At 41.1% G+C, this 105132-nt stretch overlaps 6 protein-coding genes and 2 long non-coding RNA genes across 10 annotated transcripts; 4 read left to right on the top strand and 4 right to left on the bottom strand.

Moving 5' to 3' along the window:
• Nucleotides 1-3567: 3567 nt before the first annotated feature.
• On the top strand, nt 3568-5938 carry LOC148325986 (uncharacterized). Its single transcript, XR_015846229.1, has 2 exons — nt 3568-3727; nt 5529-5938. It is a non-coding gene; the product is annotated as an uncharacterized LOC148325986 (long non-coding RNA).
• A 3929-nt stretch (nt 5939-9867) lies between these two features.
• On the bottom strand, nt 9868-14794 carry LOC148325987 (spindlin-Z-like). The gene is made up of 5 exons (XM_088311986.1): nt 14671-14794; nt 13863-13904; nt 12260-12519; nt 11164-11397; nt 9868-10921 (listed from the first exon to the last, which is right to left on the bottom strand). The coding sequence occupies exons 2-5, from the start codon at nt 13880-13882 to the stop codon at nt 10716-10718; spliced, it is 720 nt and encodes a 239-aa protein (XP_088168112.1). The 5' UTR covers nt 13883-13904; nt 14671-14794; the 3' UTR covers nt 9868-10715.
• Nucleotides 14795-23160: 8366 nt separating this feature from the next.
• Nucleotides 23161-57012, bottom strand: LOC148325988 (potassium/sodium hyperpolarization-activated cyclic nucleotide-gated channel 2). The gene is made up of 8 exons (XM_088311320.1): nt 56203-57012; nt 53678-54101; nt 50195-50356; nt 41452-41670; nt 30340-30486; nt 30009-30249; nt 29762-29926; nt 23161-28566 (listed from the first exon to the last, which is right to left on the bottom strand). Exons 1-8 carry the CDS (start codon nt 56769-56771, stop codon nt 27626-27628), a joined length of 2868 nt encoding a protein of 955 aa, XP_088167446.1. The 5' UTR covers nt 56772-57012; the 3' UTR covers nt 23161-27625.
• Nucleotides 57013-58887: 1875 nt separating this feature from the next.
• LOC148325989 (E3 ubiquitin-protein ligase RNF126-like) lies at nt 58888-63358 on the bottom strand. The gene is made up of 9 exons (XM_088311074.1): nt 63209-63358; nt 62059-62117; nt 61935-61995; nt 61632-61855; nt 61419-61487; nt 61283-61352; nt 60525-60618; nt 60292-60407; nt 58888-59827 (listed from the first exon to the last, which is right to left on the bottom strand). The coding sequence occupies exons 1-9, from the start codon at nt 63281-63283 to the stop codon at nt 59675-59677; spliced, it is 921 nt and encodes a 306-aa protein (XP_088167200.1). The 5' UTR covers nt 63284-63358; the 3' UTR covers nt 58888-59674.
• Nucleotides 63359-64685: 1327 nt separating this feature from the next.
• Nucleotides 64686-71652, top strand: sugp1 (SURP and G patch domain containing 1). The gene is made up of 14 exons (XM_088310988.1): nt 64686-64832; nt 66558-66726; nt 66870-66973; nt 67444-67677; nt 67835-67958; nt 68044-68144; nt 69129-69252; nt 69337-69659; nt 69937-70043; nt 70120-70297; nt 70402-70508; nt 70632-70777; nt 71152-71281; nt 71370-71652. Exons 1-14 carry the CDS (start codon nt 64814-64816, stop codon nt 71394-71396), a joined length of 1893 nt encoding a protein of 630 aa, XP_088167114.1. The 5' UTR covers nt 64686-64813; the 3' UTR covers nt 71397-71652.
• Nucleotides 71653-72168: 516 nt separating this feature from the next.
• stk11 (serine/threonine kinase 11) lies at nt 72169-83433 on the top strand. Of its 2 annotated transcripts, none has more exons than XM_088311741.1 (11): nt 72169-72520; nt 73196-74036; nt 77167-77250; nt 77556-77645; nt 78254-78386; nt 78490-78626; nt 78905-79032; nt 80595-80652; nt 80772-80965; nt 82364-82617; nt 83328-83433. In XM_088311741.1, the coding sequence occupies exons 2-10, from the start codon at nt 73753-73755 to the stop codon at nt 82570-82572; spliced, it is 1317 nt and encodes a 438-aa protein (XP_088167867.1). In that variant the 5' UTR covers nt 72169-72520; nt 73196-73752; the 3' UTR covers nt 82573-82617; nt 83328-83433. The 2 variants fall into 2 exon arrangements, with proteins under 2 accessions (XP_088167867.1, XP_088167868.1); XM_088311742.1 differs by lacking the exon at nt 72169-72520 and adding an exon at nt 72585-72705.
• Nucleotides 83434-89921: 6488 nt separating this feature from the next.
• On the bottom strand, nt 89922-102348 carry LOC148325992 (voltage-dependent calcium channel beta subunit-associated regulatory protein-like). 2 transcript variants are annotated; one of them, XM_088311660.1, is made up of 11 exons: nt 102074-102348; nt 101902-102006; nt 98514-98585; nt 95826-95971; nt 95001-95062; nt 94759-94921; nt 93863-94043; nt 93658-93771; nt 92844-93042; nt 92547-92748; nt 89922-92455 (listed from the first exon to the last, which is right to left on the bottom strand). In XM_088311660.1, exons 3-11 carry the CDS (start codon nt 98559-98561, stop codon nt 90709-90711), a joined length of 2862 nt encoding a protein of 953 aa, XP_088167786.1. In that variant the 5' UTR covers nt 98562-98585; nt 101902-102006; nt 102074-102348; the 3' UTR covers nt 89922-90708. The 2 variants fall into 2 exon arrangements, with proteins under 2 accessions (XP_088167786.1, XP_088167787.1); XM_088311661.1 differs by lacking the exons at nt 98514-98585; nt 101902-102006; nt 102074-102348 and adding an exon at nt 96177-96292.
• LOC148325993 (uncharacterized) lies at nt 96939-100066 on the top strand. The gene is made up of 3 exons (XR_015846206.1): nt 96939-97145; nt 98377-98603; nt 99756-100066. It is a non-coding gene; the product is annotated as an uncharacterized LOC148325993 (long non-coding RNA).
• Nucleotides 102349-105132: the final 2784 nt, after the last annotated feature.

The raw sequence follows: 105132 nt of genomic DNA on the forward strand, positions 1-105132 counted from the left end.
TCATTGACTTTTCCTTTTTTTTTATGCAACAGAGCTTTTTCCACTGGGGGAGAAAAAAAACAATCGCAGTATGTGATTATTTTTTTGTGTCAAACACGTTGGTGTTGAATAGTGAATCTTTTATAGAGACATTGAGGAATGTATTATGAAAAATGAAATATATTAGGACCACATATTGGTACGTATGCATATATTTTGTCCATACGTAGATTCGCACTTTTGGTTTGGAAGTACGTGTTCCTACGTGACCGCTCAGTAGCACTGATGAAAAATTTCACCTCCCTCCATCATTTCTGTTGCTCATCCCTGACTTATAAAATGCCAGATTTTGGTGGATTTAAAACAATGAGAGCAAGATAATTAATTTCAAAACAATTTCCACCACTGAAATGACCTCTAACCGTGTACCACACAATTATGGTTTGTTAATAAATCTTTTCAAGATGAAAAGTCCAAATAAACAACTGAGTCGATGTGGCTGCACAAGTGCACATCGTTTTCAAACTGGAAATGTTCAGAATTATCAATTACAAACTCATATTAAAAGGGAATCCATTCACAAGTTTCCGATTTTCTATTTGGCTTTTCCAACCTTTTTCTTTTTCTAGCTGAAAGAGACTTTCTCTGCTTTGGGCCCAATTATAACACCATCTAAATAAGACATGCTGCCCATTATAGTGATCAGACAACTGCTGACGGTGGAAAACAGTCATCCGTTGCTTGGTGGTGGGCAGATGTTAACATTAAGCTCTGAACGCAGCGAGGGGGGATCGTTACTATGCATAATCCTACCTCCTGATGTTTCTATCAAGAGGCACAGAGTGTGATGTTCGTTATACAACTAAAGCCTGACAGCATCTCCCAGGTTCCACCCTTAAGCCTGACTCTTGAGCTTCATTGTTAACTCGCTCGCATGGCTGTATCAAAGGAACAAGGGTTTTGTAAAACTAATAGCCGCAGCCACCTCGGAATTTTTTTTTTTTTTTTTTTGGGAGTGCACAGAATAGAGCACAGAGAATGTCCCGCATGTGTCTTATTTACAAATACACTCTCACCCCAGAAGCACCTTGCATTCATCCAAGGGGTGAATGGGTGTTTGCGCCACCCTCTCCATACTTTGTGATGAGCTGTCACAGCAGATGTCAAGGATGATTTAAATAGCTTTCTGGAATCAAAAAGAAGGGGGGGGAAGGAGACTATAGAGGTGAAGTTGTTGATATTCATGAGTTGAGAATTTTTTTTCATGCGGGGCCTTGAATGCACACAAAGCATATTCACTGCATCTAACCGCGCAAAAACGTCCGCGCTGTTGGGTTTGGGAATACAACAGGGGGTGTCAAACTAATTATTTTTGCTGATGGCCACGTAGTTCTGGTTTATAACCGTGAAATCACATACATGTGGTGCCTTGAGATACGAGTGGTCCGATCTGTCATTCAGTTGATTTTTTTTTTGCTTTGACTTGCAAGCAAAAAAATCCGATCAAGTACTGCCATGTCATACACATTATTAAAAAAAAACATAAAATTGCTCGTGCAGAATAAGACAACTCATTGTTTATTTGCTGCCTATATACATCAAACGCGTGATTGTTTCGGCCTTGTTGCTTCATTCCATATTTATGGAAAGTATCAATGACTAAATTGCCCAGGGTACTAAATACAATACAATGCAACTTTATTTATATAAAAATCTAGTTTAAATGTATTATATTTTATTGAGCAATGGTAAGATGCAATGATACTAATAAATAAAAGGAAATGAAAATATTCACCTGAGATGGGTATTTAATGGGCTTTTGTGTCACTGTGGCCACTCACTTGGTTGGCTTTCTTTATCTGCGGCACCCTTGGCACACTTACGAGTTGAATCCAGTTAGATCCGCATAATTTACATAATTTTTACTTTTTCCTGTGTGTGTGTGTGTGTGTGTGGGGCGGGGGGGGGAATTATTAAATTCAGCAATTCGCCCCATGCTACGCAAACCGGCACTGGTACGGGGACTCCATCTAGTGGTACATAAAAGAATCACTGTCTTGTTGAATATATTTGCATCTAATCTTTAAGAACTGTTTGATTTGAATATTTAATTCAGAACAATTTTATTTAACTTTAATGTGCATTTAAATAATTAAGTACAGCGTTAATGTTCAAACAGTATTTAGTTGCAACTGTATTTTATCGTTGGTCATGTTCATGATACTTGGAGGACTTTTATGGGGTTGGTGGTACTTGTAAAAAGTTTGTCAATCACTGACAATTACAATTCCCCCTGCAGCTGAATGTAATTCATGGTTAACAATATCAATTTTAAATCATAAGCCATGGAAAATTCTATTGTTGTCTATTGTTCTCGTCACGCAAAGAAGGGATTTGGTGGATAAGAAAAAGTCAAGAAAAATTGCAATTCCCATACAGATTTGGTCCAGCCAAAATGAAGACAAAAAATCCATATAGCAAGAAACATTTTTTCATATTTCATGTGTTTGAGAAGAATCTATGCTTAAGTCAATGTGGAATAGCAACATGAAATATGAAAGTCACGCGACAAGACTGATTGAAATATTTTCATGAAATCAAAATTCATGAGTTCAGCATGGCCTTGAATGCACACAATACATGCCCGCTGCTTATAAATGCTCAAAAAGAAGTCAGCACTGTTGAGTCTTTTCAGCATAAAACATGGATGCTTCTACACTTGCTAAATAAAAAAGCCTTGTGGTAGCTTATGTTATAGAATACAAAATGATGATAATTTATATAAAAAGATTTGACACAAGGTCACGATTACAAGAGCTGTACTATATCTTTCCAAATATAAGATGCTCAGTTTTGACTGACAGTTGACTTGAGCTCCACGATATTTCACACACTAACATTGAAGTTATCGGAACCTGGAACATTGAAATTGTGACCTGCTAACCTGTAACCAACCACAGTGCCGCTATTGAAATAACAAGCCGTCCTACTTTACCCAGACAATATCAACCCAATAGAAAATCCTCACTTTGATGAAGCCAGATGTCATCATTATATTTCATCATGCGGTTTGGCCATTGTGTCCTAAAGTAATTGGTTGTGGTTGAATGGCTCAATTTTAGCCTGCATCCATTCAGTTTCTACGCACGTGTCCTCATTTAGGTCTCTGGTGAGATGGAGCCTCCACAGGAAGGCCGAGATTTGAAGACTGAACGTTAAAACTGTGAGGTAGATGAGCTAACCAATTGTGGACCGCCCTGCCACATGATAAGAGGAATATTGCATGCAGTGTGCCAACCGATAAACATTGTCAGAGTGTCATAGATGTCAGAAGTGAGCAGTATTATATTTGTAAAAGAAACATTTTGGAGAACGCTGTTCTCCCATTGCCTCTGCCCCACACATGAGGTAATTTGCCCTGGTTTGGGCCGCACCCTCAACAGGTCTGATCCCCCCCCCCCAAAAAAATAAATAAATAAATAAAAAGTGCCAACGTCACTCGACATGACCCCGCCCCCTTCTTGTCTTCTGGCGGCAGACATATAAAAACACAGCCTGTCATCCATCTCCCTGCAGCCTTCCCAGTAACAACAGCGTGGCCAGCTCAGATGTTGTCGAGCATTTCCTGTCAAGAAAAAAGAAAAAGGAGAGAAAAAAAAGCAAAGAAAAAGGGGGGGGGGCATCAAAGGGAACGAGGAAAGGAAATGCCCCCCCCCACTCATCCAGATGTTGCATCAAGTCAGAAACGGTGAGTCTGTCCTTTGCCTCGTGTATTATTGTAATTGTGTTTTTCCATTTGATGTTTGTTTTCGCGAAGTGTTAAAATAAAAAGAAGAACAAGAAAAAGAAGAAGTGCGTCGCGCTGAAGCAATCCAAAACAAAACAGTCGGCTCGGAGAGAAGCAAATCAAATGTCAAGCGAGGGGTGAAATGTGTATACCATTACGTCGTCAGGTGTCTGAGTTTGACACAGAAATTAAAATCAATACAATTCACGTGAGCGCCCATATACACTCTCTCGGGAGACTTTAAAAAATCCCAGTGAGAAAACTTCCGTGCAGCAACAGGTGGCTTTTTTTTTTTTTACACGAGCCGGACGCGGAGGGAAAAGTAGGGCGTCATTCAGCACCGACACCGTGGACAGCTCTCAACCAACGCCGCGTATTTTCCCTTTCTACGTTTTTCTTCTTTAAATTGCACGTTTGTATATTGACACAACACCACGTATAAGGATGTCCCAACCCTAAAGTGAGCTCCTCTACTCTTGTCACCAGTTGAAGCAAAAGCCTCCCTTATTTCCTTCCAACAGCCTTCCCTCCTCGCATTAAAGTGTCCCCCGGCTTCCCATCCCCCACTTCCTCCTCTTCCACCGACTCCCGGTCTTGTTGCATAGCTACCAGCTCAGAAACATACTGGATATGCAGGACAATCTGTCTGTTTCTTCGCAGGCAAGACAAATGCTCTCTAACCCTCATGGATCCCTATTTGTCACCTGATTGTAAATAAGTACATTGTTTTTTCCTCCTCCTCTTCCTCCTCGTCTTCTTTCTCCTCTTTTTCCATTGGCCTCCTGCTTTTGAGAGGAACAGAAAGGTTGGCATTAGAACAACAAAGGAAGGCTGGAATGTCAGCCGGCTTCACAGGTAAATTAGTCGGGGAGGGGGTGGAGGTGGAGGGGCATCTAAAGTTCACAAGCATGCTTCTGATGTCTAGCGCCGTTGCACATTCAATTGTCGAATATTTCACACTGGTACGATGCAGCATTCAAAGGGGCTGCTGATCTCGAGATCTCATTTTGTCATCCTTATACTGGCCATACCTCGTTTTAGGATTCAGTACAAAATTATCACATATGAAGCACCTTCATTCTCAGATTCATTCACATTTGGTGGATTTGCTGTTGCTTTTTTGTCCACTGCGCCTTGTTGGTGACCTTTTACTTAATTTTCCACCGACGAGATTAAAAACTAAAGGTGAAATGCTTTGATTTGAGCCTCTTCGGTGGATGTTCAAAAAAAAAAAAACCTGTTCAAATAGAAATGTCGAGGCAGGCGTTTCAGGACGACTGGATTGTTTTGCACTTATTTTGTGCGTTTTTCCCCCTCCAATCAATCAATCAATCAATGAATCAATCAATGAATCAATCAATCAATCAACCAACCAACCAATCAATCAATCAATCAATCAATCAATCAACCAATCAATCAATCAATCAATCAATAACTTTATTAACCAGAAAATAAAAACACATTAAGACCAGCATGTATTTTAATCAATTTTATTTTAAATGTAAAAGGTGATTTTGCATTTCACACCCAAAAATTAATAAGCAGGAGTTTGGCAAAATAACATATTTGGCAAAAATAATTACAAAATCTAAACAAACAAATAATAATAATAATAATATATATATATATATATATATATATATATATATATATATATATATATAGTGATATTGTGGTTTTGTGATTTTGTACTGTGTCTGTCCTCTCTGTGAAAATCTCAGACTCAATAAACTATACAAACTTATTTTATTTTTCCTTCCAGAGTGCAAGTGGAGCGGGCCAGAGCAGAAAAGGAGGAAGTGTTGGTGGTGCTGAGTGGAAGACTAGTGATTTTGTTGCGATGCTCATCTAAAGAACAACAAGTCCCAGTCTGCCTCTCGGCACGAGCCGCGGCTCTTCAGTCTCAAGCAGCTCACATTTCACGCCTCACCTCCTATTTAGTTATCATGCCCACCCCCTTTTTTTTTTACGCTCCCGTGCCCCCCACTTCCTTCTTCCTCTTTGTACGAATGAGCCTTCATGGCTGGAAATGATCGAAAGCTTGATCTGAAGTGACAAACACACACGCACACACACGGCTATTTTAAGACACTGCAATTTGGGCTTGAGTCCCAATAATGTCACATGTGTTTTTATTATTGATCTTAATAAAGCCCGGTGTGAATCTCTGAAGTGTGTTTCCTATAAGCGCTACATATAAACAATCTCGTACATCTTTTGTTATATCAATACTCAATACTGATTTTCAAGCTCTAAATAGAAATAATAAATTTACCTTACCATAACCCTTAATAATGCTTATTTCACGATCTTAAGTCATGGTTGCTGTCAAATGAAAAGGATGGTCTCACATAGTATTATTATATTATTTTATTATTATTTTATTTTCATTTTGCTATGTTGCCCCCAAAATAGTAGTAACTTGTGTCTTATAAACAAAAACGACGGATTTAAATATCCGTTAAAGTAAAAGAAAAAAAGGGATAAACAGTAGAGGACACTTTTTAGTGTATACATCCAGTATTTCACAAAAATGCCCCAAATTTATAAATAGTGAAATAATGATCTCATCTCAATTTATTGACTGCGTGAATTCTCGCTGTTAAACACAATGTGATTTTTTTTCTTGTCTGATTGTGGCTTCTACCTTCTCGTGGTGGAGCGTTTCATTTTTCTGTGTGTCACTATATGTCCTTGGCAGCGAAGTAAATGAATAGTAAATTTGGAGTAATGATGTGAACGGCAATAGGTGGATACACAGATGAATTATAGCGCCTGAGAGCATTTAATTGTCCCTGGCGTAGATTGTAAACAAACAGACACTTGTACGCTGTAAAAATAAAATAAAAATTAGACCCCCCCCCAAAAAAACCCCAAAACAAATAATATATATATTGGCTATACTGTGATTGGCTGGCGACCAACGACAGGTGATGAGGTAATGAGTACAAGCACAACAGAAAAGAAATGCAATTCAAATCGAGCTGAACAGGATATAATGTGTACAAAATACAACGATACATCACGCTTCCCCAAAGTTAGGCTTTCCTATTGCATTGCCTTTTGTCACAATACAAATTGCTTTTTCATTCATTCATCATATGTTCACGTGTGTCGCATTATTTCAAATCATTATTTTATTTACAGTACTGTATATGTTGATTTCTTATGTTTGGCTGCTGGGAATAAGAATATGCTGGCATAATTGGCTACCTTTCAATGCACGAGTAGAGAATTACAGTGTGACATTTGTCAAACTCGTACTCAGGACTAATAAAACACTCGGAGAGTGAAATGACAAAGCCTGGTGATGTAAGTTTTGTACGGTGACATTTTTTTTTTTCCCTCCAAGTGCAAAGGGTTCTCTTGCATATTCAAACTCATTTTCAATCAATTCTCATTTTATATATCAAATAAATAAATAAATAAACTCATTCAAAATTTTGACATAGTTTGTACGGCATATCATTTCAAAATACACCAAATTTATTAATTTAATAATTAGGCCTACTCACGTAGTAATTAAGGGCAGCCAAAGACCCAGTGAAAGCACAACTAAGGCATGTCTGCCATCTAGTGGGGATTGGTGGGATTACAACTTCAAACCATAGTCGACGGCTGCATGTTCACAGTTGGACACTTGCTGATTTGCACATTCGCAGTTTTTTTTTTTGTTTTTCAACTTTTTCTCCCAAATTTTGCCCAGATTTCTCCCTGTTAGTTTGTGGAAAACAAACAACTAAATATTGGTTGTTGAGCAGCATATTTCCAAAATGTTTGAGGGTTTGTGACATAAATATTATTTTAAAAACGTTTTGAGGAGATGAGGGGAATTATTAAGGTGCCAATCGGGGTGTGGAGTGCCGCATACGGCTGCTGGGCCCTCGGTTGTTGAACACAGTTGTATTAGCCGAACGTTCACATTTTTGGAATCTGGTACAGCTTGATTCAAACAAACAACTTCTACTCACCATAAATTCACCAAGCATCCAGGAAACAAGTATTTGTAATTATTTGGAAAAACTCAAACAATAAATGTATAGTAGCAAACACAATCCGCATGTAATCAAAAATAGAACAAATAAATTTTTTTTAAATAAATATGGCAAGCAAGTCTACCAACACTGTCTTCGTTGAAGGTGTCAAAACATCAAATGAAAAAAAAAAAAAAAAAAACAATAAATGCCTTTTATTCAGCTGTTACCAGGATACCTGCATGAGTGACCTGATAGGATTCCTTGCTTTTTTTCCACTTGGCAAACAAGCTGCTGGAACAGAAAAGTCATGCCCGTCTCATTAGCAACATAGTACACCAGCAAATGATTTTAAACAGCGCCACGAAAAATAAAGACCATGGTGATTCGTCCATTGATTATATTCGTAACATTCCCAACTGGGGAGAGATTAAAATTTCAAAGCTCTGATGTTTTCTTGAAGAAAAATTTGGTTCATATGTGTAATTCAACAAATACCAGGTCTCATTCAGGATGCACAGGGCTGCTCAACAGATTGAGTAAGGAGGACCAAAACTGCCAAAATAAAAAAATATACAAACAAATGTACTAAGATATAATTGAAAAAAATAGATAAATAAAATAAAAAAATAAAAATATATATATATATATATATATGTTGTGAATCAAATTCAACCTTAGACACATTAAGGACCAAAACTGCCAAAATAAAAATTAAAGTGAATATAAAAACTCTAATTGAAAAAAAATGACTTTAATAAAATATATATGGAAAAAACATATAATACAAAATAAAAGTAAAAATACGTAAATTTTTGTAAATAACTTAAAATTTTAAAATAAATACAAAAATAAATACATAAATATAATTAAATATCAATTTATTTAGATTTTTTTATTTTTGATGATTTTGGCAGTTTTGATGGCCCATACTAGACGGCATGTTGATTTTTTTTTCTTCACATAAAACCAGTGACTGGTTTATGTTGCTAAGCAACAAAAGAGAGTCAAGCACGTTGGTTCATTGGCCAATAAGAATGACTGGTAAGTTTCAAGGTTTTTGAGGGAGGTCGTCTACTAAAAAAAATAAGAGAGAGAGAGAGAGAGAGAGAGAGAGAGAAACCTATGAAAAGAACATGTTTAGCTAGTCTGCAAAGGGAGTAAAAGGGCTTCTCTACACGCCTTGCTATTGCGATTAAGACATTTAGGACTGTTCTTATTTTGACAACCAATTTAAAGTGTCCAAAAGGAGAGACAGACAACCATCCATCTATTTTATGTCCGGTAGCCTATTGACATTAAATTAAATCTACAGCCTCTGTAGAAATGAATTTTCTAGATACTTAAGTTATGTTATTTTAGGGAAAACCGGACAATTGTAACAGCAACGTTCTTGCTTTTATTTCCTTTTGAATGGGGCTTTGTCCTTTTATAGAAACTCCAAACTTAAGTTAAGGATGAGTACCGTGGTTAATTCACACATGCCAGAAAAATAAATAATCAACAATTATTTTTACACTTTATAATCCCTGCTGAAGTTTATACAAAAGCTGGTGTTCAATAGTGTAGTCGCACCGGTCAACAAATAACGACACTTATATATATATATATACTGTATGGTTATTAAAGTGAAGCCAAAAAGAGAGAGGGCTTCGTCGTTTTCAGTAGTCCTGTCTTTGTGTTCATTCCTCTGAGGATCGCAATATTACTTTGATAGTAAATGGATTGGAATGACATTTAGTTTAGACAATCATCATCGAGAGAGGATGAAACTGGATTCCATTGTTGATCTTTGAAAGCCTTTTCTGCGTGCTTCGCTGTGAGACTGACATTTGTGGTTTGAGATGGATGCCCGCACACATATTAAATGGACTTAGTAGTAATAACACAATCGATTCTAGAATGGAGATTGCGTTCCAGCAACACGGTGGCGCATGTGGTTCGTGCAAGTGCTTCACAATCAGATCATTTGGGTTTGAATTTAACATCGGACCGTTGATGTTATGGTTGCCGATATGTGCCCTGATTGACTGTGTGTTTCACCTGTAACCTTGGACAAGATTAGAGGTTAAAAAAAAAGGGATATTTTCCCATAATAAAATGTGTGAAAGAAACACAGAGATAAAATGATTTTCAAACATCTTTGATTAGCTTCATAAAAATGATTCAATGACTATTTACAGAACAACATTTCAGGGTTACAATATTTCGAGGCCATAGCGCACAATTTAGTTTCAGTAAATAATGATTGGCTTCAAAAAGAAAACATTTTTTTTTTTGGTTGCCAATTTAACATAAATAGCATGGAGCACAAACACTGTTGAAGCAGACATCGACATTAGTATATCTGATATATTATTAGATAGTAGAAAACTTGCAGTTTACACAATAGGACAGAAATATTATACAGTTTTTTTTTTGTTTTTTTTTCTATTCCAGAATAATCTGTCACACAATCAATGTCTATACAATTCAAAATTAAATTTTGAGTTTCACTGCGATGGTCAAATCGACACGTCACTCAAATGAGTAGGACTTTGATATTCAACTTACCCAGTAAGATACGTAAAGCACAACAGGACAGCCAGATATTCTGTATGAAGTATAATTACAATGTGTGAATGTGTCAGAAAGCAAAAAGGAAATGGAAAAAAAAGAATTTAGAGTTCAATTTGGCCCTATATAGAAGAATTTAAACAGCTCTGTCGCCTGCTGGGCGGGACAACTGTTTTATATACACTGAAGATGCCTTCATTCTCACTAAACGTCCTCTAATTGGTAACGCATGTAAGTTGCAATGCAAGGGCAGGAAATGAAAGGGTTATCTTCGGCGCCAATTCCTTCCAGCTGCGGGGGGCGTTTGGTGTTGTATTGTCGGGGAAGGGGGTTGCGAGGGCCTTGTCAGAAAAAGTCGCTAACACTTCAACCGGTAACGACTGGCTGAGTCAAAATGGCTGGGACTGTCAGTACTTGTACTAGGTGGTTTTAACCAGATCGTAGACGTGGATGTGGACATCGTCGTCGTATTTGATGTAGTACACCGTGGGCTTGGCGGGGACCTGATAGATGACCAAGCCCGTCCTCTTCAGACCGTTATCTGTGACGTACTCCACCTGTTTACCCACGAGGCTCTCCGGCTCCTCCCCTGGCTTCCTGTCTGCCGGCAGCAGGTGTTTGTTCTCTGCGTAGTGAACAGAGAAAGGAGGAGACAAAATGATGAATTCCTTAACACCTGCATGAACATCTGTGCCCTATAGATGGCAGTAATGTCTCACTTTTCATCATGTCAAATGTTAATCAAAACATTTCTGGATCCCTCCAAAATCTAAGCCCTCTTCACTAATTGACCTTCTCATATTTTAGTTTGTCTTTGAGTGTCTATAATTCCCTAAGATGCCACAAACGGTGTCTTGGTTCCGCTACCTGATTCAGGAAGAACTCGCAGATCGCCGTCCTTGTAATCGTCCCACAGCTGGTACATGTAGAGCACAGGGTCCTTCTCGTAGGTGATGTAATACCAGTGGGTCATGATGGGGGCCCGAGACAGCACCATGCCTCTCCATTCGTTTTTCTCGCCGTCCTCCTTCTCAAACAGATGTTCCACTGCCCGTCCGACCAGCTCCTCCGCCCCAGGGGGGACCTTGATCTTATTATTCACTGCAGGAAGGACATGACAATTTAATGAGCCTGCTAACCAGGAAACCGCTCAGGTGGAGGGAGTACCGACAAAGCACTATTTGAGCAACAATTGGATGTTCTTACGGAAGGGGGGATGAATTGCAAAGGACTTTTTCTGTGTCATATTCTTGAGTCTGACAGTGATGAGGATGTGACAAGTCATGTCTCATTGACTCGCCACACTAAAGTGACTGTTTACACAGCAAGCTACAAGCTACTCTCCTTCAACACTTTCATGACGTTCACCCCTTTGAACCCAGAAACATGTCAACGGGCTCAGGTTCCGGTTCCTGATGATTGTGGCTCAGCACATGACAAGTAGATGCCAATGTCATTCATGATATGAATATGAAATGAATGAATGAAAAATGTGTTAAGATGTTAAAAGCAGGTACACCCTGCTTTAGCAACTTCCAGGTTCTCGAATACTCAAGGATTACAGAAGGAACAGGACACTACTTTCTGCATTCTGGGGCAATTCCAGTGAGATTGTAATGCCAAAGAGGAAAAAAAAAATGTAATGTCTTCATTCTCTCCACTTTCATCCACAGTGTTTACTGGAAACTAGTTGCGTATTCCTGGGATTCTTTTTTTTTTTTTGTGTGTCCTATTTGTCTGCGTGGTCATGCAGTGTAATGGAGCTGTATGCCTTTTATTTGTTGTTGACGTTGTTTGTTATACGTCTTCAGTGGTTACTCGACTCGGACAGATATTCATTGGAAATGCAGTCACACAGAGAACAAAAAAAGAACAGAAGAAAAAGTTCAAATGGGATATGACAACAATAACATCACACGGGAGTTGGATTTTAATCCAGAGACAAGTGTGTCATGACACTCACCGACTTTCTCGGCCAACACCTGCAGATTTGACACCCGACTGTCTTTGAACAGCTCGATGCCATAGACGCAGTCGAAGCCGTCGTACTTGACCATGTAAAGGGAACTGTTGACGGTCAGCCGCTCTAGAACTGTGCCTTTCCACTTGGTCACGTTGCCCTTCTCCCTCCAGTTGTGCTGGATTCTGCGGCCCAGTAGGTTGTCTGGGTCGGGACTCAAGGTGGACGCTGAGCTCTCGCTCAACTCTTCGCTGCTACGCTTCCTGTCAGAGCATTACAGTGACAATTATATTTAATTTGGGAGATGGTTGATATTTTGTCTGAAGTTATACTGAGAAAGTCTTCAGCATAAAATTGAAATGTTATCTTGTGAGAATTTGTTAGCAAATCATAAAGAAATTTAAGTAATAACTTGCGTTCAAACTGCTTTAAAAATGTATAGCTTCTGCTATACTTTCAGTTTGGCACATTAATCATGCATTCATATCAAAATGTTAACATGAAATTCTAATTATTTTCAACTCATCACTTTACTTTTGATATACATTCTTGATGCAATCCTACTATTTTGTTACCATTATTAGTACTGCTCTTAAATTATTATCTTATTATTTAATTAATGACACTTCAACACGTTCATGATGAACAATCATCACTTCAAAGATGGCGACTCAGAGATGGCAGCCTATGACGGGAGCTCTGCTCACTTTTCTCTTTGGGCTCGTGCATTTCCACATTTTTTTTTTTAGTGTTCACATTTATGTCGTGCTGAGTTTTTGGTTGCAGCATTCGTTGCAGGGGAGGCACTTGATGTTTCTCACACCTTCAAGCAAGTGATTGCTACAAATGGGAGCTGAGCTTTTGTGGCTGTCAATGGTATGGCCGTGTGGCGATTTTTGTTTTGCACCTTAACAGCAACAACGGCAGCATTTTTGCAATCAACGCCATTTTTGTTTTTGTTCACTAAAGAATGACGGCTGTTTGCGATGCATCACATTGTACAGTTAGTTCCATATGTGTATTTGCATTTGCTTTTATTTTGCCTTCTTTTACTCTCCTGTCTGAAGCCAGGTAAGCGTCGGAAAAGACCATTTCTGCTCAATTGTCTTATCTGGATAAATAAAGGTTCAGTAAAAGAATCAAATACAGCTCAATTTCCTAGAGTGCTTGACTTTGGTTCACGAGTGAGCTGGAGACTATCCCCTGTACCCCCCTCAAAGGGGTGCCAACCAATTACAGGATGCACAGAGGATGTTCACACCTATGGACAATTTAGAGATTTCAATTAACCTAACGCGCATGCTTTGGGGATGAGGGGGGAAGCTGGAGTACCTTGAAAAAAAACATAAATACAGTATGTGCTCTGACTTTGGCTGACAACCAGTCAAGGGTGTATGCAACCTCCCTCGCAAAAAAGTCAGTTGGGAGAGACTCCAGCCCACCTGCGACCCGAATGAAGATGAGAGAGATAGAATGTGGACACTGGACACGTCGAATTTTAGGATCACCATCCATACTGAATGTTAATTTTGCATTCTCATTTAAGGTGTTTCTGCAATCCTTCAGTATCACGCAAACGTAAATAAAACTTGCTGTGTGAAATTACCTGCCCCTCTTCTTTGACATTTTTCCATAAAGTCACACAACCCTTCGAGACACAAAAGACACCAGTTAATGATCATGACATAAGCAGCTGACAGATTTCTCCCAACTACCCTTAGATGACTTGAAGTGTAGTACATTTGAGTGCGAGCAAAAACACTTATTTACAGGATTATCATTTTAAATAAACATAATTTATAATGACTGGACTGGCACATTTATCACATTTGATGAACGTTGAGTAGACGGTACACACACGTTTCAAAATAATAATTGTAACCGTACCACACACACACACACACACGCATGCAAATGAGCCAACAGTCCGGATGTAAACATTAACTGTAAAAGCTAATTGCTAATGCTAACTATTAAGCGACTGTCGTTAAGCTACTGTAGCGCCGCGCGGGTAATACATTTGTACACATTACACAAGTCTGCCTCGCAAAAAAATGTCCAACTTCACACTGGCTAACATTAGCCAACTAAATTGCACGTCGACGTGTCGGCGGGAATGTGAAGCATTGAGAAAATGGCACAGTCTGGAGACAAACGTAATTAAACGCAGCGTCTTTTATGGAGTGAACGGAGTAAGAAATCAATTTGCAATGTCGCGCCAACATTTTTCCAAGTATGCTAACTAAACAAAAGGAAACGCATCGCCATGTAAGCGGTGATTTTTTTTTACCCGGACTCTGGCTACATTTTTATATGGGTAAAATAAGGACATGTGTTGAAAATGTAATTAATATTCTGAAGCATTTCGACGAGTTTGTCAGGAGATAGCGGATAGAATACGATGTTTGCCCTACCTGATCAATATTTTCACGTGCGTTTTTCTTAGAAGAACAGATTCCACCACCTTAGGTGGGCTAAATAAGGAAACAGATATAAAGACATCAATTCCCAGAATCCAAACACTGAGCCCGGATGCATTCTGGGACTTTACGCTGCGTTGACGTACGACAGTATTTCCGGGTTGGGTGGAGCATTCTGTTGATCAGAAAACGAAAACATATTTGTTCTTTTTTTAATCAAACACCATGTTCTTGTTTGTTTGATAAAAAATATGTATATGCCGAATAATGATAACAATTATTATTAAAGTAATATAGCTGCCTTATATTCGTTATTTACTCAACATAAAAGGACGTGACCATTTATTTCTTTTAGTGGATTATATAGGCTTGACTGTAGATTTTCCATATTGTACCGTTTATAATCACATTAGTTTGCCAGGGCTTTGATTCGCAAGTCGTCTTCCTGGCCACGATTTTGGGTTGAAGTAAAAATTTCCGCCACTAGATGTCACACTGAACACAACATCTCTTGCAGGAAGCTAGTGACGGAGGATGGGGGGTGGGGGCGGGGGGCGAATTGATAGATTGAGTGGTGAGGTAAGTGAACACATTACGAAGCAGCTTTGGGTGCTTATTTAACTGCAACATTTGATGGGAACAAGATTATTGCACCGTTTATATAAACTGAACACAATCACCTACCCTAGGTGTCTTCTGGCAATAGGTGCGGTATACAAAGTAATGATTCAATTAAAATGTTTTGCACATAAAGTTGAATAAATTGTACTTGAGAGTTTTAAAATCAACAGTTCCTAAAGATTTAATTCAAATATATTCGAGTATACAATAAAATACAATTGAACTGTACTCATTGATTATTTAAGCATTCCCAGTTGAACGGGAATCTGAAATAAAAAATCATTGACGTTAATGATAAGTATTAAAAAAACAAAACAAAGGAACAGTCGTGTGTACCTGAAAATATCAGCAATAACTGTGGTCTAACATTTTGATCAAATATTTTTTAGATCAGTCGTGTACAGATGGAATTGCTTTAAGGTGTGAGTCAGTGTTGTTTGACTGCAAAGCTGCAAGCCTTTGTGAGCATGCCAGTGTGGTATCGACACAAAGCTGGTCGGCCGTCCAAGGTTACCTCCTCTTGTCCTTGTTGTCAGAGCTTCAGAAAAGACCTAAACCCTTCTCTGTTCTCTATCGGAATGACCCAGCATGCCCCAGCCCTCTTTGTCTACTACGAACTAGACACAAATGACTCACATTCAATGAAAAGTGCTTTCTCTCTCTCTCTCTCTCTCTCTCTCTCTCTCTCTTTCTCTCTCTCTGTTGTATGCAGTGAGATTATACACTGCAGAGTGTTAAAGTCAACCCAAGGTTAGTGTGTTTACCGTACATATGTGTGTCCATTGATTAGGCATATTTATTATTAGCCACGTGCTCAATGTGAATGGAAGTATGATACCTTGAGAGGGATGAGATGTCATTGCTGCAACATATATGTCCAGAAAGTAATCAAACTAATCGAATTTTCCTGTTCTATAAATAGCATGTTCCAAATGTCATTACTTTTTTCCTTTTTTTTGTGTGTACTTATGTTGTCTCTTTATACAGGTTTAAACAGTCATCCGAATCGTGGTGTAAGAACTCCTCATCCTTCCTGACTTGAGAATTTTATAGGCTTCAAATATTGCAGAAGGTGGCGCTGCTCGGTCAACCCACGCAAAAACATTTCAAACTCAGCGTAGACTTTCTTTGTCTTTTTGGGGGGGTAATAATCAAAGCAGTAGACACATGTCCCATGTCCGTCTTTTAACGGTAATGCCAAAAGTCTACACAGCAAAAACAAAGGAATTGGCCTCACTGTTGAAATATCTTTGGAGGGGGGGTGTATTTTGTTGCTGTTTGTCCGCCTCGTGTGCGTTTGGTGCTGATGGCAGGGTGCGCTGAGGACACGTGCGTCTGAGCTTTTGGATGTGGAAGAGACGGAAGGAGAAAGAGAGCTGGTTTGCAGCTTTACCCTTCTTGTGACTCAGCAATTTCAGAGATGAATTTTGTAAATAATCCCCTCTCTCCTCGCCTCTGCTCCCTTCACTCCTTATCCCCGCTGACCTTTTCACACTCCACCGCCAGTCCTCGCACCCAATAATCATTCAAGTCTCATTACTGAATTGCTTTTGTACACATAAATAACATCTCATCATTGTAATGACTCTCAGTTGGGGGGGTCAGGGGGGGGGGGGGGACGGACTATTTAGAAGCTCATCACATCCACATTGATTGAGGTGGGAAACATAATGGGGTCGAATGGAGAGGGGGGAAAAAAAACTATTAATCACATTAATCTCATTGTGTTGGTTTGTGGTGGGATCTTCAGTTGAATGCCCATTACTGACTGACTGGCCTCATGTGTTTAGTGCAGGGAGCGACGTCAGATGCACTCGGGTGGACAGAAATAGACTGTAGTGGGATATGTGAGCAGCGGAGAAGGGAGAGGCCCTTTTGCGATCCTGCCATCCGGGATAATGCAGACTCTTCTGCATTGTGAGTTGGTGAATTAGCGGCAAAAGAGACAATGGTCTTGTGTGAGTTGATTTTCCAGAAAAGACACAGATCAGACACAAACAAAGAAGAGTTTCACTAAACTACTGCAAGTGACTCAGTAAGATGCAGAATGTTTGTAGTTCTTTACATTAGATAAAGAATATATGCCTGTGAGTATTGTTGTACTGTTTGTCTATATGTGCTGCTGCACCATTGGTGTTTGCATAGCCATTTCGTAAGACTGCCACAGTGATGCTATTCATGAGCCCTTATTTGTTGTCTGTTAAATTAGTTAAATCAAAGTTATGTGGTTATTTTGGGGGCTTTTTTCTTAAAATAAAGCAACCCACGAGAACTGGGTTGAAAATGAAACAAATCCCTGGATTAATAAATCAACATACAAGAACAAAAAATACAAATAGACATATCGCAATGCAGCTCACATCGAAACCAGCATAATGTATCTCATGGAACTGCCCCGGGCATACATTTTTAGTCACTTCCAAATTAAAAGAGCCAAATCCTCCATTTACTATCCTAATTTCCCTTCACCAGATCGCTCAAGTAGAGAATAAACAGTTCAACCTCTAACTGCTCTACATTATTGATAGGATTAGGGCCCAAGAGTAATCGGACATGCCAATAGAAACTGCTAATGTGAGGCAGTTACACAATCCTTTTCCGCCGTAACACGGATTTAGCGATTCTCAATTGACCCGTTAATGTCTCCAGCTCCAGCTTTACACAAACATTTCAACAATTAAACGTCTCCGTTCAAATGGATGCCTCGTTCTTATAAACACCTCATACACACTCGCTCCAGCTGAGTCATGCCACTATTTTAGACGTTTGAGAAACTTTATTTATTCATGAGATAGTGATTGAATCCCTGTATGTGAACTTTCCTTCATCCTTTTTCCAAAGCTGAAAATAAAAACTATTGCTCATGGAAATGAATGTTGAATGGTGAGAAACTCAAAAACAGACGTACATTGAGGTTTGTGGAGTGAATTTACCTGAATTATGAGTGATCCCGAGACAGACAGTGAGAGAGAGAGAGAAAGAGAGAGAGAGAGAGGCAGAGACTGAGAAAGAGAGAGAGAGAAAGAGAAAGAAAGAAAGAGAGAGAGAGAGAGGCAGAGACTGAGAAAGAGAGAGAGACAGAGAGAGTGAGAGAGATAGAGAAAGAAAGAAAGAGAGAGAGGCAGAGTGAGAGAGAGACAGAGAGAGAGAGAGAGAGAGAAAGAGAAAGAAAGAAAGAGAGAGAGAGAGAGAGAGAGGCAGAGACTGACAAAGAGAGAGAGACATAGAGAGAGAGAGAGACAGAGAGAGAGAGAGAGAGAAAGAAAGAAAGAGAGAGAGAGAGAAGCAGAGACTGAGAAAGAGAGAGAGACAGAGAGAGAGAGAGAGAAAGAGAAAGAAAGAAAGAGAGAGAGAGAGAGAGAGGCAGAGACTGAGAAAGAGAGAGAGACAGATGGAGTGAGAGAGAGAGAGAGAAAGTGAGACAGAATGTGGCGATTAGGAACCTGGGGCACTCGGTGTAAAATGATGGATGCCATGGGTTTTTTTCCTCGGATCCCCCTGACAATTAAACTGCCGCTGCTTTCTACACCTCGCACCCAGAAAATGCCCAGCCCACTTGACCCTTCCCTGCACATAGTCATCAATCTTCTCCAAGGCCACTTTATATCACTGCTGGAGGTTAGATTTCTATAAAGAGGCGTCGCTTCCACTGTAGCATTAGAGTAGAGAATGAGATCAGTCGTTTTTTGTTTTTTTTTCTCTCGCATGTGAAATGTTCTCTTGTCTATAAGACAGTTGTTATATTATAAAAGTACATCGCCATGTTGCAGTTTTCTGGCAGACACATAATTTCTTTTTTGTTTTTAAATACGTTCACACAAGTGTGTTTAAAGTGTGGGTGACACATTTTAAGGCTTAATCAGTTAAATAAATGCTTTTATTTTCACCCCATTATTACGCCAAATCTTTTATACATTTTATTCTTGCTAATATATGTTCTATCTGTTTAAAAAGGGTGTTTTAATTAGCTCAATCATTATTACTGTAAATAAAAATGATATAGCTGGCAAGTAGCTGTTGTTAAATAATTTACTATATGCCACACACTTCTATTATAACGACTCAGCTGCCTTGATTTCTTCCTGTTCTGTCTATCACCAAGCAAACTTTTTTTTTTTTTCACAAGACCACTTCAAGACAGACAGGGAAGAGACATTTTGGGGGTATAGGCCAAGCCAACTAGCTAACTGCATGCATTAGTGGCAGAAATGGAAAGTAACTCGCACTTGCGCCAGATAACCATCGAAGCAAATGAAGGCACTCAAGTTTTTATTAAGTGGTGGAGAGGCGACTCATGCCGAACACACAAATGCGTCAGTCTGTGATTTAGGTTTTTTTTTAGCCACAGAGTAAAAATCAGCAAAGCAGAAATATGTGAAAAAGAGATTAACGCAGATCTTTGCTTATGTATCCATTAATTATCTTTAAACTTGTACAAAGCTTTTAGAAAGAAATGATTCGCTTTACACCAGCAAATAGCGTTACGAAAAAAAACAGATGCCAACTAGAACTAATTAGGCTGGCTGAGATTTTTGCAAAGAAGTACCGAAGTGCCCTTGAGGAAGAATTTCAAATAAATCTTGTTTATGTAAAAATGTGTTCTTGGAAGGCATCAGGGTTGCTGAGGTCAGGGTTTAGCGAAAGGTAGTAAGAGTGGAAATTAGTCCGTCAATGTAATGTCCTCGATATGACAGAACCACACTCACTGTATACGTGTGTGTGTGTGTGTGTGTGTGTGCCTGAATGTGTGAGTGTGTCCGCTCTGATGAATAGCCAGAGTGTCAGAGAGTATAGACCTTGACAGAGCAGAACAGATGAGATGAGTCAGAAGCCAAAGCTTTGTCCTGGTTTTCGTCACTTCTCTAGGCGGCCCAGAGCAAATATTATCAGAGGATGATGAAGTGAAATTAGTGGGCGGGGACATTTGCTTCCTGTCGTAAAACAATTCCGGTTGAAAAAGCACCGAGGAGATTAATAATGGTGTTGCAAACACCACTTTTGCGAGCCATTTGTAAATTTAATGTGGTAAATAAATGGAATATTCAATATGCTCCTCTTCTTTTTTTTTTTTTTTCTGCTGCTATGCTATTGGCAAAAGGCGTCATGGACATTTCTAGGTTGTCAGTGATAGGAAGTGTTTAGCAGAACAGATGCACAGAGACCAGCTGCGAACAGAGAGCCCTGCAGACTGGCCTAAAAAAGAAGAATTTAAAATACATGTGTAGATTTGTCTGCACTGCTACATGTGGCTCTAACCAAATGCAGATATCAAAGATGAATGTAAAAAAAAAAAAATAAATAATAATAAAATGAAAAAAAAAAAGTTGGACTTATAGGATAAATGTACTTTTTTTTTAATTTGCTGAACGAAAAAAAATAATATTTTTTTTTCCGCCCACCAAAAAATATTATTCTTGAAAAATTACAGTACCACCTCTGACAAGCAGTATAGAAAATGAATGGCAAGAAAACTACATTACATCCAAAATCCTCTTGTCAAATATGCCAGACATTTTGCACTACAAGGAGTATATTTTGCCACAAAGGGCTTCATATTTTGTCAGAATTTAGGGGAGGTGCATTTTATTACAATAAAATTCCTAGTAAAGTAACATTTGCTCCTTTTTTCCCTCCACTAATTTATATGTATTCCTTTTCAAATAAAATCATTCGATAGTCTCACGGGAATAGGCTCAGCAATAAGATCATAAATTCTTGGCCAAGTGGACATTTCGACGACTAATGCAAACTTCCTTCCTGCTTTGCAAATGGCCCACAGCGCTCTTGAGTGATTTACAGATTCCCGTGATCTTTAAGACGTCATGTGTCCTTGAACTGAGACGGCATTGATCCATCAGAATGGAGTCTCTCTTTTTTTTTTTTTTTTTTTTTTTAAAGTTAGCAGTAAAACAATGTAAAACACCCTCGGGTGTCACGGGTGAGAGTGCCATGATCTGATTATTTTTATCTAGATGACACGGGGAAGGCCACGTTGCCTCTTTCTCTCTCTCCTCCTGTTTGTTTTTCCTCTTCGACCATTTCAGCCTGACGCACTGCTCACTTCCTCCCCAGCCTGCTTCACTGTCCAGTAACTGCGATGCTTCTGCTGAGGCCTGCGGCTGCTGGATGACTGACTATCCCCCCCCCCCCCCCCCCCTCCTTGCCTCTTCCTCTGTCAGCCTCTCTTGTTCACTGACTCATTCACGGACGCAGAGCTTTAACCGAACGCTAATCCTGATTTCAAATATGAGTTGTCGTGACGCTCATCAACTGCAAAGACACATCGGGGGTTCAGTTGGAGGGAATTATTTGGGCTGATACACTCCATAGCCCAACTACAATACTGTATTGCATCATAAAAAGTGTGGGGGGGGGGGGGCGCAAAAAAAAAAAAAGCCAATAGTTTGTGTGCCCACTTTAGAGGTAAAAAGAGTCAAAAGAAAAACCAATGAAGACATTATCATAGCCCTGTGTAGTAATAGAGTTCGTGGATGGTAGGGTGGGACGGGCTAAATAAACAAATTGCCCTGTGGAGGTAAAAAGCCAGGAGGGCGGCGCAGGAGATGCTGATATGATTAATTGAAGTCGGACAGCCAGGGACACCGCAGAGGGCCACCGCTGCAGCCAAAACGAGGTAGAGGACAACCCTTGGATGTGTACAGTAGGAAATTGGATACGCTCACTACTTTGAGTGTTGCCAACTTTGTTGCTGAGCGGAATTTTCCTGTCACCACAGTCAGTAATTTGCCTGTCCGTTGAGTAACAATCACATGGATGGATGGACAGATAATAAATTCTGAACAATATGTACTATCAATGCCACACTTATTTTACAACATTTTTTTATGAGCTGTTCTCAGAAATGTGAGACATTTGAGACAGCATGATTCCTTTGGTTGCCCACGATAGAATGCCACTCTCAAATATGGCTAAAGAAAGGGGACAACTGATCAACTCTACGCAAAGGAGATGTCTTGAAGCAAATGGTAGACACACCAGATATTGATTGGTTCCTTGTAAAAATGCGCATTTTATAGTGGCCTTTAATTGTGGGCTGCCTAAGGCACACCTGTGCAATGAATGTGTTGCACTGTGAGGCTGATTTTCCGAGCTAGCTAGCTAGCTAGCTAGCTAGCTAGATAGATAGAATGTGTCAGTATAGCAGGAGAGCGAGAGAAAAAGACAAGGAGAGCATGTGTCACGTCAAGGCAGAACTATTTCAACGCACTGCGGATGGCCTCGCCCACATTTGTAACAACACAATGTTGGGCTCGGTGTTAAAACACCTCACCTTCCATGTAATTTTTATCTTCTTGTCTCCGTGTGCATAATCACTGAAGATCCAGACGCCGGGGTGTGTGTGTGTGTGTTTAAAGAAAACAGACGTCGAAGGAATGGGTGGGTGCTGCTCCCAGGCTGCTAGAGGAGTGTGTCCTTGGACTGCCCTCATCTCTGACGCACACACACCCACCCACCCTTTCACACACAGGCACACACACACACACCCCCACACACCACGGCCACCAGTTCGCTGTCTCTTCACAAAAGACCAATACAAAACTCGGAGCGTCATATAAACACTTCATGTGGTATTCAGTAAAAAATGTACCATGTTGATGGCATTTATGTGTGCTTGCACACACACACTCCCCCACGCGTATAGAGAAAGCCCATAGACTGAGTTCAGACATCTCATCAGGGATGCAGTGGAGCTCCTGTCTGCAGAGAGAGATCTCATCTGATGTGGGGTGCAATGGGGGTGGAGGGGCCACGGGCTGATTTACAAGGTTGAGGTGCGTGTTTGTGTGTCATGTTTGCAGGATCTTCAAGGAAACGCACAAAAGGTCCACGCGCACACACAAATCATTATGCCAATGCGCTCATCTTTTTATTGCACAACAATGTAATCGTCTTTTTACGAACGCTTAAACAACATTGCCACTGACTGACAGACCAGCTTATTGAGAGAGACCAGGGTGTGGCTCTGTGTTGGCGGCTATAGCAGAGGTGGTGGACATGACAGCCGTTTTGGATGCGAGCTCAACCCGGCCACACCGAGAGCAGCCGTGAGCTTGGTTTGTTCGTAGACAACTTAGACACAGCCGGAGTTGTGAAACGCTCTTTTTTTAAAGCAGAAGATGGTTGCAGACTGGCCCCCACTAACAACGAGAGACACTTTTCTTGCGTCACATAGTCTGTGCTGTTTTCTACATGTTGCTGGTAAAGTATCTCTGGTTACAGAGCCGAGACTATGGAATGCTACTTGCATGTGCTCGAGTCATTTGCAGGAGATTTTACACGGTTTTGTTCTTCCATATAATCGAGTCGTGATTGAGTTAAAAACTGCCCGGCTTTTACTCCCGTGTGTTTCGAGCTCTCCCTAAATAGAATCGTATTCTCAAGTGGGACCAACATTATCGAAGGAAAGGCACAGTAACACACACGCACACATACGCACAAACTCAAGCACACGATACAGTGAGTCCTGAAGCAGAGAGAAGGCTTAGGTCAGCTAAGCAGGCTACAGTAGCTACGACACAAAACTGCAAAATGAAATAATTGTACAGTGGTTGGTAGACAACAATGTCAAGATTTGAAGGTCCCACTTAGAATCGTGTGAAACTCGATTAAATAACAGCATGCACTCAGCTATTGTGTGTCAATAAAACCCAATTAGGAGACAGGTTTGTGACGTCTTTTTTTTTTTTTGTGATCGGGGTACAACCAACATCGGTGTTTTAAGAAATAAAAAAACAAACAAACAACAACAACAACTGTGCAGCAATTTCCCGGCGTGTGCCTACTTTATCTTTAACTTTGCAATTTGGTCATCCAAGCTAACATTTAGACTGTTGATATCCACCAAAAGCCTGTCAGAGCGAACCCTCTCACTGTATAAAATAGTTCTTGTACATCAGGTTGTGGTAAAAACACAACAATGTGCCCCACATCTCTGTGTAGACCATATATACAGAACATGAAATTACGGAGTACAGCGCGCATGGTGTTGGAAGGCTCAAACCAACAAAAATGTGCAATATTGTGATTTCCCAAATCAGGGAAAATTATAAATACTGACATTGTCATTTTTAAGTTAGCAATACTGGTCTTCAGCTAAATTATTTTTTTTTTTGTACGATGTTTTTTTTTTTTTTTACATATATTGCAAGTTAAAAATAAAAAAACACATATTTGCATTTTTACAGGCACATACATACCACAAAAATAGACTATGTGGAAACTAGATATACTAGGCACAAGGTATATACAGTCCATGTGCATGGGGCACATGGTAAAAACAAAAACCAAACAAACTGTACGGACAAATCAGAAGACACGTATATAAAGAAAACGGAGACCCTGATTTGCTAACATATCAACACCAAGGCATTCGGTACCCTTTACATCTGGTACGGCAACAAATGAGAGGTTTGAGTCTTTGATACTCTCAATAATTGTCAGTCAGTGTCAAACATGTATGAGAGGTTCTAGTCCCACCGGACAGAAAGGTCCAGAAGCAGCACTCGAAATCCCCGACCAGTACGGGGAAGAGGGGGGGGGGGGCGAAAACACAGCTATGTGACGCTAATCACACGCAAAGCATGGATGTGTTTTATGGTTCTGGTTCTGGGAGGAATGCAATGGAATAGTCTGATATTGCCTGAAACTGTAGCTCCTTAGCTCTCCTACCGTCTTTGCTCTCACAGACTGTGGACCCCTTTCAAATAATATCAGCACAGTCCTGATAGCAGCTTAATAGGGCAAACTCTGGTATTAGCACAAAAGGAACATGGAAGAGGACTAATTGATTGCACTGGAACAGTTTTGAAGCACATGACGAGCTACCGACTCAAATGGACTCGATTCATTCACAATCGTATTGGCATTTTGTCGTGTACTGTACTGGACCGTACCGTTCCCATAGGAAAAAAAAAAAAAAGCAATAGAAATTGCTGATGAATGGGGCCACAGCATTGTGACCCACCATGACAAAAGGTTTAGTGCATGTGAGTCACTGAACATGACAAGACAATGCCTGACATTAGAAAAGAGGGTACTCAAACTATGAGATGAAGCCCTTAGATTAAAAACAATCACCTAAATTTGTTTCGAGCGCCGACTGGGAAGATGTGGTCATGGTCGTGTCATCGTAGGACCAATTTCAGGTTCGTGTCTCGATTTCGCGTCGTTCAATCGACACGTTAATTTTGGGGAGAATAAACAAGTGGATATTAATCAATAGACCACTCGGCCGCACTTCAGAAAGGAAGCGAACCTGAGTGAAAAGCGCATCGCATCAGTTTGACTAGTTTGACTGCGGATCGATGCTTAACGACGGAAAAGTTGGAAAATGACGCCTTGTTTATGGATCGCATTAAATCATCTGCCGGGCGAACCAGAATTGAATCCACTTTTCTGCAACCACGTAATTGGTCCGGGAGACCATTTTAGGAAAACAGAGAATTGATTTTCATTTTGATGACAAGGTTATAGTGCTTAATAATGGGATTTCCTCCTCCTCACTTTTATTCGACCTCAATAAATTGATTGTTTGATGTGATGATGGGGTGTTGGTCGTAGCGTACAGGACAAACACAGCAACCTGGAGAAGCGTCATCAAGTTTTCTTAAAAAGACACAACATACAGCAACCCCCTTGCATCATAAAAGCCTATTCAAACCATCGTCCCTTTATTTACATGGCAGTTCGGATCTGATTAGCTGTCTTCCTTCGCGTATGGCATACATTCAGTAAGAGAAGGGTGTGAAGAATTCCACAAGAAATACAACCAAAGCCTCAACTCCAATCCTCAGATTGCAATAGTCGTTTTGGAATCAAAATGTTGACACATTCATTGTGGTTTCGGGGCGGGGGGACATATGCGGCCAAATTATTTTTATGTTTAACCCCAAAGTCGCCCATTTGGACAAAGTGAACTCGCTCCGATGGTCTTTAAAGTGACGTTCTTGTCAACGTGTGGATTGTTGTTTCACTGAACCGGCTTGTTTAATCTTTTTTTTTTTTTTCCTACTGCACATCCTCCGATGCCTTCGAATATTTTTGGTTAAGGTAACGACATGGTCACTGGATTACAATAGCTCAAGTGAAGCCACAACAGCTGCTGGATTCTTCAAAAGTTCACGTTAAAAATCAAGGAAAAAGAAATCACTTTCCTGTACAACATGTTTAGATATCTATATTCATATATATTTATATATAGGCGGGGTAGAGTATTGCAGAATTATATTGCATGTGTTAATCAATAAAACCGAGACGAAAACAAGCAAGTATACAATATGTGATGTTCTCCGATGTCTCCTTTCGATAAAGCTGAGATTATTTAAGCGCCTTGCCTCCAGGCTTACAATCAGAATGCTGAGCAAACGCCGGGGCCACTTGGCAGATGTTTCACGAGAAGTGGTCAGTGACGCTGTCAGCATGCCAAACTAATCACCCCTGACGAAGCAGAGCGAGAGGGAGAGAGCGAGAGCGTGAGTCCATTCTCCGAAAACAAACATACCAACAAACCCACGCACACAAACGTACGCTCACATATATACATACGCACAAACCAAATATATGGCTTCTAACATTGAATCAAGGCAGTTAAATAAATGGCATTTTCTTCTAGGTTTCTTTTTTTTTTTTTTTTTAGTTGATACAGACACAACCAGACTTTGTGTTCAAGCTCAACTTTGGTTTGGGTAGATACAATGAATATAATATTCCTCCGTACTCTTTTTCATCAAATATTTACACTTCGATGTAAGATCGACCAGCGGTCTACAACCTTTTTTTTTTTTCTCACGACTATTTGAATCAAAATGAAGAGCAATATGTTGTTTTGCTACGACAGCTTATACGTAAAAGAAAATGCACTCAAAACACTTCAACATTTAAAATGTCATTGTCATTTGACCTCAAGTCCCTGATTTTCATGTTTAAGTCCAGCTCCTGCTAGATTGCATTGCATGGATTCTACACAGTATGCAAATGTTACATTAATCATACGTTTCTAAATATCTTGACAGTAAAGACAGCGATATACAGTAGGTGTTTGGAAGCAGAGTGTAAGGGGTGATACTAAGAAGAAAGTTGCTGGCGCAGTCGTCTAGACCAGTTCAACCTCACGTTCTACTAGTTTCATTGTATAGACTTCTCCTTGCTCAATGTCTCAAATCATTGAGATGCGTCGCCCTCAGCTGACATCCAGGCCCAATGACTGGTGGCGCCAGCAACAGCCCATTGGTCATCGGGATCAGTGGGACTGACCCAAAACAAACAGATTCACCTACAAAAAAGGCCTCTTTCCTGAAATGGACCAGGGTCACAAGTTGGAAGACAGCCGAGATCTGGCAGAGTCTAGCTCTGGAAGGCTGACAATTGAATCTTTCTTGGGAACGCCAGAGTCTGGGGGCCCTGATCCAGCAACTCCTGCTACTGCCCCCGTTGCAGCAGGACCACTGGGAGGAGGTGTGGAGGCGAAGGCTACCCTCTGTTGAGTGCCCGCGGATCTCCCCACCCCTGAGGGCCCGGGCAGGTTGGGATGTGGGGGTCCGATGGACGTGTTGGAGGTGCGTGTCGAGGGAGGAGGGCTGGGGACCGCAGATGCAGCTTGCGGCCCTCCCTCCTGGGGGAGCGAAGGCTGGGAGGCAGACAGTGCACGGGTATCCTGGCTCAAGCTCCCTGTGTGAAGGGAGTGGGTGCTCTTGTGTGAGGCAGGCCTCTGCTGGGTCTGTGTGGGACTGGGTACATGGTGCTGTACTAATGACAACTGGGATCCCGAGGGGCCCACACTGGCCATGTACTGGAAAGTCCGACCTGAAGCGGCTAGAGGGCTTTGAACGGGCGGGCTAGAGATTGCAGATCCAAATGCTCCTCCGAACGTCTGAGGGGGTTGCGACTGAAGAGGAGACATGGAGACTGGGCTTTGTAAGTTCTGCATCACCTGGAACCTTCGCACCATTCGAGGAGATTGTAAAGTTCCTGGACCCACTAGTGGATTCGCCATTTGAGGGCAGAAGCTCATGGCCACAGCCTGCTGGAGGGTGGCGATAGCAGAACCTGCCTGTGACTGACCGGGGGGAGCAAACATACCACCAATGGAAGGCGTCATTGACATTGCCCGCGGCCGTTGTAAGTCCACGAGCTTCACCATCTCGCGGTCGTACTTGACGATCTCCTGAATCATCTCATTCTCGCGGTTATTGAACACACCGGAGTTGAGGTCGTGCTGAACTTTGTGCATCAGGATGGAATTCTTCTTACCTGAAGAAGAAACAAAAAGGAATATATATTTTAATACAAGGTCCGTCCGGAATAGAAAATAACCCAGCATGTGACGCAACTATCTTAAGCTAACTCCAGATAGACGACGTTTTGGAAGACCTATGCATGTTTGAACTGCATGGAAATATCATGGTTATCTATCCATTGGTGGGCTGTCTTTTCTGGCCGAAACACTATCAGAACCACTGACCAAAATTTACAACATTCCATCCATCCGTACATTCTCTTCCACTTATCTGAGGTTGGGTCACGGGGGTAGCAGCTTGAAAGAGGGAAGCACAGACTTCCATGTCCATAAATGTTATGCACAGACTCGTGGTAAAGGACAGCCTTTGGTGGAGTAGAACTGTCACTGGTAGTGAATCCGGCTTACTATCGGCAATGCCAACCAAACACTAACACTAGTCGTACGCTGAACAGTTAGGGGTGGCATGGCTCATTGATGGAGTGGTCGTCTCCCAACGCAGAATTTGTGGGTTTGATCCCCCGCGCTTATGACCATGTTAAAGTGCAAGATACTGAACCCCAAGTCGCTCCTGATGTTGCGCCATGTCGACTGCTTGAGGGAACTCCAATGCATTCTCAAGGACCCAGACGGGTAATAAATAAGCCACCAACTGCTCGGTGTCTCTCCCCATGGGCAACTCAAGAGTGGATTAGAGTTCAACCCCTCTTGAAAGGGCTGGTGCCAGAACCCAAGCTGTTTGTCAAGGTGTGCCTGAATGTATCGAGTCGGAACTTCGCAACCTCACAAAGCAGGTCTGGTTGCTTCCCTGCCAGAGAGGAGACGTTCTACATCTCTAGATTCAGCTTCTGTAGCCGGAGATTGGACTGCCAAGTTTCCCACCTTTGGATGCCACCAAGCTCTCTATGCACCTGACCTTCTTGGCCCCTCCCACAATTGAGGCGCCCATGGCAATGGCGACCCTAGTTGCCTTTCCAGGCTGTGTCCGGCCGGGCCGCATGGGTGCAGGCCCACTTCCAGGCCTGACTCCAGACGGGGGGCTCTACAGTAGAACAGTGGACATTCAATTTCTTCTGCAAGTCACCCAGGTGGAGGAATAATTTGGTCCTCTTACAGAGCTGCGCTGTACGTGTTCTATTCTGAATGTAAGAATTTTATTTCTAGAATCGCTTTTAATGATACGATGATGTTTTTATCCCACTTTCTTACCGATGCGATCTAAACGATCGATAGCCACCGTTTCAAAGGCTCGTCTCATCATGGGATATTCTTCCAGCACCTCGTTGAAGTCGTCCACAGACAAAGAATAGAGTCGACAGTACGTCTCTGCTCGGACGCTCGCCGTCCGTCGACCCCTCGTCAACAGACAGATCTCTGAAACAATGTGTTGAAGTTAGAAAAAAAAAAAAACACTGCTTTGTAACTTATAAGAAGAAGAACGCGAATGTATCAGTACCTCCAAAATATGAACCATCAGAGAGTTTCATTGCAAGGGTGCCTTTGGTGATGACGCTGCACACTCCGTGCTGGATGAAATACATTTTCTTCCCGATGGTGCCCTCCCGAATGATGTAATCATGTGGCTGGAATACCTCAAAGTGCAGTTTGGTCAACATGGCCGTGACAAAGTTGGGCTCTGCGTTGGCAAACAGGGGCATGGAAGCCACCAGCTTGCGACAATTGAAGTTGACAATTTCCTGAAGGTGGAGCAATGAACGATGATATGATGCGTTCAAAGATAACAGCATGGACACACATACGCAAATTGTGGGCTTTGAAAGTCTCACCTCTCGAAGCGGCTCACTGAGTTCTCCCAAAATGCTCTCCTCGTCAAACATCTTGCCCTGGTATCTGTGCTCGTAATAATCGTGGATCTTCTGACGGAAGTCGGCGGGTAGTTTGTGGAAGGACATGTACTGCTCCACTTGTTTGTACTATTGGAGGAAACAGGTTGGACAAAGTCAGGATTTTGTTAACACCCAGTAGACACTTGAATGAGTTTCATAATAAGTACGCTCAAAAATACATGCGGCATCAATCATGAAAATAGACAACTTTTAAATTCATATTGCATTTAGAGATATACAAGGTAGGCCTTTTTCATTCCTGTTAGGGTTAGGAACAAATTCTCCCCTGGAGGGGTGGCTGGATCGAAAATATTTATGAATCCCCGCCATAAAGTATACATTCTTCTATCTACTTTTTAATAATAATAATAATTTGCCCTTTATTAGTCCCACAATGGGGAAATTCGAGATTCGAACCCAGGCCTCCTGGGGAGACTGGGTCCTGAACGCGGCGCCTTAGACCACTCGGCCATCCTTTACGAGTGAGCTTGAGCTTTCACAAGCTTACTTTGGGTGAGAGATGCCACGATGTACATCATGGACTATAGTTGCCAGAATTATACCCTATACACTCCCCATGAGCGCAAAGATGCATTTGCAGGCTCTCAAATGCTGTATAGCCTATCAGAAGACCAAAAAAGCAACAGCAACTTGTCCTTATCATGACAGATTGGATTTATATTTATACATCCGTGCGATAATGTCTAAAACCAGCACTTTTCTATCTGCCATTGCGCAGTATGAAATCGACTCATGTCAGGCAATTGTTCTGGTAAAATGCACACATGAATAATAGAAGATATCCATCCATCCATTTTTTATCATGCTTGTCCTCATTCGGGTCATGGGTGAACTGGAGCTTATCCAGCTGACTTTGGACTGGTCACCTGGCGCGTGTAGAAAAATAACCATTTGCCCTTACAGTCACACCAATGGACAAATGTTCACCGAAAATGCAAAAACACAGTCACACACATTCCTGGGCAAAAAAAAAAAAAAAAAAAACATCAAACAGACCAACAGAATCGCGAAGCTTTGTCAAGCCAAGCGGCCGACATTTTTCTAAGCATTTGAAATTTGCCTAAAATGTTTTGAAATCATACTTGTGGTTTAATTATGGTTTAAAATAATAATTAATGCACTCTTCATAATTGGGGTAGCGACAATTAGACTTTTTAATTTAATTTCGATAATTGTGGTCAGGGTTGGTTTCTAACCCCCAATCATAGTGCGGCTCCACTGTTAACACACATTTTGCTGACGGTTGATAAATGAGGCAGTAAACAGACTAGACAGACTCGGTAGTCGATCCTCGCTCAAATGGAGCACTTCGTAATACCACAGGCAGCTTATGGCTGACTGAAACGCCATTTTCAAAAATTATGACAACTCAGCACATTGGCACAATCTGTGTAGCTTTCAGGGACTGAGAAGGTCATCCGCCCCTTCATCCCGTCTGTATTAAAACACCGTCACAATATACACTTTTCCGATATATCACAAAGTCAAACTTACGCCTCTTTGACAGTTTCAATCAAAACAGAGCATTTGTTGTCCTTGTAAAAGCAGAATTTAACTAACGATCTCAAGAGATTGCGCAAACCTGCTCCTGCACACACGACACAATATTGCTCCCGTCATAGGGAAAAGATAACAAATGTAATTGCGCGATACTTTGCATCAGAGACAAGGCAAAGTTTCATTACAGGAAGTAGGAAAACAGCGAAACAACGCACACAACCGCAGCAAACAAGTACAAAGTCTGATATGTACTAAAGTAACATGATAGTTAATGTTAGTTGTCCCTGATTCACGTTTCACCTTACACGGTGGATATAAAAAGTCTACACACCCCTGTTAAAATTTCAAGATTTTGACTGAGACCAAATCAATTTATTTCATTAATGTGACCTATAACCTTTACAGCTCAATTTATCCACCCATTCATTATCTGTACCGCTTCTCCTCACAAGGGTCGTGGGGGGTGCTGGAGCCTATCCCAGCTATCTTCAGGCAGTAGGCGGGGGACACCCTGAACTGGTTGCCAGCCAATCGCAGGGCACACAAAGACGAACAACCACACTCATACTCCGGGGCAATTTAGAGTGTCCAATCGACCTGCCATGCAGGTTTGTGGAACATGGGAGGAAAAAAAACCCACGCAGGCACGGGGAGAACATGCAAACTCCACACAGGAATCGATCGCATGACCTCAGCGCTGTGAGACCACCGTGCTAACCAGTCGTTCAGCATGCCGCCCTGGCTCAATTTAACTTTTTTAAAAATATTTTGAAATGGGGAAACAAAAACAAAGCAAAATATTTTGGTTGCACAAGTGTGCACACCCTCCAATAAAAAGGATGTGAAAGGATGTGGCTGTGTTGAAAATGTATTGAATCACATTCAAACTCATGTTAAATGGAAGTGCGCCTTCTTGTTCTTGGACTTGTTCTTTTTCTATTTTTCTTGTTCTTGTCCTTCTTCGTCTTTTTCTACAAATGACGGTCAAACCTCTTAGCAACAGCCAAACATATAGTCCGAAAAATATAGCACTCAAGTGGGCTACATGCCAGAAAAAAATACTTAAGTATAGCAATGCAGTATTGGAACTTTGTTACTTCCCACATCTGGCATTAACTCAAATCCTGATGATCATTCGACTGAAAATTTCAAATGCATATGACACTATTTTTTTCTGGCCTATAGAACGTATCATCAGTGTGGTAATGGTGTGCTTTGGCATTTGCTGAGATTCACCTCATCATCCTAATCAGCATTGTGTGAAATGCTTGAGCAATATCGCTAATGCAATGTTCACTTAAATATGCTGTACTGTAAATATTATGTACTTGAGCTCAGGGGCTTCGCTTCACTTTAAGAGCGATTGCTTCCACTTCAGATGGACCGTGTAGAAGTTGTATAGCTCTTGTTATGAATAGTCTCTCAGTTTCAGGGACCAGAGAGGAGTATCGAATGCATCACAGTTGGTCGATGAGTCGAGCCTCTGACGCACAGCCATTAGAAAACATTAGGCATCATCGCTAATGCCACGCAGTCGGTCGGATTTGATGCACAAGTAAGAGACATCATTTTTTTCAAATCGTTTTTGTCCCTTGAATCACCCTTCGGTTGCAAAGTTTAATTAAAAACTACGGTAAAAAGTTGCTGCCAAATTGATTTTTTTTCTTGACATGGTGAATGAGGCAGTGACTACTTGACAGTTCTTTTGTTTTTAAGAATTCCCCAACTTTCACGGTCTTTTGACGCCCCACTCATTTTTTTGGAACGCGTTCAAGACATTAAATTCAAAATGACAGAATATTTGCAAAAGCAAAAAACGTTCATCAGTTTCAACATTAAATTTCCTGTCATTGAATTGAATATAGAAATGGATTTTCAAATTATTGTATTTTATTTTTATTTATTTTACACAACATACCAACTTCATTGGAACTGGGTTTTGGAAAAGTAAAACATGTTGCAGTAAAATGACTGACAGGTCCATCCATCCATCCGTTTTCTACAGCTACTTCACTCAACTTATCAAAAAAAATAAATAAAATGTCGCAGTAAATTATGTATTGCTGTGACAAATCTTGCAACAGGTGAGAGAAGAAATATAATATTTTTTAATACCATTTTTTTTTTTTAAAAGACAGCAAGGCGGACTAGTGGTCGTCACGTCTTCCTCACGTTCAAGAGGCTTAGAGTTCAACTTCATGTTTGCATATAATTAATTATGGACCAACTATGACATCATGCTGAATTGTTCCAGATGAGGAACAATGTCATGTTGTGAAGCTTCACAAGTCACACTTCCAAGAGTGAGTCACGTTCTTGACATGTGCGGAACAAGTGAAGTGTGTCACAAGTTTTTAGCCGACGCGCCAAAACAGGCACTGCAGCAGGTGGCCTTTTCATACCCAAAATGAGAGGTGCTGATTGGGAACAAAATGGAGGTGTTGAAAGGTGTTGGGGAGAACCCGACGCTCCGCCTGAGCAGCTGCTGTTCCACACCTGACCCCATTTTTGATGCATTTTAGGCTGCGTGTGAGGAGTGACTGAGAGCGCTTGTAGATATTTTCAGAAACACTGACCTACGTTTAGAACAGATGTGGGCAAACTACGGCCCGGGGGCCACATGCGGCCCATTAAACGTTTTAATCCGGCCCGCCGAACTTGAAAAAAATGAAATGAATAAACCTTGTTAATGTTTTATTTTCTCAATACTGTGTTTTTTTCAAAGACATATATATTGTTGTGATGCTTTTGTTCACTTTTATTTAAAATTTAATTTAAAATTTTTTTTCTCCGATGATGTGAGGTTACTAAAACACTCCATGCATCTGCCCCTCTCTAGGTAAGGAGGACAATAAAAACACCAATAGTGTAAGAATTGAACCCGGGTCGCCTGCACACCAAGTAGTGTCACTAAGCATTCGATCATCACAGCTGGCTAAGGGGTTTGGGCCAGGGGTTATGGTTTGGGTTTGGGTTAGGGTTTAGATTAGGGGGGGCTATAAAAACACCAATCGTGAAATTTCATCAGAAATGCTAATATTTATTTTTGTTTCGTTATGTAAGGCCAGCAGAGAAGGCCTTGAATGCCTTGTGACCAATGGTGTCCATTGAAGGTCCACATACAGAATGCTGGATTTACCTCACATGGTGGTATTTAATGACTGGATGCAGTGTGCAAAAACAAAATGAAGTTTCACAGAGGAGATGGAGCAAGCAATTAGCCGGTGTGTCACAGTGGCCGCAGGGGGACTGACAACAGCCAAATGAGACAAAATGACGTCCATTTGCTGTCACTTGAATGACGTATGTGGCAGCTCAACTCTCTGCTGACATTTTGTCATCCGCACGACCAACTCATTGCATTTTCTCATTTGTCATTCCGTGACCAGTAGAACCATTATCTCCTTTGCCATCCTTTCTCTTCACTTTACTTAGTTTGTCCTCCTGCACTTTCCTCCCACAACCGCTCTCCATTGGAAATTCTAATTCAGGCTCATCCCAAACGCCCATGAGAATGTATAATTCATTCACTTCATTCCTGGCTAAATCGCCTCATTATCTTATAAAGCACATTCGCCAAAGAGAGGAACATCAGATAGAGAGTCATTCGGAACTTGTCTTGTCTGACTTCTATTCGCAAAAGTGCGTGTGGGGAGGAACAACATTCTGCGGGGTCTCAACCTCTACAAAATCACAAAATAAAAAGCGTCTGACCAGTGACGAACAAATTAAGGAGACTGATACTAGTTTCAACATCAAACATACACATTCTACTTTGTGGGCTATTTAAAAAAAATCATTTTAACATGTCTACTTTATAAAGTCACAAGATTGTGTGTCTGTGTTTGACTAAAGATCTTTGCAAGGTCAGCCTGCTTGGGGATAATTGGAGTGATCAGTGACAGGCTGTCTGGTTGGCAGAAGACGGAGCGCTGTTGTGACAGACGCATGGAGACAGAGGCGAGCACAGGAAGAAAACATTGTTGCTTCCTGTCATGTACTGCATCATGCCAACCAGCTCAGACTGCGCAGAGTCTGCACAGTGTCTCGCTCGTCCCGGGCATCGTGATGAGTTGTCCCAGCAATGCGAGAGGAGAGCAGATTCAACTTTAATGACAAGGATGGAATAGCCAATGAATTTCCAATGCAATAAAAATGCAATGCAAAATCAAAAAACCATATTGAACATTATTTAAGACGGATTTTTATGCAGTTCTCACATGGAATTTCCTACGCAACTAATCAATCCTCAATGACGTTTGTTCTTGTAAGAGCAAAACTTATGCAACAGGAGCTTATCGCAGTTGACTTTGAGCCAGAGGTGGTGTGAACGCCGGCAGTCGAACTAAAAACCTTTTCAGTTCCACAAATTTTAATCATTTAAAAAATTACCATGATTTTATGTGAACACATGTTCACATTTTCATTTATTTGGCAAATGTTTGCAGAATTAACAGAATAATAAACAATTCTAGGCTTGATGTACTTTACACCCTGCCACTACATCTGTTCACAGCCTAGATAAATGAGAGGCTCGCATGAGGATGGGCATTGGTGTACTGTAGTTACCATGCAAAAAAATACAAATAATGGCCACTCCTGTTGGAAAGAGACAAAAATCAACCATCACAGGTAATTTTGCCTGTTTGGGAATCTGTGCCATGCTGGGCGAGGGTGGGTCGTTTGACAAATGCATCTGACCTTCCGGTGGCAGAAACTTGTCAAAACTTGACATCTGCTGGAACCACACACATCTACATTTTTTCTCAGGGTCTGTGGGTATGTGGGGTGTGTGTCATCATAATGAATTTATAGATATGACAACAGCATGTATCAAAGCTTCGGAGCCAATGCAGAACACAATAACAATTCGTTCCCGCCCTCAACGACGCAGACCTCCCTTTTTTTTTTTTTAAATGTGTTGTCTTGCACGCTTCTGACAAATTAAGAAACACTCATTTTAACCCGACTCCGCATGCCGTTAGAGATAGCTTGCCAATCTAGGCTTGCGCTGGCCATGAAAATAGAGCGTTATTGCAATGGGCATTATATGAACAGTGATTATCTTTCACCAACCAAACAAATTAAGTCCGTTTTATTTTCAATTTTAGGGTGAAGGTGTTTTTTTTCCGGAGGCAAATTCATGCAAAGGGCAGCTCAAAGTACTGAAAATATGTTGTAGTGTTTCTGAAATTTCTATCAATCAGAGTTAAGCTTTATTGGAAAATTATATGAAATATTTAATTACGTATGGTGCATATTAAAGTGACTTTACTTTTCTGCTTAATTGGAACGGCAACATTCTGTCATGATGTCAACCGTTGGCTGGAAAATTGGCAGTAAAGCCCGTGTTACTCGAATTCACGTCTTAATAGAATTCACTGGTAATTTAATAAGCTCAAAGTGCCCAAGAATAACACTAATCCATACACTAAAAGGCGGGAATCACTTTACATGCTAATGAACCAAATACAAGCTCATTTTGGCTATTTAGAATAAATGATGTGACCTGAGGCTGTGATCAAGAGGGATTTTTGAACACTAGCCAAAGGCTATTTAATTCATTGAGTCTGTCATTTTGTTTTAGTCATCTATTAAATGAAAAGGAAGACAGAAATCAGTGATTAATATTAGTTTTGTTGCATGCATAGTGACACAAATAATGCAACGTAGTAACATCTGGAAACGTCTGTTGTGGCTTTGTAATGTTGTAGAGGTTTTCACATACACAAAAAAATGCAATATAATATACAATCAAAGCAAATGTGACAAATGGCCAACCAAATATTCTATCATCAGCACGTTGGCAGCTGATAAATGAGGCAATCAACAGAATAGAAAGACTGTCGAGTTTAACACTGCTCAAATGGAGCGCACAAGCTGTCCAAAACACCACTTTTAAAACATTTGCATCATACCGGCACCTGTGACACTGGTTGAATTTAAGACAAATAATTGAGAAGCACTGCACTACTGTAACAGCTATTTTTTCTTTGTAAAATGTCAGGAGTAGTACTGTACTAACTGGTTGAGAGTTGAATTCAACCAGAAGCATCATCATCAATATGCTCACGGCTTGACACGTTCTGCTCTGCACAAATATTAATCCTTGTAGGAACAATTTGCAGCTGACAAAATCTGGCAATACATCAGAAATCCACCTTGGTGCCCTCAGCTCAAAAAATATATATACTCTATGTATCTTTGCAGTTATTAAGCTTCGTTCTCCCGAGGTGCATACAAACACACACTTTGGATAATTCAAACAAAGAAACGCCTCACAGCAGACTTCAGGACTTTCAGGCCGAGTTTCATTTTAAGGTGTTTATGTTGCTCAGGTAGAGTAAAGCACATGCTGTACTGTGTATTTGTCGACAAGGACAACCTTTTGGAATGAAACAATACGCTCAGCTGGGTAAGATTCTGCTCTGTATTTGTTACGAGGAGGGTGTCATTTGAACTTTTATAAGACACTCAATCACAGGGTGCTACCAAATTTATGACTGAATGAAATGAGGTTCTTTGCCCGTTAAAGAGCTACAAACATTTAACAGAACCGTCAATCTACCACTAAAAGCAGTGCTCGCATGCTTGTGGGAGCGACTGTCTCAACTCGCACTCATCCAGAATACAGTACACACTAACGATGACATCACTACTAGCCAAAAATAAAACGCTGACAAAAGCAATGTAAACAATGTAAAATCGCCCGGGCACTATTTGCCATCTTGCAGAGCACGAGGATTGCTTGTGACAACAAGGCCTCTTCATCTCCCACAGGTTACCCCACCCCCAATACAACCACCACCACCACCCCACCTCCTCCATGTAGCAGCCAGCTAGCAGTACAGCTCTGCATCTCTCAAGGACACCAACGGCAAAAAGGAAGAGATAGCAAGAGAGAGAGCAAAAGGGCAAATAAAGACAAAGATCAGTTGCGGCTCTTTAAGCGATGCAGGATGGATGGGAAAGAGATGAGAAAGTGGAGGGTAGAGAGATATTCAAGAAAAAGGGAATAAAAACTGGGGCCTGTTTTTTAAAACAGTGCCAATTCACTATAAAGCATTTTTATTCATATTGGAAACTACACACACCTTAAAACAATATAAAGAGTATTTGTTCAATATATTTTTTTAGACGGTCGCCCGGCTGACTTTTATGTGGCGTAAGTCATTTTTTATCAAATAAATAGATTTAATTTGTAAAAAAAATAATTAAAATAAATAAATAAATTGTATTACTTATATATTATTATTATATTATTTATATATTTAAAATTGTATTTTTATTTCACTGAGGAATGAAATGTAGTCCACTATATAAAATTCCCTAATCACTCTAAAGTGTTTTTTATTTTGTTGAATTTTCTTCCGTGTGAATTAAATAGTCCACCGCGACACTATTTATAGTCGTCCTTCGGGAGTAGGCAAGTAGTAATCCATTTCAAACGCAGCAGGGGAGGCGGCCATGTTTAACTACGTCGCCTTCAAGATGACATTGTCAGGACACACAGGTCTGCTGCCTCATCAATTCTACCGTTGCCCAAGGGGGACATCATATCAAACACTCTCCCGCCCCTCGCCCCTCTGTCTCCCTTCCACATCATCACATTAGCGTGGCCACATAGGCCCCGCCCTTAGCGATGTGCCGCCTCTACCTGGCTGATCACACCCGTGGCGTCTCATTGGCTGCTGGCAGCTAGCAGCACTCCCTCCTTGCTCCCTACTTGGAGAGACTCTGCTTAGAAACAGAGAGGCTGCTCTGTTTCCTGCACAGGCCACCGCTGCAGCTCTAATCTCTCCATCCCCATTCACAATGTGTCTGATCGCATGACAAAAACACACTGATCGTAATACAGTGATACCAGTATTTTATTTTGCTTTAATTCACTCATAGGCTGTATCAAATCAATGCCCCCATTGAAATGAATTGAAATGAAATTCATTAGTTGCAGTTGCCTTGTTGAGTGTTTGTAATAAAGAAAATAGTAGTGCGTAAAACATGAAGTCATATGTAAATGAAGAAACTATTTTATTTATTTTATTATTCATCAAATGTAGTTCCTGTGCATACAGTAACATTTGCATGTTGGATGTGTGCCTTTAAGGGGTTTGGCCTTGGTGAATGATGTCAGAGTTCAGCGTGAGTGTGAGTTGTGGCCTACAGCAGTTTTTTGCAAGTGTTCACATTTTGTATTTATGTGTTTGACTGTTTGTCCCGTTGAATCATCGATTGAAACTGAGGCTCGGCTTGAAAACGTGGAAAGGCATTTTTTTCACTTCACTCGTGCGATGGCGTATCCGAAGCTGGTTCATAACACAAATTTTGGCACACAGCACAGAGGAGAAATTTTGAACAATTGTAAGTTGAAACCCTCGGGGCACTTGTCACTGTACATGATATGGTGAATAATTTGTGATCAATGGCTAAAAAAAATCCAAGCAATGGCTGTGGTAAATTAATTTTTAATTTACTATCCTCTAAAGCAGTGGTCCCCAACCACTGGTTTGTGGCCCGGTATTGGTCCTTGGGCCACTATGGACCGGCCTGCACAGATATAAAGTAAAAGAAATTGCTGTTTTTCTGGTTTAGTTATTATTCAAAGCTGAACAATATTTTATTTTGAAACGTGACTGACTTCTCTCCTTTACATCCATATATGGACTCGACGCAGGTCAAGATTCAAATTGTCTTGGCATTACGCTAATATTAAACCCAGAAGCAAGCAGAATGAGTAAAAAACAGACCACGTACGGCACGCGCCTTGCACGATATTAGGTGAGCAGTTTTGAGGTTGTAGGTGGGCCAACCACCAAGATTTGAACTCCAATCCCCTTGTCCAAAGTCAGCTGTGTTTCCCACTGAGCCATCAACATTTTCTAAGAATGTTACGCTAAATTCACTTCACAGCTCCAAAACAGGGACTTGCTTTAGCTCTTCAGCTAGCCCAAATCCAATTTTCAATCCGTCAGCTGGGTCAAATAAACTGACTCAACTTTGGGTAAAAGTAACCCAGTATGCTCAAAATCCACAACCACAGTAATAATTAAAAAAATTAAAAAAAGAGTAACCAGTTAAATGAATACCTCACATCCATCCATTTCTATAGCGCACCCTGGATTGGTCATCAGCCAATTGTAACTATTGTAACCAATTGACAAACCATTTATGCTCATTTTCACGCCGATGGACAATTTAGAGACTTGAATGAAGCAAATATGCATGTTTCACATGCTGGATCTTCGATTTGAACCCAGGAACTCAAACTGTGAGGCTAACCACTCATGTTGTGTCTGGCTAATGCATATACATGCAGTATTGAGTGGCCTTGTTATTTATAGTTAGCCACTTGTGAGGCTCATTATATTATAAATCAGTCAAACGGGTGAGGAATAAGAGTGATGGCTTTGTCAAAGCGGTGAGGGAACAAGCGGATTGAGGCTATTTACGACACAGTGAGATCGTTTTAACATCTTCGTGGTTAATTTGAGGGTGAATTGCAGAAACATTTATGTCGTTTTTCGGGCCTACCTTTTCTTGATATTGCCGTCTGGAGGAGTCCAGGGATTGGATGAGGGCTGTTGCATGGCCAATGAAGACAGCGTAGCAAGTGGCTCCCACAATCATACTCAACATCGTGAGCCAGATATCTGACAAACTTTCTGGGGCTTGGCGGCCGTATCCGATGCACAGCATGTGGCTCATTGCCTTGAAGACGGCAAAGGAGTACAGCTCAGACCAGGTGTCGTTCTGGCGAGAGAAAAAAAAAAGGGATGGATTATCAATGAGTCAAATGTGTTGTTGAAATGAAAAGGCATGTTTTGGAGGAGCGGGAGAAAAAGGCCTCGGGGACAGCGGGGTCATGGAAAAGCACTTAGACAAATAAGAACTCAAGGGATGAGGTTGCATTACAAAGACAGAGAAGGGTAGCGGAAATGGCGTCAGGGGAGTTCTTTGAGGCCTCATCAGCTCAGCACAGAGGAAGGGAAATAATTTCCTCAGAGAAAAGCGATAACGAGCGGTTGTTAAATACATCCGATCGGAGCTTAGTAAAAGGCTTCACAACATTGACTTTGGTCATCAGCAGCTTGTCTTGACATTCACAGAGCAGCTAAACATTGTATTGCGACTCTGGCAGTGCTGTAGATACGGGCCTACTCAAAAGGCATATTTGGTTCTTAGGAATACGAAAAAAGTAGAACATCACAAATGACTTTGGGTGAGTGGCGCCTCACACCCAGGCATTTTGTTCATGGGAGGGAACGCCAGCCTCATTTCAGGCCATCCTGGACAAAACGGAATGGTCGTGAAACAACGTGGAGAGACAGAATGGTGCGACCTCGTCGGCTTTGGTAAAACGGAGTGGATGCAACATGGAGGCCGTCCATAGTGAGACGGTAAGCATTACTGCCCGGCAACTCACACTTTAACTCCTCGATATCGACGCCAATGTTTAGATTCATTATTCAAAGTGCGTGTGTGCGCACTATGGAGTGCATGTAAATAACGGACAAAAGATGGATTCGTGAATTACTTGCTGACAGAAAACCCAATTTAACAAAAATGTATTGACTGGCGCTGACGCAGACTCTGGAGCCAGGCCTGGTACGGATTCTTTATTCGACTCAGCCGGGGCACCAAAAATGCTCCCAAGCTGCCTGGTGTTCACTTTGCATCTGCAGAAAGTTTTGACCAAATGTGAGAAATGTGAAAGATCCCATCAGAATGTGGCGGGAGAGTGAAAGGACGCACTGGTAATCCGTAGTGCACTTTTGAATCCACGGGACTCAGCAGATTCCGTGATAGACTGGGAGAAAACTTAGCACGGCCGTCGAGAACCGAGTGTAAAACGTAGCCTTCGAGCGGTCGACTAAAGAACAAATGCAAACAATCGGAGAGGAACAATGTTACAAGCCTACAGCGACGGCGCCTCTCGACTCCAAAAATAAACACAGCTCCACCAAGCGGGCTGAGGCTAAATAGAGGACGTGGAAACAAAAAGAGAAACAGTGGAGTGCAACAGATTGAATAATAGATGAAGAACGAGCACTTTGATTCTGAAATAGCTCAGTCAAGAGAAAGGAGGGAGTCTCAACAGCTCTCCCAAGAGGGTTCCGTTTGGGAACTATTGTTGTATTTGTTGATAATCAACATCTCCATCAGCGGCCCATCGACGAGCCTAAAATGCCTCCTTGTATACTCGCTGGCAACTGGATTGATTGGAACACGCGCATTTTACAGTAATGAGATCCAAAATTGAGGATTATTATCTTTGAAAAGGTTTTGACTGGGCTTGTATAAGATATCATCAGCTTGTAGCGTTGTGGCTGGTGAACGTTCGCTGCCGTACAATTTGACGTCAAAAGAGGTCAATTTTTGGTCAGCTGCCTCCATAATTCAGGAAGCAAAACGTCCGTGAGTTCATATAGGTTGTTTTAAAACGTGTTGTTTTACTGCCACTTGATATTAAGGGGGTGATTTGTTTTTACGTTTGTCACTGATTTATTTTTTTTTTTAACTTGTTTCCATCCATCTATTATCTGAACTGCTTCTCCTTACCAACCAAGGGCTGCAGGGGTGCTGGAGCCTATCCCAGCTGTCTTCAGGTGGTAGGCGGGGCACACCTTGAATTGGATGCCAGCCAATCGCAGGGCACACACAGACGAGCAACCATTCTGTGAGGTCATTTTGGGGCCACCGTGCCTTATAACTTGTTTGACCGTCATAAATGAGATATAATTTCCGTGTTTTACTGTTTTTGTGCCTGATATCAAAAGTGGTTCACTTCTTTACATTTTTTTATTATCTTTCCATTTTTTATGGTGGTAACAGATGGAGATGATAATTTCTAATGTGAAAAGCATGAAGGTTGACCAGCATCCTGGAACCTATTGTGTTCGACCTTGGAGCTTTCAACGTATTAAAAAAAGAGCTTTGATTGTTTTGAAATTGTTTGTTTATTTATTCATCTATGAAATGATCATATTTTACAGATGTGGATGCCACTCTGGTGTATTTTACATTTTTGTATTCATTTTACTCATTTGACAAGAAAAAAGGTTACGTACAAGCAGGCCGAAAAGAAAAAAATGCTAGGCATCTCAGCACTCATATTCCTAGATTGTATATTTTAAAATAAATAAATAAATAAATAAATAAATAAATAATAATAATAATAATAATAATAATAATTGAATAAATTAAAGACATTGCTGTTCAATTTAGTAATATTTTTGTACCTCAGGATTATTTATCAACTTTGAAATGTTCTTCTTTGTACTCTATTTAGGGGTGCTTGTATCTTAAGATACTTTAATTGTATAGGGTCCCAGGACTCAAAATGTTTTAGAACCTTTGGTATAAATGCCACAATTTCTACACTATTTGGGCCCGAAGTGAAGAAATAACAGAAAAACTAAAAGACTCTTCACTCACTTTGCAGTAGTGAAGCATGAAAAATTTTTGGCATCCCGAAAAACAACAGACAGAAAGAAGCAGATGAGAGAAAATTGAGTCCTGGCGCTCCAAATGACCAATCAGTGCGTGTGTGTCCAGTGGCTGATGAGCTGAACAAATATCAAAAGATAATCTACACGGATGCGACAAAGCTTTCGGCCCGACCTCGTCTCACACACGCGGGCTCGGTTTAGAGTGGCTTATCTGGCTTTAGTGTGTCTCGCCTTCTCTATCTTTCTTCCACTCTTTGTCTGTGCGTGAGGTCTGCTCTGCAAGGGGTTCTGTGAAATATAGTGTGTTGAAGCGGAGGGAGGGCAAGATCTGCTCAAGCGCATTTGTAGAGAAAAAAAAAGGAAAGCGAGATATTCAGACTTACTGTTCAAAAGTGTTAGCGAGCAGGCTAGCTGTAAGTGTTCCAGCTCCCGGAGATGGGCAGTTCGTCCTTGGGACGGAAGTACAGAATTCAACTAATTGTGCTTGAAGCAGAATGAAATCTTGTAATGTTCTTGTGTGTACTGGCCATTTACCTGACAGTTCAGTTGACAGTGCGAGAGACAGCGTGCGACAGCACTGCGACTACGCAAAAACACGGAAGCGATACGCGCGGTTGTGTGAAGAAGGTACGAGTGAGTGGTGTTGTTAAATATGGTTTGCACTTTCCTCCTCTAATGTCTCACAAGGGGAATTTCTTTTGGGCTATAAACTTAACTATGCATTCCAGCTTCACTGAACGTGCTGGCATCTTTGTATTTTGGAGAATTTTTATGCTAAGCTAATCACCTCCTGGCCCAGGCTCTATACTTAATGGTACATGAAAATGCCATTGATTATTATATGCAATTTTTGCAGCAAAGTCAGTGCACAATCCAACCCCGTGATGCGTGTATATTTCCATCCAATTTTGAATGGTTTTTTTTTCCATTATAAACAGTTCACATGAACTTTTTCCAAAAGCTGAGATGCATTATTTCAAGAGACGAAAGATAGCAGCATCCATTTCTCAAAACAAACCAACTCATAAATCCCATTTACGGTGCTTTAGGAGCCGAAGAACACGATGACGAGATTTTAGTCCCTGCAGTGCAGAAATTCAAACTCATGACAGAATCAGAAGCAACAGGAAGTAAAAAATAACCCCTCATAGTCTGCTGTAGTTCAGATACAACCAATCCAATGGCTTAATTTTATTACACAGTGGAAAGTTTAAGTTTGAACATTGCTCAAACGCCAATTTATTTACGAGTATATAAATTACCAGGGGAACTGGAACCTAGAACAGGGGTGGGTAAACTTTTTGATTGGCGGGCCACAATGCGTTCGAAAATTTGACAGAGGGGCCGGACCAAGAGTTGATGGATGGAGTGTTATGGTAACATCAGAGAAAAAAAATACATTTAATTTGAAATGAAAATGAACAAAAGCATTCCAACAAAATATATGTGTTTGACACACCACAGTATTTAGAAAATAAAGCATGAACAAGGTTTATTCATTTAATTTTTTTCAAGTTTGGCGGGCCGGATTAAAACGTGTAAGGGGCCGCGTGTGGCCCCCGGGCCATAGTTTGCCCACACCTGACCTAGAACCTGAGGCGAGAGGCGGTGTTCACCCTGGTCTGGTTGCCAGCCAATAGAGTTTTAAATGAAACTAATGTGCATGTTTTAGAAACGTGGTATCCAGAAACTCAACTGCTTATTCCGTTACTCCTCCTAAATTTCAAATAATCATCGTGATGAACAAGGCTCCCTACAGCTTCACCAAATACAAACTAAATAGAGTAATGGATAGAAGTTGTGCTCCATAATGAAAACAGTCTCCGTCCCTGAGGTGTTACAAGTTCTACTGAATCCAATTACTGGCTGGCGGATGTCATCCAGCATTACACAATGTTCTCGACGCCCTCCATGGGTCCTGCCCGAGGGCCCCCTCGCCACCAAAGACACTGTAGGGGTGTGAGCTTTGATGGATGGCCGGACTGCAACACAATGGCTAATGTTACAAGTTGTCAGCCACTCAATAGGAAGGTGGTCTCAGGTGGCTGTAGGCGGGCTGCACCACGCCAGAGCGGCTCTTTACTTTGAGAGTGACGGCTCTCTGGGGACTGGCTGTCTCTGATTCTACAAAAGGAGAGCTCAATGGACGAGTCAGTGTCCTGTCAGTCAGAAGCGTCGTCACCTCACCACTTCTGGATGAAGCAAACAGCAAAGTCATCCTTCAATGTGCCATGTGAGTTTACATGATCGTGGTTGGATCTCGCTTGCCTGTTTGTGTTTCTTGTGGTTGCACTGCTTCGAGTATTGTGAGGTTGTTTAATATTTTTTTTTGTGTCCAATCAGATTTCAACCTCTGAGCCTCATGCATTCTGCCCAAGGTCTTTATAATTTTCAACTGGGTCTGACTTCTCACGGCCAGGGTTCAACATTACTACATGATTGTGTCGGGGCCACCTGAAGTTAAATGACGCTGGCTCGATTGGGCCAGTAGAAATGTCATGAATAATGAACTCAGCACGTTCTTGCACTTTTAATATTTAATATTCAATATGTTCAGTGTTTTCCACTTAAATTGATCAATCATCACTGATCTTTTCAACCCACTGCGTATTATTTGGGAAAGGAATGTCTTAAATAAGCCCAGAAAATGTCAAATGTTGAACAACAATTTTCACTTTATATTGCAAAAAAACTCGTAGCATGCAACAAAAAAAAAATGTAAATAGTCAGAGCAAAACCTCTTAGGACTGTCGGTAGAAATACACAATTTAACAATCAGCATCTCTGGCAAATATGTTTTTATTATTATTATTATTTTTAATAAACACTGTAGCCAATTGTAGTAAGTCTGTACTTTATTTGATCTTTTTATCATGTTGTTAGATAAATCCAAATTCTTAACTGCGCCAAAACATGTTTGTATCACGGGTGATTCCTGTTGTATAAATGCTCCGCCTGTCATTGACATTCGGCAAGTTTCGAAAATGTAATATTGTTGGATTTCACTCTCAACTTGTATCAAGTCAATGACACATTTTAAATATCAAACAAGCAGTTTTGTGGCTATTTCAGTGGCGCACAAGTAGTGGAATGACGGCACTTGAGTTTTTAATGATGTGTAACATGGGAGGAAAGTGTATTGGATATGGTCTGGAGTGATATCTGAGCAAAGAGCACGGCATAGTTCCACAAGGTCGCAATGTACTTGCCCGGGCACGGTTTATTCGATCAATTTTATAAAATGAAATGAAATATTTGGCTCTCATAGCACTAATCAGTCTCGTCCGAGCTGTATTAACACTAAAATTTGTCGTAAAAATATTCTTATGCGAGTTTGCCTATATTAATGCGCTCTACTTTTTACTGTACAGTTGTCCAACTCTAGGCCCGGGGGCCAGATCCAATCTTGCATCTAGTATGACCAATAAATAAAGATAACAGTTTATGTTTGGTACCACAGCGGCACAGCTGTTTGCACATCTGCCTCACAAGCAAGAGGTTCCGGGTTCGAATCTATGCTTAGGTCTGCCATCCTCCCAATTTCCAGACTACGCTAAGTTGACTGACGACTAAAATGTATGATAAGTTCAAGCGCAAAAGCCAACAAGTGCCATTTAGATATCTCCATGCACATTTTACCGCAGATAGATTCGCTTATCTCCACTGAAGACAATCACGAGCCTGTGCAGTATTTATGTAATCACAAACACTATTTTGCATTAACTCTCTGCTAATGTAGTTGCGATTGTGCATGAAAGTATAAAATATGATAAATGCTTGAAACAGTTGAAGAGATGATGTCATGAAATTTATCAGGGCTAAGATTGATGATTAATTTGTGTTGCACAAAGAACTGCATTTTCTTGGGTTATTTGATAATGTTGGACTTTTGTTTTTGAAGAAAATTATTCTCTTGGAGTTGAAATGAGCCTTGCAAGACCTTTTGTGCTACCATTTTAAATTGGAGAAAGGGTGATCACTGGAAATCATTTGTTTTATTATCAGTCACCTCAGCATTTTTATTATTTTCTGGTTCAATAAAAGTTTGGATGTGAAAGACTATTTTAAGCGGTAGTAGCTCGATCCTAATTGAATTTCCTTATCCACTACTTAAGCTGTCCTATCGACACATCAAACACACACGATCTTGTTTTATGATCTCATTACCTTCTTACTTTGTGTAGCAGTAAAAACAAGAGTGACAGCAGTCCCTCAAAGCCAAAAAATCTAGAGGCAATGCCCGGGTTTTAAGACGTGAATCCTGTCGTCGAGAAAAGAACAAATCGGTTTAAAAGTGCATTTGGCCATGTGCCTGTGGTCTCTCCACACTCGCTAAAAGGCTGACAGACAGACGTATAAACAAGCAGCTTTTATCTCTCGGAGAGATGCATGGCAACAAAGAGCCCAGCTGTCCAAGCATATTCACCCCCAACCCTTCCTTCCCCCTTTTATCTTTCCTGTGGTCACCCCACCGCGTTGAAGCACGGGCGAATCAGGCTAAAAATCTCTCGAGACGATCTGCGTTGCGAACAACAACTTCTCATGGAGCAATAATAGCATCGGTGCGAGCACTTGAGCTAATGACGCTTCACAGGGTAGCGTGGGTTTTTGTTTTCTTTTGATCTAAACCATATCAAGTTTTGCCAGTAACCTTGAGCCTGCGTTTGTTTTCTACTCCTGACTAAAGAGGGATTTTCAGCTTGACCACCCCATGCAGACGCAGTGCAGCCAAACTTGCATCTCACTCTAGGATCAGTTCACACTTTTAAGAAAGAAAGACAATGTCATTCAAAAGATTTTTTTTTAATACATCTTTGCAGACGCTTGCTAAGCATGTGGATAGACTAAACTATGTTGCGCTGAATTGTGGAGCTATGGCATTAATTTTGGGGGGTTTTCCACATTGCATTGCCACTATATAAGAACTTGTAACATACATATAGAGATGTATAAGCATTAAAAAAAAAAAATGCTATATGACTTAGCATCCAATTTTATGTCAATTTTGGAAATCATTCCAATATTTATGTTCACTTTACAGGGGCTTTAAACATACTTTATTTGTACCCTGTATATGACAATCATTAAAATACTGATTCCAGAAAACCTTTTTATTTATTTATTTTTTACTAAAGTTGCCATTTTATCATCAATCTATTTTCTACAGCAAAAAGCCCAATCGCTGGAGCCCGTCCCTGTTGACCTTGGATGAGAGGTCAGCCAATCCCAGGGCACATATCAACAAAGCATTCACACCTAGATTCTTCAAAGAACCCAACAAGCATGTTTTTGTAATGTGGGAAGAGGCCAAAGGAGCAGTTTAAAACCCATGCGAGCATAGGAAGAGGATGCCAATTCCACACAATACTGCCAGAGCCGAGATTTGAATCCTGACCTCTGAAGTATGAGGTGGATTAAGATATCCATAGTTGCTATTGCTATCGTTCGACAAATCGTTACATTAATTTCATACAAACTGTCTTGAAAACACACAGTTGAAAAAGAGTGGAGTACACCCCTCACATTTAAAAAAAACATCTATTACATCTTTCCAGCACTGACGACATGACACTTAAAATGAAATGTGAAAAGGTCATTGTCCACCTTGCACAACAACGTAAATTTACTGTCCCCTCAAAATTACTCAACACATAGCCCAATTTTCCCCCTTTGGTGTCATGAGATTCGTTAGTGTTACTAGGTGTAAAATGTGAATGGGGCTCCAACGTGTTAAGTATGGTGTTATCACTCTCTCAGTCTTACTGGTCACCTGAATTTGAGTCTGGCAATGATTCGAGTCAATGGAGTCGAGTCGCGTTCCTTACCTCCATTTTGTTGAGTGACACCCAGCAGTCAGAGGGGAAGTCCTGCAGCATGGGAACCAGGAACTGTAGGCAGCCGTCCCAGTGACACAGGAGCAGCATCATGCCAATCAGGTTGATGATCCGCATCACAGCACTCGCCAGGTCATAGGTCATATGGAAGATCTGGAGTGTGGCAGCGACATCATGAAAATCATGACAAGGATCAATCCCACTGTGAAGATGCTTTTTTTTTTTTTTTTTTTTTTTTTTTTAAGCGTGGCTATCACTGCAAATAGCTAACTGTCAAGTCCCTCAAATTCAAATTTCCCACACAGAAACGGCAACCCGCTCATCTTTACGGTCTCCTTCAGATTACACAGAGTTTGATAAATGAACAGGGATGACAGGCTCTCATCAGTCCCGCACACAGCAGGGAGCAGGCAAGAGGCATGTCATCAATGAGCGCTCTCAAATGCACACACACACACACACACACACACACACACACGTCAGTCCAGTCACACACTCACATGAGCCTGCAGGGACACACACCCATGCCATCATGTGAGCAGACCAACAACTGGACTCACTCATGATGGACAGGGACCATTATGATCCTTAACAACTGATAGTCTGCGTCTTCTTAGATGTCAATCATGCTGTGGATAAACACTGTAGCCAATCAACTTTCACCTGACAACGACAGCGAACTCTTGCTAATCATTGGGGACGATTTGCAGACCCACACGCGATAGCTAAAAATTTCCGATAAAGAGAAATGGCAAGTTTTATCCCTCCCGCACACTTTAAACGAGAAAAAATGCACGCATAAAAAAACTGTACAGAAAATACTGTAAATATTGGCGTCTCTGTGTCCATGCATGTGCCTTTAAGAGGCGGTGCCTGCAAATCTGCGTGTGAGTATTTACGTGTGAGCGCAGCTTCTATGTGTTCTCATGACATCCAATAAACAACTGAAAAATGCATCTGCAACTGTGACTCTCCTTTCCCACAAGGGAGAGCAATACAGTGAGGAAGTGCGGAGGTGCCTTGAGATATGAGTTTATGTGTTCCCAGACCACACTCATAACTCAAGTCACTTGTATTTTAAATCACCTTTCCGCATTAAAATCAATGGTTGGTCAATTCGTTCCAGCCTCCACAAAAAAAAATAATAGGAAATTAGAAAATAGCACTCTATAACAATGTATACTTTCTGAAAAATATACAGTGGAGAAAAAATAGAATTAAAAAGAATCAAACAACATTATGAAGTTGTCCTCCTTGGCCACCTGCAGACAGACAGATATACTATACATGGAGGTCTGAACAGTATATACATCGGGGGTTGTGATTCATATTTAGAGCGACAAAAGAACCAATTAAAAAAAATGTCTTTTAATGTTACAAGAGCAGCATAATTGTCAATGTCAGATTTACATTTTAAAAATTAACAATTGAAAATTAAAAAAAACTTTATTTCAGTGTTAGTATTAGCATTAAGATAGCTGATCAATGGCCATGTGTTTGTTTTAAATGCGCAACATTTAATTGTCCTTATTTCACGTTTACAATGACAACAAACTTTAACTGGGAGTGACGTTAAATATCTTGAAACCTTTTTTTTAAAGAATTGCTCACTTTTTGCTGCTCAATGTGAAATGAGTAGAGTTCACCAACTCCACAAAATGCTCCGACCTCAAGTTTGCGCTTGAAAGTCAAACCAAAAAAAAAAAAAAAATCTGAATAATGGTTCGTGTTTCAAAAAGTCTAAGTAGAGTCACTCATATCTCAAGGCGCCACTGTATAATGTAAAAAATGTAAAAGAAAAAAATAATAAAAAATTTTGGAGTGCTATATCCAATGGACCACAATGCAATGGGCAAGCACTCTACTGTTTTGCTGTTGTCCAAATTCAACAAACGGCATAAATCCCATTTAGTGCGAGAGCAGCCGACGCGTGGCTCATGCAATGGAGGAATAAGAAAATAGGTCAGTGCGGCAGAGGGAGAAGTGATACTTTCCGTTAAAGACGAATGGGGCTGGGCTCTAACACAGCACATGTGTTCAACTTCTCAAATGGCAGTTTAACCTTTACTGAATTTGTCTGTTGTGTTCATTTTTAACCGTAAGAGCAACTCTGCGGTGTCCTATGCGAGTGATGCAGCGAATCTACAAGGTCCCGAATAAAATAAGTGATGTGACTTCCATGATGGGGAGGGGAGATGACACTCACTCAACCCCTCATCTCCACTCTCATTCTCCATGCATGCCAAGTATCACTTCCCATCATGCATCACTCTGTGTGTGCGTGCGTGCGTGTGTGGGGGTGTGTGGGTGTGTGTGTGTGTGTGTGTGTATCACATCATATCTTCAAAAATCCAATTATCCAAAGGTCAAGTGAGCAGTGGAGGCCCGCTGCACAGCTCAGCACTGCAAAATGCCAACACTACGCTGCCAATCGTGGCATAAACGCAAAGTTGAAGGATCTTATGACATTGCCGGACCTCCTCTCCTTGGAGTCGGGCTGGTGCTCGGAGGCCGGCGTTAGACGAAGTGAATCCTTTGGGGAGTAAATCAAAGTGAGGCTGAAGTCTACCACGCAACAGCTTTCCTAACCTTCTCTGCTGGTTTTTAGGACTGCGTACCACACATTAAGATCAACTGTATTAGGAAAATAATTTAGAAACAAACAAGCTTTAATTGAGAATATTTTTCTAAGCATTACAACAATATATGTCTTTGAAAAATCACAGTATTTGGAAAATAAAACATTAACAAGGTTTATTCATTTAATTTTTTTCAAGTTCGGCGGGCCGGATTAAAACGTTAAATGGGCCGCATGTGGCCCCTGGGCCTCAGTTTGCCCACGCCTGTACTAGTCCAAAAATGTGTCATTACATGTTTCATTTGCTGTCTCTCATTTGTGGCATCGCCAAAGAAACTTGAGTTTTGGGGGGAACTTTTCCAGAATATTATTTATTTATCTTCAAATTGTACCACTTTTGAAGTATTTCACCATTGGAAATTTCCTTTGTATATAATTGCAGTCAACCTCTCCGTTACTGCTGCCCGTTATTCCCAGTATGCCCAACTTGCTCTCTCAGCGCTGCCTTAATTGATTAACTGTGTTTGGCCTGATAATAGGCTGCTTATTAGACTGCGTGATGCTGCCTGTGGGATTTCCAGGTCAGACAGTGAGAAATAGGGAGGTGGGCGCAGCGAGGGGCGATGGGGGGGTTCGTGTGACAATAACAGTAATTAGAATGCAAACTTTGTTAAGGCTCAAACATCCTGCTGACATTATGCAACGCTCACCATGAGGCGGGAGGTGAGAACATTAATATTGAGCCCTGAGGCGCTAGCAGCGCGAGCATTTTGTTGGGTACATGCCAACTAATCTGTGACCTTTTGTCGTCTGCTAAATTGGGGGTTTGTTCAACCTGTGTGCCAGAAGTTCATTGAATGAAAAAAAGGATTCATTTAGAAACAATTACGACTTACCTCTTCCCATTGGTGTATGTAGCGTATTAATCTAGAGAGCCTCAACAGCCGCAGAAGACTCAGGATCTTGGTGAAGCGGACGATCCTAAGGGCTCGAGCGGTCTTGTACACTTCGGAATCAATCCCTTTCTCAACTATGAGAAATATGTAATCCACAGGGATGGAGGAGATGAAGTCCACTATGAACCACGTCTTTAGGTACTTTTTCTTAATTGTTTCAGGGTCCAAAATGATGTCCGAGTTGTCCTCAATGATGATTCCCGTGCGGAAGTTGAGGACCAGGTCCATGAGGAAGAAAGTGTCCGAGACCACGTTGAAGATGATCCAGGGCGTGGTGGTCTCCTCTTTGAAGAAAGTGATGCCCACGGGGATGATGATCAAGTTGCCCACCATAAACAGCAGCATTGTGAAATCCCAGTAGAACCTATAGCAGATATGAGGTGTGTGTGGGAGGCGGGGAGGGGGGGGGCAAACCAGGAGGGGAAGGCGACATGTAGAAAAACAGAGAAAACCAGAGTCAAATAAGACCACACAGTTTCTAAGTAGAACCAAAAAGGCACATTTACTGGGGGATATGTACTAAAAATCTTACCAGCATTTACACAAATTGAAAACACATTTTTTTTTAATATAATTTTTTTTTTTTTTTTTAGATAATCAGGCATGCAACGAGAAATTCGGTGTGGGTTCAGTGAACTAAGTTGACGTCAATTGACGTCGACGGCACTCTTTGTTAGGATTCCCGTTGACGGCATTTCACGTCAATGGCACTCAAAGAGTTAAATGTAACGCAAATAATCCAACAGTTGGTGCATCATGATTTAAGGCATTATTTAAATGTCATTATGAGTCTGCTTTGTCCCCTCGGGGCAATACAATCCATACAGACACACTACTCATGGATTTGATGATTATCGCAACTAAGCTGCAGTAATACAAGTTGTTTGTGTAAAATCAAGAATATATGCATGTGAGTATTGTTATATTGTTTTTCTACATGTGTTGTTTTGGTTAAAAATTAAGTTGTTTGCACTACCACAATATTTATGATTGTTTTGTTTACATTAACATAGCAGACTTTTGTCAGAAAAACTTGCAAGGTTTAATTAAAAATGCAACTTGTGATTCTGTTTTTTTTTTTTTATGATTAGATTCATAGTAAACTTCAACAAGGAGTGGCAATAAACAGTTTGCGGACTGTAATTAAAAAAAATATATTGTCTGGCAAAACTGCTGCTTGTTTTGAAGTTCACTGCACCAACTAGGACTCTAATCTCAACTTTTTGGTTGCAAATTAAGACTTTGCGTTGGCTCGGTAATGGTTGGAAACACCATTGCAAAATTGTTGCAACTTGTACAGTTCTTGCAAATAAAAATGGCCAAAGTGCAACATAATTGTTGAAGAGTTTTGCGTTCAGTCCAGGGCCACCAGTGACTTTCATGCTCATGGTGACGTGAGAGTAACAGTATCTGAGGTTTGGGCCCCCATCACAGCTGTCTCTGCAGGACAGGTGCAGCGCTGAGTCACTACCCTGCGACTTATGCAACAAGCACCGACTCCTGCGCTCCATCGCAACAGTAATAAGCACCCCGGTGATCACGCTCGACTTTAGATATTCACCACGCATGCATTAGCATGACAATGAGAGTTAAGGCAGCTGTGGATCATCTCTGCGTGGGAGTCGAGGTCTCTCTACGGTGGCCTGTGGTCTCCAGCTATGTTTAACTCAAGTTTGAGCGCATAAGTGGTGTACCGACTCGGTGTTATGTGATACAAATGATCCAGACGTTAATGGCGAGTGGAGGGACGTTCGAGGAGGGGAACTGTCCTCTCATAGTGGTGCTGAAAGCCACACAGCTGAGACTACACATTCCTTGACCCATCCCTGTGCAATTCAGCCCCTGATAGGTCAAGTTAAATAAGACAGACTGATCAAATTATCGTCCACTTGGCGTGTATATCGCACTATGAAATGTTTGGCCCCATTTCTAGTGCTCGTTTGAGCCCCAGTAAACAGATTAGGATGCAGGATCCGGGCGGATATGTCTCCAGTGAGCATGCTTTTGGCTCAAGGTGACATTCCATTACTGTGTGCAGCGCGCACGAGCGCACGGACGTACATACACTCCACCTCTAGCCTAGTAGCTTTGTTTTTACAAAGCACATACATATATAAATGTTCATTGAATGTGTTAAATGAATTTATTTTGCGTCGGAGCGATACTCCGTTTTGTTGCACGCGAGCGCCGCGCATTGCAAAGAGTGGCTGTTGTGTTAGCAGGCCATCCCAGACGTGCTAATGTACAAACACACTGCAAGGGTTTTAGTTGGCGACGGCAACTCTCTTAAATCCGTTTGATTGACAACAGGTTGTTTGGGTGGGATTTTGTGCACGGCGGCGTGTTGCAAGGGACGCCTTTAATAAGAAGGCATGACAGAGGAAATCAGTGGCTGTAGTAAGCATGTGGTCTCCCACTCTAAAGTTGTAGAGGACAATGAGGACCCCACACACCGAGGGTCTTACCTGAAATCACTGTAAGGGTGGATAATCCAATTCCCAGCTGATTTGACCCTCTCCTGTTCTCTTTCCACAGCCTTTTGGCTGCCGTACATGCGTAAGGAGAATTTGTTAACTCCAGGCTGCAACATACTACTGAACTGCCTCTGCATGAAGCTGGCCTGGCTGCCTCGGGTTTCTGCATCCTCGGCGGGGACGATTGGGGGTCCATCGTCCTGCTTCTGGAAAGTGACAGAGTTCCTTGGCTGCGGGGTCTGGCTCGGCCCGTGCAGAGACGACGAGGCTTTCCGGCTCGGTGCGTTGGAGAAGGACACCTTGGGGTCCTTTTTCTCGGGCACGCCGCTCGCTCCGGGGGTAGTGCTCTCGCCTGCGTGCCCCCCGGTGAGGGACCCGCCTGGTGTGATGGAGCCGTCCATGCTGGCGCTGGTCGAGTTACAAGCTCCGCGCTTGGCGCTCCCCGTGTCCTCGGCCCTCGCCGACCCGCCGACGCTCTGCTTCTCCTGCTTGGAGATGATCGAGCGCAGGCTCCCGGTGCCCGAGTCCCTCCTGCATTCTCCGTTTTTGTTGCATTTCATGCTGGAAATTGGAGCGACGCTGCTGCGACCATCACCCGTTGTCGCGTCCGCGTTGTCTATCGCGACGGCCGGTTGCGAGTCCGACGCCTCCGCCCCAGATGCTTTGCTGCTCTGGCCGTGGTGGGCAGCATCGCCCGGATGAGGTCCGCGGGTCTCCGTGGCTCCGGAGGCAGCAGTGGGCCGTGAGGATGCGAGAGCGTCCTCTGCGCGAGGAAGGCAGGGCTCCTTGGTGGAGAGCCTCCTGGAAGTCGAGGTCGCGGCGCCCCCTCCTGGCGGAAAGATGTTCAGCCGGTATTGGCGTGTCCTCCTCCTCTTCCTCCTTCGGCGCCTTGATGTAAATGTGGAAACTTGGGTCATTCCAGAATTGGTGGACATTTCTCCCAAAATAAAATTTCAAGAAACATGCGCTTGGTGTGTAAATTATATTTGTCCACCTGAGAAAACACGTAACGGCATCTCGAGCAAATGTTATTCCAATTATTTCAAATAGAAAATACCCCGCGCCTCCTAAATGCCCCCCTCCTCTCGTCGCTCATTTTTATATTGAAAACAAAAATAAGAGGTCTCTGGTCAGCGCAATTAACTAGACTATGTCAGTTCTACAAAGTCATGCATCTCACCCTTTTCCACTACTTCACCGAGTACCAGCCATCTAAAAAAAAACATTTTCTCACCAACTACCACCACTGTGATCAACATTAAAATACAGTAGTGTAGTAGTGTATTATTCCGAATATATACCCAATTTGAAGTTAAATCTGTGATTCTTTCGTGTACCACTAGAGGGAACCCGCGGACCTTAGCACGGGTCCAGAAACGCTTCTTGTTTGAAAAACATAACTTAAAAGCATATAAAAGCATAATTCTAACAATTTTCAATGCGTCCGTAATGAAACTAAATATTTGAACAAAAACAAGAAATATCAACAAACTCATTCCCAAAATATTGATTAAAACACATTGTATCTGCAATATTTGATATGCGTAGTTTGCCTACTAGTTGGGCCTAGTAGTGCAGCACAAATATTTACTAGTGTACCAAAAGGCCAAACGTGTCTCTAGTGTAAATAAATTTGACTAGAGTGAATCAGATGTATTCTAGCGCTGAATTGTTATTATTGAGTATATAGTGCATACCAGAACATGGACCATGAATAATAAGGATATGGGATAAATACTCAAAGGCTTTCCATTGGACGTGACTTGTTAGCAAACTTATGTCTGCTCCTATACTTTGACTTCCGATGCGTTTGTAGCCTCCAGTTAATTAAACACATGAAGTGCATTTCATGTCATTACCTTAATTAGCTTAAGCTGCTCTTGAACACTTCAATCCATCCAACTGTGGCCTCTCTCTTGTACACAAAACACGGGAAATGTACCTAAGCGACACACTAATCATACATGCATGTATACTATTGAATTCCAAAGAATTTGGGGGGATGGATGGTGACATGTTGTCCTGTATGGAAAGGTTATTTGCAATGACAATGTCCCTGCATGTCTTGCTGTAACCCATAATGACTTTTTTAGTGCTCTCTAGCGGGCTAACGGAGGTAGCCTCATTACTGCAGCCAAGGTGACAATGATTCAGAATTTACTGTCATCCGTGCCAGAAAAAAAAAAGCATAATTTTGCCCCCCCACTAGTGCATTTTATTTTTTTAATGACTAACAAGTCTGAATTCCATTAAAAAACAATAAGTGGAATCTCAAAGTCACCTTATTGGTTATTGACTGGGAATGAAATGAAAAGCACGGTTAACTGAGCACCTTGGAAGCTTAAAGTAGCAGCAATATCCAAAATAGTTGGCTCACAACATACTCATACAGTATTCCATGTAAAGCCATTTGTCAATATGAAAAGGGCTATTTTAAGATAAATGGCATTCTAATTGGGGACCAGGAAACGAACACACTAAAGTACTAGTGAAAGGGAAATACGTCACATAGCGTACATTTTCTCACTCATGATCATGATTCTCCCAACTCAAAATTAGGAGTTATTGGTCATTGTTAATACTTACCAGTCAGAAAAGCTCCGAGCCATTTATGAAGCCTAACAAAATTTAATCATACGTTAGAGCAGGAGTACGAGTGAATTCATCTTCCAAAAAGATTTCTTAAGCACTTTATTGTGACTGTAAAAATACAACAATAAATCAGTAATTAAAACAATACAATTTACTGACACTTTTAGCCAGTTTCACAGAGATAAGACTATTTTTACATGCCCTAGTACTAGTGGCATAAGATCAATAAATAAGATTTAGATTTTTTTTTTTTCTTTCTTCACTCATGATAAAAACGCAGCATCAATTCATCCAGCAACCACCCAAATGACACCACACACACGGGAACTATTTATCAAATGCAAACTACTAAAATGCCTTTTTTTTTTTAAAATAAAATAAAATAAAAAATATTCATAGTTCAGTTGTTGTCTCATTAAAATTCTAAACATTGTGCAAACTAAAAAACAAATGTGCAAATAAATACAAATAGTCAGAAGCACACATGAATTGATCCACTGGCTGTACATTGGCTCAGCATTGCTGAGATAACTTGATACCGACACATCTGCACCACCACAGGCAACATTTAAAAAGAGTATTTTTATGGTCAATTTGAAATAGAAAAATCTGTCCCCAACCTTGTGGCAGATAGTCAGTAGCCACAGGATCCTCCGGTGGCACCTCCAAGACGAATGTCCTCAATTACTGCAACAGCAGCAGCAAGAGCAGCAACCAGTCAGCACAAGCGGAGGAATGATGAGTAAGACTGAGAAAAAGTCATCTCAACTTCGATGTCCGTAAGAATTAAGACCAACAGCTGTGTTTGTGTCCGCTGTTGACTCCTTGAGAGCGTGAGGTTTCCAGATATGAGATGAGGGTGACAGGGAGACTATGAGTTGCCAGTAGCATTTTCATTGCTAGGTGAGTTAGAAGAGGAAGAGGACGACGAGGAGGGAGAGAAGTTCATCCCTGATAAACCCGGTGGGTTTGTTGCCGTGTTCTGGCCATTAAGACTCTTCCTACACACTGGGCATGTATCATGCTACAGTGAGAGAGAAGGAAACAAAATGTCAGTTTTGCTGTTATGCAAATGAGAGCAAGACTGCTTTGTTGTACTAGCTGGGCTATTACTTTAAGGCTGAACTAGGCAATTGCGGGGGAAAAAAACAACCATAAAAAAACATTTTGAGGTGGCAATAATACTGCACAGAACTGTAACGTTTGTGTGTGATTTTTTTTTTTTAAACAATGAAGGAGTGAGTAAGGACATTTCAAAAGCTGTTGGCTCCATTCATTAACGGCAATTGAGCAATTCTGCACCTGAGACTCAACGCTTCGCTTTTTCACCCACATGTGCATTTCGGGCGTTGGATCTTGCATCTCTAAAAACTCACTTTACAGAAACACCCCAAAATGTTGTATTTTATGATTATTTTTCTTTCAGAAATGAGTGTACAATTGTGCAGTTGTACCTAATGGTGTGTCCAGTAAGTATTTATGCAGTACCTGTTCAAGCCAAGGGACTATACAGTCATTGTGAAACAAATGATTGCATGGCAGCTGTCTGACGCTCTCTCCCACACTGTAGTCTTCTTTACACACGGGACACTCTAAACCAGCGCCTGCACAAGTAAGACAACTCAAAAATGTCAGGACAAGACTTCAGCACAAACTAGAACTCTGTTCCATAAATATTTTATTATTATCAACTGTTTCATTGGTTTGGTCTTAAAACTCACCCACGTGTTCTTCTGTGATGGAGACGGTGGGCAAACTCTTTATCCTTTCTCTATCCGCAGGAGGAGGACCCGTGTTTTCAAACTGGTTAAGTAGCTTCAAGTGAAACAGGACAGAATTGAAATAAAGTAACCACATTTGTAGTGTTTCATTTGAGCTTTTAGTCATTTGTGTATATTGTTTTTCTACCAAAATCTGTTTACTGCACACTGGGGCCTTTACTTACAAGTATACTTCCATGCTCATAACTCAAAACGCTTGTTTCTCAAATCATCTTTACCAAATGAAATAAACCGAATTGGCGATTCCAACCCTACAATAAATTGCTGTTTTTTAAATAGAAAAATATTCCACCACAGCACTGCACTTTAAAAAAAAAAACAATACATTAATAACGAAATTACATGGAGTTTAAGAATTAAACTGTTTGCAATTTTTTTCCCCATGTTTCAATCCCCATTGATTTTGCACGGATTTTGTGTGCACCTTGGCCGTCAGGTGGGCAGTATTATACAGTCGGCATACAGACATAATAAAGAGTTTCACAACTAAATGACTCAGTAAGCTGCAATAATATCAAGACTTTTTTTTGCAGAGGATAAACAATATATCCCTGTGAGACTGTCATATTGTCCGTCTAAATGTGTTGCTGCATTGTACGTGTTCAAATAGCCATTTCCTATATGCTTATTACTACCGCAGCATTTGTGCTAGTTTTATATTTCTGACCAGCGTTTTACATAAAAGATGCTTGTTATACCTGTGTTATAATGGCATCCAGTCCATTTGCTCCCCAGGCATAGTCCATCGGGTTTGAATGAAGCACACCCCTGCAAAGTCTTCAGTTAATATGACTTACACAACGAAAAGATGAATGAAAAATAATACCTACTCACCATGATCCCATTCCAATATTTGGCATAGCCGTTGGTGCTATGATCCCATTAACTAGCTGTTGGATAATTCTGTATTTTCAGTAATAAAAAAAATACACGTACATTTTAGATTGACATTTATCTTTAACAACAATATGTTCACACAGGTGCTTTTTGTTAACTACAGCAGGATTGCAATTGTCACACACACAACAAACTTGAGTGAACATTTACCCCTCTAATGTGGGAACTCCTTCATGGCGTGCACCCTGTCGCTGAGCTGCATGTCGACCCCGCGATTGCTGCGAATCGTTTTCTTGTTCCCGCTGAATTTCTGTCCCTCTGTTATCTTCTGTGGGTAGCCAAGTTCTGAGTTCAAAGTTTTCATTGAAAATTCCCAGTGTGAATGGACTGTACCCGGAAGGAAAGGTAAACAAGTGCTGGTGATTCATGGTCGGCTGGAAGAGATAGAATGGGGATGATTTCACATAGATGGCTAAAGAGTGCAAACTTCCCGAATCGATGGCTCTAACTGACCTGAAAGGGTATTTGTGTCTGTTCACTAGCAGAGGATGTAGACGGGGAGCTATCTTCACTTCTGCATGAAAAGAAAATAGGAAAATATATACAGCAACAGCACTTGAAATTTTTTTCCTTTTACCTTCTTTCATCTGGCAATTCCTCAATGAATCCAGAGTCACAACGTGGACAGGTAAAGTCCTTTAGGTTTTGACACAAAAATGAATGTCACATTAGAACATTACACTATCAAGAACACACTAGTCTCTGAATATTGCAGACAATTATAATGTAGAAAATAAATAAATAAAACATAAAATGTCTGGAATTTGCATGTTCTCCCCGTGCCCTTTCTCCAGGTACTCCGGTTTCCTCCCTCATTCCAAAAACATGAATGGCAGTTTGATTGGGACACTCTAAATTGCCCCTAGGTATGAGTATGAGCACAGATGGTTGTGCGTCTTTGTGTGCCCTGCGATTGGCTGGCAACCAGTTCAGGGTGTACCCCGTCTATTGCCCGAAGATTAGCTGGGATAGGCTCGACGACCCTTGTGAGGAGAAGCGGAACAGATTATGGATGGACAAACAAATCTCATAACAAATGCTACCCATTTACACACAATGTATTTGTGCTGGCAGTGTCAGAGTTACATGTCTGACATCATATCTCAAGAATTCTTGTCACGTGACACAGACCAAACACACACATGTAGACAGATAAGAGAAGTAGACTATCGAAAAACAAATCCGATTTGAATATCAATCTTTTTTTAAGGAAGGAAATTGAGAACAAATGAGTAGCATGTGTCTCTATATACTATCGAGACCACAGTGTCGATATGCCCATTGCTAATCCATACATGATGCTGTTTGCTATCGAGACCACAGTATCGATACGCCCATCCCTAATACAACGCTCCTTTGTTTTGATTTTTGTTTTGACACACAAAACGACTTTAGATAAAGTACAATAAAGATTAATTTGATTTAAAAATTAACAAAGAGCGTTAGTAAACGCGTTCTTTTTCATGAGGGCGTTGGAACGGATGGCAAACATTGAGCACAGGCCGACAAAATTCTGTAGTGCCACAAATGTATTTCTCTGTAGGCAATGTTTTTTGTGTTCACTACCACACTCGCTAAGTTGGACAACTACTACGAGTACTTGTTAGCTAACGAGCGTGGCTAGCGAGGTACTCGTTGTTCCACCACACAACCACACACTTAGACACATCACCATCACGCCATTTGTCAAGTGAACACATCAACTGCTGCGTAGCAGTTTGCCTTACCGGTAAACGCGGGCTAATCTCTGCTGAACACCGGTGGCAGAAAAACCGGCAGGACGGTAAGGAAGCTTCAGCCATTTCCCCACTGAACACAGGCAGGGTTTTAACGAATGATCGCGAGAACGTACTGACTCGCGAATCGGGCTGACGACATCCCGCAATGCATTCTGGGATGAGTATCAAAACAAACAGAAGTATCGTCGTTATAACGGAAGAGAGAGTACACATAGGACAGCTGTGCAATAATAATAATAATAATAATAATAATAATAATAACAATAATATTAAACAATAATCATCATCATCATTTTTTATATTGCAAATTATTACATACACTTCCAAAAGAAATATATATATTTTTAACAGTGCCTTTAATTTATAATGCCACACAATTTCTAACTGGATTAAATTGGAACATTTTCTCCATTTCATGACCTTATCTCAACTGTCAAACAAATCGTGTGGGTAACTAGCTCTTGTGACACGTAATTGAATATTCCAAAAGAATCCCCTACTTGAATTATCCTTTCTCCTCTATTTCCCCCTCCTCTCCTTTGACCCTGTGTGTTTTGATGTTTTTGAATTGATTGTGGTGGGAGGTCTTTGTTTTAAAACAGCGGCACGGAGGATGACCAGTTATAGCCTCACAGTTCAGAGGTGCGAGGGCTGCAGCCTTCCTGTGCTGGGGAGGTGAATTGAACACTCTAAATTGTCCCTAAGTGTGATCGTGAATGGTTGCTCGTCTGTGTGTGCCCTGCGATTGGCTGGCAACCAATTCAGGGTGTACGCGCTTACTGCCCAAAGACAGCAGGGAAAGGCTCCAGAACGCCCGCGACCCTTGTGAGGGGAAGCGGCTTGGATAATGGATGGATATTTCTAGGTGTAGTCTGTACCCATTTTAATATATATTGTACTTAATAGGTGAGAAAGTAATAAAGAAAATTTGGTGCTTCTAAGCCATTCAGTGTTTTTTTTTATTCTGTAGTGTTGAGAGTGAGGGTGTCCATCGGTAAATAGTCTTTTGAAAGCCTTATTGGCTGAAACACATCAATAGCTTCACCCTAATGTTTGAAATTTAAGATGATTTTTTCTCTTGCTCTTTCTTTTGGTCTTGTTATGTGCAAGACAAATAGTGACTATTTGGTAAATACCATTCTAGTCCTGGATATTATTTTCTAGATTAATGTAAAATGTGAAACCTACATCTATCCTTTTCACAATACGTTTGTTTCTTTCTCAGTAGCCCTCAGATTTTTTTTAAAAATGAAATGCTTTTCATATTTTAGAGGAAAGTATATCTGAAAAGCCCAAGTTAAATAGCTTTTTCCATGACTTATTTTGTTTATGTTGGACTGTATCTGATTATTTTTGTATTTGACTTGGACAAAAACACAGTTTTGTAGTTGGTGCTGGTATCTTGTGACAAAAAAATACAATCGTTGTGTAACTCTTCTTTTATTCCGAAATAAGAAATCACAAAGCGGAAGTAGTGCTCGTGTTTACACTGTTAGTTTGCCAAGTTGAGTCCTCTCCATAGCATCGAAATAGTATTTGCGTATTGTCTGTTAACGTCGTGTAAAAAAAATAAATTGCTTTCCTGCTACGACAATGGAGTCTAGTGATACAGGTACATTCATGCTGTTTCGTTGAAACGTTAAATATTTGACTGTAGATTCAGTCAATAGTTCATGTTAGCTTTCAGCGTCAGTTAGCATCATGTAGCCGAAAACGAACACAGTATTTATCGTCGAGACCACTATTAGCGGACTAAGATAATAGTCCGCAATAGTCCATAATAGTAGTCTGTTCCGTTGTATTTCGTATTTTAGCAATTCAAGTAGACTCCTGAGATTTAGATAAGCAATGAATGGACGTTGTAATTTGCTTTCGGATCCGCGATGAACTCGAATACCTAACATACGTTTCCCAAAATAGCTACATTTTTGTCTGATGTGTATTATTCCAAAGTATGAAGTTAGATTATATTAATTCCCCAAATCTAAATACGAGGGTTTACTGAATCCAATTGTTGTTTAGGGGTCTTTTTCTTGGCTCTGCAGGAAAAAACAGTTGCGGTATTTTAATTCCAGAGTCGGGTATTTTGATCAATTGAATGTCAAAATTCCTTACAACATGACACTTTGCTATAGTAAGTAACAATTTAAAACATATAGGGTGCACCCAAGCACATTAACAAGGTGTGTTAGAAAAGTTCAATTAATGGTGTCTCCAAAGATATATTTCAAATCCAGACAATGGCTTTCCGCCTTCAGTGCGGGTTAGACAATCAATCAGCACATCTATGAAGAGCTCCTGTCATTGCTTTGTTCAGGGTTTATTTGACAATGTGCCTACTTGCAGTGCCCTGAGCATCTGACAGTTCCTGGCCAAGAACAATATTGCCATATCGGAATCAGCTGCACTAGTATTACATTTCCAAGCAGTTATGATGAACAAAGACTTGACATAAAAGGAGAATTTTCCATGACCCTGTCTTGGTTCTTGAAGGGTGCAAGTCTTGAAGAGTGGGTAGGGGGGCACTGATTATTTTTTTTCTGCAGTCCCGTTGCAATCGGATTTTGTCCTTTTTTTTGTGGGGGCACCAAACCAGACTGTGATGGAGGAACGCAGGACTGATTTGATGATTGCTGTGTACGAACTGTCTCAATAGCTCCTGTGGCAGGCTGAGCTTCCTCAGCAGCCTCAGGAAGTATCTCCTCTGCTAGGCCCTTTTCAGGCGACCATGATTCCCAGGAACTTGCAGGTCTCGATGGCTGGTACAGGCTGAAGCATGTTTCCTGAAGTCCACGATCATCTCGACAGTCTTGGGCTTGTTCAGCTCCAGGTTGTGTTGGCGACACCAGTGTGTCAGCTGCTCCACTTCTTGTCGGTACGCAGATTCGTCACAAGGCCAATGACGGTGGTGATGATGAGGCAACCTCCCAACTTCCCCAACTTGTCTCCATCTGATAATTCTTTTCCTTCTTTCCTAAACTTGAGGAGGTCATCAGGGGGACCTATTTAAATGAGGTGGACAATGAAGCTACAGAGGATCCCGGAAGCACTCCCCTAGACTTAAGAGGATTCGTTCGTTTGGATTTGAAATAGTTCTTTTGTAGCACTGGTTTTGGAACTTTTCTGACACATCCTGAAACTGAAGTTTGGTCAACTGCTGTATATCTTCTCAGAATCTGAGCAATTACACTGTACATTAACACCTGTCTCTTTAATTTTAATGTTCAGTTATTCATCTTCAGCAATGGTGACATGTTAAAAGGACCTTAAAAAAGAACACATGTTGGAATGTCTGTCAAAGATTCATAACATTGTTTGTCCCCTCCTGTCCTTTTAGGGAGAGGAGGATGGAAAAACAAGAATGTACAGCCACAGAAGCAGAAGATGAACTTGAACATCATCCGCCAAGAGCAACTAATAGCTGAGAAAAAGAAGGAAATTGAGGCCAAATTAGCAGAGCAAGCCAAAATTAATGCACAAACCCCAAACAAATGTCAGCCTGTAAGGTAAATACATACTCATGTATTATTAACCTTTAACAACCAATAATTGTTGTTAATCAATTGCATTCATATCAGGTTGTATATATCCATTCTTTTGTATTGATTGTAAGCAAAATCAATAACTCAACCTCTTGTGATCCAAATAGTTCTCCCAGTATGCAAGGACCCTCCTCCAACAAGTTTATAAACGATGGAAGCTTCTTACAACAGTTCATGATGATGCAGAAACAGAAGCCTGACAGTGTTGCTGGTTAGTACCAAGAGCTGTTCGCCATTTCCATATCATTTGTGTCTTAAGTAGATCCCCTTATATATATATGAGAATACTCTCTCACTTACTCTGCACTGTATGGATACTCATTTACAATAGACTTTTTTGTCAGCATTATTATCCTGTGAAATTTGGCGTGTGTTCAGTGGGATTGTAGCAATTATTAATCAAATAATTTGATAACTTAAGTCAAAGAAAAATCTTTGCCCTGGAACTGCTTTTCCACGCGGGCTAACGTTACTGCAGAGACATGCACCAACCTGTGGAGAAACAAGATGCTGCAATGGCAGCCAAAGACGGAGGCTGTCCCAAGTTTGGGATCATTTCAAACATTCATGTACGACGGCCACAATAGCTACCTGCCGCCCTAGTGTCCAGCTAAGAACCATTGCTCTACTTTTTCATTGTATTCATTTACATTATTTCTTTTAAATTGGTGTTTTCTCTAGGTTCACCCAGTGACGCCAAGAGTCAGTCATCTTCCCCAGGAGGAAACGCATTGCAAAAAAAAAGCATTCTCGTCGGCAAGCGGCCCGGAGTTGGCAGCATGCTCAGCCAGTTCAAGAGTTATTCGCAGTCTAAGAAGAGTCCAGTTCTCAGCCAGAGACCAAGTGTGTTTTGTTCCCCAGATGACGATGAGGAGGAGGAAGAGATTGATTTCTTGGAATTCTTAAATATGAAAGGTAAATCTAGGCCTGTGTGATTGAGTGTAGCTCTGGACAACAAAATGGCTCGGACATTTCGGGTCATCGCCACCCTGCTCCTAGAGCGCACTTGGCTTAAGACGTGCATTTTGTCGCAGGTGACCATAGAGTAAATGTACTGATAGCCTGCTTAAAGTTTCTCCCCCAGAGGACCCAGATACCAGACTGATTATCAACAAGATGGCCTCTTTTGTGGCGGAGGGGGGACCCGAGCTGGAGAAGAGGGCCAAAGAGGACTACAAAGACGATCCTGTTTTCTCGTAAGTTTGAAGAACAACTTTGCTCCTCCAGGTTTATTGAACTCATAAAATAGTTTAATCTCCTGTGTTTTCAACTTTTCTTTAGGTTTTTGTTTGATAGAAACTGTATGGAGTATCTATACTACAAAAAGAGGATTGCCGAAATAACAAAGAATGCTCCAACGCCTGATAAAACGTCAATTCATGGTAAGGGGATATCTTCTGACAGCACTGACTTCTTCATTTTAGAAACGGAATTTTTTTTTATTGGGATGGGTCTACATCGTATTGCATTGTCAGCCATAATGTTGATGACTTTTATCATCGCTCAATTTAATAACTTAGTTGGTCTTATTGCATCAGGTAATTTTTTGTAAGTATTGTTGCCTTTACTTACTGTACATGTTTTATTTTTGTTTTGTTTTTTATATGGTCCATCGCTTGGCATATTAATTTTTTTTTTTTTTTTGTCTAGAATTGCAAGACAAATATTGAGTTACTTAATCGGGGGTGGTGGTAGCGGCACAAACTCATTAATAGTATTTGCATTTATTCCAATGGAGAAATAAGATTTAAGATACAAGTGTTTTGTGCCGCGAGCGGTGATGTAATGAATTCAACTTCTCGATCAAGGCACCATTGGATATAGAAATATAGTTCTCATGTGATTTGAGTTCTATTTCATATTTAGTAAAAACATACATCACCTATATTTTTGGGGAAAACATTTTCATCTCAACAGTGTCAACACTCGGTTTGTAACATATCATCTATGAACCAAAAAGTAGCCTGCTAACTAAAGGACGGCCAAATGTACAAATGTAACATTTTGCCACCCCCCACCCCATCATTGGTACATTTTTTGTTTGTTTTTTTCAGTTAGTTTCTTAATTCAGTCCTAAACTAGTCATTTTAGGCAAATTAAGTTCTAACTTATGGTAGAGAGAATGACAAAAGTAAGTGCAGCTATAAATCACACCAAATGTGTGCCAATATCAAGTATTTGTTGACGATTGTTACAATGTGCTTCATCAACTCAGTTCCCCATTCACCAGTGCTGTCCTCGTTGCTCCTCCCCCCTCTTTTTTTTTTATCCCCCATTAGCTCTAGACTGGTGATGTATGATGCCAGTTGAGTATGGTACAGTAGTAGAGTGTCATTTGAGCCCCAGTACTGATAGACTGCTTAAAGTCTCCCCCCCAGTGGACGCGGAAACCCAGCAAGTGGCCGAGAAGCTGGCCAGGTTTGTGGCTGAGGGTGGCCCAGAGGTGGAAAGCATCGCCATCGAGCGTAACCGCGACAATCCTACCTTCAGGTCGGGTTCTTGAAAATCAACTTTTACATGAGCCCAAGAAACTCTTATTTCTCTTTAACCTCGCATGCCTTTTTATCCTTCCAGTTTTTTATTTGATCACAAAAACCCAGCCAACCGTTACTACAAAGAGAAGCTACGAGAGTATCGCGCTGCAGCCTCCCAGACGTCCTCACCTCCAGCAGCAGAGTCCAGGACAGAGTTACAGAGACCACCTGCTCCTCCACGACCCCAGATTGCGTTCTCCCCGGCATCGCAACCGCACAGTCGGGTGGAAGACACTCCCCCTGTCAAACGCAAGAGGAAGAGTCGATGGGGGTCCGAAGATGACAAAGTGGAGCTTCCAATTCCACCCATTGTTGTCCCCCAGGAAACTGGTGTTCCAGACCCCAACATGCCATCCCTGTCTGGTACTTTACATGCATGCACTGCACCATACATAACAGAAACTTGTCATGTATGGAGGTTTTTTTTAAGTTCCACAGAACCTCAGTTTTCAAAAATGTTCCATTCCTAAACGTATGACTAAAACGGAATCCTACGTTAACTGAAGTGATAATTCCTGAAAGAAATAATGTAAATCAAATTACTCTGTTCCAGACACCCAAAAAGAAAAAAACTGACATTAAAGCAAAATCTCTTCATACCAATGGTGGTTCACTGTATTTACCATCCCTTCTTTTTTAGCTCAAGATCTTCAAGGTCTTGGTTATAAGAAAGGGAAGCCTGCCGGTCTTGTTGGTGTGACAGAACTGTCAGAAGACCAGAAGAAACAGCTCAAAGAGCAACAAGAGGTACAAAGTTGGTCAGATCGTACTGACCATTTCATGTGAGCCGTTCATTGAATGTCCTCCCACACACAATTTGTAGATGCAAGAGATGTATGACATGATCATGAAGCACAAGCGAGCAATGGCCGAGATGCAACAGATGTGGGACAAGGCCATAAAAGACCACCAACACGAGTATGACAGTGACGAAGAGGTGGACCAGGAGGCTGGCACCTGGGAGCATCGTCTCCGGAAAATGGAAATGGAGAAGACACGAGGTAGAGCCGGCAATTATTAAGCAGCAGCATCTACTTGCATTTCAGTAAGCCATTTCTAATAACAAATAAATAATGCAGTTGTTTTTTTGTGCTGATTTACTCAGAGTGGGCCGAATCTCTGACAGACATGGGCAAAGGGAAACACTTCATTGGAGACTTCCTCCCTCCTGAGGAGCTGGAAAAGTTTATGGAGACATTTAAAGCACTCAAGGTCAGCTCTTGTTGGAATTATCATGAAATAAACAAGGAAGAACATTCATGGTTGTATATTCTCTCAAAAATAAATACAAGAAAAAGGATCCTTGTAATATTGGCCTCTTTTATTCCTTGGCAGGAGGGGCGGGACCCAGATTACTCCGAATACAAAGAGTTTAAGTTGACGGTGGAGAATCTTGGTTTCCGCATGCTGATGAAGATGGGCTGGAAGGAAGGTGAAGGCCTTGGCAGTGAAGGACAAGGCATCAAGGCTCCTGTTAACAAGTGCGTATTCGTCTGTCTTTACAATTGTGTATCCATTCCTGTCTGGATTTACATCACATTCTATATCTGTGCTGCTGTAACACTTCAAATTTCCCCATTGTGGGACTAATAAAGGACATCTTTATCTTTATCTTTGTCATCAGAAATAGAAAATAAAATATTGTCTCAACCCATTTATTTAGATCCCACTGACTCGATACATTGATTTGATTTGTCACAAATGTGCTTGTAACAATACGTCCATTTTTTGTTTATTATTTTTTTCGATCTTTTTTTTTTTTCCATTTTTTTAATACATGTGTACATCACCTTTACCATACATTGGCCACATACAGACAGAAACTGATACCAAGTGCTTTTGTGACCGGTTGCAGGGGAACTACAGCGATGAATGGAGCAGGGTTCGGCGTTGACCGTCCAGCTGAGCTGTCAAAAAGCGATGATGAGTATGATGCCTTCAGAAAGAGGATGATGCTTGCCTATCGCTTTAGGCCTAATCCATTGGTAACCTCATGTCTCCTGCTCTTTTCTATACTCCATACAACACTATAAATGTGTAATCACTGAATTTAATCATGTTTTGTTTTCACAGAATAATCCACGGAGACCATATTACTGACCGAAAACAGATGCTTACGGAAATGGAAGAAAACTGAAAACTCAACTCGCTTGTAAAATTTGATTTCATTGCACAATGCAAATATTTGACAGTGTGTGTGTGCGCGTGTGTGAACGGGATAACAAGGGTGCCTGTCTGCTAAATTCCCCCTAAATGTTGGGTTTTGTTCATGTTTGAAAATCCCGACTCTTATCTGTATCACAATCAATTACTGTACTGTTTCACCAGAAATAATTAAAGACGCCCTGTACACTTACATTTGTCCCACATTATTTCCATCTTCAGCGAGGCTGCAATTTCAAAGCCCTCTCTTTTTGTTTTCTTACTGTTCTCTCCTTTAATTACATTTTTCCAATATTAATAAAAATATATGACTGCATTCTGGAGTTATCTGATATGTTTCCTAAGGCATTTGCCAAGGCAGGTTATCTAGTATGTGCAATATTAATTCACCCAGGTTCTGAACATGAGGGATTGCTGTTTGGAGGAGCCTAGTCGTGAGGAGGGTGACAGATAAGTGAAATCAGACCTTCACTATGCCATTCCCAAAGGGGCTTACTCGGGATAATTATAACTCTGAGACCCCAGCCAAGCAAAAGTCATTCTAGATTTGGACGGGGAATCACTAAGTAGCGACTTACCCATACTGTTAAGATAATACATACTGTGCTTATTGGTGTCGAAACAAATAAAATATTATTAAGCGTTTCCCCTGTAAAGTGAATCAAGCTTTCATGAAATGAATGAAACCGCGCATAATTTGTAAACGACTGCATGCGTGCCCACGATGGAGGAGACGCGCTTCCTTTGTTTTCGACAAAACGCTTGTATTGATATGTCGAAATAATGTTTTGCCTCTGAGCTTGCTTTTTGCACTTGGACTTTGCATTATTGCAAACTTTTATTTGACGCAGTAACGAGCTGACAGTCGGTGTGAGTTGACTTGATATATAGGGGGGAGGTAAACAAGATGGCGACAACCTGACTGGCAGAGTAATACGAAGAGTCCGAAAAATATGAAATGATATGCAACTTGGCAAGAGTCGCACTTTTGTTATTTAGAGGGCGGATATATGAGAAACGAATAAAGCCTGCGACCGAGTAAAGATACACGCGGATTTTAGGTGAGTTTTGCACACCGGAGGAGTTGCCAATGAACTAGCTAGCTAGCAGTTTACATCGGACATTGTACGCAACCCCAGTTAGCTTGCGTTAGCTAGATTTATCTGGATGATGCTGTGGTCGTTAGGTCATGTTCTGGTTTAGGATAAGGGCGACCGTTCCACTTGACTTTTTCACAACATCACTGGTAAATGAGAAGCTCTTGGCTTGGCGTTTGTATTGTCAATGATGGCTAGCTTCATGTCACCGCTAGCTTTACTTGTGTGACGACGTTTCACGCATTCAAATTCATGCTCCCTTTTTTTTTTTGCACTTCATGGGAATTTATTCGTTTGGAAAGCTTGTGGACCAAGCCACACGTTTTGCTGAATATGTAGTCTAAAAGCAGTGTTAAAAGTGCAATACAGCGAGCTAGTTCATTCAAGCAGATGGGTTACGTTAGCATTCTGGCTAGCTATTAGTTGAGCGTAATACAGTGTCAATGCTACATTATTTTAATTTTTCAGTAAACGTTGTAACGAGTATATTATGATTATTAATATAATTATTATGCAGAAACTGATATCCCCAGGATCCCCTATAACGATCCACTCTATGTTATGATTGGATCCCAGTGGAGAGAACTTAGTTCAAAACTGTGCAGTTTCATTAATGTTTAAATGACCCTTGTTTTCCAGGCAGCCAGAACCTCGGTGGAATGGAGGACACCTGAAGCCAGCACACTTTCAGACGCCTTGGTCTTTCTACAGAAGCCCAGCTGACACTGCTGCATGAAATTAGCAGTGGAAGTGTGTTTGGATACAGTCCAGGTACATGTGTCCTGAGGCAGACTATAACTGGCAGCATGGATCCTTGACACAAATGTGGCCTTAAACCTGGGCTGGTTGCCCCTACATAAGGGTGAATCAAATTAATTCATATAGAGCTGAGGGTAGACAAAAAAAATTGGTGAAGTTCATTGGTCTCAAACAAAAGGCACATGATGATGAAACACTAAAACAGTGGACCTGATACATTTTCACCTCAGTGTGCAGCTTTTGATTAAAAAGAACAGTAATGTTTACAAATCTGGACTGATGCCCACCCCAGCCTGAGTTCTCCCTCTCCCCCGTTCAGTATTTATCTTTATACCTCTCATTTTTTGGGCCAAGAGGTTAACAGTGGATTACTCCCCACCACCAGGAAGATTTGTTCCCAAGTAGTTTGCACACAAGGCTCAGTCTGTGGATCAGTCATGAGTACCGGGGAGATACATCACCTCAACTACCTGAATGAAAATGAACTGATGGAGATGGACACGTTCATTCACCGCATCGACTCTACCGAGGTGATTTATCAGCCGCGCAGGAAGAGGGCAAAGTTGATCGGAAAGTACTTGATGGGGGATCTACTAGGGGAGGGATCATATGGCAAAGTGAAAGAGATGCTGGACTCTGAAACCCTTTGCCGCAGGGCTGTCAAGATACTGAAAAAGAAGAAGTTACGGAGGATTCCCAATGGAGAAGCCAATGTGAAAAAGTGAGTGTACTTCCATCTTGTTTGTGCACAAACAGTATTTAAATAATGCATAGGAAATGCTTTTAAGCAACCCAATAACACAAATAATTTCCAGTCATTGCACTTTTTGTAGAAATAAGTTGGTGAGCCAGAACTTGCATGTCTATTAGTGCATCAGCTTATATGTTAACTAATTTAATAAAGCCTACCTAGTTGGAATGTATGGGTCTGTCTTTACAAGTGGTCAAGAATAGACGCACACCAAAAAAAAAAAGAAAGTCAAAATACATTCATACACAAACTGCTATGGCCGCAATGTGAATTTGGTCGACTGGCTGACCTAAGCGAACAACATGTATGCCTACACGTCACTCCTTTTGAAGCCACACACATTCAAAGTAAAACCAGCTACAGCGCAGAACGTGAGGATAGTGACCTCAAGTGGACAAAATTGATACTTGCACCTCTTGCACAATTTTATGTTATGAGTGTTGTTCTTGCGAAATATTAAGAAGCTGATTTGTCAATGGGGTAATCAGTAGAAGTGTTAGTTTTTCTTTTTTGTGTGTGTGTTTTTTTTTATATTCACAAGTCTCAGCTATTGCAGTGACATCACATCGCAGTGACTGAAATTGTACTCTGTGCTGTATTCCAGCTGGTTGTTCCAAGGTTGTAAATCGGACACAGTAACGGTGATTACGATCCGGTTGTTACCATCGCTTGAACTACAGTGACAGCCAGCCAGAGCAGCTGTCACCATGAGTTTTAACTTTCGACTGAAGTTCAGTCTTGAGATGTATATTGTGTGACTGTATTGTATTGGGAGAGGGAAGGAGTCCTGCTGAAAAAAAATAGTAATAATATTGTGTTTGAACTCATTCACAACTTATTCATTTTAAATAATATAAATCCTGTTATTTATTCCGTACAAGCCTCTGATTTTGGGACATGTCTCCTCTTTCTGTCATGTTATGCGTACACAAAACTGCAATGTTAAACAAACAATGCAACAAGAATTTGCCTTCCCTCACCTCATTCTGTCCCGTCCTATTGACCTTTTATTCAGCATTTCTGGATTTCATATTTTCTTGCATAATGCCAGAGGCTTTAATCACACCATACAACGTTAACTATTACTGCAGCCTGTGCTAATTACAGTTGACGCATTAGGGAGCCGTTGCAAAACGAGTTCAAAAAGGCAAGCTTCATTCAAGATGCCGTTTAAAGAGCGCAAACAGTACGTCTGCTCTCATTGGCTGAAGCCACGAACAGGATCCTCGAGCCTGTCGAGGCTTGTATATGTATGTGAGGATGTTGTCCTGTCCCCCATTGGTCCTACTGCTATTGTCTTCGCCGTGCCATTTCCGTGACGACGTTCAAGGCAAGACGCACCTTTTGTTTGGGAATGACAGCCCCGCACGTATGCGCACTAAATGAACCTCAGTGCGGTGAATACGCTCATCGATCAGATCTCTCTCTGTCCGAGATGTCTGCTATGCAACCTTTTCAGTGAATGGTTCAGCATTCACCCATTGTTGTTATTGGAACCTATTTTCTGTTATTCACTGAAAATCTCGTCTGTTCACTGTTTGTTTGCTCTGGCCAAACAATCAATAGCGCAGATTATCTGCATTGATATTCGGCATTTTTACCAGTACTGGAATTGGCTTTTTTTTTGTCCGAAATCGAACGGCTCAATTTAAAACTGCTAACGTCATCGGACTATTTGTCAATTTCCAGTTCACTTTATAAGAGATGCTGCTGACCCTATGAACTCTAAACCTTTTATTTTTGTTTGAAATTAAAACAGAAATAAGTGAAAGTTTTTAACATTCCATTTAGTTTGAAATGTTGGAAAACCTTTACTGGAGAAAAAACAGACGGTGCTATTGTTTACGTTTTCATTTAACTTTTTAAGACATGCGGATGACCTTGTGAGCTCCTGAAACATTTTTGTTAAAATTTTAAAACAAATAGATATTTGTCTAAGGCGTTAAGGAAAAAAAAAAGGCAGCATTTTGCAAATCTGAATTGTTGTCCAAATAAACATTTGCTTTAAGAAATTTCAACAAAGTGAAAAATTAAGAGTTTTGTTTTTTTTATTTTTTTATTTTGACGCCTATATTTTCTCTTTTACCATAAAAGAATATCTGCTCTAAAGATTGATAATCAGCCTCCTTGATTTCTAATATTTGGTATCGGGCCTGAAAAAAAAAAACCCATCAGTCTTTCTGTCACTTTGGCGCCATTTATTGTGTTAGGTTTAATTCATTAATAGTTTTTTTTTTCACCTCCATTTGCATTGTCCTGTGTTACAAGCAATCCTTGAATGCACCTCAAGCTACTTTACTCTTCGTTTTTTTCTGTTATCCCCAAGTGTGTGTGAATGCCCAAAAGTAAGTTTGTTTTGTATAAAGCGCATTGTTTGCCCATGTGTCATGTCCTGTCAGTTTGTGTATTTGACTAGCGTGACGTTGGGTGTGATTTACAATTTACTACAAGAGCGAAGAAAGGGTGTGAGAAGGGTTCATCTGAGTGGTATTCGGTAAATTGGCTGCAACGTAACAGGTGTGCCTACTTAGTTGATTGCACGTCCCTTTTACTTCATGCAGCCTTGAGTATTGATTTCGGTGAGACAAAAAGAAAGACTGCAGCCGGAACTTTGTCAACTCACCAAAAAGACGTGAGCGCCAGTCCGCTGCTCCCCACACCACACCGTTTGTGAGGACTTTTCTAATGGCGTTTGTTGTGGATGTTTTGCCTTTTTGTTGGTTAGCTGATTATTAAATACAAACGATTGTGTGTCGGAGGTAGCAAGATGGCTTCGGCTCGATAATACTATTGATGAGCATCATGCAAATGTGGTTTGGGTTGAATAATTTAACTATTCAAATATATATATTTTTTTTTTAGATTTTTATTTAAAGGTTCATAATACATTGTGCTTGATCGGCTCCATTTTCAATGCTTTGTCATCGTCTTGTGGCATCGATGCGCTATTATTAATCCCTTTTTAGGGGGGTAAATAATTCATAGATCTTTGCAGTTTACATCAAGTTTTGTCCCCAGTGCAAGGATTCTTGAAAGACTAAATGCTAATCTTAAACCTTTTTGATTCATCTTTTCCATGTTGTTTGTGTCTTTGTCACAGGGAGATTCAGCTGCTAAGAAGACTCCAACACAAGAATGTGATTCAGTTGGTGGATGTTCTTTACAACGAGGAGAAGCAGAAAATATATCCTTAAGTTGTTTTTGTTGCTCCTGTTTTTTTTTATTTATGTGTGTATGTGTCTCACTTCAATTAAGAGAGATTTAAAAGATCCATTTCTTTTCATTATGGACACATGCATTCGCATTGTAACACAAGATGACTTTTACACAACCAAATGCTACAAAGACTAGTTGTGCACCACTGCAAACTACAACCACAATAATAAACTCTCTGACAATATGTTAATATTGACATTTATTTCCCAATTATTTAGTGACCAGTGAGTATATTTGTCTGGAAGTTTTGAATACCCTTGACTTGTGACTTACGTATATGGTGATGGAATATTGCGTATGCGGGATGCAAGAAATGCTGGACAGCGTCCCGGAGAAAAGGTTTCCTATATTTCAAGCTCACGGGTATGTCTTTGTCGCTTCCCTCGCCCCCCCTATTTTTCCATATTTATTCTATTGTCAGACATATCCTCTTTGCAACAATGGGTCTAAATTTAGACCCTTAACGGCTGTGCTTATACTTTTTGAATAACTGCCGGATAATTGCATGAATGTTTAATGACTTGTCTCAAAATGCAAACGTCCTCGTGTGTTTTCATCACAGGTGTCAAACTTGAGGGCCATAGGCCAGATCCGAAATGTTATGTGGCAAATTATGTCGACGTCATGTTTCTTGCAAACTGTCATCACTTTTAAAAAGATGAGCCATTGCTATTTTTTTTTTTTTCATACTGATCCCCCCTCGTTTCATGAAATTGTAATGTAGTTGAACAAACCGTGTACTTGTTTCTGATTTCAAAGCTAGCTATCCATCAATTTGTTGTATGTTTGATTAAATAATGTGAGCATACATTTGTATGGGTTCACAGTCATAACTGCCTTTAGTGGGAAACCATAGCAACGATGTGGCCTGCGAATAATGAGTTCGACCCTGCTGGTCTACATTGTATGATTGCTGACTAGCACACTTGCTCACCTTTTTTTTCTTTTTTTTTTGTGTGTGTTCTGTGCAGGTACTTTTGCCAACTCTTAGATGGCCTTGAATATTTGCACAGCCAGGGAATTGTTCACAAAGACATTAAACCAGGCAATCTGCTGTTGACCACAGATGGGGCACTTAAAATCTCTGATCTGGGAGTAGCTGAGGTAAGCTTACACGTGAAATCGATCTCATTTTGTGAAACAAGAAGAAAATGGATAAATCTGGAATGCATGTTGTGGTTTACTGTGCTTTGACTTTTGCATCCAGGCGCTGCACCCATTTGCAGAGGACGACACATGTCGCACCAGTCAGGGCTCTCCGGCCTTTCAGCCGCCAGAGATTGCCAACGGCCTGGACACCTTTTCAGGGTTTAAAGTGGACATTTGGTCGGCGGGAGTAACACTGTGAGTCACGGACTTTGACCCATTTGCATCGCGTACTCAATTATGCTTGTGATATTTATGTAATACCCACCACATTCATACACTAACTGCTATGGCTACAACTGACAACCAGGCAGTAAATACGCAGACCGGCTAACTAACAATCAGCCAGTAAATAGCCAGCTGCTGTTCCTTGGTTGACTCCCAAAAAATATTAGCTTCCTGTGCCATCATAATAAACTGATAGTCAATTCTATATGAGTAATTCCCTTGTCCCCCCCCCCCTCCACCCCATTCAGATACAACATTACGACAAGTCTTTATCCGTTTGAGGGGGACAACATCTATAAGCTATTTGAGAACATTGGAAAAGGGGAATTTACTATTCCTGAAGACTGCGGACCTCTCCTCTCAGACCTGCTGCAAGGTGAGTGTCGAATCTATGGAATGTTCTCGGTGGGGTTTCAAGTGGGAAGCCAGGGATAACATTAAGTAAAACTGACTTTTTTGGTAAATAAGTGGGTCTCAAGTGTGTAATAATAAAATATATAAAATTGTGTGCCAAAATGGATCTACAGGTAAACCTTTCATATTTTCGTCATTATCGAGGTATTTGTGCTTAGCGACATGGCCGCTGCTGGCACGCATCTGTACTCCACCTCAGTACGTTTATCGACATTTAAAAAAAAAAAAAAAAAAAAAAAGGAATGAAAGGAGTCCTATTTTATTACTGTACCATAAAAATAATGCTCAAATGCAGCATGAAATGTTTTTCAATTTTCTCACAATGTCCCCCATTTGAATCAATATTGACAGCCCTGCATCCAACCAACATTTTTGGTAAATTTGATGTTTCAAGGTTTAGCTAGATGAAAATCTATTCAAGCGTGTTTTCATGTTATGCTTCAATGGTCACAAAACTAATTGCAGAGTTCTGCTAAGGGTGTCGAATTTCTGAATGTACAGGAGAAGGACAGCGCACACTGCAGTGATGCTGCGCTGTTGTCCTTTATCAGTGTGTCCAGCTGGTGGTGCTATGACATTTGAAGTCACTGGGTGTCCCCCACCCCTCCGCATGGTAGAAATCCCTTCAGCTGCTGACGTAGTTTCTATTGATCTGGAGCTTCCAGCAGAATACTAAACACCCCGCCAGGCTGCTGCAAAGCTCCTTGTTAAAACAAAAGAAGTCCGTCTTTTTACGGTGAACCTCGTATCGGTTTTATGTCAAGGCAAACTAACTGCCTGTGAAATCCGGAAAACATGCTCAGAAGACTGAGGTGACGACATCAAGAGATGAAGCAGATTCTTTGAGCTTTTGTTAACAAAAAGAAAATAGTGTGTTGTCTGCAGCTTTTCCTTTTATGGACATGTTTCCCCTTCACGAAAGCCTCCATGTGGGAGATTGTGCAATTGAAATGACACAAAGTGTTACGTTGGCTTCTTTTAATCAATTGTTGAATTTACAGCTTCACACTGAATTGTGCGTGTGTTTTTCGGGGTCTGCAAGTCTCACGGTATCGTGAATCTTCAGGCTTCCACTCCTCATAGTGCGTGACGTCTGTGTCTAATGATGCATCATATCTGAGAATGGTCGACCCATAAATATGACATTGTCAAAAATAAGCCCGGCACTATGATCAGTGCTGCGGGGAGATGGTTATATTATTATTATTATTATTAAGTCTGTGTCTGCAACACATCACTGCTGTCTCATCATGTTGACATTTTGTGTTTTTTCCACGTTCAGCCCACACAAGGGCCAAAAAAGTATTTTGTCAATCACAGCAGATTAGTTTGCCTTGACAAAATCCCAGATGAGTTCTTTCCTGATAGTTCACACATCTCTTCTTTTTCTGCACTTTTAATGACTGACTGTCTTCCGCCAACTGTATATAGGGGGTCGTCAGTTTCCACTAGTTATTAAACTGGCAACGTAACCCAAATTTGAATGGAAGTTTATCAAACTAGTTGCCCTTTTTGTACTTCCAGGAATGCTCGAGTATGACCCTGCAAAGAGGTTTTCCATACAAAACATAAGACAACACAAGTAAGTGGTTTCTTATTTGTCGTATTTCAGGAAAGCCAATCTGGAACGTTCACTCGTTACAGAAAGGCAATGTGTCATTTACGCACCGCTTCTATACTGCTTCCATGTGTTCCTGCCAGCTGGGTGCGCAAGAAACACCCACCGACAGAGCTCCCCGTGCCCATCCCCGCCAGCGCAGAGAGTAGGGACCCTTGGCGCAGTATGACGGTGGTGCCCTATTTGGAGCATCTCCACGGCTACACCGAAGACGACGACGACGAGCTTTATGACGGAGAGGACGAGATCATCTACACTCAGGATTTCACAGTGCCAGGTTTGTGAGCCCTTGAGGGACTTTTAGTCGATGTTTCCCCACAATATTCTAGCTTTCTGTTCTCTAGTTGTCAAATAATGATATTACATTTTATAAAAACATACATAACTTAATCAAATAGGAAGTTCAGAACGCAACAGTTTGTGCATCATAATTTCATGCTTCGGTACACTGCGACTCCTACTTGTGTGTGTGTGTGTGTGTGTGTGTGTGTGTGTGGGGGTGTGTGTGTGTGTGTGTGTGTGTGTGCGCGCGCATCTTGGCCACCAAGGGCCAGTATAATTGACTCGTGAAAATGATCGCAACTGCTTAGTAAGCTGCAGTAATACTACTTTTCGCTCAGGATAAAGAGTATTTGCTTGATTGTCTGATATCCATTGCTTAAATTGATCATCAATGCTAGTTTTGTTAGCCCTTCTATGGCGTTTTGGATTTGCTGTTAACATTAAGCTTGCAATTTTTTTCAAGTCCAAGTTATGTGGTTTATTTGAATAAAATTATTTTAGCCCCATCTGAAAGTGGAGCAGAGCAAGTAGCAAATTGCTCCATTTTATTTTCACTTATCTGAGCATATCTCAAGCTTGCTCGGTACAAAGCAAAAAGTTGACGGTGCAGCGGTTCTTTACTCGGCATGTGTAAATTGGAGCACGCTGATGTCAAGTAATAACTGTACTTGTTGACATTCCCCTACATCAAAATTAGTGCTGGCATGATATTGTCCTCCGACACTGTCACGCTAAAAACGGTACGTTAACGGGTCCACATGAAGGACGGCAAACACCAGATTAAAAAAAAAAAAAAAAGATAAAGCAGAACTGACAGGATGTTTCAGTCTAATGGTTGGCAAGATGTCATCAAGTGGCACTTATTCACTGTGCTTTGATAATGACGATATTGACCACATCCCAGAATCTACGTCAGTACTTTTATTTTTCCGCAGAATTCGCGACCTATATCAGTTGCTAGGCAACAGCCTGAAATGATAAATGCAGTCGTCTGTGCTGGCCGGGCATCTAGAAGTGGTGCCCCACTTTGGTCCAATTGGCGCTTCGGAGTGTGAATGAAGTATTCTATAAATAGTCCAGTGGAGATGGTTCTGGTGTTGGGAGTCTGAATGGTTTTCCAGGATTCACTCCCACGTGTGCAGAACAATGCTGCACCTCCAGTGCATGTTCTTTAACTGTGTATGATGACGTTTCTCTTGATGTTTAAGCTGGTCTTTATCTTTTTGAGTGTATGCTATAGTCTATAGCTACGCTAGCACAAATAGTAAATTCAATATTAAGTAAAAATTTGTGTGAAAAACTCTCTTGGGTCTGGAATATAAAACAGCTGAGAGCAGCCTGATTTCTACTCTTAAGTCAGTTTTTTTTTTTTTTCTCCATCTCCAACTTTTAGGCCAAGTGGCTGAAGATGATCACGATCTGGAGCACGCAGACTACAGCCCACCCTTGGCCAAGCCCGTCTGCGTGAACGGCACAGAGGCGGGGTCTCTGAACAGCAAGGCCAAAACCGAACGACGGTCTTCGTCCTCATCCAACCCCTCGCGCAAAGGGATCTCCACGGCGAGCAAGATCCGCAAGCTTTCCACCTGCAAGCAGCAATGACGCCCCCTTCTCCTCCTCAGTCCCTGTTGGCAAGCAGCTCGTCAGGTGAGTGGGTACTACATATGAAAAGCGTGAAAGGGACGTCCTGAGGCCTCTTTTAAACGGTACAAATTCAAGTTTAAGAGCCTTTTACCCCCCCCCCAAAAGAGCAAAGCTGTTATTGATATTCAGCAAGTGCCATAGTGACTCATCACGAAACTGCGGGAAAACACATCGGCTGTTTTCATCAAAAATGACCACTGTGATTTGAAATAATTGCGTTTTGTTGTTAAATTGCCAGTAAACGAGAACATGGGTGAAGACTGTGCAATATGAGGGCACTGGGATGCTGCTAAAATTGTAATCTCGGGGTCACAGCCTGCAAGTCACTTGTGTTGGCTGCAGCAGCTCAAGGTTGAATGTAAATAAACAACTCGAGTTTTCTAACAGCCATTAATTTGTCTGTTGGCAAGATGCTTCACGTTTCTTTTACTGTTCAATGGAAGGTAACACATGAAATTTTTTGTTTTCTTCAAAGTTCTGGTGAAGTTCTTTCACACTGTGGCATACACTCCCAGCAGGGGTTTGTTTGTCATGGCTGCAGTGCAGAGGAGATGCAGCGTGTTAATCTTTTTAGGCAATGACTCACCCTTAAATCGACGCCGCTCGCCTGTGCACTCTTTGTCTAGATGAGACCTTGAGCGTCACATAATGATACGGTTTTATTTCTATTCTGCCGATGTGCGTCAATTTTCTGCCTCTTTCCGTTCTCATAGGTGGAGCTGTCCCCCGTCCTCCTCTGTCTGCAGCAGACACGCTTGCGAGAGAAACCTGCTGAAAGTTTGACGCCCTTCGTACCTCCGTGGACCATCCAGCTTTGTACTCTTGAGTAGGGGTGGGAATGGGTGGAAAATTTCCAGAAAGCTTGGTAAATTTCCATGGGAGTTTTAAGATGCAGCATTTTTTTTTTTTTTAATATTCCAAATTGGAACATTCACTTGGTAATGTAATGAAAAGGTATTACACTCAAGCATCAATATTAACTTTTTGTTTTGTCATAAGCAGTCATCCATGCAAAATACAGCTCTGGGGGAAAATCGACCTTAAACATTTTTTTTTTCTTCCTCCTCAAATAAATATTCCTAATGACATTTGAGTTTGGCAGTTAACTTGTCAGTAGTTTATTGAATCAAAGTAGTAACATTTGTAGTGGGCTCTTAATTTGTCCACATCAGTAGATAGCTTCCCTTGCCCCCGCATCACTAGTTCGCTATTGCTTTTTTTTTTTTTTCTTTCTTGGAGCACCGGCATTTCTGAAGCCTGCTCGTACCTCAAATTTCATCTTGCATCTTACAAAAACGATGCTAGCTTTGTCATTTCAAGCATTTTAGCCAAAATTCAAGATGGATCTCTTTATTTGGGAAAAACATTTGAGCATAACCCCGACGAAAGCAGCAATTAATGTTCACACTCCCACCAGGCATAATTTCTTGATTGCCTGGAATTCAAGCAAGCGCTGACATGTTCGACCACCAATGGGCAACACAAACTGGGATTAGACGAGTTTGTTTTAGCTTTCTGTGTTGTCGCAAAAGTGAATTATAATGAAGCAGGCAAAATGTTTCTCACCAATGTGTGTTCTTGTGTGTACGTTCAAACGTCCACTCCGAGCGAATCTTTGACCATAAACTGAGCGGGCGAACGGTTTTTCTCCACTGTGCATATGATCAAATGTCTTTTGATTGAATTGCAATTATGACAAAACATTAACGAGCCAGTTTAATTCTGTCAATCCCAAGCAGGTTTCCAACGGTAAATGTTTTAATTTCACTCAATTTATCCCAAAAATATTTAAAAGCACTGTTGTGATTATCAAAGTAAGACCTTTTGTAACGGCTGCTTTTACTTTTGAAAAAGGTGCTCAACATTTTAGGATGTTATGGACCGAACGACAGTCATATTGTTGGTGCATCTTTTTTGCGCTCAATTTTCGAATGTCGTCCCGTTTTAAAATAAATTATTGGAAAACCAAAAAGAATCAAGTCAGTGATTAGTTGACAGATGAATCGATGACTAACAAAATCATGCCTGGTGGGAGTGCGAATGTTACATAATTTAAAACTGGTGGTGGTTTTCAGGGTTTTGCTAAAAATATTTTCCCAAACTATAAGGGACGGAAATTGAGCCCAAAGTTCTTTTTTTTTTTTTTTCTTCTTTTTGGTGGCCCGTATGCGTTAACTCAGATCATTTATTAAAAAAAAAAAAAAAAAAGCTAACAAAATCCGAGAAACTTCTCTTTCCCCCCCCAAACCAGGAGTCTTGTGAATATTTATTTTCTCCAGAGCTGTATTAAAGTTCCCTATTGAGAGCCAGCCTTTAATTGAGCAAACCCCCAAGGAGCATTTCCAACTTCCTGGAAATGACTGCAACCCGAGCCCTGAAGGACAAAAATTCTTTGCTCCGTGACAAAAGCAATTGCCAACGGCGGTCACTTATCCTCTTGCACGTTGTCACTCCCTCAAACTCCCGACGTCCACTTTGTCATGCTGTCGTCCCTCTGCAGAGGGCCAAAATGTTGCACTGGACTTTGACAAACCAGTCGTTCACGTTTCAGCTTTGCCGCTGTGTAGCAGATCCTCAGAGCGGGAGTAGCGGGGAAAGGGACGTTCCCCCGCGCAGTGGGGCAGGTGGAGTCGCAGCCATGATGGCGTTGACACGGGCGGCATTTGAACGACTCTTGAGTTCCCAAACCTCTCTTTAAGGAGTTTTTTTTTTTTTTTTTTTTAAACAAAGGTATTTGCAGAATCTGTAAAAGTGGGTTTTGACTACCTTTTTGTTTTTACAGAACCTTATAGCAGTTTAAAGGCACATTGTGATGTGTGTGTGGGGAAAGAATATTAAAGTGGAAAAGCAAACATGATAAATCTATTTTTCAACACTGATGGAAAGTTGTTTAATCAGTTGATATCCAGCTTCAGGTCCATGTACGGCCCTTATGTTGTCCTCATCGGTAAGACTAAATGTTGCTAGTAAGGCAACTATGTTTGACATAGTCCTACTAGTTTACATCTGGCACTTAACTGATAGTACTAGTAGCATACAGATGGCCACTAGTGCACAGTTTTGACTCGCTACCAATATAGCTGTCCTACTAGCGTGAAAAAATATCCTGCACGAGTGGAATGATAACATGACTAGCAAGAGAGTACCAGTATGCTGATTTATCTGCTCGTGTAATAGTACGTGGACTTAAATCTGGATGTCGAGGACATTGAGTAAATGCTCCAGACTATGACTTGAAGCTCTTTTCACCAACATACAACCTGCATGCTGTACAAAGCTGGATGAGGACAGACTGATGTCGTGTGAGGGGAGTTCTGCTTTCCCCTTTAGTTTTGTTTTTCCAATGAATATTTTTTAATTATTTATATAAAAATATCCCAAAAGTCTGTTTTGTTGAACTTTTTTTTTTTTTTTAACTGAATGAGCTGCAGTGGGGCTGTCGGAAATTAGAATTACCTCTCACGTAGATGAACTGACTCATGCATGCACTACTGAAATTGTTTTGCCACCATAACTAGTCGGTAACACGTTTGATAACCCACACAGATTTTTTTTGGGGGGGGGGTGGGGGAACTCTTGAAACACCACTGAACTGCTCTCATAATTTGTTTTATATACCACTTGTAAGTTATTTATTTTTTGCTCATTAATGATGACATGATTTCTTTTTAAAGTTTCCTTTATTTTGCTCTTGCATGTGACTGAAATGCTCACAGGGGCAGAGCTGTGTGTGTGTGGGGGGGGCGGGCAGTAGTGGCCATGTTCACGCTCTGGTCACCTCACATCTAGAAGATTTTGATATCTCTGACTTTAAAGCCATTTTCACATGGATGCAATATTCTCCTTCGCTTAAAACCCTTCCTCTATGTGTTATTTATTGCATCCTTATAGGAAATCTCAATTTGTATCCACACTAGAGGGTGACACTTTTTCAGGAATCATCATATGAAGCACTCACACACTACTGAAAAATTTCTCTCAATCCTGAAATGAGCACTTTTTTTTAACCGCCCTCACAATAGTAGAGTGCATTTCTGCATTTGTACACGGCTTTTAGTTGTGTTCGAATCCCAATGTGGCTGTGTGAGAGAAAATCCCGAATCATGTCTCTGACGTCCCCTCATCCTCATTTTGTATTTACCGACTTCCGACAGTGTTTCATGCCTGCTCACGTCTAATCCCATCACACTCCCAGCTCACCTTTCTTTAGCCCACCTCCCCCGCGGAGCAGCTGTGTTGTGTAGTGCTCATCACATGGGCAGGTGCCCCGCATCACCCCCCCCAAACACACACACACACACACCTCCTATTTGGACGCCGAGCCTATCATCAGCCCCCCTCTGGGAGTACATCGGAGAGCAGGTGAGTCACGACTATTTGTGGGAAGGAGGGAGGAAGAGTGTTTTGTACGTCAGCAAGGTCAAACAAAAAAGGGCTGTTTGAAATTGCGCTCTATCCACCGTATAGTGAGCTGGCTGTTTTCTAGTGTTCCAATGTGGAGTGCAGTGCTTCTCAAATGTAGTACTTCTGTATTCTGCAGTACTCTCATCACCGACATTAAAATACAGTAGTCAAGTAGGCCCAAGTGGCTATCAAAAATGAACCCCCCCCCCCCAAATATTAAATATAAGCCATTGTAACAATGTGGCAACATTAACGCAGTGCTTACACACAGAGCAATTAAAAAAAATAAGTGCCTTGAGATACGAGTGATTTATGATTACGTTCATTCCATGACCATATAAATGAATGGAAATTGCAATTGCTCCCAGCGTGCGCGTGTGTGTTTTGACAAATGTGCATCTCTGAAAGCGCGTTCTGCGTCACGTTGGCCTTTAAGGTATTTCTAATGGCTGATGGATGAATTTTCTGCATGACTCATCCACTGCTATAAAGCGAGGAGACGCGCGCGCTCGCCAACTCCTACCTCCCCTGCGGAAAAAGACGATGTGACGTCATCAACATTCCTGTCACGCATCAGAACGTGAGGAGGAATTAGTTTCACGTCTGTTCAAGGAAGAAAAGCTTTTCCAGATTAGTGCTGCCATCCAGCTGTCAACTGCTATAATAATGCAAGCCCAGCTATCCACTTTTTTATACCGTCTATCTTTCGTATAAGGTCGCGGGGAATGATGCCAGTAATGTGTTAGAAAGTAACGCTTCGGTCCATTTTTTTTAAATAAATAACTAAACTCACGTGTTACTTTTCTCAGTGATCTAAATACAGTTAGTTTAAAACATTAAAATTAGATAGTCCCTATTCCTAAACAATGATGATGCCCAGGTCACAAACAACTACCAACCACTTACCCTTGACCATCAAGTGGTAGTGCAATCAACTGCCTCTTGAGTGCAGCAATGAGTGACATTTTTTTAAACAAGGTTTTTCCTCACGCGTGTTCAGGAAGAACATTTCGAAGAAAAAAATAAAATACAAGAGGACAAGAAAAGTGAAGCATTCTGGGACTTCACAATTTGCATTCCCGTCTGGGAGAGTGACGTCATGTATGCGCCATGTCAGGTTTCAACCGCATGAAAAATAACAATGGAGGAAGCGATTCATGTTTTCAGGATGGAAATACAGTCACTTGCTTCGAGTTTGTGTCAACGAAAAATGTTAAAATATTTTTGCACAGGCTTTGCTGTTGACAAATTGTTATCTAGATTCAACAACAATACCAGTACGTCAAATTGAAAAACAAAACTAAACAAAAAACATACGATCGCAGGACATTAGAGCTTAAACCGAAAGACCCACAAGGCTATTTGACTCCATGAGGTCTAAAAATGTAATGATTATTTTTATAAACAATGCACAATATCCATCTTAAGTTTGCAATAACAATTCAAGCTGTCAGGCCAAAATAGAGTGCCTTAAAAAACATTTATGCTAAGTGAAGTCTCGAAAGACTTTTTATTTTTTTTAATAAAACATGTAGCTGTCAATGGCAAGTGAAATCCATTAGGACTCTTTTATTTAAAAATCATTTAGTTATAAACTGCTGTATCAATTTATGTTTAATTAAAACAAACTATTCTGAAATGGCCTCGTTAAAAATGCATTTCCAATTTAGTAGAAGCAAAACTGGTTGTCAATTTTATTTTAAACGTGGTTGGCAGCATCCTTTGAATGTAACTAATGACGCAACCTGTAATCAGTAACTAACTGTTATTTTTTTTCCACAATAACTCTGGCTGGTCGTGCGTGAGCTTGAGCCTATCTCAGTTGACTTTGGGTGAGAGAAAAGGTACACCCTGGACTGGTCGATCACATAACACAAGTAGACACAATTTTGAGTCTTCAATGTACATAATATGTTTTTTTTTTTTTTCGGAAGTATGAGGATAGCCATAGAACTGCAAATGGAATTTATTGCGTCATGGGGAGATGGTGTGGCCGCTTAGTACAATAGAAACAATAGAAATCATGAAGTAGCATTTACATTAATTTGATCATAGCATGGAAATGACAAGAAAAGCATCTTTAGTGTTTTTCCCCTCCCCAACCAACTATGTTGATTTGTGAAACAATACACACAAAGCTAAGCATGTGACAGATAGATCAATTCCAGCAATATCTCTAAATCATTGCTATTCCTTCCGTCTCCACTACACCAGTCAAACTTTATTTTAGTTGTATTATACAGTAGGTAACTTATCTTTATGGTCATATGAGAATTATGAAAAATAATGCCTGTACAGTTAAGTTTCATGGTGATGGCAATTTAATTTGAATCCATTAAAAAAAAAGCCACATAATGGATAATATTCCACATTGGATGTTCGACTGCAAACTGAGGAAGACTTGAGTGAACGGTTCATAATAAGATTTTGGTTTTAATTAATGCAACTGAAAGTATATATATGTATGTGTGTGTGTATATATATATATATATATATATATATATATATGTAGATTTGACTCTTTCTAACCTCATAAAAACGATTTTCCAGTTTAAAAATCAAATGTAGCCTTTGAGAACGGAATCATATTGAATGCAATACGCAATCTGCTTCCGTAGTTGAGCACCATTGCAAGATTGTGCAGGTATATCTAATGTGTTGACCCGTAATGGTAGTGAAAAGCTCCACAGTACAATGGGACTGAATTGTTTTGGTCTCGCTCCTAAAAAAAAAATATATATATATATATATTTTAAAAATCCACCCAACACTGAATTGCTTTAATTGTGCCAAAAACACTCTTCAATGTGGTTATTTCGAGAAGGGTGCAAACACTGGCGGTGTTTAACAGTCCCTTGTTACCAAATACTACCTTCATGCAAACTAAAACAAGGACACTTGCGGAGGATATAGTTGTTTATGATAGAAATAGTGACATGGATGTGTCTTCTCAACAAAAGTGCTTTTTCTTTTAAGTTTAAAACTGTACAGTCGTTCACTTACACAGTTTCGGACATACAGTAGTAATAGTAGTAGTAGCATGCGGTAAACTCACAATTTGTTTCAAAATATTTCTAAAGATGGCGGCGCTAAATTCTGTTATTCTGTGCAATATGTTGAGCAAGTAAAAAGGGGCGTCACATGTCACAGCACATGGCATCACAGTGGAGATTAAGGTCTGAGAGGAAATGCGGGCACAGGATGGCCATCCGTGTGGTTGTAATGCAGTGTTGCCTCGCGATAATCCGCTTCATTGTTGATCTTTCGGTTCATTACAGAAAGAATGTATGCCTGTGAGGAATCATGTAGGCTCTTTTTTTTGTTGTTGTTGTTGCTTTGTGTGGTATAAGATAGCTGTTTGGAAGGTTTAAAATGACTATGTATGCTAATTCCCAATAGCCCATCAATGATGTTTCACATTATAAATTAGCATTGAGCTAATGGACGTGTTAGATACATTTGTTGAATATTTTGCTGCTAGTTCTAGAGTAGATTTCAGCTGGGAAATGACAAACAGCTTGAAACAAGAAAGTTTTGCTTCCTAATTAGAGAAATGTACTTGAAAAGTATTTTGAAATATGTTTGTTTTTTAAATTTTTTATTTTTTTTAAAGCTTCAGATTTTCACTTATTGGAATTTGGAACATGTGTCTCTGGATAAATGAAAATCTGGGGTACGAGTATGATGAAGTTACTTGGGACTGTGGTCAGGCGAGGCGGTGTAAGAGACAGCGACCACGCTCCCGGTTTCTCCCTGGCCGAGCTCGGCTCTCCGCAGGCCGCCATAGAGCCTCTCCTCCACCGCTGCCGCCAGTTTGTCCGACAGGCTGCTGGATGGGCTGCTGTTGTTGTTCCTGTTGTCCACTTGGGGGTCCATGCAGCGTGCAGGCCCGGCGGCGGGCTGCTGACTGCTTGTGCTTTTTGTGTCAGAAGAAGTTTGCTCACTGTCATCCCGGCCGCTCGCAATCACATTCGTTCTAATCTCCAAGGTGCCCCCGTCACCGGATGCATCGTCTGTGCTCTGTTTGGCCGCCTCTTCGCAGGCCGCAATCTCACTGGCTTCTTCATCTGCCGCGCTCGCTATGCGCGACAGTGTGCTGTGGTACCTGGTGTCCAGCGCATAACTGGCACTGTCACCTCTCGGCAGAGGAGTGAACCTCTGCCTCTCCAAAGATGGCGAGTAGCGACCCCCGGTCCCCGATCCGGGGTCGCTGTATTGCTTGTGTCTCTGCCACTGCTTCCGAAGGTGCACTCTCGAGCGATGCCTGGTTCGAAATGGCGAATCCGGTTGGTCGAACCTCGGATCGTGTCGGAGGAACTCATTGAAAAGCGCGTCTGTCTTCTCGTCAATGCTGTAGTCGCGGCGGTGTAGACGAGGTCGTTGAAGACTGGAGGGCTGAGAGGTCTGCTTCAACAGCTGAGATGATATGTGTGACAAAGCGTCTTGTTTCTGGGGATGGAGCGGTTTGACGAGTGAATATGGTTCTTGGAGCGAGAGATTACCCTTGTGTTTATCCTCTGTGCTTTCGGTTAAGTCGTCTTCCAGCTCCTCCTGGAACAGCTTGGTGTCAGTGCTCTCGCACACAGAACCTTTTCTCCCTGAGCTCGTGAAGAACAACCTCCTCTCTGAGGCCGTCTTCCCGCGAGGGGCTGCGGGCGTCCCAAAAATGCGCATCTCCTCAGGCCCCTTGGATGGGGTTTCAATCGAGGCATAGCCGCTATCCATTTGAAGGAGCTTGCGGTTACCCACCTCCCCTTCTCCGTCAACGCCACTTCCCATCTCGCTGGCCCCGCCTGATGCCCCTCTGATGCCTCCCTCCATCACCTCTCCTTCTGCTTCAGGTTCATCATCCAGGTCTTGGGACAAGCAGCTATCCAGCTGCCCAGTGCGGGCTCCGGTGCAGCCAAGCGATGAGACGCTTTCGGCATCGCTCCGAATGGACTCCCGGTCGGTGCTGCTCTGGTCCGAGGAGGCATATTGCTCCAGGGAAGCTCGCAAACTCCAGATGTCTCTGTAGAGAGACGGTTGAGCCTCCACGGTCTCATGCCGAAGCCCGAATGATAGAGAAGAACCTGAATCTGCTCTTGGTCGGATCTCTATTCCTAACAGCGCTTCTTCTCCTTCATCGACTTCCATCTCACAGTTTTGCCTCGGATCTGGTGTTGCGCCTTCGGTTTTCCTGGGTGAATCTTCAAATTGAACAAATTTGGCTTCCTGCTGTGGCTCGAATAAGTCATCCTCGTCTAAAGGTTCAGTGTCAACTGTGTCACCGAGTGTCCTTGTGACTGCATCTGGTTTGAATCCTTTCTCGACTCCTGATTTGTTACCTGAGATGCTCTTTTGTCTCTGGTTGACGCACTCATCTGTTTGCCAAGGTGGTTCTTCTTTCCTGCTGCTGTTACCACTGACTTCCACTAACACAGCCTCCATACTTAGCCTGGACACAGTGAGAAAGCATGATTTATTTGAAACTTGTACGGGGAGACTTTGATTTCTCGCACCTCAGCCTTGTGGTATGACAAAATTACCTGTGGAAGAATACAGAGGTGTTGTGACCCATGGAAGGTTGAGACAGAGACTCGGCAGACAGAGACTGGAGGCCACTGGTCTGACTCGGAGTTTGTGGAAAAGACCCCGTTTCACCGTTTCGAAGAGAAGAATCATCCTCGGTATGGTCAGTGGTTTCACTTGCAGCTCTCTGCCTCTGGAAGGGTCTTCTCTTCGGGGATCCTGGTTTGTCCATCCCATGAAACAATACACAAACACTTTTTTTTTTTAAATGGCTTCTCCCAATACCGCTTTCATGGTAACTCTCCCTTCCAAACCTTTGGCGTCGAGACTGGCAGCTCGGTGGCTCCTATCAAATTTCCATCGTTTGAAATATGGTGCCGCTCCCTCCAGACTGGTGTGCCGCCGCAGTTTTGACAAGAACTGTAAAACTGAAGTCTGGCCAGGAACATGGGTGGTCTCTCCCCGCATCACATGTTCAGTTGAAGCCTCTCCTCTGCCGTCAAGAGCCTCCATCTGATCGATCAATGAAGGGATTGAGGGTGATCACAAATTGAAGCACTTTGTGAATGATGAGGCCAGTTGAAGAGTTCAGCTCGCTAAAATGCGGAAATATTTTCGAAGCTTAACCTTAACTTCTGATCTAGTTTCTCCAATGTTCCCAATGTCACGTAGCAGCCCCAAAAATAATATTTTGCAAAATATTAAAAATTAGCCAAAATTCGTACAAGGTCACGCCAATGTGCAATCTGAACCGTCCCACTTTTAAGCGTTCTCTGGGTCAGTTCATAGTGGTCCTCTTTGGTACACTAGACACGACACACTTCTGTCTGGTGATTGGTCAACCGAGAAATTTGTCTTCTTCTGTCTTACAATTAATTAATTGGATGGGAAGAAAACAAAAAAAAATCGCTTTAAAAGCTTTACCTGACCTGATCTCTTCTACAGCAAACTGAACTGTTCCACCTGGTGGAAACATGGCTAACATCAACCATATACCATCCTGGTGACTCCAACAATATATTAGACTGACCAACCACTTCCACTGAACTAAAATGTGTAACTCACAATCCTTTGATTTAAAATACAGTATTAAAAATGTTTTGAAAATGAAAAATGGCTGATGCTCACAGTCAGAGAGCCCCGTCTGGGAATCTGATCCAGGACGACGGAGTGACGCGTGTCTCCTGGCAGACCCCCGCTAAGGCTTTGACCCAACCACTCAGACACTCTTCTCTCAGTCGGCTGGCAGAGAAAGAGAACATATGCTCGTGTCAGAATTTGGTCTTGTTCATATGAAATTCTGCAAAATTCAGGAGCGCTGCAACCTTGTTACCTGATAGATGGTGAGCGGGAGTTTGGGAGTCGGCGCCTCACAAATGTTGACTGAACTGCTTTCAGTTGAGTCACATTCCATGATGGTGAGGATCTTGAGGTCACACGGAGCCGGCGGCAGGTGCAGGTGAGTCAGCCGAGCTTTTTTCAGGTGGTGAAAATCCCCCTCGGTCAGAGTGTATCTAAAAATGCAAGAGTAAATCATTTTAAAACAAACAAATTAGCCAATTTCATTTTTCTGAAGTTGATTTTATTGTTCTAAAAAATAATTGATCATGTACTAAAGGTAATTTGTCTTTGTTGTATTTTTCAGAGAAACGGTCCCATTCTTTAAAAGGGAAACATTTTTAGTAATCTTGTAAAATTAGTCCTGTTTACGAAATGATTTTTCATGGAAAAAAAGTTTTTTTGTCTTTTTTTTGAGGGGGGGGGAATTATTTTTTTCAATTCTTTTTTCTTATGCTTGAGTCAAAATTGTGTTTGTGTTCAATTTTGGGGGGTAAATTTGATTTAAAGAAAAAGTAATATTCTGAGAAAGTATTTAAAAAAAAAAAAAAAAATTGGGGGCTAAAAGCAGAAATGTTAGGGTTTTTTTCCGGAAAGAAAAGATAAATATATTAAGTATTAAGTGGAAATTATTTGATGAAGTGATATTTCTTGTGTGGAACATTTTTTTTTCAAAGGGGGGAATTTTTATTTGGTTCGGGTGGTTGTATCTTAGCGTAGTTCATCAATCTACGCCAAAGACGCATAGTGGCAGGTGACCAAATACATTTATAAATACATTTTGGTTTGCTCGTGTGTCATGAGATTCTTTTTTCAAAAGTTGTGCCCTGGCTTTATTATGGTCGTGAAACTGTGCTAAATGAGTGTCTAAAAAGCGTATGCGGCTCGCACCTGCGTCCTTTGTCCTCTGTCATCCTCTCCTGTTCGTACAGCGCTGATTCATTGAAGGAGACTCTGCGGCCCATCAGCCCGGTGGAAACAAATCTCTCTGACTCCCCGTCGTGGCAGCTCGAAGCTGAGAGAGCGTCTGTTTCATCCAGTCGAATGGTGATCTCTGAGTGACACATTGGAGAGAGAGGAGTGACGACGCAGGAGTGACATGTGAAAATGGTGACTGTGTGACGACCTCTGACCTTGGGTGGGCTGAGAATCGTCAATGTACGTTGTGTTTGTCTTCTCAGGGTCATCACTCGCTCTGAAAAGCACACGTATACTTTATTATTAGACACTGGGGCATCTCAGTTTGGCTTCATTTCCAATATTGTGCCTGTCTAATGAAAAGCATGTATGGCCAAATTTGTCAGTTTTGTGTTGTTATTCCATTTAAGTAAGAAGTGTTTAATGTTGAATACTTTTCTGGAAGGTTTCCTGTTTCTGGGACTATCGCAGGAATTGTTGAGGCCAAACTCTGCTGATCTAATTGTGGGGTTACAGTAGTGTGGTATGTTTCATTGCTGGTCTTTTTTCTTTTTTTTTTTAAACTCAGTTTTAATGAGTTTTTAGAGTGGGTTAGTGTAGTGTTAGTGTTTTATTTTTTTAATGCTTCATTTTAGCTTAGTTTGGAGTATTTGTTTAGTGTAAAATAAAATAAAAAGGTCACTAAGTATTGTGTAATACAGTAAACTACAATTTGCAAACGACTGTTCGACCTTACTACTTCTGTAAGGCTGTACATTAATACCGAAATAAACACATTTCAAATGTCAGTTGTATTTATATATATTACTTTACATGATGAAAATTGAGGGCATTTAAAAAAATAAATACATTTTGGTTTCAGTTGCTATTCTAATCATTTACACCTGTGTTTCATAATCCGTTGCTATTGGATAAGAACTAAAAGGGGGCTAAAAATAAAAATCACATTGGACAAGATAGTGTAGTATGCTGGCATTTTCCCCTATGCTCAACAATCATCCTAATATAGTCTCGTGAAAGTATAAATGTGGAGCGCCCACCTGGAGTAGCGGCGCCCACCCATGCAGCAGCGGTGGCAGAAGAGCAGCAGCAGGGAGAGCAGTACCAGCGTCCCCCCGGCGAAAACACTCAGCAGCACCAAGAGCAGCACATAATTTTCCAGCTGGCCTGCCGACAGAGGCACATCCTGGTGGCAAAAAAAAAAAAAAAAACAGCCGGACTGCTTTTAGTCATCGACGACTGTGCATGAATACTTCCGCTTGATCTGCATTGTCGGTTTGTTCCCAAAAAAAGATGAAAACGTTCTATTTTGTACTTGGCATATCCGCTGAAGCCACATGTACATCCTAGATGAAAACAACCAATACTGACATAAAAATGCCACTCAACACCTGCTGTATTTTTATCATGGCATTGATGTTGAAGGAGGGTAGTTCCGTGGTTGCTGTTGTAATATAAAAATAATAATTGGTTTGGTTACTCGTTGACACACCACTGGGGTGTCGCAGAGTGACGTCACAAGTGTGAGACCGAGTTAATATACCGCACGCGTTTACGAAGCTATTAAAAGTCTATTAGCCGATTGGTAATATATGTAACATATAATGTGTCCTCGTGTGAATAAGAAACAAACTTAAACAGTTGCCTAACAACCAAACAAGAATGTCACAAAAAAAACGTAGGCTGAAATAATTATGATTAAATCAATTAACTCACAAATGTATTCATTTAATTATTCTGTTGTATGTCAAGAGGCGTACAAATGCAGGTTAATTGTTCATTGTTAATAGGGTACTAATAATTTCCTTATTAACAATAAACAATTATGCAACAGTGCAAACACCCGAGCACACTTTGAACCTATTGTACATATCAATCAAACAAAATGGCATATTTATATTTTTAATGTCGGAGCGATAAACAACTCAGCGTTTGTCATTTATCAAGCACAAGACTCACTCACACATCTTGCTTGTCGCACTTAGTTTTTGCGACTGCAATAGTCAAGCCGCAAGAGTGCAGTAATAGATTCTTCTCCCGAGCTCGGAATCTCTTTGTGGCATTAGTCGGTCAGCTATAAGCGACATTATTTAATAAGGATTTAAATTAACACTGTGGAGTTGCTAGCTCCTCACAGTGATTCTTATCCCCAGACAGACTCACACGTACAAAGAGACAGCACTCTCTCTGATGAATACTCAGTGCGTCTTGGCTGAGCGCACCTCGTGGACGCTAATCGAAACGTCAGCCAGACCCTTAATTCAATTTCCAAGCGCTTCCCAATGAGTGGGGAAATGAGGCCTCCAAAGGCTAAAAATGGAAACGGAGAAGGATGCAGACGCACATGAGCAATCCCCGCAGTGAGTCGATCGTCCTGCATCTGTTCTGATGTCACTTTCTGATGAGGGTAGAAGTAATTGGGTTACTGGGGAAGAGCAATTTGAACATGTGTTGCAAACTTTAAAGCATCGCTATGGAATATGCTCATAAATACACTTATGACAAGATGACTCGAGTAAAGTTTTGTAAAAAATTGGGTATAGCGGAACCATTTCGAATTCATAGTGCCCTAATACTTCCAGTACAGTAGTGGACGCCTCATGAATATCCAGTAGACCTCATATAATGGTTTATTTCTAATTATGATAATAAACTGAGAAGAAAGAAACAGAAAACAGGAATTGGGAAGTCAATCTGATTCATTTTCATGCTGGACACTAAGAAGTCATCTGATTTTTTTTTCAATTAAGTATGTCAGATTAGTTTAGTGCAGCATTCATCACCATTCAAAAGTTGGAGGTCATTCAGACATATCCATACTTTCAAAAGAAAAGCATAGTTTTGGGAAATGGAAATGCCATTAATCTGTTGTCGTCCCCCGTGGCAAAACAAACAACATAAAATGTTTTAATATGTTTTTCAAAATGTATGAAACATCCCATTTTATAATATTGCACTTAAAAAAAAAATGCTGTAATAACATTATTAAATAGAACGTAAAGTATTAAACAGTTTGTTTGGCTCCATCTGGTGTGCACACCTTGGCCACCTGGGGGCAGTATGATTCAGACATACTGCACACGCCGATAGTCACATCTCGGTGAGCTGCAGTAATGTTTGTCATTTTTCTTCGCAGAGGACAAAGAATACATGCCACTGAATAATGTTATATTGTCTGTCTGCATGTGTTGCTCCACCCTTTATGCTGGAATTTCTGCTGCTATCTGAAATATCTGCCCCCAACTTTTGAGCACTGTCCAAGATGGTCCACCAATATAACGGAATTAAAAAAACAAAAACTTGATTTGCGATATCTGTGAGCACGCATTAATGTTGCTTTGAGTATTACCGTGAGCATTACTTAATAGAAACACAGGTAGGACATATATGAAGAGATTTGAACCCTGAACCATAAGGCAGACTTGCAAACCACTAGTACACCATGCTGCCCTAAGTAAAATGCTGTGTGCTTTCCACACACCAGCAAGCATATACCGTTCTATTTTATATTCATTAAACACAGCCTTGACCTACATTCGTCTAAAGCCTTCGGGGGAATACAGTATGTAACGTGTTTGTTTGACTTCACAGCTCGAGCGATATCGTTCATCTGCATCAGGGAGCGCATGTACACGATCCTCTTTGACGACAGATCAAGCTGTCCAAACATGGACACACTCAACATGATGCGCTGTTTGCGTGCGCGTTGCCGACGCAGGTTTACTCACAGAAGGGTTCTCCGTCAGACTTGTCAGAACAGGCGAATCATTGCTCATGGTCCAGGTCAGCGTGGGCGGAGCCTGCAGAGGACCACCAAAGTCAGTGAGCGCCCCGAAACACCTGTTGTGTCTTTGTTGCGTTTGTGTCATTGAGACATCGTCAGGTGACATTTCACTGCATTGTTCTGAAAAATTGGAATGTATCACTACAATTAATGTGTCCTGACAGTTATATGGCAGAACAATTAAATGTTCTTCTGCTAGATGACAGAAGGTTCAGTGTACCGTACATTGCGATGATTTAAATGTAACTAGGGCTGAATGTATTTAGTGATAGATCAAGAATTCTAGCATCGTGTGTATCTAGGGCTTGCTGTAGCACCCATTGTACCTATAAATGTTATTATTATGTAATACCTGAACGACCCAGATCTGTTTCTCATCTCTAATGCCAACTGCCCTCCATTAACTCATTTAATCCATAAAACATACATATACGTTTTCAAAAACGTAGTACCCACCTCCCAAAGACGTATTTATACGTCTTAGCCATTTTATATTTTTTTTTGCGTCATAGCTCGGTGTTGGCCTCGCAAAATGAGTCAAAATCCAGAAAAACGCTGGAATTGAGGGGTTTCCTCAAATGAAAATTTCTGGGATTAAATGAGTTAATTAGCACCAACAAGTGTTAAAAGCCTAAAAATGTATTTGACTATAATCTCATAAAGAAATTTTAGACATGGTTCTCTGGACACATATTCAAGGCCATCTCAGTCCCCAGACATCAACCCCATTGAAAAGTGAGCTAAATAAGAGAGTGCTAAGGAGAAGACCCAAGTGCAAAGAAGAATGGTCAAAGATGCTTCTTTATGTATTCTCCATTTTATGGAACACGAAAGGAGAAGATTAGGTCCTGTTTTGTGGGCAAAAGGGCCTTGGACAAAGTATTAACATCACAACAGATGATTTGATGGAAGAGAATTATTTCTTAATATGGGATTTTTTTTGTTATGTTTGATGTCTGACAATATTTTAGAGGGAAATTAAAGTATTCTGCGCCAAAGAACACATTTTAACCAGGGGTTCTGATAATTAGGGAGGGGAGTGCAGTTTTCTGTAGTTGGGTGTAGAACATGTAAAATGAAGTACCTGCTTGTTTTCTCATATGTCAAAGCAATGTCTTAAATATTTTTACTTCCAAGTATTATGGCGACTTTATAGATGTTGTGCTCTTTGCTAATTGCTCTCCAGCACCCGCATCAGTAGGCAACATGAAGTGGATTGGTGATCGCCTAGGCTGGCCAATCACCAAGCATATGGAGCAGTGAGTCCTGGATGATTGGATTACAACCATTTTTGGGTGATTATGTCAACACCGACTGATGAAAATCCCCTGCACAGGATGGCTATAAACACTGAGAGCAATTATATAAACTACTGATTTTCTGTTTTTCTGCAACACGCCTCTAAAGCTGTTATCTCTGATTACAGTAATTCCTAGCTCAACAAATAATTACAATAAAAGGCTTTCGAACAATCACATCTGGACACATCCACATGGATGGTTATTTTAGAAGGCCGGGGGGGATTAAGACCTCCCTAGTTCCAGAAATGTTTATCAGTTTTTAGCCGTGAAGGTAATGGATGGACGTCAGACAGGTGCGTTTGCAGAGATACTGTCGCTTTTGAAAATGCATATTTTTGTAAAACGCTCATGCGGTTTGATTGCATTGCAAATGTTTTTGTCAAATAATCCCCGTCTTTAGATTGAACCTTTCAATGTTTCTGCGTGCTTGTGAGACAGAATGAGGCAGAAGGACTCACATCGCATAATAGCGTACACGTCAAGACATTTCTGACACAAACACACACAGTACTAACTGCTGCACATTCTCCAGCCATGTGACTCAGACGGAAATTTATGTAATATCTAATACATACCAACAGAGCCAAGGTAGCTATGTTAAGGACGATGAGCTCAGCAAACACACACAAACACAAAACCGACTATATTTATCTGCTTACTCGGGTCAATGAGTCCAAATCGGTAGATCATTTTGTTATTCTGGGGAAGATCAATATGATTTATCAATTGCTTAAAGTGTAATTATAAGCCCACTTTCATGCAGTTTATCATTGAAAGTGGAAAGAAATGACAGCTCATTCGGTGCACAAAATTCCAAATAACTCAAAAACGAAATCACATTCAAAGAAAAGGATTCATTTGATATCATGCCTCTCGAGTCAAAACATCAATTATTATTGTTATTAAAGTTTTTAGGGGGCTTGTTTTATAAAGATCTTGTATTGTGTAAATTTAGATTATGCAAGTGTGTCTAATGTTGTGGCCAACGTGTACCGCAAAAGAATGCTTTTTTTTTTGCTTATCATTAACACATTCAAACCCCGATTGGATTTAAATAGTCATAAGAATTAAATGAAAAAAGCTTTTTTGGTTTGGTTTGGTTTTATAATGTGTAGTTTGGTTTTTATTTTTTTTAAATCAGATTTCTGCAAGAAAAAGTTGTAATTTTCAGAAAAAAAACATTCAATGTGTTAAAGGAAAAAGGGTACTAAGGATTCAAGAGAAAAACATAAAATGGGTAATTTTTTCCTGATTACATTTTTAAAAACGATTTTTGGTGGAATGTGTTTCTGGGAGGGAAGTACAAATTCTTCTGAGAATTAAGTTGTATGTTTGGGGGACTCAAAAGAAAGTCTTGTGGAAAAGTGTCATATTTATATATATGTTAATAATAATTATGGGGGGAAAAGTTTTTGGTGAAAAAAATTACATTTTTGCAAGAAAAATCTGTTTTCATCAGAAAAAAAGTAATATTTGGGGAAAAAAAGTTGAACATAAAATAATTCATTTATATGGAGGGGATTTTTTTTATACAAAATGTTGCATCTTTTTTCCTTTTAAAAGAATAAAATGTGTTTTTGCATTGGCAAAAGTGTTAAATTTTTAAGAAAAAAATGCTTAAAAAATTGGAAGAAAAAAACCTTCGCTAAAAGTCAATTTCATTTAAAGTAAAAGAAAGATTTATTTTAAGGAAAAAAGCATTAAGTTTTCAAGAATAAAGACATTTGTCGGTATTTTGAGAAAAAGTATAGTTTTTCATCTATGCCAGTGACGTATAGTGACAGGCAGAACGATTAAATGCTCTTCCACTAGATGGCAAAAGGCGCAATTACCTGTTGACTTTCATGCGTTTGTATTACTCATCATTATTTCAGTCCACTTTTTGTGACATTTTTGCTGTCATACTTCCAATGTTTGCACCAGTTGTGCGTGTAAATGGGTTGGGTGGGTGATCTCCAGACACTACAATCACTTTTTCCAAAATGCATCTCGTGTGTTAGTGCGTGTTAGCGAGTGTGTGTTGCATCTTACGTTCTAAACAGAAAGTGTTGAAGCCGCTTCCCTCTACCGGGCTGTCACTGGACGGAGACCCTCATCCTCTCCCGCGTCCCACATGCCCCGCTGCTCCCAGCCCGCCTGCGTAGGAACAAATCACGGTGAGCGCGATTATCCACAACTGCATAGCCGACAAACATCTTCTTACGTAATCAGACTATATCGTATCACGTCGTCATCAAATCGCCTGCGTGCGCGCCAAACGCAGTTGGTCGTAGTGGTGGTGGGGGTCCTTCTCTGGCTGATCCGCGGGGACTCGCCGAGCCGTAGGTTCCGGTCCAACCTGCCCCCCGTCTGCATCCTTGAATCAGGGGGAGCTTGGAGATGCGCCGGAGTTATGAATGAAAAGCGCACGCCATTGGACACACCCACACTACCCGCCCGTCCCTGCTTCCGACGCACCACGTGACCCTGACGATGCTGCTGCTACTGATGATGATGATGATGATGATAATGATGATGATGATGCGAGATGGCGGAGACTCCCCATGCACCCACTGCCCCGCCCACCCTATACCACCCCCTCCCCCCCATTCACAGCTTGCTGTTATTGATCGTCTTAAAATCGATGATTAGAGGACTCCGGCGTTTTCTTTTTACGTATTTCATTTGTTAAATATGTTTTTAATTAAATTTATTTACGTCAACGTGTGAGGATAGGCGCCTCGGATAATGGATGGATGGATGTTTTTACATCATTCATAGGAGTGATGAACGTCATCATGGAAAGACGTTATTGTAGTCTGACTTTCTACCACACGGTGGCAGCATTACACCATCATTTGAGCCGACCAACGCCTCCATTGGGGCAATTTGGCAGACGTTTGAGTTTGGGGCCCGAAATTTCTGCCATTAATATTGATTATTAATCAATCATTGTTAAAACACAATAAAGGGAATTAAAAAAGTACACTATAGAGTGAACTTGTGTTGAGTTACAATATTCCAAGTGATAAAACACAAAGTGATCTTTAGGTCTAATGCGCTATATAAATAAAGTTGCATTGTATTCTATTGTACTAAAAAGTAAAATAAAAAAAAGTAAGTAAAACAGTGTAGGATGCATGAAGCTTCACCATGCCACTAGACAATGACCCAAAAAACAATGCCAATACAACAAAGGACTTTGTCAGGGGTGAAAAGTGGAAGGTCTTAGATTGGCCATGTCAATCAGCGGACCATAACCCAATAGAGCATGCATTTCACCTCCTCAAAAGGAAACTGAAGGGAGAACCCCCCAGAAACAAACAAGAACTGAAAGTGGCTGCTATAAAGGCCCAGAAAAGAATTTCAAGAGTGGACACTCTCTCTCTCTCTCTCTCTCTCTCTCTTTCTCTCTTTGCGGACTCTGTATTGGTCCGTCGTGGTGAAGAAGGAGCTGAGCGAAAGGCAAAGCACTCGATTTACTTTCCTCCCCTCACCTATGGTCACAAATTGTGGGTAATCACCAAAAGGACAAGATCCCGGATACAAGCGGCCGAAATGGGTTTCCTCCACAGGGTGTCCGGGCTCTCCCTCAGAGATAAGGTGAGAAGCTCTGTGAGGGACGCAGACTAAAGCCACTGCTCCTCCACGTTGAGAGGAGCAAGATGAGGTGACTCCTGGACGCCTCCCTGGTAAGGTGTTCTGGGCATGTCTCACCATCAGTAGGCGCCGAGGATGACCCAGGACACGCTGGAGAGACTGTGTCTCCCGGCTGGCCTGGGAACGCCTTGGCATTCCACCGGAAGAGAGAGTAGACCGAGAGAGAGAGAAAGCTCTGTCAGGCTCTTTTGTTATTAAAATTTAATTTCGCAATTGCACAATGTCCATAATTCCTTAGTGTTTGCACATCATTGAAGTATTTCTTGATAAAATGTCTACACTAGATTTTGAATGAGAAATAAATAATCAATAAGGGATAAATCGAACTAAATCGAACTAGGATTCCTGTGGAACTATTATCAATCTTTTTGCGTCATTGTGTTGACAATGCGAGTTTTCAAGCTCTAAGGTGTGACATGCTAGAGAATTTGACACATCTGGGAAATGCTGGCAGTGAGGCTAAGGAGAGGTGGGAGGAATGCGAAGGAGAAGAGGAACACGGTGTCCGTGAGCGTGTGTGTGTGTGTGTGTGCGTGTGTGTGTGTACGCGTGTCTTTCCTCCATTAGCTCTGACGTCAGAGTTGCGTCTGTGCATGCTCCAGAGGGCAGGACATCCTGTGGAATTGTTCTTGGCGAGACTCGGAGAATGTAAAGTAGCCCAGCCCCACCTTCGTATATGTGAGTGAGTGAGTGAGTGAGTGAGTGAGTGAGTGAGTGAGTGAGTGAGTGAGTGAGTGAGTGAGTGAGTGAGTGAGTGAGTGAGTGAGTGAGTGAGAGCTCACTGTCTGAAGTTCAATGCAAGGAAAATGCTGCTCACATGGTGTATGTCACGATTCCAAGAGCTTTCATGATTGCAATGTCTCTTGATTGCAATAAGGATGTGAACAATGAGAACGGTAGGTAGGCGATATTGAAGCTTCAATGTGACGCAGACCGGAAAAAGAGAGGGTGTTGTGGGTGTGGCTATTTTTAGCCTCAGTGAGGAGACACGTATTAGTCGCATTTCTATGCCCTGGCAGGCTGTGCTCTCCTCCGTGCATCATGTGACAGGTGCAGCCCCGAAGCCCGGCTGCGCTACCAGAGGTGGGACGTGAATACTAAAGAGGTCGGGATGAGAGAGGTGTTTTGCGCTATACAAAGAGCAGACCTGTTCTCGCTGTCTTAACAATGAAGTGTAACGTCAACACTCTTGTTTCCTAGTGCACTGGTGCCGTGCTATTGGTTTTCTTACCAAGGACACCACACAATGAGATTATATTGTTATTGTATAATTTGCCCCAATTGATGTTTACAATTAATGACAATCAGATTTCAGATTCTTCACAATCAGTAGTGCTGGCAGGGCCTTCAACTATGTTTGGAATGTTAGCAATTTTATTGACCAAACCTGGTGAGAAGCCAAAACTCTTTTTTTTTTCGGAAGCACAACTACAGCTTTATGATTGGAGTTGCTGGAGAGTGATGCCTGCCATCTAGTGGTGAATATTGTTATTACAGTTTAAGACTGCTCAGCAATAGTAAACATTTTGCTGCATGCTACATGTTGCCCATTCCTGCTCTCGGTGTGAATGTGACTGTTTGTCTATATGTGCCCTGTGGTTTGCGACCAGTTCAGGGTGGGAT

This window comes from Idiotropiscis lumnitzeri, chromosome 12, assembly GCF_059441095.1.
Source record: "Idiotropiscis lumnitzeri isolate Australia: NSW breed Sydney's pygmy pipehorse chromosome 12, RoL_Ilum_1.0, whole genome shotgun sequence".
Taxonomy (NCBI): domain Eukaryota; kingdom Metazoa; phylum Chordata; class Actinopteri; order Syngnathiformes; family Syngnathidae; genus Idiotropiscis; species Idiotropiscis lumnitzeri.

Coding starts and splice junctions, on each gene's coding strand:
- LOC148325987 (XM_088311986.1), bottom strand. CDS start 13,882: ATGTCAAAGAAGAGGGGCAG. Junction 11,398..12,259: donor GGTGTTGGCCGAGAAAGTCG/GTGAGTGTCATG, acceptor TCCTTCCTGCAG/TGAATAATAAGATCAAGGTC. Junction 10,922..11,163: donor GCGAGTTCTTCCTGAATCAG/GTAGCGGAACCA, acceptor TTCACTACGCAG/AGAACAAACACCTGCTGCCG.
- LOC148325989 (XM_088311074.1), bottom strand. CDS start 63,283: ATGGCTGAAGCTTCCTTACCGTCCTGCCGGTTTTTCTGCCACCGGTGT. Junction 61,996..62,058: donor GAATTGCCAGATGAAAGAAG/GTAAAAGGAAAA, acceptor CTTTTCATGCAG/AAGTGAAGATAGCTCCCCGT. Junction 60,619..61,282: donor TGGATGCCATTATAACACAG/GTATAACAAGCA, acceptor TTTCACTTGAAG/CTACTTAACCAGTTTGAAAA.
- LOC148325992 (XM_088311660.1), bottom strand. CDS start 98,561: ATGAGCAATGATTCGCCTGTTCTGACAAGTCTGACGGAGAACCCTTCT. Junction 95,063..95,825: donor GGTGGGCGCCGCTACTCCAG/GTGGGCGCTCCA, acceptor TGTGCTTTTCAG/AGCGAGTGATGACCCTGAGA. Junction 94,044..94,758: donor ACAGAGGACAAAGGACGCAG/GTGCGAGCCGCA, acceptor TTGCATTTTTAG/ATACACTCTGACCGAGGGGG.
- LOC148325988 (XM_088311320.1), bottom strand. CDS start 56,771: ATGAAATGCAACAAAAACGGAGAATGCAGGAGGGACTCGGGCACCGGG. Junction 41,671..50,194: donor TGTCACTCAACAAAATGGAG/GTAAGGAACGCG, acceptor TTCTCTCGCCAG/AACGACACCTGGTCTGAGCT. Junction 28,567..29,761: donor CGATCGTTTAGATCGCATCG/GTAAGAAAGTGG, acceptor TTTCTTCTTCAG/GTAAGAAGAATTCCATCCTG.
- stk11 (XM_088311741.1), top strand. CDS start 73,753: ATGAGTACCGGGGAGATACATCACCTCAACTACCTGAATGAAAATGAA. Junction 74,037..77,166: donor GGAGAAGCCAATGTGAAAAA/GTGAGTGTACTT, acceptor TCTTTGTCACAG/GGAGATTCAGCTGCTAAGAA. Junction 78,627..78,904: donor TGGTCGGCGGGAGTAACACT/GTGAGTCACGGA, acceptor CACCCCATTCAG/ATACAACATTACGACAAGTC.
- sugp1 (XM_088310988.1), top strand. Junction 68,145..69,128: donor TGATAAAACGTCAATTCATG/GTAAGGGGATAT, acceptor GACTGCTTAAAG/TCTCCCCCCCAGTGGACGCG. Junction 70,298..70,401: donor GGAAATGGAGAAGACACGAG/GTAGAGCCGGCA, acceptor TGATTTACTCAG/AGTGGGCCGAATCTCTGACA.